The sequence below is a fragment of the Pipistrellus kuhlii genome, unplaced genomic scaffold (assembly GCF_014108245.1).
Source record: "Pipistrellus kuhlii isolate mPipKuh1 unplaced genomic scaffold, mPipKuh1.p scaffold_m20_p_27, whole genome shotgun sequence".
In the NCBI taxonomy this organism is placed as follows: Eukaryota; Metazoa; Chordata; class Mammalia; order Chiroptera; family Vespertilionidae; genus Pipistrellus; species Pipistrellus kuhlii.
In genome coordinates, this window is record NW_023425526.1 from 6,681,065 (window position 1) to 6,823,728 (window position 142,664).

General features: G+C 49.3%; 2 protein-coding genes across 2 annotated transcripts; both read left to right on the top strand.

The window, feature by feature from the left end:
- Positions 1-8,111: 8,111 nt before the first annotated feature.
- On the top strand, positions 8,112-31,594 carry LOC118727914 (interleukin 18 receptor accessory protein). Its single transcript, XM_036453937.2, has 10 exons — positions 8,112-8,210; positions 8,667-8,985; positions 9,065-9,242; positions 16,524-16,674; positions 17,815-17,880; positions 19,671-19,794; positions 21,971-22,122; positions 24,090-24,227; positions 30,156-30,329; positions 30,900-31,594. Exons 1-10 carry the CDS (start codon positions 8,141-8,143, stop codon positions 31,349-31,351), a joined length of 1,824 nt encoding a protein of 607 aa, XP_036309830.1. The 5' UTR covers positions 8,112-8,140; the 3' UTR covers positions 31,352-31,594.
- A 13,658-nt stretch (positions 31,595-45,252) lies between these two features.
- On the top strand, positions 45,253-114,360 carry SLC9A4 (solute carrier family 9 member A4). The gene is made up of 12 exons (XM_036453938.2): positions 45,253-45,911; positions 50,828-51,291; positions 71,238-71,497; positions 73,051-73,268; positions 75,494-75,696; positions 76,309-76,395; positions 79,670-79,740; positions 80,645-80,806; positions 88,814-88,910; positions 107,102-107,233; positions 107,955-108,042; positions 112,425-114,360. Exons 1-12 carry the CDS (start codon positions 45,467-45,469, stop codon positions 112,760-112,762), a joined length of 2,565 nt encoding a protein of 854 aa, XP_036309831.2. The 5' UTR covers positions 45,253-45,466; the 3' UTR covers positions 112,763-114,360.
- The last annotated feature ends 28,304 nt before the right edge of the window (positions 114,361-142,664 follow it).

Below are 142,664 nucleotides of genomic sequence, written 5' to 3' on the forward strand. Positions count from 1 at the left end.
ATCAGAAAGTAGATCTAATTAAGAAAATTTATTATATTATATATATTTTTTTTTATTAGTGGCCCAGTGCATGAAGTTTGTGCATGGGCGGATAGTGTCCCTCAGCCTGGCCTGCACCCTCTCCAATCTGGGACCCTTTGAGGGATGTCCAACTGCTGGAGGATGTTCCTGTGGGAATAGTTCTAAAATGGCAATTGGACATCCCTCTTGCAATACAGGACCTCTGGCTCCTAACCACTCACCTGCTTGCCTGCCTGATCACACCTAAACACTCTGCATGCTGACCTGCTCTTCCCCAATTGCCCCCTCTGCCAGCCTGCTTGTCCCCAACTGCCCCCCCTTTGTCCTGATTGCCTCCAAATATTCTCCCCTGCAGGCCTCTTGGCCCCCAACTTCCCTCCCCAGCCAGAGGCCCTCTGTGGCTTGGCATGGAACTCTTTCCTCATCACCGGGGCAACAACACAAGTGTTTTGTGCCCCGGCCAATGCTGCTGCCAGAATAGCCAGGCCACCAGACAGAACATCCACTGTCATTGCATGCAATTGGTCTAGTTACACAATAAATTCCACTCCCAAGTCCATTCAGTAGGAAATGCCAACTACCTGGAACCTGTGAAATAGTGCCTGGTGATTCCCTGCAGGTGTCTGAGCTGCGAATGTGGGAAAAGGTAGGATGAGTGTGTCACATATATCTGTGATATGCGCATGCATGAGTGTGCCAAAGATAAAGGACACACAAAACCAAGAGAATTGGCAGCTATGCCTCAGGAGCAATGACTGGCAGGGACTGGTTCTGGACTGTAACTTCCCAAGCCCTTCACAGTACATTTCCAGGACGCATCCCACCTCTGTCATGCCACCTGCTGACAGGAGGCTGGCTCCCTCACCACAGCTGTTTTGTGTGGGTCCTTTTGAGCCTTCACCTCCCAGCATCCTCGGCCAGTATGTCAGGCATGCTGGTCGTTCACAGGGGCCATAGCCCCTGGCTGTGCAGGCCCTGAGCTGATGTCTTGTTAGTCACTCAGAGCCGCCCGAGAGGCTGGCTCTCCCGTGGGCACACAGTGGCAGGGTAAAGCAGGAGTGAGAGGCCCTCTATACACTGGTGCTCCTGAGAGCTCCCACCCTGGCAGGTGAGTATGTAATCCTCCAGGTGGGAAGAGAAGCCGGGTGGCCGTGAAAGGTAGGGTCCTCCCCAAAAGGCGACTGTGAGGCAGGGGCATTACGGGCTTTCCCCTGCATGTGTGGTTTCTGAACTGTGTCACCTGGACCTCCAGCCTCTTTAACAGCATGAGACTCAGAGGAGGGCTGTGTTGTAGACCCTGCTCTCTGAACACGATCCTCTGGCAGCACTGGCGGCTGCACTTGGGGCTCAATGATTCACCCTATCCTTGGCCCGCCACAGGCTGTGAGGTGCCAGGTGCCCTGCAGGGCTGCTTCTCCCATCGGCGCCCGGCTTGGTCAGAAAGCCCTCCCTCCACAGCTGGGCGTGGAACACTGGCCTCGCTGCCGCAGCAATGAAGCAAGCATTTTGCCAGGCCGCTCATGATGCCTGTTCTCAGTGGCCGCTCCCCAGGACTGGGAGACTCTGGCAGGGCTGAGAGCACTGGGCACCGCCATCTTGTGGCTATGGGATCCACCATCTTTATGACAAAGTGATGGTTAATTTGCATATTACCCTTTTATTAGATAGGAAAAGGCTAAGTTGACAGGTGCATGGACGATACATATAAAGCTCTTGCTGGTGCTAATCACACATATGTGTTTCTATATCATTGTCGATAGTGAATTTTGTTGATCCTTCTATTACAGAGAAGGGAAAATTGGATATTAGAATATTTATTCTTATTAATTTCCTTTCAATTTGCACAAATTTGTGTACCAGGCCACTAGTATGCTTATAAGTTCTTTGGTTAATCCCTTTCCCACCTCTTTCCTCTGAGATTTGTCCATCTATTCCATGCTTCTATGTTTCTGAACTTATTTTATTGTCTAGCTATTTTGTTCATTAGGTCCCACATATGAGTGAGATCGTGCAATACTTGTCTTTCTCTGGCTGACTTATTTCACTTACCATGATCCTGTCCAGGTTCCTCCATGCTGTCTCAAAAGGTAAGAAATTCTTCTTTTTTTACAGCCACATAGTATTCCATGGTGTAAATGTACCACAGCTTCTTTATACACTCATCTACTGATGAGCACTTGGGCTATTTCCAGATCTTACAAGTACCTACTGTAAATTGTGCTGCCATGAACATAGGGGTGAATACATTCTTTCTGATTGGTATTTTGAGTTTCTTAAGATATATTCCTAGAAGTGGGATCACTGGGTCAAATGGGAGTTCCATATTTAATTTTTTGAAGGAACTCCACACTGTTTTCCACAGTGGCTGCACCAGTCTGCATTCCCACCAGCAGTGCACGACGGTTCCCTTTCACTTGTTGTTTGCTGGCAGTGAGATAATACCTCATCTGTTGTATGCTCAGTTGGTTGGAGCATTGTTCTGTACACTAAAAGGTTGATGGTTTGATCCTTGGTTGGAGCACATACCGGAGGCAACCAATCAGTGTGCTCCAACCAATCTTTCACATCAATGTCTCTCTCTCTTTCTTTCCTTTTCACTTTCCCTCTCCCTCTCCCTCTCCCTCTCCTTTTCCCTCTCTTCATGTTTTTACAATTGTTTTTTTGTAACTACCTTGGGCTTGCTTACAGAATATTTGACTTCTGAGAGAAAGAAAATGAAAGCAGATTTTTTGGAAACTAGGTCCAGAGCTGGTGCAGTGTCATGGACTCTGCATCCTATGGGTTAGAGCAAGTCAGTCTGCCTAGATTCGGAGACGGGAGAAACAGACCGCACAGCCTGGCACAGGGAGCAGCTTTTGGGGACTATGTCTCCAGAGCCTGCCCAGGGCACTCCATCTCCTGCAAACCCTACTCCACATCCAATCCAGTGAACAACTGAACTTCAGAAGCACCTTTCTACATGCTTTACACTCAGCCTCCAGGTCTGCATCAGAGCCCCTGGAGCTTCAGGAAGATAGCCCAGTCCCATTCCACCGCAGGCCAGTTCAATTCAACACTCACTGGGACCTGCCATAGGACCCCTATGTCAGCCCTTCACTCCCATCTTACCTGGCCTCTCTCCAGCCCCAGGGCGTCTCCGTGCTGCTCCCAGGACACGGGCTGAGCCCGCATGGAGTGTCCTTTCACCGGCTCCCCAGCCTCCCCCGCACAGCCTGCAAAGACAGAAGTGCGTTCTCTAGGAATCTGCAGGGTCATGAGGAACACAGAAATGCTTTGAGCTTGCTTCTATAGTTGCTAACACTGCCTTCACCCCAAAGAGAGCCTGGTCTCCAGCAGTCCCTGAGGCTCCCCTCCAGCCATGTGCAGAAGTGGCCCAGAATGGCGGGGGCTTCCCGAAGAGTCCTCATCTTTATTAAAAGGTGAGAGGAGCGTGTTTCCCTGGCTCAACCCCCGTGCTGCCCAGTGTGGTCCCTGAGTGCTGAAAGGTCTTTCTTAAAGGATTTTAGTTGTCCTATCAAAGAACCATGGTGTTCTTAATTATGTTATATTTTGAAGCTTTCTCTGAATAAACATGTACACCACAAAACATTGGTGAGTTCAGATTATTTCCTAATCACAAGAAAAACTGAGTGCTTATCTTCAAGGTTACACTTAGGAGGTTAGTTGTAAAAGATCAAAAACAACAAACAAACGAACACCCACAGTTGAGAAATTGAGTGCTAAAGGTCTTCACAGGAAATTCCTGTAAAGGAAATAGGCTTACTCAGTTTTTAACTTTGCCCAACCGCAAACCTCAGCTAGTCGAGAGGTAGTCACAGAGTCTCAGATGCTTCACCTTCAGGGCATTTCCTGCGACTGATAGAGGGAGTTATTTGATTTTCCTCTATGTGACCATAGATTTGACAATGTCGGGGGTCCCTTCCAAAATAATAAAAATTGTCTTTTTTCCCCCAAGTGTATTTCCAAACTTGTAAGAGTTAACTTTTGTTGCATCTTCTCCAGTTACCTGTCTGACTAGGAAGAGAGACAGGAGAATTCTCTGAAGACTGGTATTCTCACACGTTCTTCAGCAAGAACAGCCGGCAGTCATTGAAGTGACATGAAGTTCCTTCCTCTTTTTTCTTCTTCAGAACAGGAAATAAAGGTAAGGTAATAGTTCACTTTTTCACTAGATTTCCTAACCAAAAAATGTAAACTGCAGAAAGAGCTTAAAGATGTTTCAAAATGAATTGCTAACACAATTGCTTCTCATAAAATGTTTTGTAATAATATGTGTGCTATCTGACTGGCAAAATTTATATTTCTACATGTCTGGAGTTCCCAGTTTATAAAAACTGGTGGTTCTAGCATAAATCTATTCATAGGGCTTTGAGCATTTTCTGGGTAAAGACTCAAGATGTTTGCCAAATTTGACACCTGACTTCTCCAGCATTTTCTTCTCTTTTGTTTTTTCCCACCCAAAGCTCTGGTCAGTGAAATTCTTAGTTCACTATCAACCAAGCATCACTGAAGTTGTAGCCTTGACCCACAGAGGGCAGTGATCCTCAACCTCTGACAGAAGACGTGCAGCTCATATAGAACCAGGAAAATGCTTTGAGAAAGAGACCCTTCGGACACCGGGAGTCCCCTGATGGGCTCTCATCTCCTTCTGTGAGGCAACAGCATGTGGTAGCGGGACAGTCTCCACATTTGTTCCTAAACTCCCCATTATGTACCCATTATTAGTGGGGACCACTATCTCAAGCATGGTGAACTTTGTCTATCAATAAAACAGAAGGACAGTAACTCTCACCCAGCGAGTACACGAGAGCCTGGGTCACTGAGACAAAGGAATGCCACCTGAGTAACGTGAGCGTGCCTGGCTGGCAGCGCAGTGGATGAGAGGGGAGGGGCATCATCATGCAGGTGGGCAGGGAGGGCTCTCTGAGGAAGAAGTCCCGGTCAGACATGAGAGCCAAATGAGGTCATGCTTCCCACGGTGCTGGGGACTGGATTCTTCACCTGGCACGCAGGCAGAGGGCCAGAGAAGTCAGCGTAGGCAAATGCCGCCAGAGGTAGGTTATCTGCTCAGGGCTTTGTGGCCAAAAGAAGGGAAGATGTGGGGCAAGCCATGTCCTGAAAGGCAGCAGCTTAGCCTGCCCTTTCCTTGACCACAGTCCTTAGGAGAAAGAGCAGCCTGTGGGGACAGAGAGCACAGCATCCCGGCCTCTCTCAGCCCTCCACGCTCAGGGAGCTCCTGGGCACACCACTTCCATAGCTCACATGCCTCCGCCTGGCATGCTGGGCTGGGAGCCGTGCCTGCTGCGTGGCTCTGCCCTCCTCCTGTCCAAGATCCTGTCTCTGTGGTTTCAGGCTGCTTCTCTTCCTGCCTCCTCAGAGAAATCGGTCCATGAATCTCACTCTCAATTCTATTCACCTGCTACCTGCCTCCTCACTCCCCACACCACAATGGGGGTCCTGCCACAGCTCCTCTTGCAGCGCAGGAGTCTTCTTCCCACTGAGTGGCTGTGGGAGTCAGAGCTCGTCCCCACGCCCACGTTGTCCCCCTGCTCCCTGTCACAGCACAGCTCTGGCATCTCCCTCCCTGTGCACTCCTCTGCGCCTTGGTGGCCAAACATACTGGACGCTTGCAGTGCTTTGGTATCTGATTCCTCCTTAGCTGCTGCCATGGGCATAGAGTCTTCCCTTCAAGTTCTCTCTGCGCTCAGTGTCAGGGGGGTCCCTGTGCTGCCTTTTATCTTCTTCCTTTTAGGCCATGTTCTGTTCACCTTTTCCGGGTCCTGACCCCTCTTCTGGGCCGGTGCTCCTCGGGCAGCCCACCTCTTCTCCCGGAAGCTTCCAGACCTCTCTGGCGTGAGCCCTTCCCCCATGCTATTGCCCCAGACTCCTTTGCTCCAACCGGATCCCCAAGGACACCTCAAGCTCATTGTTTCTGCTAGAGAAACATTAATTATTGATAACTAATTTATAAATATTAAAGTTATCCCCTCCTCCTGCCTCCAAAGATATTGGAGACAGGGTGTGTGTGTGTGTGTGTGTGTGTGTGTGTGTGTGTGTGTTGGAAAATGGTTGAAAATGAAGACTTTTATAAGATGAGGAAAGGCAATGTTTCTTTATGAGAAAAGATGGAGTCCTGGGAAAGGCGTGGGTGGAGGGAGTGGTTGCAGGAAGGACCAGTGAGGGCAGGAATGCATGAGCAGGAGAGTTGCCTGGCTGGTTAGAGGTGGTCCACAGAGAGCTTGATGCTGTGAGCCTCCTAAGAATCAAAGACGTGGAGGAGAAGATTTTTTAAGGGAATTTTCAGGCCATATGATAGTTAGGATAGCTTATTTTCTCCCCCTTCCCTTCCCCTCCCTTTACTTCCCCCTTCATTTTCCCTTTCCTGTCACCACTGCATTTGTTTCTTTATTTCATCTTCATGGAATTGTTTATTTGCATATTCATGTTGACAAAGACTCTCTCCTTGTCTGGCTCCTCTGAAGACCTCTTCTCAGGTCAGCTGGGCTCAGCCCTGCTTTGTCTGGTCTGCCCAGCCAGTTTTAGCAAGGAATTCTGCTAAGTCATCCCCTGGCCTTGATATCTGATCAGTCACCTGATACCTGGTCACGTTTCTACTCCCCACCCTTGTTTCTAAGTCCTTCTGCTTCTCCCGAAAGAATCCTGTTAGGCAGCTTCCTGAGACTCCCCAGCCTGTCCTCTCTCCTCTTGGGAAGTGTCCATCTCCGGATTGCCTTGCCCTGCTCCTGGGCTGGAGACCCCAGCCCCTCCCCACCCCGCCCATCCTTATGTTCGGAGTTTAGCTGATCTCTCTCCCCAGGCCCCGGTCTTGAACAAAGTCCTCCTTGATGTTCTAATGAGTGTCAAATAATGTTTTCTTTAATGTTGTTCTCCACATGGTCAGGCCTTGAGAACAGGGCTGTACATTTCATTTGTCCCCTCCTCAGTTTGCCTGCAACAGGTGGAAGTGTTTTCAGAAGTGTTAGGTGAGGTCCGGGGGTAACGTGTCTCATGTCTGTAAAGCCCAAGAATATTGCACAGCTTACTTCTATGTTAGCGACCACAGTCAGAACTCTCAGAGGCACAGGAAAACTGTTCTATAGGAAAATTACTTTTATTTTTCCACTCAAAATAAAATAAAATAAAATATTACCCACTGCTATGACCTGAATGTCTGTGTTCCCCCAGCCTCCTAATTTATATGTTGAAATCCTAACCCTCAAAGATAATATCCTGGCAAGGGTGTTATCTTATCCTAGTGATGGTATTGGGGGGTGGGGGGGAGCATAGGGGGTGTTTAGAAATAAGGAAGGAGCCTTCATGAATGGGATTTGTGTTCTTATAATAGAGACTCCAGAGCCTTCCACTAAGTGAGGTAATGGCAAGAAGGCCAGCACCAGAGCAGTCAGGCTGGCGCCCTGAGGCGGACTGCCAGGCGGGGAGGGTGTTCCCACCTCATACCCCCCTGCAGCGGCCTTGATGGATCAGGCCCAGGCCTCTCCTCTTGTCGGTGATTTGAAAATCCCAGTGGCCACCCTACCAGCAAGTGCCCGGCCGCTGGGGGCCCAGCCCAGTTCCTACACTCCCTGCGGCGGCCTGCCCCGTTCCCCGCAGGGGCTTGGTCGCAATGCCATGGCCACAGTGTCTTCCTCTCACTGCGGCAGAGGCCAGCTTCCTCATTCGCTGCGGTTCCCCCAGCCAGCAGCCTGCAGACTTCACCACCCACTCCCAGGCGGGGGGCCAGATCTCACTCAGCGGGCATTGTCTTTTCAGGAGCTTTTTCATTTCACTCTTTCCAAGCCACTCATGGCAGTGGCACCGAGGTGCGATGTGGCAGGAAGACCCGGTGTGGAGACGGGTCAGAAGGACGCAGAGCTGCACCCCGGCCTGCCATGCTCCCCTCAGAGGGGGGCGTCACAGCCTGCACACCCCGCTGCCGCGCACACATGGCCCCTGGCCGCTCCCGGGAAGGACCTGCCCTTTCGAAGCTTCCTGTGTGACTTGCATTTTGCTCACGGTTTCGATTTCTTGTCTCCCCTTCTCACAGCGATGAGGCGGCCTCGCGGGCGGACCCAGGCCCAGCGCACCGCGGAGCTCCCCGGGGGAGCGGCCTGGGCGGACGATGCTGCGCGTGGGGTGGCTCTTCCTCTGGTTTGTCGCGGGAGGCAGGACTGAAGGGTTTAACATTTCAGGTAGGGCTTCGCTTTTCATGTCAGCACTGAACCTATGGTCCAAGTGACAGATAATTTGATATATCAGTAGCATGACACACGTCACAGAACACATTCTTCTTACAAGTAAGGGCTTGTAAGAGGAGAAATTATTGGGGTGAACAGCCTTCAGCTGATGCCAAGTATTGATGGGAACCCCGTTACTCAGGTGTGTGTTGGGTGGGAGCAGAAAGAGGAATACACAGGCTTAGCCTGCTCAAAATAAAATTAGGTAATAATCAAATATTACCCACTGCTCTGCTGAAGGTGCCGGGTGCTGAGGATGCCGGGTGCCCTGGGGGAGGGGGCGCATTAGCGTGTAAACCCCCTTTCCCACCCCCGGGGGCAGGGAAGTGGAGCTGTGCCACTGTTCTTTGTGAATATCGGTCAGTGTCGCCCAGAGCACGCTTCTGTGTGGCTTTGTCCATGTGGCTGCAGGTTGCCACACCAGCCACGTTCTGTGGCAGTTCTCCGCGGACAGCGCCGAGGAGTTTGTCCTGTTTTGTGACTTCGCGGAGCCGGAGAGACGCCGCTTCCACCACAGAGAGCCTGTCTCCCCCGCCCGGGGCCCTGAGCGCCCGCCCTGCCAGCGGCTGGGCCTGTCCGAGGCCCAGTGGTACCACCAAGCCAGGGACGGAGGCGTGTTACAGGAAATCACCGGGAAGCAGTCTCACCTCCTCCTGGACAAGACGGCCCTGCGCTTCCTGACCGCGGACAGCAGCCACGCGGGGTCATACGTCTGCAGGCCCAGGACCAGGTATGTCCACAGCATTCTTACCTGAAAGCAGGCCGGCCCTGGTGTCTGGGTCTCACTGTGTTCACGGCTGCCTCCCCAGGAGCCCCGGCGACGAGGCCTGCTGCGCCCGGACGGTCCTGAAGGTGCGGCCCCGCCCGCCCTGCCCGCACCCCGCGCCCCGCACGCGCTACCTCCGGCTGGGCAGCACGGACGCCATTCACTGTCCCGGCCTCGGCTGCCATGGGGCCCCCCTGAGCCCGGAGCTGACCTGGTACCAGGTGAGAGTGGCTTCTCCTTAACCGCGCAGGAGGTGTTTGTGCAGGTCTGTCTGTACAGAACCGTGGTGTGGGGTGTCAGGCCCTAGCTTCCCAAGGTTGGCCTGGCACCTACAAGAAAGGTCGACTTTCTAAGATGGCCTTCCCCAGAGGCCACAGGAGCTGTGCCAGCTGTGCCTGCGCCCTGCCATGTGTCGGAGACTCCTCTGGTGGAGCGAGGCAGTCACCACCGGGCCCAGCAGCTGGGCGAGGATGCCTTGGAAAGCCCTGAAGTGTTTGGGGGAGGGCGCTCCCAACAAGGGAGAAGGGCGGGGGTTGGGGGGAGCAGGCCCTTTCCTGGGGGCAGCTCTGGGGGCCCAGAGAGACAGGCAGTGCTGAGAGGGGCAGTTCCGTGACGATCATTACCAACCACGGGCATTCTCCCTGCTCATGGTTACCGAGCACCAGTCTGTGCCAGCACTCGCAGCACCGCCTCCACGGCCCTGCCACCGGCCCCTGGATGCGGAATCAGGGAATAGAATTCAAATGCCACTGCTTAGCAATAATCATGTAAAGTCCAGTACTTTGCCTTAAAAATCATGTAAAACTTTAAATTTGACTTCAAAACATGTCCGTTTGCTAACATAAAACACCATTTTAGCTTGCCCCTGCCGATGCCCAGCCGGCAGCCTGCTTGCTGGGTGGTCCCTGCACTCCCAGACCCCACAGTGGAGGCGGGGGCAGGGGGCACCTGCTGGGGAGAGCGTTTGCCACCTGGTTCTCCTGAGACCTGGGACAGCAGGCGGCCGCGCGCTGTGTCCTTTGTAGACATTGGACCTGGAGGGTGACGCTGCCATTTGCATTTTAAAGTGACACTGAAAGCCTGCTGGCTTCAAAGACTTGCAGTTTGGGGCACATTCGTTTCACAGCCTCTAAGATGAGGTCAGTAAGGAGTCCATGGTTCTGTTCATCTTTTCGGCTCTCTCCTAAGAGCTAAACTCCTCGGCTGGTGAGCATTGTGGGCGGATGGCAGAGGCCTTGCTCTGCCCCGGGCTGCTCCCAGCCGGAGAGAGGCTGCCGCTTTCAGATGGACGTGCGCACCCTGAGTGAAAGGCGTTTTCACTGTGGGTGAGCACCAGCCAGAGCGCCACACGGACTGCTCTGTGAGGCGCCCTGGGCTGGCTGCTGTTCCCTGAGACGCGTCGTCACTTCGGGCTCTCAGTGCGCATGCGGGATGTGTCAGTGGGAAAGGCATCTGCTCTCAGCGCAGGAAACACGCTGCTGGTAAACTGTACCCTCCGATGCAGCTCTGGAGAGGCATGTTCAGGTTATGTCTATGCATCACGTGTGTGTATGTGTGTGTGTGCGTGTGTGTGTGTGTGTGTGTGTGTGTGTGCAGTGCACACAGACACATGCACACCTGGGGCTCACAGACCTCCTGGGTGCAGTGCATTACTGAAAGTGATGCTATTAGGCAGGAAACAGCACCAGTGCTCCCTTCTCTCATGCCAAACGGCAGCACTCAGCTGGGGGCGGCTCACAGCCCTGGCAAAGCAGATGGCACTAACACGGGTGCCTGAATCCAGGCGGAATTGCTCTCCATAGCATGCCTTTACTCCCATTAAAAGACACGTGCTAGAGCAGAGTGCGTGTGAATGGAATGCTGTCAGTGGATTGCAACAAGTGACGGCAGCGGCCCTCGGAGGGAGTGCGAGTGCAGGATGGACGGACGCTGGGAACAGGAGCCGGCAGGCACGCTCCGGGCTGGGTAGCGCTCGGCTCGGCGGGCAGAGGGCCGTGCCTGGTGGGTCAGGGTGGACTGTGCGCCAGGCGGCAGGCTGGGAACATGGCGGTGTTCCTAGGTCCCTGTGGGTGTGTTTGACCTTTACAAGTGCAAGTCCTGACCCGAACCCAGGGGGAGTAGAGAGATGCTGTACCCTGCAGATATTTTCAAGGATAAAACAGAAGATCAAATTATGTAAGTGAAGGATGTGAGGGTGACTATCACATTTGGGGACTTTATGGCTCAAAGTAAACTCACAACATTTACCAAACTGGGGAAAGTAGCCACTCATTCAATCAGGGGTGGGAAGAGGGAGCTGGACGCGCAGTCATTAACAGAGAGCATTGCGACCCGGGAAGACAGGGCCTGAGACACAGGTGCATCAGAGCAGAAAAGTCTCGAGTCGGCCACACTTTCTTCGCTTTGTTCTTCTTGCTCCACACATTCCTTTGAAAGTCCTCTCACCCTGCCAGCTCAGTTGGCTGGTGTGTGGTCCCATACACCAAACAGGTTCTGGGTTTGATCCCAATTGGAGCCCACGGGCCTGAGGGGGAGGGGAGGTACCTCGAGGTTGGCTGTTCCCACCCGCTTGCCAGCCTGTCCCCCGACACTGGTCGCCCTCTGTGTATGGAGTGATCAGCGGTGCAAGGGCCTTGGCCCGGTGCCTCCGTGTCTGCAGTCACCCACCCTGGTTCCCCGTTCCCCATCAGGCAATCAGAGCCTGCCTGCCTGGAGAAGGGACTGAGAGGTTGGCTGGCAGGCCCTGATTGGGCCATAGGTGCCTGTCGGCTGGGGGAAGCTCCTGTGTTGAGCGTCTGCCTCCTGGTGGTCAGTGCTTGTTCTTGTTAGGTTGATTTTATTATATAGGAGGAGGATTAGGTCCACTGTTTATCACTGGTCTTCCCTGGCTCAGCCAACGTCTTCGTCCTAACTCTGCCTTCCCACGTGACTTACAACAACCTCCACTCTGGTTTCTGTTCTTTCACGTTGTTATGTGCTGTGCAGAGTTCTGTCCCTGACTTCTATCCCTGCTCTGAACCTTCCTCTAAAAGGCTTCTTGATCCTTGAGGTCAGCTGATCGGCTGTTAACCTGTCCGCCCCACTGCTTGGCCTTGGTTTACCTCACACGGCAGCTCCCCTCCAACCAGTTCTGCTCCCCCCACCGGCCTGGCTGTTTGCCAACCTCCTGGAAATTCCCCCTGAGCCACAGGAAGCACACCGGACGTGGAGTGGGGAATCCCTGACTCTTCAAGTCAGCAGGCAGCGTGGAAGGGGAATTCCTCCATCAGAACTGGAAACTCAAAATCAGAGAAATGTAGATAAATTCCCAGTGCTCTCACTGACTAGCTCTGTGCCAGAGCAAAAGAGGAAGTCGGGGAGCTCAGGCTCCTTGTCTGTAAAGTGGGAAACAGGGTCGTACAAACCCGCCAGAGGATCCTTTGGACAGTCAGGCGAGCTGACGCAGGGAAAGTACTGGCTGCCTGGTGACAGGCTCTCGCTGTGCTCTTCGTTCTCGCTCCTTCTCCTTGCCTGCAGTGGTGAGTGGGCTCCTGGTTGGGACTCGGAAGGCCACATGCCACGTGAGAATCACCAACAGATGCTCATGCCCGGACCCCGCCCGTGCCTCCTGGGACAAAAGTGATTATGATAGTCTCTGCTTACCTTGGTGGGCGCTCTCACACTGAGTTGCCATTTTAAAAAGTCTAATGATGACTCTTACGCTTCAAAGCCTTCCGTTCAGTCGTGCAGGCACTCACTCACCCTCGCAGAGGGCAGCCCGCCGCCTGCTGGGCGGGAGCCCGGAGCTCACACACAGCCAAGCAGCGGCCCTCAGCAGCCTTGCTCCCTGTGCACATGGGAGTGTTCTTAGACGGCTTTCCTTCAGCTGACTGGTTCCTGCTTGTCCTTCGGCGCTCTGTGTGGACTGAGGGGCACACCAGCTTCCTGTGAGCAGGGGCACGGCACCAGGTGCTGCTGCCTCCGGGTGCAGCTGCCTCCAGGTGCAGCTGCCTCCAGGTGCAGCTGCCTCCAGGTGCGGCTGCCTCCAGCTGGCATGCGGGCCTGCGTCCTTGCACAGCACTCCCTGAGAGAAAGGCCGGTGGATTCTGCCCGGGATGTCAGGACCTGGCACGTGTCCCGGCACAAACACTGCTCTCAACAACCCCAGATAAGGAGATACCTACACACTCAACACCACAGTCCATATGAGGGCACACACAGGGGAGGACGCAATGGCGTGTGAGCCCACTGTGTGGAGCTGGGAGTGGTGCCCAACCTGTCCAGGGAATGGCTCCCTCTCCTCTCCCTGGGACTGAAGCTGAGCAGCACCCACCCTGGGAAAGGTTGGCAGACTGTGTGCCTGGGTGAGAAGGAGCATGGCACTGAGGGGATGGCAGGAGCAGAGGCCGCTGCAGGGAAGGGAAGGCAGTCACTGCATCTGGGAGGGTAAGGAAGGCAGGCACTGCAGTGAGGAGGGTGAGGAAGACAGGCACTGCAGAGAGGAGGGTGAGGAAGACAGGCACTGTAGCGAGGAGGGTGAGGAAGACAGACACTGCAGCGAGGAGGGTGAGGAAGGCAGGCACTGCAGTGAGGAGGGTAAGGAAGGCAGGCACTGCAGTGAGGAGGTAAGGAAGGCAGGCACTGCAGTGAGGAGGGTGAGGAAGACAGGCACTGCAGTGAGGAGGGTGAGGAAGACAGGCACTGCAGTGAGGAGAGTGAGAAAGGCAGGCACTGCAGCGAGGAGGGTGAGGAAGGCAGGCACTGCAGCGAGGAGGGTGAGGAAGGCAGGCACTGCAGTGAGGAGGTAAGGAAGGCAGGCACTGCAGCGAGGAGGATGAGGAAGGCAGGCACTGCAGTGAGGAGGGTGAGGAAGGCAGGCACTGCAGTGAGGAGGGTGAGGAAGGCAGGCACTGTAGTGAGGAGGGTGAGGAAGGCAGGCACTGCAGTGAGGATGAGGAAGACAGGCACTGCAGTGAGGAGGTGAGGAAGGCAGGCACTGCAGCGAGGAGGGTGAGGAAGGCAGGCACTGCAGTGAGGATGAGGAAGACAGGCACTGTAGTGAGGAGGATGAGGAAGGCAGGCACTGCAGTGAGGAGGGTGAGGAAGGCAGGCACTGCAGTGAGGAGGGTGAGGAAGGCAGGCACTGCAGCGAGGAGGGTGAGGAAGGCAGGCACTGCAGTGAGGAGGTAAGGAAGGCAGGCACTGCAGTGAGGAGGATGAGGAAGGCAGGCACTGCAGTGAGGAGGATGAGGAAGGCAGGCACTGCAGTGAGGAGGGTGAGGAAGGCAGGCACTGTAGTGAGGAGGGTGAGGAAGGCAGGCACTGCAGTGAGGAGGGTGAGGAAGGCAGGCACTGTAGTGAGGAGGGTGAGGAAGGCAGGCACTGCAGTGAGGATGAGGAAGACAAGCCCTGCAGTGAGGAGGTGAGGAAGGCAGGCACTGCAGAGAGGAGGGTGAGGAAGGCAGGCACTGCAGTGAGGATGAGGAAGACAGGCACTGCAGTGAGGAGGATGAGGAAGACAGGCACTGCAGTGAGGAGGTAAGGAAGGCAGGCACTGCAGTGAGGAGGTAAGGAAGGCAGGCACTGCAGTGAGGAGGGTGAGGAAGGTAGGCACTGCAGTGAGGAGGTGAGGAAGGCAGGCACTGCAGTGAGGAGGTAAGGAAGGCAGGCACTGCAGTGAGGAGGGTGAGGAAGGCAGGCACTGCAGTGAGGAGGTAAGGAAGGCAGGCACTGCAGTGAGGAGGGTGAGGAAGGCAGGCACTGCAGTGAGGAGGGTGAGGAAGGCAGGCACTGCAGTGAGGAGGTGAGGAAGGCAGGCACTGCAGCGAGGAGGGTGAGGAAGACAGGCACTGCAGTGAGGAGGTAAGGAAGGCAGGCACTGCAGTGAGGAGGTAAGGAAGGCAGGCACTGCAGTGAGGAGGGTGAGGAAGGCAGGCACTGCAGTGAGGAGGTGAGGAAGGCAGGCACTGCAGTGAGGAGGTAAGGAAGGCAGGCACTGCAGTGAGGAGGGTGAGGAAGGCAGGCACTGCAGTGAGGAGGTAAGGAAGGCAGGCACTGCAGCGAGGAGGGTGAGGAAGGCAGGCACTGCAGTGAGGAGGGTGAGGAAGGCAGGCACTGCAGTGAGGAGGGTGAGGAAGGCAGGCACTGCAGTGAGGAGGGTGAGGAAGGCAGGCACTGCAGCGAGGAGGGTGAGGAAGGCAGGCACTGCAGTGAGGAGGTAAGGAAGGCAGGCACTGCAGCGAGGAGGGTGAGGAAGGCAGGCACTGCAGTGAGGAGGGTGAGGAAGGCAGGCACTGCAGTGAGGAGGTAAGGAAGGCAGGCACTGCAGCGAGGAGGGTGAGGAAGGCAGGCACTGCAGTGAGGAGGTGAGGAAGGCAGGCACTGCAGTGAGGAGGTAAGGAAGGCAGGCACTGCAGTGAGGAGGGTGAGGAAGGCAGGCACTGCAGTGAGGAGGTAAGGAAGGCAGGCACTGCAGTGAGGAGGGTGAGGAAGGCAGGCACTGCAGTGAGGAGGTGAGGAAGGCAGGCACTGCAGTGAGGAGGTAAGGAAGGCAAGCACTGCAGTGAGGAGGGTGAGGAAGGCAGGCACTGCAGTGAGGAGGTAAGGAAGGCAGGCACTGCAGCGAGGAGGGTGAGGAAGGCAGGCACTGCAGTGAGGAGGGTAAGGAAGGCAGGCACTGCAGCGAGGAGGGTGAGGAAGGCAGGCACTGCAGCAAGGAGGGTGAGGAAGGCAGGCACTGCAGCGAGGAGGGTGAGGAAGGCAGGCACTGCAGCGAGGAGGGTGAGGAAGGCAGGCACTGCAGCGAGGAGGGTGAGGAAGGCAGGCACTGCAGCGAGGAGGGTGAGGAAGGCAGGCACTGCAGTGAGGAGGGTGAGGAAGGCAGGCACTGCAGCGAGGAGGGTGAGGAAGGCAGGCACTGCAGCGAGGAGGGTGAGGAAGGCAGGCACTGCAGTGAGGAGGGTTTATCTGAATCGCCAGAGAGGCCTGGACAGACTCTGAAGAAAGAGGGAGCTCCCTGCTGTTTCTGTCCTCAGCCTGCTTCGGCCACCATGAGGGAAACAGCTATTTTCAAGTCATCAGCCATTCGCTGTCATATCGATGTACTTAATGTTTTAAATTTTAAAGTTAAATTTATGTAAAGAGGAAGCTTTATTTTAGCCCCATATACAGATAATCTGCATCAATTTTCAGACATAATAAACACATAGGTGTTGTTTTTAAGTTCATTTGGGATTAAATTAGAATATGATGAGTTTTGTAGAACACTCTCATGGGCCAGAGTCTCGCTTTGGAAAATGATAAATTAAATGCATGCTAGTGGGCTGACTGGATGGGGCCCCATCTCCCACAGCATGGCGGGATGCAGATGCCGCTATTTCAAGGAAGAACTTGCTAGGACAGCTTCCGAACAGAACTCCCCTCGCTCGGGGGCTGTCCTGTGCCAGCTCAGGGCTGTTCCCTCCGGGGTGCGATGTGTGCGGGCCTCCGGGGAGAGCTTCTCTGACGCCTGTCTCTCGGGTTAGAATGGGACCCTGCTCTCTGAGCGGAGGAGCAACCCGCTGCAGCTGGACGCAATCTACGACTTCCACCAGGGCACCTACGCCTGCGACTACCCCGAGGCCGAGGGGGCGAGCAACTGGACGGTCAGAGCTGTTGTCCACGTGAAAACCATCGGTGAGTGACATCTTGGTTTCAGATTTCATGTTTGAATCCCAGCTACACAGTGAAAGCCACTTCCTGAGGCTGTGACACCTTCCTTTGTGGGAAACAGAAAAGGTAGACATGCAGGGTCACTGGGAAAGCCGGGATGTCACACCATCATTTCCCACTAACCTCGAGTCCACTCGGGGAAGGCTCACATCCAAGGTGTCCCCAGTTGGGTTTTCCATTCACACACAGCACACACAGCACAACATACACAGCACGCATAGCACACACAGCACAGCACACACAGCACAGCACACACAGCACACACTGCACACACAGGACAACATACACAGCACACACTGCACACACAGGACACACACAGAACACACACACAGCAGACACAGCACACACACACAGCACACACACATACACCATACACACAGAGCACGCATAGCACACACAGCACAGCACACACTGCACACACAGCACACACACACAGCACACACAGCAAACACTCCCACAGCACATGCTGCACACACATGACACACACAGCATGCACACACCGCACACACACACAGCACAGCACACACTGCACACATAGCACACACAGCACACACACAGCACACAGCACATGCACACACACAGCACACACTCCACACAGAGGACACACAGCACAGCACACACACACAGCACACACGCACACAGCACACACACAGCCTGCCCACCCAGCGCAGACCGAGCCCACCCCGTTGGCCTGCCGGAAAGCGTCCCACAGACGGCGTGTGTGGACGCTCCTGTGTGGCCAGCACCTCAGAACGATGCCTTGGTCCTTTTGGAAGCTGGCTTTCCCACGGAGCGAGGGCCTGGCCTCTGGATGGGAATCGACCTGCACAGGCAGCGCCACCGTGTTCAGGCCTCAGTGTGGCTGCAGCTTCCCCTGCAAAATGATGCCTCTTCTCTTCTCTTCCCTTCCCACCTCTCCTCTCTCCTCTCTCCTCCCTTCCCCTCCTCTTCCCTCCTCTTTCCTCCTCTTCCCTCTTCTCTTCTCTTCTCTTCTCTTCTCTTCTCTTCTCTTCTCTTCTCTTCTCTTCTCTTCTCTTCTCTTCCCTCCCCTTCCCTCCCCTCCCCTCCTCTCCCCTCCTCTCCTCTCCTCTCCTCTTCTGTTAGTGAAGAACACCACCTTCAAGCCGGACATCGTGGAACCGGTGCAGGAGACCCTGGAGGTGGAGCTGGGTGAGTGGGGCTGCGTGTCACCCTGGTGGACACTGGGACTCGGAGCACGTCGGAGGGATGCGGTACCGGGTTCCAGTCTGGGAGAACGGGCTGTGGATGGGGCTCACCGCGGACGGTGCTGCCTCCTCAGTCACTCACCCTCACTTCCAGCCGGTAGGTGTGGAAATCGGCAAACCACGCAGGCCCGAGCGGCCACACTGAGGCAGGCCGGGCCTTTGACACGGTCCATAGGGATCACTCTTTCTTACTCAGGAGGCCCATGGGCATGGTGACTCTATAACGTTACCATTTACCAACACATTCACACAACAGCAGCTTTTACCAAGCCATGTCTGCTGGGCACATTCACCTGCAACAGCGCGGTGGCCGCTGGCCGCTGACCTGTAACAGCGCGGTGGCCGCTGGCCTGTAACAGCGAGGTGGCCGGTGGCCGCTGGCCCCTGAGGTGCCTGAGGAGGAGGCACCTGCCGCTCACCGGCTGACCAGACCAGCCTCCTGGCGCTGCCATGGCCCTCTGCGGGCCTCTCCCGGCTGCTGCTCCAGACCCCTGGCCAACAGCCCCTGCCGCACTGTGGACACAGGACCTGCTGTTCCATAGATCAGTGTGTGTCACATGTGAGCTGTTCCTAACGGAAGTGTGAGGACAGGGCTGTTTTATGGGGAGAGGCTGCTAGGTGGTGATAGCAGTGTATTCGGACTACAAGATAGCAATATGGGCAACAACACAAGAATGGAAGGACAAAAGAAAGAACAAAAGTTATTTAATTAAAGAATAGCAGTTGCCTGTGGAGCCAGGGAATCTGAAGTGCCGCCAGGGGAGAAGCATCAGTAGGGCGCAGAGATGAGTTTTCCGGTGGGATCTCTGCCCGCCTCTGAGGCCGAGGAGGCCCGTCGCCGGGCAGCTCTCGGGAGGAAACGGGGAGACAGGCTAGTGTGCAAATCCATGCCCACCCGTCGTGCACGGTCCATGGCGCTCCATGCCTGATGGCGTCTTCTCTGAACTCCATGCCAGTCAGGGTGTGGGGTGTACTGAGCGTGGGAACATCAGCTTTGGCCTCAGCAGCCGTGGAGGCCGAGCCGGGCAGCACTCACCTTCCTGTCCCTCAGACCACGCGGGGCCTGCTCTCCGAGCGAGCCAACCTTCGTCCTAAACGCAGAGAGCTGTTTTTACATGGAGGGACCGGAGAGCATTGTGCTGAGTGAATAAGCCAGTCAGAGAAAGGCACACCTTATGATCCACTCCTGTGTGGAATCCAATGAGCAACATTACCTGGTGAACAACATGGGACGGACTGACAGGGGGGGCGGGGCTGAAGGGAAGCGTGAGCAGAGAGCAGCCAGGCAGCACCTACCATGGCTGTCCACACAGACAGCGGCGGGGAAGGTGGGAGGGTGCTGGGAGCCGGGGCTGGGAGCCCGGGGGCTGGGGGCCGGGAGCCGGGGCGAAGGCGGGGCAGGGAGAAATGGGCACAGGGTCAACAATAAAAAAGAAATAAAAATAAACAAAATTTTAATAAATAAGGAAGAAATGTGGTCCTAATAATGCCCTTTTGAAAAATAGCTGATACTTTCTTTATTACATGTTTATAATTCAAAATCTTTTAATTGATAGAAACATTCTTTCACAAAAATAGAACAAATCGCCCAAACCATAGCCCATGTCTGCGCTCCCAGCGCTGCTGGCTGCTCCTTTCTGCCCCCGAGGGCCCTGCCCGCCCGCCCAGCCGGCCGGGGCGGGGAGGCCTGGTGCTGGCAGCGTGTCCTCACGGCCCCTCCTGTCTCGTCGGCAGGAAAGCCTCTGATCCTGAACTGCACCGCACGCTTCGGCTTTGAAGAGCACTTCTCCCCAGTGCTGAGGTGGTACAGCAGAGACTCCGGCCAGGAGCTGGAAATTCCAGCAGAGGAAGGCAGGCGGTAAGAAGGAAATCAGAGACAATATTCTTTGCAGCCACATTGTGTGCTCCCACACTCGGAAACCTCTGCGATGTGCACACGGAGACACACACACACACACACATACACACATACACACACACACACACTCCACACACACACCACACCACACACACACCACACACACACCCCACACCCCACACACACACCCCACACACCACACACACACACCACACACCACACACACCACACACACACCATACACATACCACACACACACTTACCATTACCACACACATACACACACCACACATACAAACACACACATACACACACCAGGGGCACCAGCTGACGGTGAGACGAGTCAGTCATGTTACCTCTAGCCCTGTGCCAGTTGGGCTCCGAGGCCGTGGGGTGAAGCCCCTGCGGTGCTGAAGTCCGTGTGTAACAGCAGCTTGTGCGGCCGCTTTGGACACCAGCGGACCAGGAGACAGCCCGTGGCCCCACAAGCCCCCGTTTCCCCGGTGCCCACTCAGCCACCCAGGTCTGAGGGCTCTGGCAGCCAGAAGGTGCGGAATGAGAAAACGTGCTGACCGAGGTCTGGCCCGCACTGCGGGCAGCGAGGACAGTGCAGCAGGCAGCCTGGAAGCCAGCTCGGCGGGGTCTGTCTTGAAATGCTTGGAAGCTACTCTGCTTTCTAAAATCTAGACTTAGCTTGGTGCTCTCAAGAGCACGGAACCCAAATTAGTGGCCAGAATGAACTGGGAAGACAATTTTGCTCCATAAAATGGAGATCTCTAGCCATTCGGATCTGCCAGCTCCTCAGGGCTGGACACGGGCCTGAGGGTGAGGGCTGGGGCCAGTCTGCCCAGCCTGCGCTAAGGACACAGTGCTTGTCTCTGAGCCCTGCTCCACAGACCGGGCTGTGACGGCGCCCCTCTGGCCTGCACGCATGCCAAAGGACAGGCACAGCCCAGGGCGGGTTCCTACACAAGGAAAGGCATCGGGTCCCCCAGGGAGCTGTTACTGCATCCAGTTCACAGGAGCCGAGGGTGAGAGGGGTGCTCTGACCTCACCCTCTGGGGGCTGTTTCCCACCCATCGGCCACGTGAGCCTGTGAGCTCCACCTGCCCCCTGCCCCCCTCTCAGCCCCCCAGGAGGGGCGCACAGGGCAGGCGCGACGCTCAGCACGTCTCCGGCGGCAAGAAGAGCTCCGTGGGGAAGCGCTGGTGTTGGGGTCTCCAGCAGCACCGCCGGCACTGTCAGTGTGCCCACCAGATTCCTCAGGGTGAGGCAGAGGGAGGCCCCGCTCCCGCTGGTCCTGACGGCCCAGGCACAGCTGGGCATCGCTCCCGCCCGCGCCCGGTCTGCATTGCTGGCCATGTTAGAGGCCGCAGGCCACACCTGAGGGCTTCCTGTGAGGTGCAGCGTGAGGGGCCACAACCCCTTTTGTGCTGAGACGCCCTGACACCCATAAGCCCTCACGGACGTCGCAGATGCAGCCTCATTGGCATCTGTGCTCAGGGAAGTCTCAGAGTGAGCAAGGCCAGCGCGGCCCCAGTGCCAGCCCTGAATGCTGCTTTGCACACTCAGTCCTGTAAACCCACGCCCTCCTGCCCGCCCACACTGAGCTGGGGCACCTCCGCTGGCTGCCCCCCGCGCTGCAGAGCGAGGCCGGCCTCACAGGTCCCGGGACTGCCCTGGCGGCTATGTGCCCCGATGGCTGTGTGCCCACTGTGTGCCCCGGCGGCTGTCTGCCCCGGCAGCTGTCTGCACCAGGGGCTGTGTGCCCACTGTGTGCCCCAGGGGCTGTGTGCCCACTGTGTGCCCTGAAGGCTGTCTGCCCCAGGGGCTGTGTGCCCACTGTGTGCCCCGGCGGCTGTGTGCCCACTGTGTGCCCCGGCGGCTGTGTGCCCACTGTGTGCCCTGAAGGCTGTCTGCCCCAGGGGCTGTGTGCCCACTGTGTGCCCCGGCGGCTGTGTGCCCACTGTGTGCCCTGAAGGCTGTCTGCCCCAGGGGCTGTGTGCCCACTGTGTGCCCCAGGGGCTGTGTGCCCACTGTGTGCCCTGAAGGCTGTCTGCCCCAGGGGCTGTGTGCCCACTGTGTGCCCTGAAGGCTGTCTGCCCCAGGGGCTGTGTGCCCACTGTGTGCCCCGGCGGCTGTGTGCCTCGGCGCTGTGAGGTCTCTCCTTTCCCAGCCTGAGAGCCAGCGTGGAGGTGGAAGTGATCCGGCGCACCCTCCGCTTGGACAGCGTTGCCCAGAGCGACCTGCACAGGACCTTTGTCTGCTTCGCCCAGAACTCACTGGGGAACACCTCGAAGCCCCTCCGGCTGCGGGGGAAGCAGGGAGGTACGTGGGCACAGGGCCCCCCTGGCGGGCACAGGGCTTCCCGGATGGGCACAGGGCTCCCCGGGCAGGCACAGGGCTCCCCGGGGGGGCACAGGGCTCCCCGGGCAGGCACAGGGCTCTCCCTGGGGGGGCACAGGGCTCTCCCCGGGGGGGCACAGGGCTCTCCCTGGGGGGGCACAGGGCTCTCCCCGGGCGGGCACAGGGCTCCCCGGGCGGGCACAGGGCTCTCCCCGGGCGCGCACAGGGCTTCCCGGATGGGCACAGGGCTCCCCGGGCGGGCACAGGGCTCCCCGGGGGGGCACAGGGCTCTCCCTGGGGGGGCACAGGGCTCTCCCTGGGGGGGCACAGGGCTCTCCCTGGGGGGGGCACAGGGCTCCCCGGACAGGCACAGGGCTCCCCAGGCGGGCACAGGGCTCTCCCCGGGCGGGCACAGGGCTCCCCGGGCGGGCACAGGGCTCTCCCCTGGGGGGCACAGGGCTCCCCAGGGGGGCACAGGGCTCCCCAGGGGGGCACAGGGCTCCCGGGCGGGCACAGGGCTCTCCCCTGGGGGGCACAGGGCTCCCCAGGGGGGCACAGGGCTCCCCAGGGGGGCACAGGGCTTTTCAGGCAGCAGTGTGTGGTGAGAGGAGCGAGGCAGTGTCACACCGCCTTCTGCACACTTGGCTGCTGAGCTTAAACCTGCCCTAGAACATGGCCAGGCAGCTCACATGTGACCCAGACACGGCCTCCTGACCCACATTTCGGCCAAGCCATCTCATTCTCCCGCCATCCCACAAACACCGCGCGGGCTCCAGGAAAGGCCTGTGCTAGAACCTGGGTCCCTCCCTCATTTTCCTCTCCGGCTTCTGAGCCCAGCGGACCTGAGGTCAGGCACTGGGCCTGGAGGTGAGAGTGAGTGCTGGCGCCAGAGGATGTGTATGTCAGACCTAACGCCTTAGAGCTGATGGGCCTCCCGCGGGACACAGCTTCTCATTCTTTTGAGATGACGCTCAGAGGTGAAAGGACGTCATTCACTCATTCACTGCTCATGACGATCCTAGAGCTCGGACTGTGGGTGCTCCCGGGCTTAAATGAGACCGCCTCTGGCCCTGGTCCCGCGGGCGCTCGGTAAGGTGTGTCTCCTGCCTTAGGTGGCCGAGGGCGTGCCAGATGCACCTTGGCCGCAGGTAGCGTGGATCAGTGGGGACGGTTGTACCTGGATCTAGTTAGAGTGAGGGGTCAGAGCACGGGGCAGTCCGGGGAAAATAAGTAACAGTGGCTCCGACCCGCTTCCCCGGCGCCGGCCCAGCACCGCCCGCCCCCCCCCCCCAGGTTTGCCCGCTCAGGGTGGGGTCTCCCCCAGGCTGTGGCTGCCGGCTGCTGCCCGCACTCAGCCTGCGAGAGGAGCGCTGCCGGCCAATGCTGTGGGACAGCAGGGGGCGCAGCCATGCTGGGAGCACAGCGCCCGTGCACGGTGCTGCTTCCCTGTGACCTGACAACCGCGGAGGCGGCGGCCACACCTGAGCCGGTGCAGCAGGGCGGTGGGGTCCCAGATGAGTGTTTGTTCCGGTCCTGCCAGCGGCATGGAGAGCGGCAGGTCCCGCACACCCGCTGTGCCCCTCAGCCGCTGCGTGCTCTGGGAGAAGGACCGGCTATGTGGGGAGAGGAAGTACGGGCACCGGGAAGTGGGCCCGGGAAAATCCTGCAGGTTACGAGCCACCGGGCTGGGGGTTGCCAGGTTACAGGTGACAGGGCTGGGGGAGCAGAGAGCAGGCGCCCCGGCAGCAGGCGCCTCCGGGACCAGGGGCCGAGGCCGTAAACCTTCCCGTAATGACACGGGTTCTCGGAAGAGGGCGGGCTGCCCTCCATGTGAGCTCCGGGCCGGGCCTGCAGCTCCCAGCCCCGCGCTCCTCTGAGCAGACAGAGCCGCCGGTAACAGCGCGGATTCCCAGCTCCTGTCCTTGTAGTTATTTCCGATGTCCCCCCAGCGGTGCTCCTGTGCGTGCTCCTGGGCACCGTGGCCGCCCTGGCCAGCGCGCTGGCCGCGGGCGCGCTGCTCTTCATCTACTGGATTGAGGTGCTGCTGCTGTGCCGGACCTGCCAGGACCAGGACGAGACACTCGGGGGTAAGGGCTGCTGTGTGACTGATCCCCCAGCACAGGGGCCCAGGAATGGGTGTTCCCTGCCGCCTAGCCGCAGGGCTGCAGGAGGCTCACCCAGGTTGGATCTGAAATGGTCTCTCTGCTGACAGCGAAGGCGGTGTGGGGGGGGGGGGGGAGTGAGGAGGGGAAGGGGGTAGGGGACGCGCGTCTTCCTCCTGCAGAGGGACTTAGATGGCGGGTGAACAAGCAGCCTCCCTGCTGTTACAGCCCTTCAGCCAGACAGTCTCACCCCAAACTGAACTGCTGGGCAAGGGCAGAGTGTGGGCTGGCCCTTCGTGTCACCTCCGTCAGCCTGGCCTGTACCCGAGGGGCTTGTCCCCAAAAGTGTGACGTTCTGGGAGCTGCGAGTCCACACCCCCACAGACACGCAGCTTCCATGTCCTCTGGTCCTGGGCCCAGGGTTCGACTATAATTTTAGCAAATGCCTCTCCTCTGCTGGCTGCCAGGCCAGCCCTCACCTGGAGGACCCCATAACCCGCAAGCCCTCACCTGGCATAACCCCACATCCCGGCCATTCCTCACCTGGAGGACCCCACACCCCGGCCATTCCTCACCTGGCAGAACCCCACACCCCGGCCATTCCTCACCTGGCAGAACCCCACACCCCGGCCATTCCTCACCTGGAGGACCCCACACCCCGGCCATTCCTCACCTGGCAGAACCCCACACCCCGGCCATTCCTCACCTGGAGGACCCCACACCCCGGCCAGCCCTCACCTGGAGGACCCCCACAGCGCTTCCCCACACCAACCACTCATGAGGGCCGTCAGGTCTCCAGGAGCCAGGAGTGAAAAGCTCCCGTCATCTTTCCTGAGACCATCACTGAGACACGTATGAGAAGCCCTTAGCAAGAGGGCTGCTGAGATTTATCCAGAACAAAAGTTAGCCTTTTTGAGGCAAGCCAATATCTGATCAATGCCTGTTTCCCTGGACAACCTCATGCTTCTGCTAACATGCTGCTTGTCCTGAGGCTCTGCAGCTTGTACCTGAGAGTTGGCCAGCTGGAACCTTCACTGTGCCTGGCTCCTCTCACTTCCATGGACATGTCAGCAACCTGGTGTGGGCCGATGGGCCTGGGCACAGCCAGTCAGTGCCCCCTCTGGCCAACCCAGAGTTTTATAGGGAGATGTTTCCTTTGATGTTGGTGATAATACACAGAAGTTTAGAGTGTCAGAATTTTGAAGGACCTAACAGGTTATCTAACACTTCCACACTCTAATTTTATTACCAAAGCTACATCATGATTTCTGATTATAGAAAAGTCCTAGTTTGCTGGGCTTGGAAGGAATCGGGGCAACTGTGGCACATTCCACATGAAACTGCGCAGCACGCACCAGCCGCTGCCCCTGAGCATCCTCCGCCCTGGGGCATGGCTGCCGGGAGCAGCGCCTGGTCCGGATGGTGGTTCAATGTATAGTAGATATAAGATGCCTGATTAGGTGCTCAGGAATGTCCAGGCTGCAGGTGCAGTTTGCGTCATACTCCCATCAGTTGGGGGAAGGGAGGATCTATCATTACAGGCTTTTAGTAATATTTTTAAAAATTGGCAGTCTGGGCAAGGTCAGAGGGTGAAAGTCCGACTTCCATAGCTACTTCCTGCTGAGAGGGGGCATCATTAGGAGTGTTTACCTGGGGATCTCAAGGATTCTGGTGCTAGGATCTGAATTCAGGGCCAGATCGATCTCTCCCACCTTCTGGTTGGCGAACGCCTGCATTGTGTTCTGCAAGAAACTAGTGAAACAGCACATGAGAAAAGGGCCAAAGAGCAAAATTAAAAGAATAAATACCAGAGGGCCTAACAGTGGGAGGAGCCGTGGGGTAAGTGGGCAAAAAACAGGTAGTTTTTCCGTGCTGGATAAAGGGTGCAGCAGCGTGATTTCCCCAAGAGACTGGTTGGTGAAGTCTCAAGAGTGATCCTGTTGAGTCACTTGGGAGTAAAAGCTGGTCCTGAGGCTGCCAAGGCGTCACTTGTCTGGTTTGCTGCTTTTCTGGGCCGGAGCTGAAATACAACTGAGACCTAGCTGTTATTTTTAGACAGGGGGCGTGGGGAGAAGAGTAGGAGTCTCAGTGGCCTCACTAGTGATATGAAAGGGGAGAATAGGTTACCCTGGGGGAAAGGTTCTTGTTTTCCCAGTTTTGCCCCTTGCTGGGCATCCACATGTTTCTTATAGATCTGAGAAAGGATTTCAAAATAGGTAGAGCATGGTTAACCTCCCTATGGAAGTTCCAACTCCTGCTGTGATGCCGAGGGTTAGGAGGAGAGGGATGTGGACTCCTCTTTTGTGTCAGATATGATGGTTACAGGGACAGGTAAAGACTGATTATGGGGCTGCGTCAACATTGGGTGAGAAATAGAGAAGAGTACAGGTTCCTGTTCAGTTGGTCGGGAGGCAAATGTATGTGTTTTCCCCACAGAGGGAGAAAAACCCTGATCATGGAGATAAGCTGAAAGTGTAAGGAGAAGAGGTGGGCTAAAGGGTATGAGATTCCTTTTCCCAGTTCCGCACTCCAAGCTGAGAGGGTAGTTGTCATGGTGCTACCAATAAGGGTGACAGATGAGTGATTAAGATTTATTGCAGTGAAAGTGAGAGGGAATATTAGAATGGGCTATTCTCCAAGGGAAAAGAGAACGGGAAGGAAAGTAGCAGTGGAAAATGAGGCTGGAGAAAAAGCAGAGGCAGGAGGCCTGTCCCCAGGCCTTAACCACTTTAATCCCAAATCACTGCATTTTTCCTAGAGATAATGATCATAGACGAGATAGGGAGATAAGACATTTACAGTCCCAGGAATAGCTCAGCTTTGTGGGTTGAGAGAGTGAAACTGAGGTAGATGACTGGATTTGGGACAACTGGGTTTTATGAGAGATGCATGGTAACCCTGGCCTGGCACCGAGGTAGAATGAGAAAATAATGAATGGGGGAATTTAGTAAGATGCAGTGTAGACATGAAGTGGCTAATGGCTGTGAGACTAACCCATTAACCCCCATAATAGAGGCTGAGGAGAGGACAAGGGTCCCAGTGGATTCAGAGAGGACAGAATAAGTGGCCCCAGTGTCCATTAAAAAGAAGATCGGCTTACCTGCCACCACAGTTGTTCCCCGAGGCTCTGTCCTGGTGATGTGAGTCTGTGGGGCCCTGTCAGGGTCTGGACAGCTGCTTCCATGGCCAGTCCCAGGAGGTCTGGGTGCTCCAAACCGCATCCAGAAGGCGGCCATGCTGGACTGGCAGAGCCCAGACCTGGAGAAGCTAGACTACAGTCTATTTCCAGTAGCCTTCTCTTCCGCACCTTGGACAGTGCCAAGGCTGGGGGGAGGGGGGTCTTGGGTTTGAGCAGAACTTGGCTCAGTGTCCTTCCTTGCTGCATCTGAAGGAGGGCCCAGATGAGGCTTAGCCCCTGACTTACCTGTGGCTGGAGTACTGGTACTTAGTTTGGAGTTTGAAAGCGGTGGCTAGGAGCTGGAAGGCCTCCTACTGGGCCTTGGCCTTGGCCTGATCTCGCCTTTGATTTTGAATTTGAGTCTTCTTGTCTCTATTATTAAAGATCTTAAAGGTCAGGTTAATGGGGTCTTTTTGAGGGGGTTGTAGACCTGTATTTATTTTTTGAAGTTTGTGGCATATGTCGGGGAGTAAAGGTGGTCAGGTCAGTGGAAAACGAAACCTGAGATGCCTCTCCATCTGTGAGGCTGGACATAGAGACCAGGATGTGGACTCAGACTGCGCCCTCAGCTCCTGCTGCCTCTCTCAGGGGGAATAGAAGAGGCTGTGAAGGAAGGCCGTCTTTGGGCCTGAGAGTGAGTGTTAGATGGGAAAGACTGTTTTAAAGCTCACGTTCTCAGGAGTTGGGCTCTCAGGAAGATCAGACAGTGAGAAGGGAATGGCCAGCCACCTGTGAATTTGGTTGCCAGTGGTCCTGGGGACAAAGATGAGGCAGAGAGCACAGGGGAAGGAGGCAGTTAGAATTGTCAGCGGTAGAGTGTGGGGTGCGGATTCTGCAGCAGGATTGTAAGGAGGTGGCGGGAGCGAGACACATGGAGCAGAATGATTGCTGGGTTGAATGAGCAGTCAGAGACAGAGAAAGGGGCTGAGGACAGGTGTGGGAGGGAAAAGAGAACTTTGCGAGGAGGATCTGATGGGGGGAACATGAAGAGTAAAGCGAGGGGGAGAGCGGGAGGGGAGGTGAAGAGGGGAAGCCTGTTCGCAGGGATCTCTGAGGCCTCCTATCCAGTGGCAAAAATTATCTAGATCACATGTGTCAAACACAAGGCCCGCGGGCCAAATCCGTCCCGCCAGGCCTTGCAATGTGGCCCGCACCGAGCTGTCATCACTGCACTCCGCTGCGTTTCCATCACAATGACAGTTTATGACTGTTCAGTAAACCATTCGGCCCGCGATTTAGGCTGGATTTTAGATTTTGGCCCCTTCTCTGATTGAGTTCGACACCCCTAATCTAGATCTTGAAGGCTATTGGAATCAGAAGTGCCTTTTTCAGGCCACGGAGAGACATTGTCAAGTTTGTATCGTGGCCAGGTAGAGCTTCTTTGGTTTGATGTAGCCAGAAAGACCAAGGGTAGAGATTGGCGAGGAGACACCCTAAGGGTGTGTAGAGGCGGTTTGGACTGAGAGGTCCCCATGATCAGAGGGAAGGGCCACCAGGAATTTGGGGAGGAAAGAAGGAGCATCCTCCTTTTCCCTCAGCCAACCTGGAGAGAGAGAGAGAGAGAGAGAGAGAGAGAGAGAGAGAGAGAGAGAGAGAGAGAGAGAGAGAGAGAGACACGAGAGAAGCGAGAGAAGGTTCCAAGGTCATCACCCTGAGACCTTTCCCATGAAGTAGAGCAGAGTTTCCCGGATAGGCACCTGGGCTTTCGTAGACTAGAACGTGGAGCCGATTAAATGGGACACTCTGAGGCCTTCCAGGTCAAGGGCGGGGGCAGTCGGGAAAGTCCCTGAAGCCTACCGATGAGATCCCCAAGTGTCCTGGTACAGCAGGGTTCGAGAGGTGTCCAGAGCGGGCCAATCAACTCAGAACCATGCCACCGAGCAGAGCCAGAGCAGGAGTCAGAAGCTCGGGGCTAGGTTCGAGGATCGTCCACGCTTCTGTGCACCTCTCCCAGGTTTCAGCACCAAATGAAAGATGAGACAGAGGCCGAAAACCAGGACTACAGGCTTTATTAGAGGAGAAGGACCTGCTGGGCTTCCCTGCAAAGGAGAGTAGCCACACGTGCAGACGGGAACTCGCCTTTTGAGGAGAGGAATGGGAAGGGACGGGGCTTAGGGTACTCGGCACACGCTGATTGGTGGTTTCACATAAGACACATGATTAGGCACTTAGGGACTTAGGAATCGGAGGCTCAGGGTATCTGGCAGGTGCTGATTGGTGGTTCAATGTACAGTCCATGTAAGGTGCCTGGTTAGGTGCTCAGAAATGTCCAGGCTGCAGGTGCAGGTTACGTCATCCTCCGTCCATCAGGTGGGGGAAGAGAGGATCTATCACCATGGAGAAGGAGGGAGGACACCGATTCGCGCTGCTGAGGGCCAGACACAGGCTTTGCGTGTCAGCTACCTCCTGTGACCCTGCCAGGAGCTGCGCGGTCCGCCATCCCCAGTGCAGGGTTAGTGGTGTTGGCAGGCGTGGCCCCAGGACTGCAGGGTCCTGCAGACCCCTCTCGCATGGCCACCCCAGCCGCGGAGGCCCAGAGCTCCAGAACGTGGACCCGCTCCAATCCTGGGCAGATAATGAGCACGGCTCCCAGCAGGGTTTTGAAAAGGACTCAGCTGCTGGTTTTTATTTCTTTAATCAATTCAGTACCGACCCCCAGTCCTGCTCTGTACCATGTGCCACGATTGAGCGCATGCAGGTGTGCGTGGCTCACACTTCTATCACCCTTTCTCCAGATAAAAAGGAGTTTGATGCTTTCATCTCCTGCGCGAAGGGGAGTGCCTCCGAGAGCGAGCCCGCCTCGCCTGTGAGTGAGGGCCGCCTGGCCCTGAAGCTGTTCCCCGAAGTTCTGGAAAACAAATATGGCTACACCTTGTGTTTGCTTGAAAGAGACGTGGCCCCGGGAGGAGGTAGGCCTGCCCCCAAGAGAAGTGACAGCGCCAAGGGCGGTTCAGTGCCCGCTCTCCACCCCCCACCCCCCGGGGCTGGCCCCTCCTGGAGGGCTGTGAGCTTAGGGCTGAATGGCCAGCGGAAGACACCTGGGCAGACACATGTCCATCATGTGAGCCTCCATCCCAAGGGACAGAGCTTCCTTGGCTCCTCACTGTCCTTCCCAGTCGGTGGCCCTGCGTGGGGACACTGCAGGCCACAGATGCAGCATGGCCCGTGGGCTGCTGGAGTCTGGGCCAGGCCCCGCCTTCTCCATTCAGACCTACCCAGAGACCTACCTCGCTCCTGTCCAGCCCAGCTGTGCTCCTGCAGGAGGGGCCTTTGAGGAGACAGCGCCGGGAGAACTGCAGACGAGTCACTGGACAGTAGGGTGTATCCCCACTATGAACAGGGCGGGGTAACCCATGCAGTTAGGGGAGCAGTCTCGCTCTGCCTGGCGGGGAACCCCTGTGTAGGTCTGGGGGAACCAGGGTTATTGTGACTCAAGGTTTAGCAATACAGATGCAATTAGTTAAATTCTTTCGTTCCAGTGTACACAGAAGACATCGTGAGCATTATCAAGAAAAGTAGAAGAGGAATCTTCATCTTAAGCCCCAACTATGTCAACGGACCCAGTGTCTTTGAACTGCAAGCAGCAGTGAGTCTTGCGCTGGATGATCATACGCTGAAGCTCATTCTAGTGAAGTTCTGTCCCTTCCAAGAGCCAGAATCCCTGCCTGACCTGGTGAGGAAGGCTCTCCGGGTCTTGCCCACAGTCACATGGAGAGGCTTAAAGTCGGCGCCTCCCAATTCCAGGTTCTGGACTCGCATGCGCTACCACATGCCTGTGAAAGCCCCCCCGGGGCTCCTGTGGAGCCGCTTCAGGGTCATCTCCAGGGCTTTCTCACTGGGACGACTCAGTAAAGCAGAGGCCCCTGGGCGGAGCTCCCAGACAGGCACTGGTGACCTGGCCCACACGCACCCCGCACCCCTGCCCTGGTAAGCAGACAGACTGCCGGGCAGGACCCACATCCTGGATCGGGCTGATCTAAAGTGGATGGTGCTCGGCCCCCAGGTTGTTGCTGGGGCTACAGAGGCGGGTGTGCTACTCTGCTGTGCTCGCCAGCTGTGAGCCCAGCTCAGGGCTTCTGGCTGAGCAGCACTCCCCCTGTGGGAGTGCACTCACCACCAGGGGGCAGCTCCTGCATTGAGTGTCTGTCCCCTTGTGATCAGTGTGCATCATAGCAACTGGTTATTTGGTCAATTTGCATATTAGCCTTTTGTTATTAGGCTGGGAGGGACTGACAGAGGTCAGAGGGGAGGGGGATGGACATAGGCAAAAGTGTGGTGATGGCCAGAGGTGGGGGCCTGGGTGGAGGAGGGTAAAGGGGGAAATGGAAGATATCTATAATAGCATCAACAATAGAATAAAAGCAATATTGATATACCACTACACTACACACCTATTAGGAAAAAAAGATTCCTTATGAACTATGTATTTTACTGCTTTGGTAAAGTTACAAAGTTTAAAAACAAAGAACTTTGTCCAGAAAGGAGCGCTATTGAAATGTTTTTTATTTTTATTTTTATGGTGAAGCTAAGGAAGCTTCAGAGCCGCTGTGAGGGCTGGATTCGTCCTGGGGGGAGAGGGGAGCAAGCAGGTTGCCACCAGCAGCATTTTGGATAACTGGCCTGAAAAGATTTAAAAGAGAAAGGGACAGATTCCCAAGCCTACAGTTATTTGTAAATTATTTCTTATTCTAAATAAAGTCATTTTTGAACCTTATTAAAAAATAATCCCCCCCCCAAAAAAATTAGTCCTTCAGGTTCAATAAACTTTAGGCTCACAAAACCTGTGTTAGTCCCTGAGGGGTGGGGTCCCCAAAGGCGTTCGGGTTCATTCATTGTATTTATTTGCTCTTTTTAATTCTTGTTCTAGAGGGAGAGTGAGGACAGTCCTTTACTCAGTAATTTTCATAAGAATTGTATCGGAACCTCCTTCTTTGGCTGTTTATGGGTTTACCTTACCGTGAACCACAGAGACTTTAAGCCCTTTGAAGATGGGGACAGAGCTGATTGTGTTTCTATAATACAGGCACAAAGGTAATAAACTTTTATAAATATTTGTTGAAGAAACAGATAAATTTCAGTGCCATGAGGCATTACTTTTCCTTCTGCTCCATCTCTTTATCGAGATTTGTGCAAAGCATAAGGCTGAGGGGTGAGCAGGCAGAGCAAAGTTCCTTTTTTCAAACCCTAGATCCCATACTTTGATTTTACATAGTGGAGGCATTTCTGAATGACATTTTGAATTGGGTATATTAGATTTTGCTAATCTCAACTCCTTTTTCTCGTAGAGATTATTTGTAATGATGTTTAAACATTTTGTATTATGAGGTGCAAGATAATTTGCTTATTTCAAGAATCTTTGTGCATTCTTTCTCTAGTTATGTGAATTATCAACATCGAAAGTCTATTTGGGGAGTCTGCTTAACACGGGCACACCAGGACTAAATCCGGCTCTAACAGTTAGATGGCTTTTGGACAGAACTATTTCTTTGGTCCCTTTGCTCCCACAGCACCGGCTTCAACCAGGGCGGTGACCTGACCCTCCATGACCTTTGTCATGGCAACCACAGGGTGTCTACTGCCTGATGGGGCAACCTGGAGGAAGGCATGTCAGGGGCGGGGTCTCCTCAGCAGAGGTGGGCAGGGAGGCACACAGGGAGAGGGTAAACGTCTACAGGCCTGGTTTTGGTGGGAGTGTGTGGCGTTTGTGGATCCCTGACTCTGATCACACTCTCACTGGCACCTTCCCTCCTCTCCTCCCCTCCGGTGCAGGGCTGACGGCTGCGCTGGTGGGACCCTGAGGCGCAGGTCCTCTTCGGGGCTCTGGCCGCCTGTGCACGGGGCTGCCCAGTCATGGCAGGGGTCCCCTCATGGTGATCGTTCCTTTGGTAGTTTCCTTTGTGATGCCTCTTGGCCTTTTATTACTGTGATTTGCCATAAAATAAATAATTTTAACTTTGCCGAGCGCTTCTCTGTAAAGGTGATTCTTGCTCTACGTGTACCCACACAGAGCGCGTCAGAGACCGGACAGGGAACAGGGGCAGAGACGCCACTGCAGCCTGTACCCTCATCCTGTGGGCAGGGCCCTCTGGCAGAGGAGCTGGGCTGAGCGCCTGGGCCAGGCACAGGCCTGGGGCCGAGGAGGAGCATTTTCAGCTTCTCCTTACCATTGGCCTTAGGGCAGGGCCTCAAGCACAGACTTGCTCGGGGCCAGGGGACAGAGGGGCCACCTGGCCATAACGATTGCAGCAATGAACGCACGCACAGCTGCATACCCAGTGGAGAGGCGGCAGCAAGAGCCAGCAGCCAGGACAGCAGCCTGAGAAGGACCGCCAGGCGGGCGGGCGGGCAGAGCTCCCGTCTGAGCTGCTGCCCGTGGGGGCGCCGCTCTGCCGCTCCCCGGTCTGCTGTCCCTGGTGTGGCCCGAGGTCCTGGAGCTTCGCGGGAGCGCCGAGCAGCTGTCCCTGCGGACACATTCCATTCTCATGGACGTGTTTCCTCTGAGAGCTCAACTAGCGCTCTGGTCCCGCGTGGACACGCAGCCCGAGGGCTTGGGACGACCCATTGGAGTGACAAAGAAGAGAACTTCTGGACTCATTCACATGTAACGTGTCACTCATTCACATGTAGCATGTCACTCATTCACATGTAGCATGTCACTCATTCACATGTAGCATGTCACTCATTCACATGTAGCATGTCACTCATTCACATGTAGCATGTCACTCATTCACGTGCACTGTGTCACTCATTCACTGTCACATCTGCTGGATAAATGGGATCCGAGTTTGGAGCTACTAAACGTCGCTGTCCCCGGCCACCAAGCGGAGCCAGCGAGGCGCCTGGAGCTCCTTCCCACAGGCGCCCACATCAGAGTGCCCTCTGTGGCTTTGGCACAGCAGCCCCGTGGGAAGCCAGCGGAGGTTAGGATGAGTTAGAGGCAGGAATTACTCCTGCAGGAAGTTCCTTGTGGGAAGGCTCATTGCAGGGCTGGCTGGGAAGAACCCACACCCGCGTTGTGACTCTGTGGTCCGGTCCGGGGACAGCCAGCGGGCTGCCTTTCCTGCCGTGGACACCCTGGGAGCTGAGACCCAGAGCCCCTTTGGCCAGTCCATCTAGCTTTTCTTTATTCTGAGCTAAACACCGCTGTAATTTATTCTTCCCGTGGTCCAGGGTTCTGTTCTGAGCTTCACAGAAACTCGAACCGAGCCTCCGATTTGTATATTTATGGAAGAGAAATGGTCTGGGTGTCACACACAGGTCCACGTGTAGTCTCCGTGGCCCAGGCCCTCCAGTGAGGATGTCTGGTTGGGGTGCAGCTGCCCGCGCTGCCCCAGTGCGCTCGGGCCGGGCTCTCAGGCAGGCGGGCATGGCTGGCGGCTGCCTCTCCGAGCTGTGACACGGGCACTTCCTGTCGGTGCTGTTTCCGGTCGCGTTGCAGGTGAGAGGGAGTGAGCGTACACCTCCCCAGGAATTACAGCCAGAGAAGCTGGGGTGTGCTTGGAGACAGGCTGACCGTGCTGAAAGGGGAAGAGAACGGGCGGTTGGAGAGGCAGGAACGCAGAGTTCCCGGGCCACTTCCTTGGCTCCGGGCATCCTGGCACAGCGTGGACATTGGTGACACTGCGGAGACCGAGGACGAGGTCGGCTTTCCTGTCACTGTCCTCTCCGCGTCCCTCCCGCCCCCCAATGGGCAGCGCCGTGCTGGGGCAGCCATGCCACCGACAGCAGCAGGCAGGGCCTCGGGAGCCCGCATCCGTGTTCGCTGTGACAGGGAGCTGTGGCCCCAAAGGAGGTGCCAGATCTCTGGGCTTTTCTGTCCTCTGATCACGTGGCTGTGGAGATGGAGACGAACGTGGACGTGCACTCAAAGTGGGGTGCACAGCACACGCACACGGGCCAGAGAGATTGGGAGCGGAGCGTGGGCAGCTGGGAGCCGGGACGTGCCAGGGGGAGGCAGGCAGGGAGCCCAGAGACAAGGGCGAGCTGCTCTGCCCCTCGGCCCCGGCCTGCAGGCCCCGCATAGAGGAGACGGTGAACAGCACCGGCCTCAGGAAGACTCCCCGGCTCCGGCGGCCGCGCAGGTGTGCGTGGGCAGTCAGGACTAGAGGACAGTCCACAGGCCTGACTGACACCTTCCAGGCTGCTTTGCATTTGGGGCTTGAATCAACTGGCTCAACTGCCTGCTTTAAAAAAATAAAAAACTTTCTTCACAGGATTTTAGCAAGATCCAGAGTTGTGTAGCATAATATTTATTGTTTATGAAGTTTATTTATTGATTTTTTTTTAAGAGAAAGGAGAAGGAAGAGAGAGAGAATTGTTGTTCCACTTATTTTTACACTTATTGGTTGACCCCTGCATGTGCCCTGACTGAGGACCAAAGCTGCAACCTTGGCCTATGGGGATGACATGCAAACAACTGAGCTACCGGCCAGGGCTATATAACACAATATTTAAAATATTCAGAATACAGCCCATTGAAAGCAAAAAATTATATGATTTTTCGATGGATTTTCAATGTGGGGAGATGTAATAATATGAGCCAAATGCACTGCAAAGGAGGGAGGGTGAGAACACAGATCAGCCTGGCTGGCGTGGCTTGGAGATGAGCATTGCCACACGCACCAAGGTCACCGGTTCCCTTCCTGTGTGGGCTCGATCCCAGAAAGGGGAGGAGGCAGCTGAACAATGTTTCTCTCAGTGATGTTTCTCTCTCTCCCTCTCCCTTCCCCTCTCTCTAAAGTCAATGAAACTATATATTTTTAAAAAACATATATTGGGTAAGGTATCTGCATACCACTTGCTGTGGTAAAATATTATTGTAATTCTAAGTGGAAAGTAAAAACATAAGTAATAATATTTTAATCCCTTGGGTAAGCACTAAGACAGATAAAAATATTGTTAAAACATAGATAAATTAAAATGGAGCAATAACAATGCTCCAATGACCCAGAAGGAGGAAGGAAACAGAAAATAGGGGAACAAAACAAAACAAAACAAAACACTGATGATATAAACAGAAATCAAATAATGAACTAGGAGATACAATTTCAAATATATCAATAATTACATTAAATGTAAAATGTGTAAACATAGTCAAAAGACAATAATTATTAGATTGATTTTTTAAATCACCCAACTATATTTCCTATACAATAAATATATCTCAAATATAATGACATAGATAGGTTAAAAGTAAAGGGGTACCGACAATGTATTTCTTTGTCCGAACATTAATTTAAAGGATAGTTAGAGTATCTACATTCATATCAACTTAACTAGCCTTCAGACCAAAGAGAGCTACCAGGGGTAAATGATGTCACGTGAAAACAAGAATGCCTTTGGCAGAAGGCAGACCATCTTACATGCCTGTGCCCCACAGCAGACACTCAAAGCACGTGCGGGAGGACGGACAGCCCTGAGGAGAAACAGACAGGCCCACACGTGGACTCAGAGGCTTTAATGTTTCTTCTCAGACATGGACAACATCCACAAACAGAACCAGCAAGGATGGAGAGAGCTGAGCAACACCACTCACTTCACAATGGCTGGGTCTGCTGGACAAGGTGGCGTAGCCGCTCCCACACAGCAGAGTGCAGTGTTCGGATGTGCACCAATATCCTCGGTTAGAAACAGGCATTGACGAAAATAACAAAGTATGTGCTCTACTTACAGTGGATTTATAATAGAAATTTGTAACAGAGATAGCAGAAAAATCATCTTAAAAATTAAACATTACATTTCTAAGTAATCTTCGGGTAAAAGAGGAAGTCTTGGGGAAATTAAATAATATTTTGAACAGAAAAAAATGAAAATACAACATATCAAAATTTGTGAGATGAAGGGAATGCCATACTTAGTGGAAATTTATAGTGTTAGTGCTTATATTAGAAAAAGAAAAGGACACTAATAATCTAAACTACTTCAACAAGTACAAAGATAGAAATAATAAAGACAGAGCTGAAATTTATTATATTGAACATACACAAATTTTTTTTTAAATTAACAACAAATATAGTTCTTTAAAAAGCAAAGAAGCAAAAGAGAGAAGACACAAATTGCCAATATATCAAGAAGAATAAAATGATAACACTACACACCCTGCATATCTAAAAAAGGATAATGAAACAATCCTACCTAATAAAAGAGTAGTATGCAAATTAACCATCACTCTGCTACACCAACCAGCCACACCCACCAGCCAATCAGAACGAGTATGCAAATAAACCCAACCAAAATGGTTGCCAGAAGGAAGGCTTGGGTTTCCCCAGCAACAGAGCTTTCCACACACTCTGACAGGCCCTGGCCTCCACTCAAGGCTACAAAGTTTCACTTATAGAAGGTAAACAAATCCAAACAGAAATGGCGGCAGCCACAGAGGGAGCAGGAGGCTTGGCTCCACTCCAGGCTACAAAGTTTCAATTGTAGAAGGTAAATAAAGTCCAGATACCAGGGCCTCCACTTGGGTTGCCAGGGGGCATGGCCATCCTGCAAACCACCACAGGCCCCTCGCCCAGGTTGCGCCATGCCCCAGGGGAATCCCACCCTGATCCACGACACCTTTCAGGGCAAACCCGCTGGCCCCCACCCATGCACTAGGCCTCTAGCCTATCTAATAAAAGAGCAATATGCAGATTGACCATTGCTCCAACACACAAGGTGGCTGCCCCCATGTGGTCAAAGATCCTGCCCCCATGTGGACACGAGATGGCCACCACAACATGGCTAGCAGGGGAGGGCAGTTGGGAGGGACCAGGCCTGCAAGGGAGGGCAGTTTTGGATGATCAGGCCTGCAGGGGAGGACAGTTAGGGGTAACCAGGCCAGGAGAGGAGGGAAGTTGGGGCAAACAGGCTGGCAGGGGAGCAGTGAGACATCAATCAGACTGGCATGCGTGTGGTTAGGGGCTGTTCAGGCTGGCAGGCAGAAGTGGTTAGGGGCAATCAGGAAGGCAGGCAGGTGAGCAGTTGGGAGCCATCAGTCTGAGAGGAATGTCTGACTACTCATTAAGGGCAGTCAGACATCCCCTGAGAGGTCCCAGATTGGAGACAGTGCAGGCTGGACTGAGGGACACACCTCCCATACAGGAATTTCAGACAATCAGGCAGGCAGGCAAGCAGTTGGGAGTCCAGGATTGTGAGAGGGATGTCCAACTGCCTGTTTAAGGCCGGGCAGTTGAACATCCCCCAAGGGGTCCCAGATTGGAGAGGGTGCAGGTTAGGCCGAAGGACACACACCCCCGTGCATGAATTTCATGCACCAGGCCTCTAGTTTTTATAATAAGTTATGATAGTCCTCAAAATCATGTGCAGATTTGACTGTTGGCTTTCACGTTAAGGAAGGCTATGTTTCTTAAACATTGTAAAAAGTTGGGTTTTTTTTTTTCAAATTCCTTAAAAGAAGGCCATGTGTTTAAAGTCTTTGTTGCTTAAAAGTTTAGCCAGTTAAATGAATGAATGAATGAATGAATGAATGAATGAGGAAGGGAGGAAGGAAGGAAGAAAAGGAAGGGAAGAGAAGGGAAGGCAGGAAGGTGAAGAAAAGGGGAGGACGGGAAAGGAGCCCTAGCCAACATGGCTCAGCTGGTTGAGCATTGTCCCATGCACTGAAAGGTTGCAGGTTTGATTCTTACACATGCCTGGGTTTTCAACTTGATCCCGGGTAGGGGACGTGCAGGAGAAAGCCAATTGATGTTTGGTTCTCACATCAATGTTTCTCTCTCTTTCTCCCTCTCTCTCTAAAAATCAGGTGGGTTTTTTGTTTTTTTGTTTTGTTTTTTTTAAGTTTAACCAGTTTTCAGAGAAAAATTAACTTTCAGATTAGCAGTGTTTTGTGTATGCTTGCTGTGTAGGAGAGAGTGAGGGCTATTTAACTAGTAAAACCAAATCTCACGAGAGATTGTCTTATATGTAGAAAAGTCAGCCTTCAAAAACTATTCTTCTCAAGTATGTCAAAGTACACTGGTTAGGAAAATCGAGCCTCTAGTCTCTCTCTCTCTCTCTCTCTCTCTCTCTCTCTCTCTCTCTATATATATATATATATATATATATATATATATATATATATATGCCTAATATGCAAAGTGTCCCCTCAGCAGTTCAACCAACCGGGAGTTCGATCACTCACTATGATGTGTGCTGAACACCAGCGCATGGCATGGCATAAAGGAAGGCCCCAGTCAGCAGCTGTCAGTTGCTAGGGACCCAATCATGTGTGAATTTTGTGCACTGGGACTCTAGTTTAAAAATAAACATCTAAATGGTTTAGTCCAGTCCAAATTCAAATCTTTAACCTCTACCCCAGGTGAAACCTGTCCCCTGACCCTGGCAAAGCCCACGCCATAACTCTGCAGGCCTGCCCTGGTGGGGAGTGGGTTCCCATGTCTCTCCCGCCCCTGTACCGGTCTGGCTCTGCTTTTCCCTGCTGGGTTTAGAGGGAGGAGGAGCCGAGGGCAAAGGAGGAAGGACCTTTACTCAGGAGCCTGTGGAGTGAACTCTGAATGAGGGACCCAATGTCACCCCGCAAGCACTGCTGTGAGGCAGCCATGTGGACGCCTCCCGCCTCCCACCGCTGAGGCAGGTGCGGGCTTCTCTGGTGTCCCTGTCCCCTGTCCAGCAAGGAAGCCATGAGGGTCACCTCTGTCCAATGAGTCACTGTCTCCTTGGAAGTCAGATGCCCACTCCCCCACAGCCGTCATTTCCTCTTCCCTTGCTCTCCCACTGCAGGCTCTGCTCCTCCACCTCCCCTCAGTGGTCTCCTGCAGAGGCACAGGCACAGTTCACCTCTGTGTCCGCATGGAAAGCAGCACACTCTCCCAGATCCTTTCACTCTCCTGCATCCCATGCTCATGGACGCTGCGGGGCTGATGCTCTCCACCCTGCGAGCTTCACCAGGGGAGGGAGGGGGCACTGCCCCGCAGACAAGCCCTCTGCTCTCACAGGGGCAGGGTCTGCCTCCTGCGGACACCCGGAGCGCCTCCTGTGGACACCCGGAGCGCCTCCTGTGGAGGCTGCCAGGGGTGCGACTTGGCAGTTTGGCGGCTTAGCAAGTCCTGCAAAGGTTCAGTCTATCCCTCCACTTGGAACACGAGGGCATTTCTCACTTGTAGCATTACACTTATGACGTCTGCTAAAGTCCAGAGTCCCTGGACAGTCCGTTTAGCATCTTGTTAGAGCCGCCTCCCACCACAGTGTAAAGGCAGGTTTCTTACTGGATGTTTCCACACTTAAATGTCACATCCAGCTATTCTTACCGCTCTGCTCTGGCTCACTCCAACCAGGAGCTTCTCACAAACATGTGCCACGTGGGACTAGCCAAGATGTCTATGGGAAAAGGCTTTACTCTCCTCCATCACCTTCTCCCGCTTCTCCACCCCTCCTCAAGTCTCCTGATCTGTACCCAAAGGAAGATCATTTCCAAATCAACATCTAAGAATGGGCACTCACTCCTGCAGCTGTACCCACGGTGTCCATGGAGAGCCCATACAGAGGTGGGCTGTACCCATGGTGCCCACGGAGCCCGCACAGAGGTGAGCTGTACCCATGGTGCCCATGGAGCCCGCACAGAGGTGGGCTGTACCCATGGTGTGCACGGAGCCCGCACAGAGGTGGGCTGTACCCACGGTGTCCACGGAGCCCGCACAGAGGTGGGCTGTACCCATGGTGCCCATGGGGAGCCCGCACAGAGGTGGCTGTACCCACGGTGTCCACGGAGCCCGCACAGAGGTGGGCTGTGCCCATGGTGTCCATGGGGAGCCCGCACAGAGGTGGGCTGTACCCACGGTGTCCACGGAGCCCGCACAGAGGTGGGCTGTACCCATGGTGTCCATGGGGAGCCCGCACAGAGGTGGGCTGTACCCATGGTGTCCACGGAGCCCGCACAAAGGTGGGCTGTACCCATGGTGTCCGTGTCCATGGGGAGCCCGCACAGAGGTGGGCTGTACCCATGTTGCCCACGGAGCCCGCACAGAGGTGGGCTGTACCCACGGTGTCCGTGTCCACGGAGCCCGCACAGAGGTGGGCTGTACCCATGGTGTCCATGTCCACGGAGCCTGCACAGAGATGGGCTGTACCCATGGTGTCCACGGAGCCCACACAGAGGTGGGCTGTATCCACGGTGTCCACGGAGCCCGCACAGAAGTGGGCTGTACCCATGGTGTCCGTGTCCATGGGGAGCCCGCACAGAGGTGGGCTGTACCCACGGTGTCTTTGTCCACGGAGCCCGCACAGAGGTGGGCTGTACCCATGGTGTCCATGGGGAGCCCGCACAGAGGTGGGCTGTATCCATGGTGCCCACAGGAGCCTGCACAGAGTGTGGCAGCAACTGTGCTACATGTTCACCAAAATCTTTTGTCCTCTGAACACACTGGGGGCCACTCTCCCTGCCTCCTTTCAGCTGGCTGGGCACCGGTGGCAGTTTTTCTCAGAGGTAAATGGAAGTGGCAGGTGATGTCCTAGTGAGGCCATTAAGAGGAGGCATAACATCTTCATGCTCTCCCCTGAGATTGTGATCGAGGGCCACGTGCTTGTGCTGGCACTGCTACCTGACCAAGAACTTCCTGCCAAACAGAAGACAGAGGCCATGCTTCTCTCTAACACCCTGGAGCACTCTGAGAAGGATGCATCTGAAATTGTCATGTTTTGCAGCGTCAAAGGAACTTATATTGAAACAGTTTCCTTTTGGTGGGGAGAGTCTGATTTCCCTCTGCGTGCCCATCTCATTTCTCCTCGGCACTTTCTCCTTTTGCCTTCTCATCCTGAGCTGTCAGTGGCCGCGCAGTTCAGTCAGTAATTACTGAATGTCACTGAGTCCTGGGCTCTGCTCTAGGAGCTGCCACTACAAAGCAGTGAAGATCCTGATGAAGAAACCCATCCCCTGACCCACAGGCTTCACAGGGAGTTTTTAAACTCATCACAAAAACTACAAAAATTATTATCACAAGGAGCTGGTTCTTTGAAAAGATTAATGAAACTGACAAACCCCTGGCTAGACTCACTGAGGAAAAAAGAGAAAAGACCCAAATAAACAAAATCAGAAATGAGAGAGAAGTAACCACTGACATCACAGATATACAAAGGGTCATACTAGAATACATGCCATCAAATTCAATAACCTAGAAGAAATGGCAAGGTCCTAGAAATATATAACCTTCCTAGACTAAATCATGAAGAACTGGAAAATCTATGTAGACTGATCAGCAGTGAGGAAATTGAAACAACCATCCATCAAAAACCTCTCTCCCAAAAAAGTCTAGGACTAAATGGCTTCATCAGTGAATTCCACCAAACTTTCAAAGAAGATTTCAAACCCATCCTTCCCAAACTCTTTCAAAAAATTAAGGCAGAGGCAATTTGCTCTCTTCCATCCTTGTCAAGAATGAGACAAGAATGTCCACTCTCATCACTCTTAGCCAACATAGTTCTGGAAGGCCTAGCCAGAGCAATAAGGCAAGAGAAAGAAATAAGAGGCATACAAATTGGGAAGTAAAACTGTCACTCTTTGCAGATGTCATGATTCTGTACATAGAAAACCCTAAAGAATCCACACACAAAAAAGTATTAAAAACAATAAACATATAATAATATAATAAAGTTGCAGTATACAAATCGATGTACAAAAATTCACTGCCTTCCTGTATACTAACAACAAAAGTTCAGGAAAAAAAGAACTGGGGAAAAAATTCATTTTGAAATTGTGACCCAAAAAATTAAATAGCTAGGAATAAAACTTAAAAAGGACATGAAGACCTATATACTGAAAACTACAAAGCATTGTTTAAAAATATACAACAAAATGGGAAATATCTTATGTTCATGGGTTGGAAGAATCAACATAGTTAAAATGGCCACATTACCCAAAGCAATAGACAGCTTTACTGCAGTCCTCATCAGAAATTGAACAAGACACCATCCATTTTGTATGGAGCCACAAAATAGGTAGAACAGATAAAGCAATCCTGAGGCAAAAAGGACAATGCTGGAAGTGTTGCTACCTGACTTCAAATCATACAGCAGAGCTATGATAGTCAAACCAGCATGGTATTGGCAGAAAAACGGACACACAGGTCAAGGGAACATAATTGTAAGCCCAGATATAAAATGGCATGTAATTTGGGCAGATAATTTTTGACAAAGGATCCAGAAACACACAGTTGGGGGAAAAAGAAAGCCTCTTTAATAAATGGTGCTGAGAAAATTGGGAAACCACTTGCAAAAAAATGAAACTGTGTTGTAGTTTGTCTCCATGTACAAAAATTAACTCAATTGGATCAAAGACATAAATATAAGACCCAAAACAATAAATTAGATAGATGAGAGAATAGGTAAACTTTTGGATCTGGGTCATAGGGAACATTTTATGAACTTGCCTCCAAGAGGCAAAAATCAATAAATGGAACTAATAACAAATTAAAAAGCTCTGCACAATGAAAGAAATCCACAAGAAAACAAAGAGGCAGCTGACCAAATAAGAGATGATATCAATATTTTCAAACAATCGCTCCAACAAAGGTTTAATTTCCAAATTATATAAACAACTCATAAAATTCAACACCAGACAAACAACCCAATTTAAAAAATGGGCAGAGGACCTTAACAGTCACCTTTCCCAAGAAGACATACAAACAGCCAATACCAGTAGATGTACTAAAAGATGTTCAACCTCACTGGCAATTAGGGAAATGCAAATCAGAACTACGAAGCAGCCAAGGGGTGGGAGGTCTGTAAGACATGCTCAAGATCACACAACTTTGTTCTCTGCTCTGCAAAACCCCTGTTTCCGTGCAGAAGTTGTCACGTTAGACCTGTAGGTCCATGACCGTGTCTTGTTCCAAAACTCACATTCATGTTCACCACACACCCGGTCCTGTCCTCTCTCCTGCACCAGGGCACCTCCCAGAGCTGACTGCGCCCTCCAGCTGCCCCCTCTGTTTCTTTCAAAGTAGAAGACTTTGGGGAGCAAGAACAGAGCTCAGCTTTTCTGTCCTGAAAAACAGGGTCAACGTTATTGACTTCCCTCCAGCTTGGGATGCAGGCTTTCAATTTAGGGGCGTGCCGTGCCAGAGCTCAGTCCAAGGCCATCCAGCGTAATTGCTAGCTATGGGCTTGGGAAGCAAATCTGTTTCTGGACAGCACTGACCAATTCTCTATCGCTGCTTTCTTCTTCTTTCTATAAAAAGGAGTAGAAATTTGAGTCTCTATAAAGTAGCAAGAGTTCAGGGACAAGCAACAGATACTTGTGTCGCAGAAGTGCTGCAGGAACACTTTTCAGTAAAGTTGATTGCCACCACACACCATGGGAAGGAAGGAAAGGCTTGCTGATCATTCTGTTTAAAACTGTTCTGAGGGTGACTAATCATTCTGTGCTGGCACAGGAGAGGCCGCTGTGCTCTTGTCTCTGTCGGAGCTTTTCTAAGACAAAAGCTTGGGAGCCTGAAGTCAAAAAGGGAAGAAAACAAAACCCCCAACTCAGTTTCCAGCTGTGTGCAGGTGAAGCCCTGGGTGGCGGGAGCATCCCCTGCTGGGTGTGCCCCCTCAGTTAGTCTCCTGAGGGTGGACTGGACATCACAGACCCTCTGCCCGGGTGCCGGGTCCTTCCTGGTCTAGACCGGCCTGGCGGGAATGGCCAGCTTTTCTTCCTCTCAGGGACCTGGTTCAGAGGCTGGTCACAGGGCTGCCTGAGAGGTTTGTCACTGAAAAGCCAAGAGGCCTGTGGTGGCCGCCCACTAGGTGTCAGCAGTGTAACCCCCAGCGAGCACTGGGAAAGCCCAATCGGAGAATAATTAGTGAGGATCAGAGCTACCTGCAGCCTGGCCACTCACCACCGGACAGAGCGCCAGGAGAGAAGGGCAGGTGCGGGCACAGCCCTCCGGAAGCTGGGAGAGGGGCCCTTCTCCCAGCGATGTCTGAAAGGAGCCGGTGGCGTCCTTTTCCATTTTCATTCCAGGACAACCTGTGTGCCGTGCAGGGAGAGCTGTGAGCAGAGACTTTCCCTTCACAGATGCACTGCTCACAGGCAGGTAAGGCCACAGCGGGCGCCACGGCAGAGCTGTGAATGACTGCACGCCGGGCAGAAGCTGAGCTGTCGGACGGACTCTCACCACGGCCACTGGAGCGCATCTGCACTCGGGACTCGAGGCCACTCGGACCCCTGCTGGGCCCGTGGACTGTTGCTGTCCTCCTGCCCGGCGGCCCCTGCTCAGGCCCTGAGGCCGGGCTGCAGTGGGAGGGGCGGGAGGAGGCCAGCATGGGTGTCCAGGCAGCAGGACCGCTTAACCCGTGGCCCTGGCTGCTGCTGCTCGTGGCCCTCTGGAGTTCGGAAGCCACGTCTGCTCTGAACAAGCCCACCGGTCCCCCCGCCCAGCAGGCGCCCGGGGCTGGCCTTGCCTCGGGCCCAGCGCTGGGCGAGAGGATCACTGTCTTCGAGCTGGACTATGACTACGTGCAGGTCCCCTACGAGGTCACCCTCTGGATCCTTCTCGCTTCCCTGGCAAAAATAGGTGAGTGCTGTGCGCGTCCCGCAGGAGATGCTGCGTGCTGAGTGCCTGGGGTGGGCGCGAGAGGGGCCTGTGCTGCCGTCCCGTCAGCTCCACCCCGGTGGTGGGCTCCAGCCCTCCATGCCGCAGCTGCTGGGACGTAGAGGCGGACCTTCCGTCCTGGGTGCTGTCATTTCTTCTCACTTCAGTGTGAAACCATGTGGCATTAGTTGGCGTGCAACCATCTCAAGGTTCTGTGCTTCAAAACCACTGGAGAGTGAAGCACGCAGGTCCCAGGACGATGGCCAGTGAGGTTTCATGAATCACATGGAGATTGTTCTGTAAAATAGTCTCCCTTCGTCCTTGGCCACGAAGCCAGGGGCTTCGCCAGCGGCTCCCCGTGGATCCTGCGGAAGCAGGCTGTGCTCCTTGCGAATTGGCAGAGAGCAGCTCCCAGGCCCCTCGGGGATAGGAGACGGATGACAGGGCTTCATCTGTCAGTAGAATGCAGATTTACACGTGAGCCACCTGAAGCCACACCTTCCTTTGTGAAATAAAGTGAATTCAAGGTGATGGATTAAATTCTCATCAAGGTTCTTGGTGCCTAACCCAATGTAGTTTTACACTCTGTGACCATTTATTTCCAAATGCCACCCCTTTCTCCTTAAACCAGCTCCTGAGAGCCAAGGCCAGGTGGCTCCATTGGTTGAAGCATCATCCCAACACCAGAAGGTTGTGGGTTCAATCCTGGTCAGGGCACACGCCTAGGCTGCAGGTTCTGTCTCCAATCAAGGCAAGCATGGGAGGCAACTGATCAATGTTTCTCTCTCTCTCTCTCTCCCTCTCTCTCTCTCTCTCTCTCTCTCTCTCTCTCTCTCTCTCTCTTTCCTTCCTCTCTCTTCAAATCCTCAGGTGAGGATTAAAAACATTTTTTTAAATAAAACCAGCTTATTCAAAAGTGGAAAACTGATACAATTATTTCAATTACTTTGTATAACATATCCTTTGCCTCGGTTATGAAATTGTCATTTGAATAGATAAAGTGCTTTGTTAGAAACTATGGTGCCCATTTAGGCTGGGTGGGAAATGGGCTGAGCCATGAGATCTGCCGGCTAAGTCCTTGGCATCAGGACTGTGGGCTCTGTCTCTTCACCTGACCCCAGGATGTTGGGGTGCAGTGTGTCAGTCAGGTGCTCCTTCTTAACTGCCATTTGTTCTGGGCTGTGCGGTATGGAGATTGAACGAACTGTTACCTTGAAGAACTCTCGTGTGATTGTCAGATGGTGAAGTTATGCGAAGGACCTCACATCATCTCTCAGAAGCGCTCACATAAGACTGGCCGCTAAAGGGGGTGGGCAGCATGGAGCCGAGGGCCCAGCCCCTCTCAGGCAGCCACAGGGACTGAGAACATCCAGGTCTCAGCGGGTTTTAAATGTTCCTTTCTACTCACTGGAGGGATGCTCCGGTCGCCCCTCCCGGCACAGGAATGCTGGGCCATTCTGGGCCATGAGCCAGATCGGTGGTGACTGGCTAGTAACTCTGTCTTTCTAAGTATCAGCTTGTTCATCTGTGAAACTATTTTTAAAACCTCTTTTTGGTGCAAATAAGGATTTTCTAATATGTTCTATGTCAGTAAATATCACAATGCAGAAAGGGTGTATTTTATCTTGATTTGATATTGGCATAAAACATAGATTGCTCTTTAGAGGTAGCATATGTGCCCAGACTCACTATGTCTACAAGTCTAGAGTGTTGTAGTGGTTTAAATGTTCTTAATTTTCAAATTGATATAATTCAACATACTTTAGAAAAAGAAAATAGCTTAAGTAGGTTTTCAGATGGATCATGTGCATTCAAGTACAATTTCATATTTGCTAGTCTTTCAGAATTCAGATTATTTTTACATTGCATGTGAAAAGCAGGCCGTGTTTATTGAATACATACTCGGTGCCAATTACTGGGCTTGTAGATTTATGTATGGTGGCCCATTCACCTGGGAGTGGGGGTGGAGGAAGACATAAAACTTTAAGACAACAAATACATGCAGCCTTTTTTAGATTCCACATTATGAAATTTGAGTTAAGATACAATTAATAATCATCATTACTATTCATTATTTCATTTATCATCCTAGCAAGCACTCTCACTGAGCTGTGCAATGCGTGGAAATGACATGGTCCCTGGCCGCGGGGACTGCGCTTCATGGGGGAGATGGGGCATGTTGGAGGGGGTCTAGCACTGCCTGGCAGGCCTCTGCCAGGAAACATCACAACTCTCCCCGGTCCTTCTGATTTCAGTATTTATTTATTTATTTATTTATTTATTTAAACATGACTTTATTGATTTTAGAGAAGACGGAGGGAAACAGAGAGAGAGAAACATCAATGAGAGAGAGAAACATTGATTGGCTGCCTCCTGCATACCCCTCCTGGGGAGGGAGACTGCAACCCAGTCATGTGTACTGACAGGGAATTGAACTGACAACCTCCTGGTGCCCCAAGAGGACACCCAACCAACTGGCCACACTGGCCAAGACTCCCCAATCCTTTTTAAAACACCAACTATGCAAGTTGTAAAGTATGCTATTATAGAACAAAGATAACACAAAGTCACCTCAGACTTGTTTATCTTTTATTTCGGTTCCACTTCTTGTAAGTTTATAGAAGGATGCCCTGAATCCCTGGGCAGAATGGAATGAGAACTCTCTTTGGCTTGTAGGTAGGACATTGATACTTAAGTTTCATCACTGAAACTAAAATTCTCAAGTGACTGACTCTCCTGTTGTCATGAAAGGGAGAAAGCTCTGGCGTAATGGACAGGCAGCACTGCCTTCGGGGCCCTGGGTGCCGGCGCCTCTCCCGGGACTGGGCAGGTGCAGGCGCTGAGGTAGGGCAAGCTGCATTCATCCCAGGACACTGGAGTCCAGAAAGCAGGGCCAAACTGGGAGACAGAGAGCCTAAGAACACTGCGTATGGACTCTTCCACCTCTTTGACCTTTACAAAGTTCCATGTGACTGACATAATCACTAGAAGAGGAAGAGGAAGGGGAGAAGGAGGAAGTTCAGAAACAGAGAGAGCGGGATTTTAGAAGGAGACCTTATGCTGGTTTTGAAGCCAGTGGGCTAAGTGTGCGGTCTGGGATAATGTCTCCTGATGCTAATAATGTGCCCTTGTATTAACCAGCCTGCTATAGCGAACGGAGAAGTTCTAAGTTACAGTCAGGGAAACGCACGTGCTCCTTGGATGGCTGACCCTAAAATACTCCTAAGGAGACATTCAATGGCTCCCTATGGCTAAGGAAGAAAAGCTACACTCCTTAACCTTAATTCAAGGCCTCCAGCAGAGCATCTCTTTCCTATGCTCCCCCCAATTCCAAATTTGCCCCAGCCAGGTGAATCAAGCATTCTTATCAAACATTCCTATCTCTCTATTTTCCTCTTGGCACTCTCCCAACCTGGAAAGTCTTCCATTTTGTCTCTGTAAGTCATAAGCATTCTCCAGCGGCCTGTTCAACTTCTGCTTACCATGTAAAACGTTCTCTCACGAACATGCAGCCTGCCCACCCGTTCCCTCACACGCGTGATCCCCCAACAGGCGGCAGGCCCTTGTGCGGGGACACCTGGGGGAGCGCACTGGCAGATGTGAGGGTGTCTACCCCTCTGCCTCAGGCTGGGGAGGTCAGGTTTCATAGGGAGAGGAGCATGCACACAAAATAGTAGAAAGGGATCACTATTGTCACACCGGTCCATATGAAATTTTATAATAATTCAGGGGAAGACATATTATTTCTTTTTAGAAGAGACCAGGGGAAGCTTAACCTCAAAGATTGAGCAGGACCAGAAAAACGTTAAGAAGGACAATCCAGGCAGCAACAACAGGTTGGGGAGATGGGAGGGGCCACAGGTGCAGAGAGGTGTGGCTGGCTGTGGGACGGAGATTCTGAGAGAGCCCTGGGTGACATGCTTCGCCCTGGCTGCCCATCCTGGCTGCTGCCCACTGCGTCCTGTCTCAATGTGCATTTAGTTGTATGCTTACACATTTTGTTTGTTTTTCTCTTATTTTTTTTAATGTCTTATTTCTAAAATGTTATCAACAGTTGGAATTGCAGAGAACATGTTAGGTCCTCCACCCCCAGTCCTCTCCCGTGGGTGGGTAGCAGGGATGCTTAAGCAAACCCTCCCTTTCAAATCCATGCGGTGTGTGAGCACCTTCACATCTCAGGTGAGGAGTGGGGCCATCAGATACACACACACGTGGTGTAGGGAAGTCCTCTGGCAGCAGGAGGGGGTGAGGGGGGGGGGTGCGTTGAGGGTGAGAAAGAAGGTCAGCAGGATAAGGCAGAATTAGAAGAAGAAAGGGGCAGTCCTGAGCAAAGGTGGTGGCTGTGGGATTGGAGAAAGGGAGGGACTGCAGGGGCAGCTGGGAGAGACGTTACTGATGAAAGAGGCAGCTGAGTAAATAAAGGAGCAGAAGTAATGGGGAGTCATGAGAATGCGACTTGATTTCCCCTTAAGTGGCTGAGTGAATGGCAATGTCCTTGATTAAATAAGGGGAGAACGGACTTGCCTTTTGTTTTTTGTTTGGAGGAGAGGGAAGTGAGATGAGGTCAGTTTGAAGTCAGGCGACAGAAAAGACCGCATGAGCCTTGAAGGCGGCTTTGCATGCGCAGACAGGCCCACCGCTTCTCTCCTCTTCTCTCCAGTGCTCGGTCCTATCAATGGGGAACAGGAAGGATGAGGGGGGACTGCTGCCTAGCACACTGATTCCGCAGCCAGGGCTGGCTTGCGTGTGAAGCACGTGGTCCCGTGTAAACCCACCGGCCAGGGCCTTCACACAGAGAGCTTGGCCAGCAGGCACGAGGCCCCGTCTCGGGGTCTCGGGGTCTCGGGGTCTCGGGGTCTCGGGGCTGGCAGCTAACTGTGGCCTCTGCTCTTCCCCAGGCTTCCACCTGCACCACAGGCTGCCGGGCCTCATGCCGGAGAGCTGCCTGCTCATCATTGTGGGCGCGCTGGTGGGCGCCATCATTTTTGGTACCGACCACAAATCGCCTCCGGTCATGGACTCCAACATCTACTTCCTGTACCTCCTCCCTCCCATTGTCCTCGAGGGCGGCTACTTCATGCCCACCCGGCCCTTCTTTGAGAACATCGGCTCCATCCTGTGGTGGGCAGGCCTGGGCGCTCTGGTCAACGCCCTGGGCATCGGCCTCTCCCTCTACCTCATCTGCCAGATCAAGGCCTTCGGCCTCAGCGACGTCAACCTGCTTCAGAACCTGCTGTTCGGCAGCCTGATCTCCGCCGTGGACCCCGTGGCTGTGCTCGCTGTGTTCGAGGAGGCGCGCGTGAACGAGCCGCTGTACATGATGATCTTCGGGGAGGCCCTCCTCAACGACGGCATCAGTGTGGTGAGGTGGCCGGCGCGTCCGCTGGAGCGGGGATCTGGTGGGCATGCGCCGGGAGACTGAGTTCAGGGCCCATGGGAGGCAGAGCAGGCCTGAGCCCGGGAGGGACAGCGTTCAGGTGACATTCCTTAGGGTGATTGCTGTCTGACACTGAATTCCCAACTAGCTTCTTTTTCATGTTTTAATATACTTTTATTGATTTTAGAGAGGAAGGGAAAGGGAGAGAGAGAAACCTCAATGATGAGAGAGGATCATTGACTGGCTGCCTCCTGCAAACCCCCAATAGGGATCCAACCTGCAGCTCAGGCCTGGGCCCCTGATCAGAAGCCAAACCATGACCTCCTGGTTCATACAGGTTGCGCCCAACTAGCTTCTTTAAAGAGTAGAAAAGGGGAGAGAACAAATCGTTCTGTAGTTAAACTCAGAGTATCACTGTGCAAACAGAAACTTGCTCACTGCAGGCTCTGTGTGCTGAGTACCTTGTCATGCTGCATGCGCTGTGCCGGTGTATGAGGGAGGTAGCAGAGAGCTGTGAAGTGCGCTCCTCATGGGACAGTGTGGCCTGCAGGCATTTGGGAAATGTGGGAGCAGGGTTTTGCAGAGGAGCCGGAAGGACTGAGGCTAGCTCAGACATCAAGGCCCAGAGGTGCCCGTGGCTGCAGGTGCTAGAATGTTCCGGACTAGCCCTCCCATTGCTCAGTCTCTTACGTTACTGCAAACTTTCACCAGTTGTTAGCCTGAGATTTTTGTGTATACTGTGATACACTTCCCTTATCTTAAAATTTGTAACACATCACATAAGTAAAACTAGAATGATTTTTAGCGTGAAAGTCAAACATTACAAATTCTACAGCTAAAGGCACCAAGTCTAGGAAGGAGGGTACGCACACACGCGGGGCCTTGGGGCATACACATGGGGTCACAGGCACACATTCAGGGCCACAGGCACACACGCAGGGCCACAGGCACACACACAGGGCCACGGGCACACACACAGGGCCACGGGCACACACATAGGGCCACAGTGGGGTGTGAGAGGCAGGCTGAGTAGTGCTGAGAGGAAGCTGCCTCCTGGCTCCCATGGACGGTTGTTTGAAGAGGCTGGTTGTTTGAAGAAGTCCACCAGCTGGCGGGGGCTGGAACCCACTACTCAGGCCAGGATCTGTGTCTGGTCCCCTCAATAGGAAGTTTATTGCTGGGGACCTCATCCACGGGATCAGAGCGGGGAGGGCTGTGCGGTTACCCACTCGAGACCCTCCCTGTTTTAGCACTTGTCAAGGTAGAAGGCAATATGAGCTCTTACACCACGGCTGCAAATGTTTCTCAGAAGGCAGAGACCTTACATTTCTGCAGACAGTGCACTGAGCATGTTTCCTGGTGTCACATCAAGGGGCATGTTTTCGTCATGTTTTCCAGCCAGACGAGCAGGGGGCTCTGCTGGCTTTCGCCTGTGGCGCGGGGCAGCATCTTTCTGGTGGTTGTGGGTGATTAATGCTTCTCATGCTGAAAACTGGAGCTTAACTCTTTGGGGGTGCCATATTTAAAACAATGCCAGACACCCAATTAAATTTGAATTTCATAGAAACTGCAAATAATTTTTATAAGTATGTCGCAAATACTGAGTATTGTCGATTTTCCTTGTGGACCACTTATTGTTTTTATATTTAATAGGAGGCCCCTGAGGGGGGAATCCCTGCAGGTAAGGGGGGGGGGGGGTCCCTCAGCCCAACCTGCCCCCTCTCACAGTCCAGGAGTCCTCAGGGGTGGGAGGTGATCTGGCAATCAGGGGAAGGCAATGCCCCATCACACCTCTGCTGCTGCCCCTGCTGGCAGTACAAGCCTCAGCCGGCCCTGGTTACCTGAGCCTTTGGCAGCCCTGGGCAGCTGGGGGGCCGAGGGGACTGGAGGACTCTGAAGGCAGGCATGTGGAACAACTGGACACCCCTGATGGTGACTCCAGCCATGCTGAACACCTGCTGCCCCAGCAGGCCTGAGGGGACTGGACACTGCCATCTTGTGACTGTGGGTGCTGCCATCTTTGAGGGTGTGGCAGTCAATTAGCATATTCCCTCTTTATTGGCTGTGGGTGCAGCCATCTTTGTGGGGTGTGATGGTCAATTAGCATATTCCCTCTTTATTAGATAGAATTGATTTGTAAGAACTCATTAAATTATTTACATTTTAAACTCCTCAATATTGCATAAAAATCAAGCATTTTCTCCCATTCTGTTATTTTTTTAAAATTATGGTATTCATTATTCTATACAATATTTCAATTTTTCCCACTGGCAAGGCCGTGGAACGCCCCGGTGTGGAAGTTGCTAGGGAGCCTGGCTCCAGGCGCCCACAGATGTGCCCTCGGCCCCAGCAGGACTCCCCCGAGGGCCCTGCGGCCAGGCTCTGCGGGAGGGCACTGAGGTCTGTGTGCAGCAGGCCTGGGTGCTGGCTGGCCTGGGAGCCACTCTCTGGGGAGTGAGTCTGTGGGGAAGGAGGAGGGCCTGGAGGGCGTGAGTCTGAGCCGCTCCGCCCTTTCCCTCGAGCATTTTCACGTTTCAGTCTTGTCACAGTGGAGTGAGTGTCCTCCGCTGGGACTTCGCCGTGAGGCCTGGTGTGTGCGTTTCACAGCGAATCTCCCGATGTCCTCACGTGTCACTGACGCTGAGCTCTTGGGGCGCCGGAACCCCTCCACGGCAGCCCCTGAGGACAGCCTCAGGCCGCGCTGGGCCGGCGTCCAGTAACCTCTCATCTCCGCCTTCCCTCAGAAGGAGCTCCCTGCCCCCAGGGGAGGGGGCCTCACGCTGGTGCTGAGAAGGACCCTGTCACCTCAGGGGAACCTTTGCCTCCGGGCTGGGCCGCCTGGGCACCAGCCTCCCTTGGGATCAACCAGGACAGCCTCCACAGCTGGGCTTCCGTCGCTTTGTTTTTCTGGAAACATCTGTTTGACTTTCCAAAGCTTAATTGCTTCCACTTGGACACTTTTAAAATGACAGTTTACTAGTAAAGTGCCATGGTGACTGCCCGGGCACTGCCCTGACTCCGTCCTGGCTCAGAGGCTGCCCATGCGCCACGCGGGTCACCCGGTCGCCCACAGCACAGGGACGTGCCCTGTGCGGCAGGCGTTCCTGCGGGTGGGGCAGCCGGTAACGTGGCTGGCAGCCCGGTGAGCGCGGGCCGCCCTGCTCTCCTGGGGAGGGAGCCTGCCCTCCCGCAGGCTGAGTCACCAGGCCTGGGATTGTGGTTCCAGGCGACAATGCTCAGATGTGTGTGCACCAAGAGCTGCCTCTCACCGCGGAGCAGCGGCTCCTGCAGAACTGCCATCATGTAACAGAGCGAACCCCGGCCTGTCCCAGGCTCCTCCCTCGTGCCCAGGGTTTGTTAGACTCCTCTCCCCAGAGCTTACCCTAAGTGTGGGCGAAGGGAGCAGAGACAGACCATTGCTTACAAACAGCGGGTTGCGTGGCAGGAGCTCAGGGGGAGGAGGTTGGCCCCTGGTGCTTCGGGCCGCCTTCACACGGTTATTATATTGAATCTCTGCACGTTACTGAGGCTGAGTCATGCCCACACTTCACGATGGAGAGAATGAGCCACGTAAGTTAAAATAACTGAGTGAGGACAAACTTCCAGCAGCGACAGACAGCACAGTGCTCTGGGCCGCCTGGTCCCAAGCTCTCCCTTTCGTCCCTGCCTTTGGACTTCCCATGGCCTGCGGGGTGGGGTGGGGTGGGGGGGAGGGGGCAGAGCAGCCGGTGGAGCTGACAGGGAGGCGGGCTTATGTCCACTTCGGGCAGCAGCACTGTCCACGTGTGCTGACCTCGGAAGACTGAGAGCCTCTGCCTGCATGTGAAATCCAAATGCAGAGCCTGGCTCCAGAGCCCCTGGGACCGCACTGAGCTCCCGCCAGGGAGAGGCCCAGCCCAGCAGCTCGTGGGCCGGCCTGGAGGCCAGCACTCTCTTCACAGCACCTGCTGCTCGCCCGGAGCACGTTCCTGTGGGACTGTCCTCAGGCTCCTTCTGCTCTCCTGGTCCGTTCGCTGACTAAGCCCCAGAGTTTCTGTGAAGCCCTCCCTCTGTCCTCCCTCTCCCCTCCCTCTCCCTTCTCTCTGCCCTCCCTCTGACCTCCCTCTCCCCTCCCTCCACCCTCCCTCTGCCCTGCCTCTGTCCTCCCTCTCCCTTCTCTCTGCCCTCCCTCTGTCCTCCCTCTCCCCTCCCTCTCCCTTCTCTCTGCCCTCCCTCTGACCTCCCTCTCCCCTCCCTCCACCCTCCCTCTGTCCTCCCCTCCCCTTTTCCCCCCTCCGCTCCCTCTCCTCCCCCTCTGCCTTCTCTCACTCTCTGAGGGTCCAAAGGGCCAGTGGCCTGCTGCAGAGACTCTGCCCCACATGCTGCCCCCACCCTACCCTCACCCCGCAGTCCATCCTGTAGGAATGGGGGAGAGAGGGTCTGGAGGGACGCACACTGCCTGTGCCGAGCCAGGCCCGGGCAGAGAAGTCACTTGACGTATCACATGTGACTTCTGTGTGGCTCCGTGTCCAAGACACACACTGGAGAGCGTCCCCGCTCCTTCCCGCCAGCAGCGAGAGCGCGGCTCCTAGCAGAGCCATAGCCTTTGGTTTTGTTTTTTTCTTTCTTTCTTTGTTTTGTGTTTTGCTAATCCTCACCCCAGGATACTTTTCCATTGATTTTTAGAGAGTGCAGAAAGGAGGGGGAGAGACAGCGAGAAACATCGATGTAGAGAGACAAATGGATTGGTTGCCTCCACATATGCCCTGACCAGGGCTGGGGTTCAAGCCACAGCTGGTACATTCCCTTGACCGGAATTGAACCCAGGATCCTTCAGTCCTCAGGCTGACACTCTATCCACTGAGCCACACCAATCAGTGTGAGCCGTACCCTCTGTCCGACTCGCCCTCCAAGATGCATGCTTATTGCTGCACTGGCTCCCCAGTCCCAGCCCCTTATGCAGAGTGTCTCCACTCTCCTCTCTCCTCCCCTCCCCACCCCTCCACCCACCGCCTGGCCGCCTGTGGAGCCTGGGCTTTCTCTCCAGCCGCTCCCATCGCCGGGCCCGGCCCGGCCCGTGTGGCCCAGGAGTCCCGGTGCAGTGGCGGCTGTGAGGAGCCAGAGTGCTGACAGCAGAGGCCCCGAGGCTGCTGGAGCTGGCCTGGGCTCAGGGCTCCCTGGCCCAGCCTCCTTCCTCAGCCTCCAGAGGGACACTTGCTGAGAGTGGGTTTGTCAGAGCAGCCACTGAGTCTCAGGCACACCCTCCTCCCAACGCCCCTCCAAAGTTAGAGGAACCCCCACTTTACAAGGAGACACCGAGGCACAAAAGGGTGGAGGGCTTGCTGCAGGTCACACAGTTGGGGGTTCAAGCCCCCTAGATCAAGCTCCAGGAGGGAGTTGGACTGTGTCCTCCTAAGAGTGAAGTCCTTCGAACTTCTAATTGCCGAGCCTGCAGGTGGGGTGGGGTGGCGGTGGGACGGGTGTGGGGTACAGAGAGCTCAGCATCCTCCGGAGGGGGGGGCTGTCTGCCCTGGCACTGCGCTGGGCGCTGGGCGTGTGAAAGCGAATGCACCCGTCAGGCCGCAGGCGATGGCTGTGACGGGCCAGGTGAGGACGGTGACCGTGCCGCCTGGGCGATGGGCACAGCTTGCCAGGGAAGCTGCCTGCACCCCGAGGAGCATGGCGGCCACTTGGGGTGAGCCTCCTCAGAGCCCTCTGCGGCTCCTGCCCCTCCTCCGCGGGTCCTGGTGGCCCAGTGAGGGGCCCAGAGCGGGAGAGGCACAGCCTCAGTGCTTTGGGGGTCACTCCTCATCTGGGTCTCGGCCGTTCTGGGGGGCGTAGTTGTGTAAGGGTGGACGTGCATCTTTGACCTTAAACAGTACCTGGAGCTGAGCCCGGCCTGGGGGCCGCCTCCCTCCACCCTCTGCAGCCCCCTTCCCCCCATCTCCCAGCGGCTGGCCCGCCTTGGCCTCCCGTGGGCAGCGCCGTGCACGCACCTGGACACGTGTGAGGGGCGCCGACAGCGTGGCCTCCTCTCTCATGGCCTCTCGTCTCACTCAGGCTCCCGGGGTCGGAGGTAAGATGCTCTGGACACCTCTGTGATGGCATGTCTTCCAGCCAGGGCGGTGAGGAGCTCCGTCTAGGGGGCTTGAACCCCCAACTGTGTGACCTAGAGCAAGCGCTCCACCCTTCTGTGCCTCGATTTCCCGTGTGTAAAGTGGGGGTTCCTCTAACCTCGGAGGGGCATTGGGAGGAGACTCAGAGGAGCACGGCAGTCTCCGCCGGGAGAGGGAGCCCAAGCCAGGCGATCGATCGCTGGTGTCTGCTGCAAAGTGGGGCCCAACCCCCAGCCTCACTCCTTGCTCAGTGCTGGGGAGGGCCCCGTGGGTGCACCGGAGCGGTAGCCCTCCACAGCCGCTTCTGACCCCTTGGGGGCGGCAGGTGTCTGCCCATTCAGCCCAGGACCCAGGCCTCCCCTCCACACCTGCAACAGCCGATGTGCTGCCCGCCATGCCTGCCATGGGCAGAGCTACGGTCCATGGCGGGGAGGGGCCATGTTATGAGTTTGCGGGTCTAAATCTGTGTGTGCGCGTGTGTGTGTGTGTGTGTGTGTGGGGGGGGGGGGGGGGTGTGTGTGTACACCTGATGCACACACATGAATAGCTTGGGATGCTATGGGTCAGGCGGGCGGTGGGAGGAGCTGGGAAGAGCGAGGGCAGAGGGCAGCCAGTGGTGGCAGGTCCCCAAAAAAGAGAGTTGGCGGCAATGGGGAGGTGGTGACACCCGTCCCCACACCCTGGGTGTCCACTGCAGACCCCTCACCAGCACACGGCCCTGCACACGGCCCCACGTGCGTTTGCCCCAGAGGCCTGCAAGGCCACGGCCAGCCACCAGGCCCCAGAACCCTCACTGTGGGTTTGTAGCACTTGTTCAGCATGTTCTTCCCTCGGAGGAAACAGACGCTCAGCTGTGAGGGCACAAACCGCCTCTCCCTGCCGCTGCGGCTCTCGGGCCGAGAGCTCACCAGTCGGGGTGCAGGACGGGAGGGGGCCTGCGGGTTTTGAGGCCCGGACCAGGCAGCCGGGCCTGGCAGCCTGGTGGTGGATTTGGAAAAACGCACAGGGAGACACGCCAGCTCTCTCCAAGCCTCAGGGAATCGTCAGCGTGAAAGCAGCACGTGGGAGCTGCTCTGTGGGCTGCAGGGCCACGGGCACGCCGCCTCTGCGGATCCCACCTCCGAACGTCTCATTTTTCTCTTCATCTGCAAGTTCTTCCTCCCTCACGATTACCCAGGACCTACCCTTCTGTGTTTTCTCATGGTCCTCTCAAGCCACAGAGCGATCCTGGGAGATCACGTGATCCATTCGTGGACCTCATTGCCATGCAGGAAAGCGCTCCGCGGTCAGGGGCTGTCAGCAGCTCGCCCTGCCCACAGCACCTGTGCACGCCTCCTCAGGCATGTGGGCCCTGCTATGGAAGAAACACGCTCCGAATTATGTGAAAAGCCCATAATCTGGCTGCTTGGGGAGAGCTACTTCACTGGTAGCTTTTCTGCAGCTTCCTGTGGGGACGGAATGAACAGAACCCAGCAGAACCTGCTCCCTGCCTGCTCTGGACCATCAGGGCCAGGTTGTGGGCCAGAGGCAGAGCCACCGTTCTGGCCCTGGCTGTCCTTGTCTGTGTCCCTCCTGACAAACCAGTGAGTTTTAAACTAGCAGCACAAGAGGAAACAGAGATCACAAAGTCCAGCTCCTTCAGATTGGAGATAAAGTTCAGTCCAGTTTGATTGAGCTGAGCCCAAAGTGTTTATTTGAGGCCCAGTGCATGAAATTGGTTCATGGGTAGGGTCCTAGGCCTGGCCAGTGATCAGGGCCCATTGGGGCCTTCCAGCTGCCAGCAGAGGCCTTCCTTCATTCCTCACAGCCCCCTGGTGGTCAGCACACGTCATAGTGAGCAGTCGAATTCCGGAGGGGACAATTTGCATATGAGCCTTTCATTATATAGAATTCTTCATTTATTCATTCATTAAAAATACTACTGAGCGACTACTTTCTATCAGAAAGTGCTCTCTCCACAGTGCCAGCATGACCAGCAGCAAGTCACAAGCTGGTTGTCAGTGAACGAGTCCACCGGTCACACTGACCTGTGCTTTTATAGTGAAGCAGTGTCGATGTTAAATAGCCTCCACTGCTTGCAGCTGTCCTGACACCAACGGCAAAGCTAGTCCTATGGGCATTGCCCCAGGTTGTTGTGGGGGTCCAGGAGGGGAAAGACTCCAGGTGCCAGGCAAAGGCAGCCCCTTGGAAACATCATGGGTGAGGAACAAGTGTTGGTGGTGGGTAGGTAATTATTGTTAGGTTAGTTTTGAGCTGCTAATTTGAGACCTGCAGGCCACTGGAAATAATTTTCAGGCATTGTAGGAGGCTGGAGCCCGGGAGAGGTAGAATGGAGATGGTATTTGGTGGACATTGACCAGTTGGTGGTAATGACAGCTGTGGAGGGGCCAGTGCTCCACCAGCCATTCTTCAGGCTGAGAAGAATTTTCCAACTTTTTTAATTGAAAATTAATTTGTTTGTTTTGAATCCTCACCCAGGACATGTTTTTATTGATTTGAGAGAGAGAGGAAGGGGGAGGGAAAGGGAGAGATCAATGTGAGAGAGAAACATAGACAGGCTGCCTCTCACAATGCACCCCAACCAGGGCTTGAACCTGCATCCTAGGTATGTGCTCTGACCAGGAATTAAACCCACGTTTTTGCTGTGTGGGGTGATGCTCCAACCAATTGAGCCACCAGGCCAGGGCTGAAAATGAGTGCTTAAGAGGACACTTTTCCTTTCCCTAAGTCAATAAAATCTGACCACTGACACATCTCTCAAATTTGTTACATTTTCTGACATCTGTTCATATTCCTGGCTCTGTTCCCTGAGGTTCTAATCAATGAATGGTCAGGGATATGAGCCCTAGAGGTTTGGCAAATCCCCTGAGAAATCCATCTTCTGTCCTGGTTGCAGGTTTTCCGTTTTATTCCTTTACTAGAGGCCCGGTGCATGAAAGCCATGCAGTAGGGGGAAAAGGTCCCTCAGCCCAGCCTGTGCTCAGGAGCCCCATGATGAATCAACCCACAGAGGGAGGCCACACCCACCCTCTGCAGCCTGCCAGTCGGTGGCCTGGGCCTTCCTCTTTGGGGTAATTGTGGAGCCCCCAGATTGATGGCCCTACTGTCAGTGGCCTGGGCCTCCCTCTTCAGGGCAATTGTGGAGCCCCTGATTAATCAATCACCCCCTCTGCCTGGCGATCATGGAGCAATGGCCAGGCCCCTGACCAATCACATCACACCCGCCTTGGCTGGCCTGGTGCCAATGGATGTCATAGCCTGATCGTCCATAAGATGGTCGTTCTGCTGTTCAGTTATTCGGTCAATTTGCATATTACACTTTTATTGTTATAGATGAGTAAGAGAACAGCTCACTCTCTCCACCTTTTCATCATTTTGCATCTCTGCTGGGTAGTTGCTGGTTTCCTAGCTGATTCCCTTTAATGATAGGGCAAGTAGTTGTCAAGGAACTGCTCCATTGCTGAGTTTAATGTGGCAGTGCCCTTCATACTACATAGAAAAATGACCAGATTCATTATTTTATTTCCTATAGGCATGATGAATTCCATTCTCTACGATAGTCTCTGTAGAGTATCAGTCTTACAGTAGCTGCCAATGATCATTTCCACTCTGTTGTGACTCTGAACTTGCAACGCTTCTTGCATGCATGCAGAGTTGGTAATTAGCGAGGCTTTTGGGGGGAACTGAGTTTATGATGAGGGTTCATCAAGATACACAGGCAATCGGGAAGACAGATCCATTGTTCGTAGCTAGGGCTGCCATACAAACACCACAGACGGGGTAGCTTTGTTTCTGTGGGGTCACCTCTGTGTCCCCACCTGTTACCAGCGGAGGCAGAATTCTTGAGATGTCACAAGAAAGTGGATCCCTGAGGCTCCCGGGAAGGATGAGTGGTGCTTATTTGTGTGGAATTAAAGCCCTGGTGCTGTGAGGTCCCATCTCCCTCTGGCAGCACACAGAGGTCCAGCTGTGCCTCAGCAGAGCTGGAACGAAGGCCACTGCCTGAGAGCTTCATGGTAAAGCACGTCCAGCCCAGCGTCTGCCCACTGAGCTTGCATTCCTGACTGCAGCCCATGGTCTGTGGGGTCTGCAAGGCCATGGGCCATGTGGCTGCTTGAGGCCACGTCTCGGACTGTAGCCTGGATGAGTGTGGGTCACAGAGCAAGCAAGAAGCAGGAGTGCAAGAGGGACAAGCAAGAGAGGATTCTTTGTTAGAAGCTAAGCCAATTACACCCTCAGGAGTCTGTGCACTCACAGTGGCTGCTTTCCCTAGCCAGTTATCTTTTCCCAGGTTAGACTGACAGACAAGCACCTTCTCTATATCACCCCGACTTCACTGAACGTGGGCTCATCTACCCTTTGTTGAACCCCTTGTCCTGGGGATCTGCAGGGAACGGGTGGTGGCTCCCTGGGGAGTATATGTTGCAGCTTCCTGGTGATGCTGCCCAGATGTCATGCCTATAATGTCTGGCCTCCCCCTTGCTCTCTTCCTATTATTAATATTAACTTGCTCGTTATGACGGTAACAGCTTCAATGACAAAAATGCATTTCTCACAGTTCTGGAAGCTGGCTGTTCAAAACTCAGGTGCCAACAGGGCTGGTTTCTTGTGAAATTCTTCCCGGCTTTCAGTGCCGCCTGCTTGCTCAGTGCTTTCCTGGTGTCTCTTTCTTATCACACTGTCCTATGGGAATAAGGTCCCACCATTATGATCTAATTATAACTTAATTACCTCTTTACATACCTACATTCAAATCCGGCCACATTCTGCCATGCTGTAGGCCAGTGTTTCCTAAACTTCTCTCATGATGAGAATCGCCTGGTGAAGTTGTTAAAATACAGATTCCTGAATCCCAACTAAGAAGTGCTAAACTAGAATTTTTAATGTTCCCAAAAAATCTAGTAAATACAATTTTACTTATATGTTCCCAAAAATTCTAGTTTAGCACTTCTTAGTTGGGATTCAGGAATCTGTATTTTAACAACTCCTTCAGGTGATTCTCATCATGAGAGAAGTTTGGGAAACACTGTTGTAGGCTAAGACTTCAACACATGAATTTTGGGGGCATACAATTCACCTGATGAAAGATTCCTCAAGAGCTCAAGAATAGAAAGTACTTTACCACAACAGAATTAAATTAAAATGAATTACAGTAAGATAGCTAAGAAAACCCCAATGTTTGAAAGCAACACAGCACACTGCTAAATAATTAATGATTCAAACAAGAATTTACTAAGGAAATTAGAAAATATTTTGAACAAATTATAATGAAAATCTAACATAACAAATCTGTGGAATGCAATTAATGATGTACTTAGAGAAAAATTTATAGTTTTAAATGCTTAGTAAAAAGTTGAAAGACTTAAAATCAATGGCATAAGGTCCTATCTGAAGAAATTAGAAAAACCAAAGCAAAGTAATTCCTAAGAGGAAAGCAATTGTAAAGATAATAATGAATCATAAAAACATCATGTAATCCTATATAATAAAAGCCTAATATGCTAAGTATCAGGTCATCTGTTGGCTGTTCAACCAATAAAAGTATAATATGCTAATTATATGCTAATGCTGCTCAACTGCTTGCTATGTCATGCATTGACCACCACAGTGCTCCAACTGGTAGGTTAGGTTGCTACTGGTGTCCAAACAATAAAGACTGAGCAAGATGGGCCAGACACACCCTGGAGCCCTCCCATAGTCCTTCCCTGGCTAGCCAACCTCCCATATCTCTCCCCGGCCACTATTGTGCACCAGTGGGGTTGCTCGGCCTGGCCTGCACCCTCTTGCAATCCAGGACCCCTGTGGGATGTCATAGAGCTGCTTTCAACCTGACAGCAGAATGACCAGTTGCTATGATGTGTACTGACCACCATGAGGTAGACACTCAATGAATGAGCTGCCCCCTGGTGATCAGTGCACTCCCACAGGGGAGCACTGCTCAGCCAGAAGCTGGGCTCACAGGTGGTGAGCTCAGCAGTAGTGGCGGGAGCCTCTCCTACCTCTGTGGCAGCACTAGCGCCTAAGCTGTCAATTAGTCATCCCCCAAGAGCTGAGGGACCCCCTTCCAAGTGCATGAGTTTTGTGCACCAGGCCTCTAGTAAATTATAAAAGCTAAGATATTGTATCTTAAGAAAAATAGTTATCTATACTAATAAAATAAAAATATGCAAATTGACCATCACTTTGTAGCACCCACTAGCCAATCAGGAGTGAGTATGCAAATTAACATCATTGCCTCTGTAGAAACTGACAGCAGGGAAGAGGCAGCTCCCAGCATGGCCTGCCTGGGGAGCTACCTTGCTCCCAGCATTGCCATGGTGACCAGGAGCAAGCAAGCGTGGCCCTCAGGCAGCTCCCGGCATGGCCTGCTTGGCAGTCGCTGTGGTGTGGAGCAGGCAGGCCCCACAGAGAGCAGAGAACCACAGGGAGTGAGCCTAAACCATCAGTAGGACATCCCCTGAGGGCTCCTGGATTGGAAAGGGTGCAGGTCCAGCTAAGGGACACCACCCCCCAAGCATAAGTTTCATGCACAAGGCCTCCAGTTTTTCATAAAACCTTTCAAAGATAAAAGAGGAGCAAGGATTCTGATGGTCCATTCATTTGAACGGTGAAGAGGTGCATTGCTCAGGTGCCAGCAGATATTTTACAATAGGCTCAATGCTGCCACTTCCACCAGGAAATGACATACAATCCCCCAGTTTAAGGGCTTAGTCCCACAAATCTGCACTCACCACCCACTGTAGATGCCAACGCACATCCAGTGTCACCACCTGCTGTAGATTGTAGTTCCAACAGCCTTCTGCTTGGTATGAGTGAAATGCTACAGCAGGTAAGATAACTCAGAGAAACATTTTCCCTACTAGATCACCAATTTATTACAAAAAGATATAACTCAGGAAGAGATGGATGAAAGAGAGGTATGGAGAAGGTATGGGGAAAAGATACAAAGCACCCATGTCCTCTCCCAACATGCCACCCCACACCCCAATTTCCACATGTTCACCAACCTGGAAGCCTTTTGAGCTTAGTCATGTTGAGTTTTTATGAGGATTTCATTGCATGGGCTTCATTGATTAAAACATTGGCCATTGGTGATTGAATCAACTTCTAGCCCTTCTTCCTTATAGGAAACTAGGGGTGGGGCTGAAATGTTCAGCTCTCTATTTCTGGTTGCTTCCCCTGGAAACCAGTCCTCATTCTTAGACGCTTTCAAAAAGTTACATTATTAAAATAAACCCGTGTGCCAGAAAGGAGCTTGCTGTAAACACCGAGACACTCGTTTCACCTATGTGGCTGTGAAGACATCTAGGGAACTGAGGACGAGAGACCATCACCACAAACGGTGCTCCCGCGCTCCCAGCAGGACATGCCCTGGGTCTTGGTGTTCCAGGAAGGCTGAGGTGACACTCCCCACTGGGTGCTGGGAGTGGAGCCTTCTGCCTACTCTACAGTTAGCTGTAGGTTTTATATAAGTAGAAAAACAATGTCTCTCTCTCTTCCATCTAACACAAAGGACCACTTCCTGAGAGGCCTCCTCTGAACTACTTGTTGTTTACAACACCATTTCTGACACCAAATGTGTGGTGTTTTCCCCCCATATCCACTAACCCTCCAGTTCTCCAGACACCAGCATGTGCCCTCAGATTCCAGTCAACCCTGACAGAAAGGACCTGGGATGGGCACAGCATCCTGGGCCAAAATCCCCGGTGCACACCCTGCTCTATGTCAGACACCAACCACAAGTCTGGGCCACTCATGCTTCTATCAGACTGGCTATAAAATGGGGGTTCCCACAGTCCCCTCCTCATGTTGATAATTTTCTAGAACAGCTAACAGGGCTCAGAAAGCAGTTTGCTTCCTTTTACTTGTTTCTTATAAAAGATTGGACTCAGGAACAGCCTGGGGTGCACAGGAGGAAGGATGGGAGCTCCCATGCCCTCTCCTGTCACAGGGCCTCCCAGCAGCATCCTGCAAGTTTTCTGAAGCCCCTATTTCAGGGTTTTCACTGAATGCTATTACATAAGCATAAGTGATTACATCATTGGCTGTTGGTTATTAAATTAATCTTCAGCTCAACTCCTCCCTGGAGGCCAGGGGTAGGGGGCAGGGGCAAGATCAAAATTCACATTCTTCTAAATCCTATTACTGGGTACTCTGGCAACCAGCCCCCATCCTGAAGCTATCTTGGGCCCCTGTCACCTCATTAGCATAAGCTGAGGTGAGGTTGCCCTCATCTGGATGGCAACAGGTCCCCTGGCTTGTCACTCAGGAAGTCACAAGCGCTGCCTGGCTGGTGGCTCCTTGGTCAGAGTGTTGTCAGTACACTGAAAGGTGGGAATTCCATTCCCAGGTGGGGCACCTACCCAGGTTTGAGGTTGGATCCCTGGTTGAGGTGCAAATGGAGGCAACTAATCAAAGTTTTTTTCTTTCTTCCTCTCTCTAAAATCAATGAAAACATATAATGATATGGGGATTTTTTTTTAATGGCTTTTAGGGGCGGAGCATGAGGGGAGGGGCAGTGTGGCAGGGGCGGGAGGGAAGGTCCCCCACCCTTCGCCTGATACCTCAGGCTGTTCCTAAGTTGAATCTTTTATATGAAAACTAACAAGTAATAAGAAGTAACCGTGTTTGTGTCTGTGTCAGGAGACAAAGACAAAATATATATATAGTGTGAAGCAAAAGAGGTTTACAGTTGTGCCTACCTTTGCTATACCCTTTATGTGCTATACACATATATCTACACACACACACACACACACACACACACACACACATACTGAGTGGCCATATTATTATGATCTATGAACGCATAATAATCTGGCCACTCAGTTTGTGTGTGTGTGTGCGTGTGTGTGTGTGTGTGTGTGTGTGTGTGTGTGTTAGAGGATTAGAGGCCAGATGCATGAATTCATACATGGGAGGTTGGCCGGCCTGCCTACTGGTCGAAATCCTGGTCAAGGGCACAATTTGCATATTAGCCTTTTATTCTATAGGATATATACTGAGTGGCCAGATGATTATGTGTTCAGAAGTCATAATAACTTGGCCACTCAGAGTATATGCCTTATTACATCACCATATCGCACCCCACACCAAGTAAAGAGGGCCAGGGATCTGGGTCCCATTCGTGCTGTGGACTGGTTTGAGATTTAGCCTTGGCTACTTTGCCCTCCACTGTGTGAAAATACATGCACATCACTGAGTCAAAATGAGTCCAAAGAAAATCTTCACAACGATGACATTCAGAGCCTGGTAATCTGAAAGATAAGGACTGGTTTGTACGTAGTCACTACACATTGAGCCTGTGAATGTGGTCTTGTGCATTAGATGCACCGCTCTCACTTCTGAAACTATTGCAGTGTCTTCTGGGTAGGCACCTTGGCATCCAGGGGCAGGGCTGACCTGAAGGCTTTCCTAGGCTCGGGAACAGACTGGGTGGCTGCTTCTAACCTGGAGAGCTATGCAAAGGAGTTTGTGTGGCAACAACTTGCAAATCTTTGAGTCCCAGTTGAATTCCCTGAGTTTTCTCTGAGTTTGAGAGTCAAATACATTCCCAGGCCCCACCTGGGTGGGTCTAGTCCCGCCTTGTCAGGTCAGTGGAAGCGTCTGCTCCTTCACTTGGCCTACCTCACTGGAATATGAGCCCAGCACCCAGGTATCCAGGCCCGTGTGTGGGCTGCTCTGAGGTTAGGCAAACAGTGGAATTGGATTAAACAAACTCGCAGAGTTGGGATACCACCACTAAGTGTCGTTTGGCTTTGTCACAATTTCTTTTTCTTAAAACGGGGCTCATTTTGTTTCAATAAAGTAGACCGGTACTTAGCAATTTGCAAAACATGTTTGATACGTAAACAGATTGTTGACCCCATTTCCTTGAGGTTTAGCCTCTGCCCCATCTGATTGCTGTCTTTGCTGTGGAAGAAGAAGCAAAGGCACAGGGTGAGCTGCGAGCTCGGGCGCTGGGCCTGGCCTTCCCTCTCAGAGCTCCTGCTTCACTTCTCCCTTCCTCAGAGCGGCCTCTCCGAGGGGGTTCGGTGCCAGTTCTGGACTCGCCAGTGGCATGACCGCAACCAGCAGATTGCCACCACGTCAAAGAAATGCAAACTAAGAAGAGAAATGGAGAAGCATGGGGGGTAGGCATCACTTGGGCTAGGGATTTTCTGGGGGTGGGGTCAGTGAGAAAGTGTAGCCAATGGGGTCCAATCAGGGAAGAGAAACCACAAGTAGACTAAACAGCATATGTGAACACTAATGAACAAAATAAACTAACAAACAAAATAGAAGGAGACTCATAGAGACAGGCAGCAGCTGACACTGCTAGAAGGGAGGGGTGGGGAGCTAGTGAGAAAGGTGAAGGGATTAAGGAAAAAACAAAAAACAAAAATCTCAGAGACACAGACAACAGCTTGGTGGTTACTAGAGAGAGAGGTGAGGGGAGGTAGGAGAGGGTAAAAGGGGATAAATGGTGATGGAAGGAAACTTGACTTTGGATGGTAAACACACAGTACAATATGCAACATATTGTAGAACTGTACACCTGAAACCTACATAATTTTATTAACCAACCAGTGGCCCAGTGCATGAAATTTGTGCACTGAGTGGGTTCCCTCAGCCCACCTTGCCCCCTCTCACAGTCAGGGAGCCCTCAGAGGATGTCCTAATGATGGCTTAGGCCCACTGCCTGCTGCCACTGCTGGCTGCTGCAGCTGCCAAGGTGTTTTCATAAACACAGACTCCAGTCCCTTCACCACAAAAAAAAAAAAAAAAAAAAAAAAAATGACAACTTTCTTTAGGCATTTTCAAGATGTATCTTTCATAAAACATAACCTTTCTTTCTTTCTTCTTCCTTCCTTCCTTCCTTCCTTCCTTCCTTCCTTCCTTCCTTCCTTTCTTCTTTCTTTCTTTCTTTCTTTCTTTCTTTCTTTCTTTCTTTCTTTCTTTTTTCTTCCTTTCTCTTTCTTTTATCCTCACCTGAGGATATGTTTTCATTGATTTTAGAGAATGTGGAAGAGAAAGGGAAAGACAGAGAGCAACATCAAAGTGAGAGGAACACTTTGATTGGTTGCCTCCTGCATGAGCCCTGACCTGGGCCCCGGCCAGGGAGGAGCCTGCAGCCTCGGAACAAGCCCTCGATCAGAATTGAACCCAGATTCTATCCACCGAGCCAAACCGGCTGGGGCACGATATGACATTTCTTATCCCTCCAGCAGCGGACCTTTGATTTTTCCTCCAGGAGAGAGGTGGAAAAACACTAGATCACCTTCTTGGATTCTTATTAGGCAAGTTACCAAGAACGCTGCAAGTGGCCTACAGGGAGCTTAGCCAATGAGCGGCCAGAAAGGGAGTCCCCTCTGCAGCTCATGTGCAGAGGCAGGACTGCTGGTGAGGGCCTGCCCTCGGCCACCGACAGGCTCTCTTCCGCTCTCTCTTTTCCCTCTCCCTCTCCCTCCGGTCCACTAGCTCTGAAAAGCAGTGAAAAAATATCCTCTGGTGAGTATTAAACACAAAACACGGAATAATAGGCCTCCTCCTTGGAGATGCTGAATATGTAGGCCTGAAAGAGAATTCGTGGCTCTGTGAAGATCCCTACATGAATTTTATTAACAATGTTTGGAAAAATAGCCTAAGCTACACCAATGATTCAAGCTTGTGCTTTTCTGTGTTCCAGGGAAGAATCAAATGATCCTTTGTTTTATTGTGTCAAAACAAAAATTTGCATGTGTTAAATACATAATTCTTACTCAAATACATACTAGCAGATGCAAAGGTTCTGTTTAACTCAGTGAAGGGACAGGCAGGATGATAATGCTGTTCAAATGAGATTGCCAAAGGTGAAAGCTTGAAATAAAACTGCTAAACTAGATATAATCTGGGTAATGTCCTATAGGACAATAAAACCATTACTTTTTGAATTGGTGTATCTTCTAGACAGAAATTAGTTATATCTTTAAAATCCTAAAAATTATTTTCATCTTCTCACTTTGCTAATCAGGCCTGTAAAATGTCAAAATACGTATATGGAACTTACTTAATTGTAAATAGTGTGTCAGACTTGTGTGTTTCATAGAAAAGGAAATGATCATTCTGTGGGCCTCTGATGCCCCAGTTATTCTGAAAGGACTTGCTGACAATGTTTTACTCTGGGCCTACTATGGGCCAGTCCTTGCCTCTCAGGGCCTGAGAGGCTGTGGGCCAGCCCCCCCCCCCTCCCCCCGTCCCTGTCTGAATCCACTCAGAGGCTCACCTGCGCACACAACCTTCTTCGTGACCCTTTATGGTGTGCTTGCCTAATTTGCATATATATATGCAAATTAGGCCAGCACACCATAAAGGGTGATATAGGCAGGCGTTAACTGTGATTCTTTCAGTTCGTGAGGAACCCATGTATCGAGTTTTTGAACATAGCCAAGTTGTTTTAAGTGATTTTCAATGCATGTATGTGATACATGAAGCTTCTCTGCAATCTCACGTGCTGTACTGTGACAGTCCGAATTGATTATTGCTTTGATTAGGGCGTCATCAACTTCAACTGGACGACCAGAGCGTTTTTCATCTTTGAGTGAAAAATCACCAGAACGAAATTTGGCAAACCAATTTTGACACTGCCGTTCTTTTAAGGCTTCGTCACCATAAACAGCACATAACTTTTTATGAGCTTGCGATGCGTTTTTCCCTTTGCGGAAATAAAAAAGCAAAATATGACGAAAATGTTCCTTTTGATTTTCCATTTTTCAACGAATGCCAAACGAAAACTACAAAACAGATCAAAAAACTTTTTTTACTGATTAACAGCTGAATAGCCAACTATCAAATAACAAAATGTGTTTTACATTTGTACTACGTCTGCAAACCTAAAAATTCAACTGAAGCCATATATGTGTGAAACCCGCAATTACTTAGTTGCCGACCCAATAATTAATTTATATATATATATATATATAGAGAGAGAGAGAGATCTCACCCCAATAAATTTTAATGAAAATTTAAAAAGTACATTAAATGAAAACCTATAAGATATAAGGGACTCCATATGGTAGCCTCGGGCTGAGAGATGGCTGCAAAGAAGGACAGAATTAGAAGGGGCTTCAGTCTCGCTGGACAAGGCATGGATGGGGCACTGGCCCAGAGAAGCTGCGGGTTAGCCGGGCTGCAGCTGGTGCGGAGTTGCTGAGCCCACATGTAGCACCCTCCAGGGCGGACAGGAGCAGTCAGCGGAGCACCTACCTGCAAGGGATCCTGCTTTCAGGAGGAGAAGGCAGGCAGGCAGAGAAGGGCTGCTCAAGGGTACCCTGGCTGCACAGGCCTGCTGGGTTTTCCCCAGGGGTCACCAGGCAAACCATGTGAAGTTGCGGAGGGACCACTTCCAGGGCCCGTGGCTCCGGCAGGATCCACACGAAGTCCTCCTTCCCGCACGCTGACCTCCCAGGCTGGGACGAAGTTGCGGGAAGCCCCTTCCTGCTCCAGGTCCCTCTGCTGAGAGAGCTCCGCATAGTGCTCACGTGAAAGAAGAAATCTTATAGGATTTCATTGTTGGCTATAGAGCCCGCACTGAGGGGAGCTGAGAGGACATAAACTGGTGGTGACAGAAAACTGAGCAAGAATTAGCACATAGAAGGTGCTCAGTAATTGAAAGCTGAGAATATGATAGCTATTCAGGAAAGCTGGATAAATTTAAATTAGTTGGAATACATTTAAAATTAAGCAGCTGTGTTCATCTTAATTGTCATGTCATTTGTTGTTGTGAATTATCTAACTAGACACAAAGTTAAGAATCTGTGTGTGAAATAATGCTCATCTCTAATTCATGTCTCTTTTCTCGATTTTCTGTTTGCCCAGGTCTTATACAATATACTAATCGCCTTCACAAAGATGCACAAGTTCGAAAGCATCGAGCCTGTGGACGTTTTGGCCGGATGTGCCCGGTTCATTATCGTGGGGGTCGGGGGAGTCTTTTTCGGCATTATTTTTGGATTTGTTTCTGCGTTTATCACACGTTTCACTCAGAACATCTCTGCAATTGAACCGCTCATAGTCTTCATGTTCAGCTATTTGTCTTACTTATCTGCTGAGACCCTCTACCTCTCGGGCATCCTGGCGTGAGTACAACCTAAGGATTATCTCTCGTAGCAAAAAAAAAGAGCATTCTGGCCCACGTCCTGCGGACCAGCCTCTGGTGAAGCTGGGCTGCAATGCTGATTCTCAGAGGGGTGGCGGGATTCGGGTTTATCAGGCACATGTGAAATCTGATGCAGGTCCTTTGCCAAACACTCTAGCATTTGTGTGTGCTCTCTTCTCCTGATTGCCTGAGGAGAGCACAGCAAGTACAAGGTCACTTAAAAATCATCAGAAAAGCTGCTGCTGACAAAATCTGGGAAACAGTACATTTTTTTCTTTGAAAAATTCACTCTTTGAGTTAGGGGAAGCATGCCCTGTGGGACTGTCTTCTGCTGTGGGCTCTGCCTTCTGCATTTCTTCAAACCACATTGCAGCTCCAGGACCTTCAGGGCAGAGTGAAACCAGGCAGATGGGATAAGACTGGAAATCCAGGTCTCTTTTTTCTTAATGAAAAACATCATGTAAACATTTATTCTTGTGTCGGTCGTGGAATGAGGCTTTTCACCATGGCCCTTACACCTGGTCATGTTGTTTTCTCTCAGACGTTATTCTCATACTAGTGGAGCAGGGGAAGAGAGGGGTTTCCTCTGCCTAGCCTGCAACCTCTCCAATTGGGAACCTCTTGGGTGATGTCCAACCACAATCTAGAATCACTGGCTCTTAACCATTCATCAGCCTGCTTGCCTGATCGCCCCTAACTTTCTCTGCCTGCCTACTTTATCGCCCTAACTTCCCTTCCTTGCCGACCTGATCTCACCCCCAAATGCCCTCCCCTGATGGCCTGATCGCCCCTAATGACCTCTGCCTTGGCCCCGCCACCATGGCTTTGTCTGAAAGGAAGTTGAACATCCAGAAGATGGCTGGTTGACAGGTCTAATTAACATATTACTTTTTTATTAGTACAGATGAAGCTAGTTGGACTGCAATAGTTAATTTTATTGTACAAAGATAACTACTTTAATTAAATATAACAGTGTAAAAGCTAGGAACTCCTATTTCTCACCTTAAAAATGATCAGAACTACTAAGACAAGGCAAAGTTCTCTTCACCCACACCCTTCCTAAGTGGATCTAAACCAGAAATATTTTGAATGAAAAAATTCTTATTAAATTATTGGAAGAAATGCTGCTCAGGAGGGAGACACTGAGGCACCGTGTTGAATGATTCCTCCTAGGGAATCACCATGGATATTTGGGTTAAAAAGGCGGAGTGGAGAGACAGTGAGGGGATCGGCAGAACTCCTGGGTGGGAGGGCAAGATAGAAAGAGCTGGGCTTCCAGTGTGGCATGAACTCCTGCCATCGTGCTGTGGGAAGGCCAGCGTGCCCTCCTCCCACCACATCCAAGTCCTGCAAACCCCTGGGGAGGATGAAGAGGCAGAAAGAGAATCCGTGGAAAGGCTGCAGCCAGAGAGGGGAGGGGATGTTTTCTCGAGATAAATGCAGGAGTTGTGTGTCTGTGGCATCAGCAATACGGTGGGTTTGTGGAGAGGGGCAAGCCCTCTGCTTCCTCCTGAGACTCGGCTCCTCCTGCAGCATCACGGCCTGTGCAGTGACAATGAAAAAGTACGTGGAGGAGAACGTGTCCCAGACGTCCTACACGACCATCAAGTACTTCATGAAGATGCTGAGCAGTGTCAGCGAGACCCTGATCTTCATCTTCATGGGCGTGTCCACCGTGGGGAAGAACCACGAGTGGAACTGGGCCTTCGTGGGCTTCACGCTGGCCTTCTGCCTGCTCTGGAGAGCCATCAGTAAGTAAGGGGCCGCGGCCAGGAGCCCGCCTGCTGCTTTCAGTGTCCCTTATCCCTTCCTGAGTGCCCTAGCACAGTGAGGTGATGCCAACTGGTTCTACTGGTTCGGGGAGTACGGGCACCTTGTGGCCTGGAATGCTGTTTACTCCTTCACTGGGTTCAGAGTCCTTAGTGACTGACAAGGCTCTGCCTGGAGCAAGGAGCATTATTAGTTAGTTGGAGGGAGACCGTCCACAGCTCACATTAATATAGCAGCGCCTTCTCCCTGCTCTGCTTTGCCCGCTTGCACCTGAGTCAGATATAGACTGAGCTGTGAACTGAGGGCATTTGCGCTTTTGTCCCAGGAAAAGTGAGATGTCACATGTTGTGGCCTGTGTAAGGCAAGCACTGTTAGAAATGTTTTCCTAAATAACACCGGTGCTGTCAGCTGAGGGTGAGTCTGATGCACAGAAATCAAGGGCCGGGAATGAATCTTTACTTATAAGAAGTGCTTGGTGTTAAGTAATAAAGACAACTCTCTACATGATGTAATTAGAACCCCCTCTATAAAATATGCCTAACTTAAAAAGTGAGATGTTTTGACGAATGGCTCCTGGTTTATTTTGTTTTATGTTTCTGGAGCTAGAAAAACATTAAGTGCTGAACTATAATGTAAGTGTTGACTTTTGACTAGAAGCAATTATATTTTAAAGTGATTTGACCAATATTTAAAGCATTTAAAAATATATTTTTATCAATATTGTCAAGCTGATACTCAAAGAGAAATTAGGAGAAATGGTAGAGAACTTATTAAGCATTAAATTAATTTAGGATAGGTTTCAGGATCTTGAAAAATAATAAGAATGAAGAAATATTAAAATATTCATAAAACTTACTCTGAATATGTGTGCCTCAAGAGGAAAAATTTAAGGAAACTTTGATAGAAATGTATAATCCCACATCAAGTCCTGGCACTATTACTAAACTGCTATTCAACTTTGGACAGATATTTAACTACTCCAAATATTCCTCCTCAGCCACAAACTGTGTGTGTGGACAGCTTTCTGAGCCCCTGTCAGCAAACGCTGTAGGAGTGCAGCGTTAGGAAAGCGAACAGGAGAGAAGTGACATGACTGAGCTCTGGTCCAGGCAGCAATACAAACCACCTAGGGGTGGACACTGGGCCCCTTCAACACCACTGACCTTGGCAACCGCCCAGCCGACTCCCATCCTCTGACAGTGAGAACAGAGCCAGGTCAGATGCTGCTCTCCCACCCCAGCCTGCTCATTGCAGCTCACACTGGTTCACACTCAAGGAGGCACATAACACATAGGCCCTGCTCTGTAATTACTTACAGCTATGAAATTAACTTCAACCCACATCCCCCTTCTGCAGAATATGATCAGTACCTTCCTTAAGCAGGTGCGACATCGAGGACATGACACAATTAAGAGCCTTGCCCGAGGTCTCATGATCCATAAGCATGCGGAGGAGCCAGGACAAACAACAGGAAATGAACAGAGGGAATGTGACTGTCTTGAGCTACCAGTGTGCCTGTAATCAAAGGCTGGGTGCCATGAAGTCTGGTGATTAGAAGTCACATGACGATGCTGAGCGCTGGAGTGTTAGTGCAGGGACCTCTCGCACCAGGAACTACTGCACTGACGGCAGTAGGTCACATGGGTAGCCTGCTGGAGATGGAAAATCAATGTGGTAGAAAGGACCTCTGTTTTAAATACGCTCTCCTGCCCTTCACCCTCACTTACAGCAAGAACCCTTCTCTTGAATTCTTGCCAGCATCCTTTTTGTTTGCATAGAATCTCGAGAAGAACCAAACCAACCACAAAAGATGTGCTCATCCTGTAGAGACCACAGTCACAAAGAAGGAGACTCCTTTTACACTGAAAATTACACACCTCCTTTGGTTACTCAGTGAGAACATGAATGATAGAAATGTTTTATTCCCCAGACAATGCTTTGGTTTTACCTTGTTTTGAAAGACAAAGCAAAACCATGAGCATAAATTAGAATGTCTAGGTCACATCTCATATCAGAAAGTATCAAAATGTATGACAGTAACTGCACACACTCAGAGGACTCGAGGAAGCTCCTGACCGGAGCACTGCTGTGCGGACGGGCGTCACGGGTGAAGGAATGAGGCGCCAGCTCTGAGGGCCTGCGCAGGACGTGGTTCTCTCATTGCACCTCCAGGCGCTCACGACCCTGTCAACACCCCCCTCTGCAGGCGTGTTTGCTCTCTTCTACATCAGTAACCGCTTCCGGACCTTCCCCTTCTCCGCCAAGGACCAGTGCATCATCTTCTACAGCGGCGTCCGCGGAGCGGGCAGCTTCTCACTGGCATTTCTGCTGCCCCTGTCTCTTTTTCCTCGGAAGAACATGTTCGTCACTGCTACTTTAGTGGTTATATACTTCACTGTATTTATTCAGGTTGGTAAGTTTTATTCCTATTTGAAACAAGTAGATTCTTTCAGGATTATGCATTAAATTACTATAATACCAAAAAGTACACTTTATTTGATTCTCAGACATGATTTTCTATCTCTATATTGTGTTTATTATTTTTAGAAATTAGATAATATATCCAAACTAAATTCCCACATATTTATAAATCATGTTTGTGCTATCCTTCAACCTCTAAAATATGTTGGTTTTTAACCAGTAAAATATTCATCCAAATATTCCTGGGTAACAGGTGAATTATAGCTACTCTCTGGTGTGTTGCTTAAAATTATATTCCAATTAATACTCAAAAGCACAAATTTTTATTTTAGCTCAAGCTACTTTTCAGCAAACTAGTAAGAGGTTATTTTAAGGGAGGAAACTAAACTCCTGCTTTAAAAATAGTGACATAATGCCTATTTTATTACATAATTTAAAAGAATTAAATAATAACCAAAGAGTGAAGCATTTAGCCAATAGAAGCTAATAAAAAACAAAGACATAAAAATTGGGAGTTTTAGAAGCTGCATTAATAGATTTGTTCTCTATTATGACAATCTTCACTATAACAAAACCCTTTATTTTCTTACTATGCTCTAGGGAATCACAATTGGCCCTCTGGTCAGATATCTGGATGTTAAAAAAACCAATAAAAAAGAATCCATCAATGAAGAGCTTCACATCCGTGTAAGTTAATTCTGTCGAAATTAGTAAGTTAGTGAAATGCGTTCCACTTGCCGCCTCTGAGAGTAACCTAGGGCTTTGATGAAACATGTGTGTATTCCCCAGACATAGCTTCTTTCCTCTCAGCTCTACCAAGAGTGACATACTAACTCCCTATCACTGTTGTGAGAAGTCACTACACACTCAGTGGTTTAAAAAAGCACAGTAATTATCTTATATTTCCAGAAGTCAGAAATTCAAAATGGCTCTCAGTGGGCTAAAATCAAGGTGTTTTGGGGCTGCATTCCTTTCTGGAGGTTTTAGGGAAGAACTTATTTCCTTGCCTCGTCCAGCTTCTAGAAGCTGCTGGCATTCGTTGGCTTCCTGGACCCCTTCCTCTTCACAGCGAGTGGTGGCCGGGCCGGTCTTTCTCATGCTGTGTCCCTCCAACACTGACTCTGCTGCCTTCCCTTTCATATTAGAGACTTTTATGATTATATTGGGCCATGTGGATAACTTAGGATATTCTATCTTAAAGTCAACTAACTGGCAACCCTAAGTCCATCTGCTCTTAATTCATCTCTGCACATGTAGTAATGTGTTCACAAGCTCTGGGGATTGAGACATGGCATCTTTGGAGACCATTATTCTGCCTACCAGTCTGTCCTCTGCCCTCCAAAGGTTCATGTCTATTCCACACGCAAAATACATTAGCTCTATCCCAACATCCTAAAAGTTTCAACACATTATTTTAACTCAAAGACCAAAAATCTTATCTAAATCTTATCAGTTTAAAAGTCCCAAGGATGATCATCACATTTGTCTAAATCAGGCGTGGATGGAGCCCGGGTATAATCCATCCTGAGGCCAAACTCCTCTCCAGTTCTGCATCTGTGACACTCAAGAAGTAGAGTAAGTTATCTTCTTCCAAAACACATTGGTGGGAAAGTCATAGGATAGCAGCTGTAGATAATCATTTTCAAAAGGGAGGAGAGATGGAAGGAAAAAAGGAGTCGCCCATCCCAAGCATCTCTCTCAGTTCACCTGGGAAAACTATTTGGTTTCAAAGCCTGAGAACAATCTTCTGTGATTCTTTGTTCTGTCTTCTTAGTTTTAAACTCCACCCTCTGAGTCATACTCCTTTTTTCATCCAAGGTGGCCTGTTGGGAGCTCATTAGTTTGATCGGCCTGTTTTTTGCCTGTAGAGTTTCGGGGATCTCAAAGCCTTCTTTATTTTGTCTTTTCTCTCTCCCTTTTGGTCAAAGCTGGCAGTGTTTCTGAGGAGAAAAGCAGAAGCAGTAGGAGATATATATATATTAAGACCTTTGTTACAAGGAATTGGCTTGTCTACTGTGGGGACTGACTAGACATGTCCAAAATCTATGAATAGGTCATTAAGTTCTAAAGCTGGGAAACTCTGTGTCACTCCAATACTGACTCTTCTGCCTTCCTCTTCCATAGTAAACACCCCCATGATTACCCTGGGCATGAGACTCAAATTCTGTGCTCAAGTGGCAACCTCAGCTCTGCTCTTCAGGCCTTGCAACTGACCAAATCAGGCCCGTCCACATTTTCTGGAGTGTTCTCCTTTACTTAAGTAGCTGGCTCTGGACTTTAATCATACCTGCAAAATGCCTTCGCTACAATAGAGAGATGGTGTTAGCAATGACTGGGGACTTGCCTAGATAACCTGACCCTTCAGAGAACTTTCACTGTGACTAATGTAGAGAGTTGTCCTACTTGGTTCTAAAACCCTTGTTCCAGTGGCACCTGGTCCCCTGCTCTTCCTGACGTTGATTAGAAAGGGGTGAAGGATTCTACTGCCCCCACAAATGTCTCTGTGCGGAGTTCAGTGAAAATAGCTATGGAGTTCAGTGAAAATAGCTATGGAGTTCAGTGAAAATAGCCATGTCTGACAAAGAGGAGGTGAAGTTGAGCATGGCTTCTACCTGTTAATTTTATTGAAGTTCTATACAATCATGAATGGAGTATTATTCTATGTGGCTCCAGGGAATATAAATGAGAATGGAGGTATGGAAGATATAGGGAGAGAGGCTTTGGCTCCGCTAATAATGAGCACTCCAACCTGTTTCTTACATGACACACCCAAAGCTTAAGGGGGTGTGCACGCCATGACTGGGAACATGTGGCACAGACATTTTACAAGAGGTCGGAGCTCTGAGGGGATGATTGACTCAGGTAATTTTTAGGTTTCTTTCATCCTTGTGAATTCATTTTGTTAAAGCTGGAGAAACTGCTGAAATCATTCAAAATTAGCCCTGAATTTCATGGCCAAAGTCACCTGAGAAAATAAAGCAATTAAATTTAAGAAAACCCAAAATAAAAATTTTCAAATTCATTAAAGAATATTCAATAGATGAGGATAAGGAGTATTTTAAAGTAAGTAATGCTTTAATCTAATTAAAATTTTTTATTTCTTTATCCCCTCTGCTTATTATTTTGAGAAATTAGAGATTATATAAATTTCTAATATATAATCTAAGACAATAGAAATTGGATATTTCCTTTGTATTATATAGCTAAGACAATAGAAATTGGGTATTTCTTTCTTATTTGTTTTCTTAAAAAAGTTATAATTATTATGAGGATATCCATCAATTAAATATTTCAGAATTAATTTAGTATTTTAATCTATTTTGCAAAAAAATTTTAGAAGCTACTATGAATCTTAATGGTCACAAATTTAAATTATATCAAGACTAATTTATAAATTTCTAAGAGATTATCCTTTCTCCCTAAATTCCTATGAACAATTTTTATAAATCAAATGTAGTATAATTGGCTTGGGTGATGAAATGTAAATACTGAGACAAAATGTCAGATAAAAGAATAGAGACATAGGTAAATTTTATTGTCATATATTTTTATAATAAATATTTGCAGTATTATATTTTAGAAACTGCATAAATTGGATATCATTATCTTTTCTTTTGCAATGAAATTAGAAGTAACAATTGTTTATTAGGCTTTATATCCATGTGATTTCAATAATGAGATTTCCTCAACCACCCTAGAAAAAATGATTCAAATGAAATGGCAAGTAACCTGTTTTCATTGCAAGTTATGTGCATCATTAATGAGCTTTGTTCAGCAGTCTTTCAGTCCTGAATGAAGTTAAGTCACTGAGGAAGGAATGACACATGCAGTGGTGTGAACAGAGTGAGAGGAGAGGCTAAGCTCAGAGGAATCAGGCCTCCTGTGTGCCCGGGGCAGCAGCGTCCCTGTGTCTTAGCGTTAACCTGCACCAGCAGTCATTTTCTTGCATTTGGTTTGGCAGCTGATGGACCACTTGAAGGCGGGAATTGAAGATGTGTGTGGGCAATGGAGCCACTACCAAGTGCGAGACAAGTAAGGAGACAGGGTCCCTCTCTAGAAAGGATGTTGATGGCGTGGAACTCCAAAGGTTACCCTGAAGCTGGGCGTACAGCTGGGAGGAGTCTAGAGGAGGGGGCCAGAAAGACGAAGGGGTGGGAGCCGGCCAGACAGGGGTAGACGGCTCTCAGAGGGCCGCCGGGAGTGTGGGCGGTAACAATGTCGGGAGCAATGTGTGGCATTAAATACGTAACAGTCTCTGTAAGGTGTCTCCAACGCACGGCAACACCCTTTTTGAAATTCAGTCTCAGGTTTAAGAGGGAAAGTGGGGCTAGAGGTAAAGGTTGTGAGTCCTCAGAGTGTTTGCACTCCTGCTCCAAACTGGCGGCTCTGAGCACCAGCGTGCAGAGCAGCCTGAGGAGCCTGCAGAGGCTCACGATGACCCCAGCCCAAGAGCGACCAGAGCAGGTTCTCCGCCATGGAGGTGTGCTGGGCTCCCGCTCCGGTGGCCTCAGCACAGGGGCAGGAGGACGGCACCGCAGGCATTGGAACTGACCAGGTTTGGGTGGAGGGCCAGGCTGGCTGTAGGACAGCGGCCTGCTGCGAGCTGTCAGAGTGAAACTCCTGCTCCGAAGCCCAGCCCCTCGTTTCTTCTTTACAATTGGGGCTGAGCGAGGCTGGCCCTGCTCCCCACTTATGCACACTTTTTGGCCTGATGGCTTGTCCCTTCCTTTTGTTTCATTGATTTTTCCTGTATTTCAAAAAATGCATTAGTTCTACTATTAGATACTTTTTTACAAGTGTGTTCAGCGGCTATGAATTCCAGGCACTGCCCTGGAGTTTCTCAGACTAAAGTTAGTAGTAATTTGTTTAAGAAAAATACAGGTACATAACATGCACAGAAAGTAAACATTTCCACAATGTTGGTTTTCATTTTTAGGTTTAAGAAGTTTGATCATAAATATTTACGGAAAATCCTGATCAGAGAGAACCTGCCGAGATCCAGCATCGTTTCCTTGTACAAGAAGCTGGAGATGAAGCAAGCGCTTGAGATGGCGGAGACCGGGGCGCTGAGCGCCTCAGCCTTCTCCAGGCCCCATCAGTAAGTGCTGGCTGCACTCTGATCTACATTCGTTTCCCGTATGTAAAATGGAAATTTCAATTATAGTTTACTTTAAATATCATGGGTATTAGTTTCAGGTTTACAGCATAGTGGTTAGACAATCATATACTTTATAAAGTGGCCCCTGATATTTCAAGTACCCACCTGACACCATGCATAGATATCATATATATATACTAGAGGCCTGGTGCACAAAATTCATGCGCTGGGCAAAGGGTTCCCTCAGCCTGGCCTGCACTCTCTTACAGTCCAGGAGTCCTGGGGGCGGTCTGACTGACAGCTTGGGGGGCCTAAATCATCAGTCAGACATCATTAGCATTGCCAAGGAGGCGGGAGAGGCTCCCACCACCACCGCTGTGCTCGCCAGCCATGAGCCCAGCTTCTGGTTGAGTGGTGCTCCCCCTGTGGGAGAGCAATGACCACCAGGGAGCAGCTACTGCGTTGAGTGTCTGCCCCTTGGTGGTCAGCACACATTATAGTGACCGGTCATTCCACCATTGAGTCATTTGCATATTAGCCTTTTATTATGTAGGATACACTGTAGATGAGACCTCTAGAACCATAAGAAATGCAAAAAATTCACTGTTAGCCCATTATCGAATTCCCCCACTTAAAATCAAACTGCCCTCATCCCCTCCCGCCATGGGGCGTGTGCTGCACCTTGGAAACCACCGGGCTTTTTCTCTCTGAGCTTCATTTCTGAATCCATACATACACGTATACCATGGGAATTGCAATCTCTTCTCCACCTCCCACTCTGGATTGTCATGAGGAGGTTCTGAGCTGATAAACCTAGAAATGTTTCATCCAGTAAGTGATGTCTAAATGGAAGGGACTGTTATTTTTAAGCCCCCAGGAACCCTCGCAGGTGGCAGGAGCTGATTAGGGGAGGAGGGCATGATTGTTTCCTGGGACTGTAGTTGTGGAAGCTTTGCAGAGGGTTCCGCAGGCCTCAGAGGGGTGGGCTCTGGCCAGCAGCCCTGTAGCGGTGGGTTGTCCCTGGAGGTGCTGGCCTGGGGGGAGTGGCACTAGTAGGCCGGCGAGGCCCAAGGGGAGTAACTGTCAAACCTTCCCACTTGGTGCCATTTTTTAAATTGTATGTGGCTGTTTCGTAGCTGTGCCTGCTCAGGGCTGGGTTCCAATCTCCTGGAGCTGGGTGGGGGCCAGGCCAGGGGTGAGCCAGGTGGGCTAGGAGGGTGAGTTTAGCTGTGCCCCAGCGAAGTGTGCTTCCACTGCAGAGATGCCGCTGCTGCTCTGGGGTGGTGGGGAGGGGCTGACCCTGGGGGGCCACTCAGTCCTGCCTCCACAGGGTCTGGATATGTAGGGAGGAGAGATGTGCCCGGCCCCACTGGAGTGGCCCAGCAGTGACAGACCTCAGGCCTCAGGTGCCTTGGGGGCGCGGACGGATCTCCACTGGTGTGCTATTGCTGTGGGCACCCTGGCAGAGTGGTGGGGAAGAGATTGGGAGTCAGAGGTGTGAGCTGTAGCTACCCCCGAGGCTGGGTCTTCTCCCTGCCCGGTTAGCCTCTCCTTTCTCCCAGGGGTGCGGGGCTGGGGTAGGGTGTCCGTGCATCCCCCTGGGGTGAGGGCTGGGGTAGGGTGTCCGTGCATCCCCCTGGGGGTGAGGGCTGGGGTAGGGTGTCCGTGCATCCCCCTGGGGGTGAGGGCTGGGGTAGGGTGTCCGTGCATCCCCCTGGGGGTGAGGGCTGGGGTAGGGTGTCCGTGCATCCCCCTGGGGGTGAGGGCTGGGGTAGGGTGTCCGTGCATCCCCCTGGGGGTGAGGGCTGGGGTAGGGTGTCTATGCAGAAGGATTGGAAGAGCTCCCTGTGGCCGCTTCCTCTTCCTTCTTTGCAGTCCGGGCTCCTGGCAGGCGCTCTCCTCAGACCCGGGAGCTGGGCTCTGGCCACCTTCCCCTTGCTGCACAAGCAGCCTCCTGCTGGTCTGTCAGTATGCAAATTGGTCGTTACTGTGACACCATTAGAACCAATTAGCATATTACCTCTTTGTATAGAGAGATTGCTGGCTATATTCCCTGTGCTGTACTTTACACCCCTGTGACTGTTCTGTTTCTACCAATTTGTACTTTTTAATCCTTCACCTTTTCACCAGCCCCCAGCCCCTCCCCTCTGCAAACACTGATGTAGATGTTCAAGGCCAGGCCTTCCAGGGCACTGACTTGTTGCTTTACTGAAGGGTGATGTTGGGTGGGAAAAGGGAGGAATTGTGACAAATAGACCATCTCTCTGTTTTGTAGCTTGGCCATGACCAACCTGTTTCACCTAATTCCTGAAACTACGTTCCAGCAAAGGTTGCCTTCTTACCCATGAATATTTAGAATTCTAGTATATTTTATAAGACTTTCTCTTTCTCTTTCTAATTAGAAGTCTCTACCTTCTGACCCCTATTCACCTGGTTCTAATCCTGCCATTGCGTTCCTCCCACGAGTCATTTTCCTTCCTCTCTTGTATGAAGTCAGCATTCTGAGGGACTAACTTGGATTTGGGATGAGTGGGGCTAGCAAGAGGCATGATGGCTGGGGGACTATTATAAAAGAAAGCTGTTTGTCATTGTGTCTAAGGGAAAAAAATCTGTGTGAGATTGGGAGATTTGCCTTGAGTCCATGTGAGACCAGCTTGGAATAGGATTGGGGGGACATGCTTCCGGTGGGGCTGGTGGAGACGCAGTGTGTGGAGGGGCAGCGTTATAAGACGTTTCCCTTGGAGGCGTGGTGCTTCTATTGGAGCATCAGGAAACCAATTATCCTAAGAGCTGGCTCAGTATATTTTTAATATATTTTCATTGATTTCAGAGAGGAAGGGAGAGGTGGGGAGAGAGAAACATCAGTGAATAGAGAAAATCATTGACCAGCTGCCTCCTGCACACCCATTTTGGGGATTGAGCCTGCAACCCAGGCATGTGCCCTGACCCAGAATTGAGCCACAACCTCTAGTTCATAGGTTGACACTCAACCACTGAGCCACACCAACTGGATTCAGTATTTTTAAAGTTGTTTTAACTTCCTAACATTTAACAAGAGCCTCTTCCATACCACAAGAATGATTCTCCACCCTCCGAAGCCCAGGTTTCTGCTAAGAAATGCTTTCTGGTTTGAGCAAATTAATCAGAACGTCTGCTTAACGTGAGGAGCACCAGCCCTCCACCTGACCCACTCAGCTGGTAAGGACACTGGGTCAGGAGCTTTACTAATGTCCTCACGTGAAGAGAAGAGCTAAGAATAGATGTTAATGAGATTGTCACCACGTCTGAGTGTTACTTCTCACCCAGGTGGGTGGGCAGCACCTCGCCACTTCCATGGCCTTGTGTGACTCCGGGTCTGCAGGAAGCGCCTGCCCCTTTGTCGGCGGGACTGTTTGGAGGCTGATTAGTTTGTGTCAGTGCTGCCCATTGCACGGCTTCCAGGACACTCGGGAGCTGACGGAGGAAGCGCTGGCAGGTGTGTGCTGTGGGCCGTGCTGAGCCGTGTGAGAGCCGGAAGCAGAGAGAACATTCAGTTTAGCGGTCCTGTCCTTATTTAAAAGTTGATACTTCATTCATCATGGATTCTTTGCATTGACCTTTATTTCCTAATGAACTGCATTCAAACCCCATCAGCTTGATTGCTGTGCTGAGGTGTGGAGGCCAGTGTAGGGAGGGGCACCCTCTCACTTTGGGCCCAGCCCTGCTCCTCAGGCACCTGCTATGTGAAAGCAGATGCAGTCCTGCCCTCATGAAGTTGGGTCATGACACTCATACAGAAAGTTATATTAATAAAGTCAAAGGTCACACTGATAATCCTAAGCCTGGGGAGCTATGCGAGTATAGAGGAACAACTCACCTGGGTCCCGGCTCTGAACTGCTCACTGGCCGATGGCATGGCACTAACTCGCTAACTCGCTGCACAGCAGGAGGCTTGACAGGCTCTGGCAGGTTAGGCCCGGGGACTTCCTCCTGTGGTCTGCTTACTGGTTAGGTGAGCACTTGGTCTAGGAATGCTTATCTCAATGACAATCAGCTACCCTGAGCTAAAGCTTAACCTGAATCTCTGTATAAACAGTTGCCCCCACTTCTGGCCTGAAGAAATTCTAAACCAGTTTTATTGAGGGGGAGAGGGGTCAGGGGAGCTTCTGTTAAGGTTGTTATTTTTTCCAGACAGGTTTAAAACCTTGACTCAAGATTGATGAGAAAGCCTTCTAAGTGAGAGACAAATGTTTCCATCTATTGCCCAAATGGTGGAGAGGCTCTTTAAACTCATATGTAATTCAAGTTTAGTAGTTAAATTGCATTTATTTGATCTCATCAGAAATATGTCAGACACCCTTGCATAAAGGAATTTTGCTCCTAAGATCAAAGCAGCTAATTTCTTAATAAACAAACCTTCATACAATAATAGGAAAAAGACGTGTGCATTCAGCTCACTTTTTATTATTCTGTGTAAAATGAAAACAGCACAGTGCACATGTGTTCTTTAGAAGTTAAATGATCCTTCCCCAAGAGGCTTAGATCTGCAAACTGTGGCTCCAGGGGCCCTTCCCCGAAGCTGTCCCCAGCACACTGCACTCTGTGGACTCCAGGGCTTTCTCTGGTTTACCTGAACCTCAAACAGCCCTCTGGAACAGGGAGAGTGTGTCCTTGGATCATTATTTTAATGTGAGGCATCCCATTTACCAGCGAGTAGTAAGCTCTTAGAAATACCAGAGAATAGAGGTTCAAGTTGATTAAAACTGTGGAAGCTTTAACAATATTTGGTTAATATTTTAGAGCTATTGAAATATTTATAAATTTATAGGCATAGCAAACTACAACTCTACAACTAAAAAATGTTATATTTTAAAATTCCCAAATAATTTTAATGTCATTTATAAGAGGTATAAAATTATTGTAGTTTAAATGTTTTTTATTTGATCACATGTTGACAGGAATACGTTTAGCTTTATGCATTCTTATGCCAAAGACTCTGGAATGAAACCCCATGCAATTTTCATTCTGTAATGGAGCCTTGTTGGGGGAGTCAGGCCTGCCCCGCACTCTCCACTCCTCTGAATGCTGCAACGGCAGAGACAGGCTTCGCCGCCAGCTCCCAGGAGGCTGTTGGGCACAAAGTTTGCTCAGTGAGCACGGCCTTCAGTATCTTGACATATTCCCCGGGGATTTCATGTATAAAACTATTAAGAGGATGGATTCTTCTACCATGAACCAGGGAATAATATTGTATTTGGGAGAATTAATATTATAGCATGAATATAACATCTAACAGATTTTATGTCTATATTACTCGGAATTGAAGCATCTTTTTACATTATTCTGGCATTTTAAAAAGTTAGAAATGTCAACATTTTATTTGAATACGATTTAGTTTCATACTTTCCCATTCAATTTTTGTTTGTTTGTTTGTTAATCCTCACCCAAGGATATGTCTTATTTTTAGAGAGAGTAAAAGGGAAGAGAGAGAGAAACATTGATCTGAGAGAGAGAGAGAGACATGGATTGCTTGCCTCCCACACATGCCCTGAACAGGGCCCGGACTAAGTCTGCAACCAAGGTACATGCCCTTGACAAGAATCAAATCTGAGACCCTTCAGTCCACAGGCCAATGGTCTATCCACCTAGCAAAACCAGCCAGGGCTCATTTTATTTTAATAGCCATGAAATTTCCATAGAACTTTTATTTAAGGTAACAGAGCTTTCTTTTATGGATAATGAATGAAGGTTGAAATGACAAAGATCTTTCAGTTCACAATTTTTCTTCTTTTGACCAAGAGATTATTAACATTCATTTCTCTAATGACTGTATCTCTCCTGTGCTCGTGAGGTCAGTGTTTCAGGGTGATTCTGCTAACCGAGTGGCATATGGGAAGCTCCCAGTGTCGCTGCCCCATTAGCAGCTCATCTGCACAGCTTGGGCTGCAGCTTCCTGTGGGTGAGTGAGAGGAGTGGGAGCGGATGACCTGGGGCCTGTGCGGCCTCCAGCAGCAGCCTGAACGCACCTGTAATTACACTTGGCCCTTCCCAGCGTGGTCACTTATACACCAAGGAATGTGCGAGGTCAGGTCCACTGCTATCTGAAAGTTTAACTTCAACTTTCTTTACCAATGGTGTTTCCTATTTGGCTGTTTTATGACACATACAGAAAATTGAATTGTTTATTAGCTGTTCTTTCTGCTTAGCAATAGATTACTTCCACCGTAATACAGGCATGTGTTCAGATTGTTGGAATGTGTGGGTGTATCTAAATTAGAATAAATTTTACTTGAAGGACATTTAAACAGTTAAGTTGAAACATCTTTTTGATAATGTTCAGTTCACCAAGGGTAGTAACTGCATACAATAGTGTTGACAATTGTAGAACTAAACTATGAAGACTCTGGTTCAGCAATTCTGTAGAAAGAGCATTAGTTAGTGTGCAGACAGCATTGCTAAGCCCACCCTAGCATTCTGTGATGGCCAGTAGTCACATCTTTAATTCTCTTACCAATTGAAAATTACTTGCAGGACATCCTTGCTGTTTATGACTATACTAGAGGCCCAGTGCACAGATTCGTGTACCGGTGGGGTCCCTTGGCCTGGCCTGAGCCCTTTAACAATCTCGGACCCCATGGGGGATGTTAGACTGCCAGTTTAGGCCCAATCCCTGAGGCCAGGCCGAGGAACCCCACCAGTGCAGGAATCCATGGACTGGGCCTCTAGCATGCATATAAGATCTTTGGTTAATCTTTTTCCACCCTCTCTCCTCTCCCCTTCCCTCTGAGATTCATCAGTCTGTTCCATGTTTCCATGACTGTGCCTTGAGTGTCTGCCCCTTGGTGGTCAGTATGCATTATAGCTACCTGTTGAACAGTTGCTTAGGCTTTTATATAGATACATAGCTACCAATGTTTGGGAAAATTGTTTAAAAGTGGTCTGTTTGGGAACTAGTAACTACTCATCTCTGTGATCAATTACCCTAAGACTTGCTTTGCAAGCAGCTGTTAGCACATTCAGAAGAGCTGCAGCCAGAGAGAGAAAAAAGAAGGAAAAACTCTGTAAGGGTTTATTATACCAAGTGTTAAGATAATAGTATTAAAACAGGAGGAAATCATATTAAAAGATGGTTTAATTTCCTTAGTGCTCTCTTTTTAGTTCTTTAGTTCTGCAGTGAACATACATTACTCGTGCAATAGTAATAGAAATTACCTCCCCTAGATTCAAATGACTGAAATCTGATATATTTCTCAATGTGATGCCATGACTTGGAAATCCTCAAAGGACAATTGTGCATTGAGGTTGACCTGAGCATGACTTGGATTTTGAACCCTCTCTGGGAACTCAGGATGAAGGAAACTGTGGGAGCTGGACTGTGCGGAGGCAGTGAGCAGTCAACTGTTTCTAGAATCTCACTGAATCCCAGTGTCTCAGAACTAGGCTGGCTTTTGCATAATGAAAGCGTCCCAATTCTCCTTGTAAAATATGATACCAGTTTCTTACAATGTCCTTTAACTGAAGATAAAATTCCTGAAGGAGCAGTCCCTCGGCAGAGGTACTCATAAAGGCACATGTAACAAGGTCATGCTCTCAGCTCAGAGCTGTGGGAAAGAGGCGTGTGGAGAGTGCTGCCCACGTGTGGCTCACACCCAGGACAAGCACAGGGCAGGTCAAGAACAGCCTTGGCTGGGGAGTCTTATTGCTGTTGAATCGAATAGTAAAAGGTTTGCTTTGCATTTTATAGTATTTTTACATTGCTCATTTTTCAATAATTGACTTTGTATTTTACAAACATGTTTTATCATAGCAGTATGAGGGAATAAAATGAGTTGTGTTTCCAACATAAAAACTAAAAGGCATAGAAACTATATCTTCAAAGTGTGAGTCCAGACCTGCGATGCCCTCTCACGCCTTGGGAAGCAGCGGGGGGCTGACAAGAAGCTTCTGAGCTCCCAGGAGCCCGTGATACTTTCAGGCTCCCTTGCCAAGGTGGGGAAGTCATACCTGCCTTTCTCCTCTGGTTCCCAGGGCCCAGCCATCACAGGGAACCAAGAGGCTTTCCCCTCAGGACGTGGCATCCATGAGGGACCTTCTGACGCGCAACATGTACCAAGTTCGGCAGAGGGTGAGTAGGACTGTCCTCCAGCCGCCCCTCCCCCCCCCCTGCCCTGGGCCACCGCTCTAAGCAGCCTCTGCTGGACCACTGCCCGCTGCTTGGTGTGGAGAACAGAGCGCTAATTGTCCTGTTTCTGCTGCAGAGCTGGGTCTGTGGCAGGAGAAGAAATGAGAATCCAGTGGCTGGCCACAGGGGTCAGGCCCTCCCTCCCGAGGGCAAGTGTGGGGCCCTTGGCCACCACAGACAGGACAGCCCGAGGTGGCCGCCTCCAGCTGAGCGCCTGTAAGGAGCTCCAGAGGCTGAGAGGGTTTGGCCGGAACGCTGGAAGACCCTACCTTGAAGAGGAGCTGGATCGGGCGTGTGACTTCTCAGTTTGGGAAAGTGTGTGGAAGCCCCGCTCTTGGGATCGTCCCAGTGCACAGAAAGGCCGGTTCTGAGCTCTCGGAGACTCGGACTTGGTCCCAGGACAGCAAACCTGATCCTCTCACAGGGGTGTAAGTCTGAGGTTCCGATGGAACTTCCCAAGTCTGAGGGTGATTATAAGCGAGTTGTTTACAAGGGCCTTGGTTTTCATCCTGCCGTCGCTCAATCCTGAAGAACCTGCCGGTTTAAAGAACGTGGGCTGCCTGTGCTCAGCCCTCCCCAGGCTGATGAAGGTGGAACTTAGGGAAGGCTCCAGAAACAGAGACAGAGGTCCTGGGTCTCCAGCCCAGTCTGAACGGAGGCTCGCTGCCCACCTCCCTTTGTTCCGTGTCATTACCGGGAGCCTCTGCCTTCCTTCATCAGCGAGCCTGCCCAGTGTCCGGCACTTCCCTCTAAGCTGTGCCTTTCTTGTGGTCCCCAAATAAGCAGCTGGCGTGGGAAGTCACATGGGAGACCACAGGTAATAAACAGAGGGCCTTCCAAGCCTCCGAGAGGGCTTTTGCCTCCCCTTTTGCTACAATACTTTGAGAGAGTGGAACTTCCCGTCCTTCCTAGGTCATGTGACTCCTCACCTCCCCCAGGGTCCTCTTGCTCTCTTGGAGGAAATAGAGCTCTACAGATGCCACCAGAACAGCCATTTGACTGCTTTGTTTCTAGTGGGCAATCTGCAGTTTTGAGGATTGTCACAGAAGGTGACATTTGTAGCCCTCTCGCCTGGGAGACAGGCCAGCAGGCCCTCACAGGTGCTGGGATAGTGATGACAACCCCTTTGGGAAGAGGCCATCTTGGGAGTCGGGAGTCCCATCTGGGCGGGGCCGGATGAGCGCAGGCTGAACCTGGAGGATCCTAGTTCGTGGGTCTGAAGCAGCAGGCCCTGTGGGGTCTGTCCCCCTGGGAGCACTCTGACTACTCCCTTTGAACCAATTCGCTCAGCACATCTAGTTAGGGAGCTGCTGGGGAGCTGAAGACCTCACCCCTGGAGATCCTCAGGGGGACAGCCACAGCAGAAGTGCTTCAAATGCAGTGGGGATGAACACTGAGCAGCACTCCACATTACACGGGGAAAGATCAGCCTTTACCCAGACCCCAGCATAAGTCAGACACGGATGGGCAGTCCCTAGGCTGGCCTAAATGATGAGGTTATGCTCAGAATTTCAATATGCTTTATTTTTCTTTTCTATGAAATTTATTGGAGTGACATTGGTTAATATTATCCTACCAGAGTCCTGGTGAATGAAATTCATGCACGGGGTGTGGGGGGGGGGGGGGTGTTCCTCAGCCCAGCCTGCACCCTCTAGATTGGAGAGGGACTCTTCAAAGGATGTCCAACTGCCTGTTTAGGACATCCCTCTCACAATCCAGGACTGCTGGCTCCCAACCACTCACTTGTCTGCCTGCCTAATTGTCCCTAACCATTCTGCTTTCCAGCCTGATCACCTGTTAACCACTCCCCTGCTGGCCCAATCACCCCCAACTGGCCTCCCCTGCTGGCCCAGTCACCCCTAACTACCATCCCTTACCAGCATGGACACTCCTAATTGCCTTCCCATGCCATCCTGGTTGTCCCTACTTGTCCTCCCCTGCAGGCCTGGTTCCCCTCAACTGTCCTGCCCTGTAGACTTGGTCCCCCCTAACTTCCATCCCCTGCAGGCCTGAACCCTCCCCCAACTGCCTTGATAGCCCCAACTGCTCTTCCTTGCAGGTGTGGTCCCTCCCAATTGCCCTCCCCTGCTGGCCATCTTATGTCCACATGGGGCTGCCATCTTTGACCATCTTGTGTGTTGGAGTGATGGTCAATTTTCATATTGCCTCTTTATCATATAGAACTAGAGTCCTGGTGCATAAAATTCGTGTACTGAAGGTGGGGGGTCTCTCAGCCCAACTTGCCTCCTCTCACATACTGGGAGCCCTCAGGGGATGTCCTACTGACAACTTAGGCCCACTCCCCATGGGACACACTCCTTTGTAGGAGGCAACCTGGCTGATCAGAGGAAGGCACCAAGCCCATCACCCCACAGCTACTGCCAGTCACCATAGCCACCAAGGTGTTTTCATCAACACACCAGTACTCGAGGCCAACACTCCAGTCCCTTCACTAAGAAAAAATGACAACTTTCTTTAGGCGTTTTCAAGATGTGTCTTTCTTTCTTTCTTTCTTTCTTTCTTTCTTTCTTTCTTTCTTTCTTTCTTTCTTTCTTACTTTCTCTCTCTCTTTCTTTCTTTCTTTCTTTCTTTCTTTCTTTCTTTCTTTATTTCTCTTTCTTTCTTTCTTTCTTTTCTCACCTGAGGATATTTTTCCATTGACTTTTAGAGAATGTGGAATAGAAAGGGAAAGACAGAGAGCAACATCAAAGTGAGAGGAACGCTTTGATTGGTTGCCTCCTGCATGAGCCCTGATCTGGGGCTCCGCCAGGGAGAAGCCTGCAACCTAGGTACATGCCCTTGATCAGAATCGAACCCAGACTCTGCAGTCAGCAGGCCAAGGCATTATCCACTGAGTCAAACTGGCTAAGGCAGGATATGGCATTCCTTAGCCCTCCAGGAGTGAGGTGGAAAAATCCTAGATCACCTTTCTGGATTCTTATTACCCAAGTTACTAAGAATACTACCAGTGGCATACAGAAAGCTTAGCCAGTGAGCAGTCAGAAAAGGTGTTTCCTCTGTAGTTCACACCAATCACTGGCTGGGCCCTGCCCAGACCTAAAGCTTCTGCCAGAGGCTTTAGGCCTGGGCAGGGGCCCTCCAGCTCCCTCTGATCACCGGCTCCACCCCTGCCCAGGCCTGCCCAGGCCAAAAGCCTCTTGAGCAGGAGGGGAGCCCCAGCTCCCTGCAATCAATCACAGGGGGTCCGCTCCTGCCCATGTGATCAATCCCAAGGGGTCTGCTCCTGCTACAGGCCAAAGCCTCTGCCTTAGCCTGGAACAGAAGTTGAGCCCCAGCTCTCTGTGATTGATCACAGGGGGTCTGCTCCTGCCCAGGCCTTACCTCACAGTGACCTGGGTGCCAGGATGTTCCTGGGACACAGGCCTTGGGCCATCTTGTTTGGGTTAATTTGCATAATCACTCTGATTGGCTATGGGCATAGCGAAGGTATGGTCAATTTACATGTTTGTCTATTACTAGGTAAGATATGTTGCAGGCGTGGGATTCTATGTTATAAGATATGTATGTGCTCATAATTAAAGTCAAATCTCCCATCACCATATTTATTTACTTACTTTTATTGTTTAAAGTATTACATAGGTCTCCTTTTTCCCCATTGACCCACAAACCTGAGGGCAAGTCCCCATGGCCCCAGTGTCTATGTACATTGGTTATGATAACATGCATGCATACAAGTCCTTTGGTTAATCCCTAACACTACCCTTCTCGGACCCTTGTCTCTGGAACTATTATTGTTCATCAGTTTATGTTGATCATTATATCCTACATATGAGTGAGATCATGTGATATTTACCTTTCTCCAACTGGCTTGTTTTGCTTAGCATAATGCTCTCTAGTTCCATCCATGTTGTTGCAAATGGTAAGAATTCCTTTTTTTTTTTTTTTTTTTTACAGTGGTGTAGTATTCCATTGCATAGATGTACCACAGATTTTAATCCACTCATCTCCTGATGGGCCCTTAGGCTATTTTCAAATCTTAGCTATTATAAATTGTGCTGCTATGAACATAGAGGTGCATATGTCTTTTATGATTGGTGTTTCTGGGTTTTTTGGATATATTCCTAAAAGTGGGATCACTGAGTCAAATGGGAGTTCCATTTTTAACTTTTTAAGGAAACTCCATACTGTTTTCCACAGTGGCTGCACCAGCAGTAAACAAGGGTTCCTTTTTCTCCACATCCTCACCATCACTTGTCATTTGTTGATTTGTCGATGATAGCCATTCTGACAGGTGTGAGATGGTACTGCATTGTCATTTTGATTTGCATCTCTCAGATAATTAGTGACTTTAGTATGTTTTCATTTGTCTTTTGGCTTTCTTTCTGTCTTCTTTCGAAAAGTATCTATTTAGGACAGTTGCCATTGTTTTTATTGGATCATTTATCTTCCTTTTATTAAGTTGTATAAGTTGCCTATAGATGTTGGAGATTAAACCTTACCAGTGATAACATTTGAAAATATGCTCTCCCATACAGTGGGTTTTCTTATTGTTTTGTTGATAGTTTCTTTTGCTGTGAAAAAGCTTTTTATTTTGATGTAGTCCCATTTTTTCCCCCTTAGTTTCCATTGCCCTAGAAGAGGTATCAGTGAAGAAATTGCTTTGGCATATGTCTAAGATTTTGCTGCCTGTGGATTCCTCTAGTATTTTTATGGTTTCCCGTCTGTTTAAGTCCTTCATCCATTTTGAGTTTATTTTTGCGTATGGTGTAAGTTGGTAGTCTAATTTCATTTTTTTTTGCATGTAACTGTCCAATTTTCCCAACACCATTCATTGAAGAGACTGTCTTGACTCCATTTTATGTTCATGCCTCCTTTGTCAAATATTAATTGAGCATAGTAGTTTTGGTCAATACCTGTGTTCTCTATTCTATTTCATTGTCTATATGTCTGTTCTTGTGCCAGTACCAGGCTGTTTTGGGAACAGTGGCTTTGTAATATAGCTTGAAATTTGGTACTGAGATCCCACCTACTTTGTTCTTCTTTCTCGAGATTGATGTGGCTATTTGGGGGTCTTTATTTAGTCCAGATGAATTTTTGGAGAGTTCTTTTTAGGTCTGTGAAATGTGCCATTGGTATTTTAATGGGGAGTGCATTGAATCTATAGATTGCTTTGGGTAGTATGGATATTTTAATGATGTTGATTTTACCAATCCATGAACATGGTATATTCTTATCTCTTCAGTGTCCTGTAGTTTTCCGCATGTAGGTCTTTTACCTCCTTAGTTGTTTATTTCTAGGTATCTTAATTTTTTTGGTGTGATGGTAAATGGGATTGCTTTTTTTGGTCTTTCTTTTTTTTCACTATTGGGGTATAGAAATGCCATAGATTTATTGGCATTAATTTTGTATCCTGCTACATTGCCTAATTCATTTATTAACTCTAATAGTTTTTTTTATGGAATTTTTAGGGGTTTTTTTATGTGCAATATCATGTTACTTGCAAATAAGGACAGTTTTACTTCTTTTTCAATTTGGATGCCTTTTATTTCTTCTTCTTGTCTAATTTAAATAGCTAATATTTTCAGTACTATGTCAAACAGGAGTGGTGAGAGTGGGCATGCCTGTTTTGTTCCTGTTCTTAGGGGGAATTGTTTTAGTTTGTGCCCATTGAGTATGATGTTGGCTGTGGATTTGTCACAATGGCTTTTATTATGTTGAGATATGATCCTCTATTCCACATGTGTCAAACACAAGGCCCGCGGGCCAAATCCGTCCCGCCAGGCCTTGCAATGTGGCCCGCACCGCGCTGTCATCACTGCACTCCGCTGCGTTTCCATCACAATGACAGTTTATGACTGTTCAGTAAACCATTCGGCCCGCGATTTAGGCTGGATTTTAGATTTTGGCCCCTTCTCTGATTGAGTTCGACACCGCTACGTCTATTCCCACCTTGTTGAGAGTTTTTATCAAGAAAGAGTGTTGGATTTTGTCAAATGCTTTTTTTGCATCAATTAATATGACTATGTGTTTTTTAACTTTCAATTTGTTTATGTGATGTATCACATTTATTGATTTGTGGATATTTATTGATCTTTGCACCCCCGGGATCAATCCTATTTGGTCATGGTGTATGATCTTTCTTATGTACTGCTTTATCTGATTTGCTAGAATTTTGTTGAGATTTTGGCATCTATGTTCATGAGGAATTTTGGCCTGTAATTCTCTTTCATTGTGTGTCTTTATCTGATTTTGGTATTAGGGTGATGCTGGCTTCAAGAATGAGATTGGAGCCGAAACCAGTTTGGCTCAGTGGACTGAAGGGTCCCAGGTTTGATTCCGGTCAAGGGCATATACATTGGTTGCGGGCACGTCCCCAGTAGGGGGTGTGCAGGAGGCAGCTGGTCGATGTTTCTCTCTCATTGGTGTTTCTGACTCTCTATCCCTCTTCTTTCCTCTCTGTAATATATATATATATATATATATATATATATATATATATATATATATATATATATATATGAATGAGTTTGGAAGTGTTCCTTCCTCTTGAATTTCTTGGAAAAGTTTGAGGAAGATAGGTTTTAGTTCTTCCTTGAATATTTGCTAAAACTTCTCTGTGAAGCTGTCTGGCCTTGGACTTTTGTTTGCTGGAAGCTTTTTGAAGCTTTTTCCCCCATAGTTATTGGCCTATTGTGTTATTTAGATTCTTCCTGATTGAGTTTTGAAAGGTTATATTTTCCTAGGAATATGTCCATTTCCTCCAGGTTGTCCAGTTGGTTGGAATAGAGTTGTTCATAGTATTTTTTAACAATCCTTTGTATTTCTGTGGGGTCTGTTGTTATTTCTCCTCTTTCATTTCTGATTTTGTTTATTTGGATCCTCTCTCTTTGCTTCTTGGTGAGCCTGGTTACAGATTCATCAATCTTGTTTATCTTTTCAAAGAACCAGCTCTTGTTTTTGTTTATCTTTTGTATTGTTTGTTGTTGTTGTTGTTGTTGTTGTTCTCTATGTCATTTATCTCTGCTCTGATCTTTATTATTTCATTTCTTCTGCTTACACTGGGCTTTTATTGTTTCTGTCTTTCTAACTCTTTGATTTGTAGGATTAGGTAATTTATTACCATTGTTTCTTGTTTTTTGCAGTGGGCTTGTAAAGCTATGAATTTCCCTCTTAAGACTGCTTTCGCTGTGTCCCATAGATTTTTTGGACTGTTGTGTTTTCATTGACGTTTGTTGCCATGGTATTTTTTATTTCTTCTTTGATCTTTCTGGTAACCCAGTCATTGTTTAATAGCATTCTGTTTAGTCTCCATGTGTGTGTTTGTTTGTTTGTTTTTAGATTGTTTTTATTGTAGTTGATTTCCAGTTTTATGCCATTGTGATCTGAGAAGATTCTTGATATGATTTCTATCTTCTTGAATTTGAAGAGACTTTGCCTGTGACCCAATATATGGTCTATATTTGAAAATGACCCATGTACACTTGAAAAGAATGTATATTCTGTCGCTTTGGGGTGAAATGTTCTGAAGATGTCAATTTATTCCATCTGGTCTAGTAAGTCATTTAGGACTGATGATTTTTTGCTGATATTTTGTTGAGAGGATTTGTCCAATGGTGATAGTGGGGTAATAAAGTCACCTACTATGATTGTATTGCTGTCAATCTCTCCCTTGATATCCTCCAGCAGTTTTTTATGTGTTTGGGTGCTCCTATATTGGGTGCATATATCTTTTCCAGAATTATTTCTTCTTGTTGAATTGCTCCCTTTAGTATTATGAAGTAAGTGGCCTTGCCTATCTTTTTTTATGTCCTTCACTTTGATATATAATTTGTCAGATTAAGTACCATATTTTCTAGCGTATAAGAGGACTTTTGAAACAAAAAAGTCAACCAAAAATCGGGGGTTGTCTTATACGCCAAGTATATCCCGAAAAAATGTCTTGATATGCCGCTAAACGAATTTTCCAACTCAATCCTGCACCAATCACTGCAAGGCTGCTCAGACCACCTCTCTAACTCAGCCAATCCAAGCAGGCTTTTTATGCATGCAAATTATACATGTTCTGTACCCAAAGCTACACTGTGTTCTAGTAAAAAGCCTGCTCAGATTGGCCAGAGTCAGAGAGGCGGTCTATTAAAAAAAGAACTGGTGTTGCCTCTGAAGTGGGGGGTAGTCTTATACAGCGAATATAGGCCTAAACCTATGTTTTAACTGTAAAAATTAGGGGGTCGTCTTCTATGCCGGAAAATATGGTATTGCTACGCCAGATTTTTTTTCATTTTCATTCACCTGAAAAACTTCTTTCCATCCTTTCACCTTCACTCTGTGTGAATCTTTTTTACTGAGGTGGGTTTCCTGCAGACAGCAGATATATGGGTCTTGTTTTCTTATCCACTCAGTTACTCTATGTCTTTTGATTGGGTCATTTAATCCAGTGTTTTTCAACCTTTTTTGGGCAAAGGCACACTTGTTTCATGAAAAAAATCACGAGGCACACCACCATTAGAAAATGTTAAAAAATTTAACTCTGTGCCTATATTGACTATATATAAAGTAATTCTCTTGAATAGGAATCAAATAAACACAAAGAAAGTATTTTATAATTACTTTATTATGAAATATTAAGTAAACAAAATAGTGAAAAATTATAAAATTCTTGTCTTGTCTGCACCTACGGCACACCAGGCAACATCTCGCGGCACACAGCGGTTGAAAAACGCTGATTTAATCCATTTACATTTGAAGTTATTATTGATAGATACTTGTTTGTCACCATTTTTATTCTTTATGCCTGTGTTCCTTATTCACTTTCTATTTCTTCTTTTTACAGAAGACCCTTTATTTCTGTTTTTTTTTTTAATATGTTTTATTGATTTTTTACAGAGAGGAAGGGAGAGAGATAGAGAGCTAGAAATGTCGATGAGAGAGAAACATCGAGCAGCTGCCTCCTTCACACCCCTAACCAGGGATGTGCCCACAACCAATGTACATGCCCCTGACCGAAATCGAACCTGGGACCTTTCAGTCCGCAGACCGAGCCAAACCGGTTTCAGCAGAAGACCCTTTAGCATTCCTTGCATTGCTGGTTTGGTGGTAATAAATTCCCTTAGTTCTTTTTTGTCTGTGAAGCTCCTGATTTCACCCTCCATTTTGATTGATAGCCTTGCCTGGTACAGTATTCTTGAATTCAGACCCTTCTTTTGCATGGCTTTGTATATTTCATTCCATTCCCTTCTGGCTTGATGAGTTTCTATTGAGAAATCAGTCGCTAGTCTAATGGGGGATCCTTTGAAGGTAACTTTCTGTCTCTGCTGCTTTTTAAGTCTTTTGCTTTGTCACTGGTGTTTGCCAATTTAATTATAATGTGCCTTCATGTCATTTTTGGGGGGTTCATTTGTTTGGGACTATGTGAGCTTCTTGGATTTGTGTGCATTTTTCTTCCCTATATCAGTGAGTTTGCTGTCATTGTTTCTTCAAATAGGTTTTCTATTTCTTGCTCAGTTTCCTCTTCTTCTGGCACACCTATTATATGGATATTGTTTTGTTTCATGATGTCCCAATGTTCCCTTAGGCTCTCTTGCTTTTTATTTTTATTTATCTAGAAGCTGCACTATTTGGGTTTTTTTGTTTGTTTTTCTTATCTTGTCTTTTAGCTCACTGATGCTGTCCTCTGCTTCTTCTAGTCTACTGTTGATGCTTTCTATTGAGTTCTTTATAGCAACAATGTCATTTTTCATTTCTTCTTGGTTCTTCATTTCCTCTTGGTTCTTACACATATTGTTGAATATGTCTTCCATTCTTTTCATCCACCTTATAACCATTTCTCTGAATTCTCTCTCTGACAGGTTGCTTGCCTCCATTTCATTTACTTCTTTTTCTGGTGATGCCTGCTTTTCTTTCATATGTGGGATGTCTCTTTGTCTCCCAATAATCTATCTTCTCCAGGTGTCTGGTTATGTAATCAATAGTTCTCTCTCTCCTGTGTTGATTTAAAGGGACAATATACAACACAAAAAGACACAATGCAAAAGGAACTGAACACAAATGCATTACTGATACTAATAGCCCCAAATAAATGTGACCGCCAGAGAAAATCAAATTAGAGGATAATAAAGAAAGAAGAAGAGAGAAAGAAGGCTGGGGGGAGGAGGAGTGCAAAAATGAAATTGGGAAAAGGAAAAAAGTAAGAGAGAAAATAAAGAGAATAAGAAAGAAGGGGGGGGGGGGCTATTTATATGGGGAGAAAACTCCAACAAATGCCAGCAACAATTTCCTAGAGATGAATGCAAACTACAAACAACAACTAATATCAAGTGTGGCAAGTGAAAACAAAAGAAAAAGAAAGAAAAAGTGAAACAATCTCACAGACAAGCATTAAAATATATATATTCAACAATCAAGCAAACAATAGAAGGTCACTTTTTGTGCCCAGATCAACTATAGGTTGCTTTTTAGAGTTCTCTTCTGTTAGTAGCTCTGCAGATCTCCTTCCATGTTCATGGATTACGCCAGCCCCAATGGCCGCGGATTTCCCTGCTATCCAAGCTCCTGCCCTGTACATTTCTTTCTCCTGCCCCGACCACAGACAGCATCTATCCCAGGTGAAATCTGACCTTTCCATGAGGAGGCACGGAGCTCTGAATCCACATGCTCGTGCGACTTGGGGATTGGTGTTCCCGGGCTCCAGCTGTTTGCTGGGTGTCATAGTTGTAGATTCCCGGGATTTTCAGGCTTCTAACAACATCCACTCTCTCCTTCAAGATGGCACAGTCTCTGCATCAGAGCCAGTCACTCTGGGAGGGATCCCAGCAGCAGCGGAGGCTGCCCGGTCAGGGGAACCCACCCAATAGTCCCCCAGAGTCCCCTGGTATATAGCTGTCCCTTAACTCACCAACAAACACTCCCTATGCGACCACACACTCTCCCTTTGTTCTCTCACTCATGCACTATCTTTCAGTCTGCCTCCCATTGGCAGCCATCTTCTGACCTTCACCCTTTATTGGTTGTTTTAATCATAGATGGCTGTGGTATCTTATCAAAAGCTTTTTCTGCATCTATTGATAAGATCATATGATTTATGCACCCAACTAATGGGATCGGGCCTAAACAGGCAGTCGGATATCCCTCTCACAATCCAGGACTGCTGGTACTCAACTGCTCACTTGCCTACCTTCCTGATTGCCCCTAACTACTTCTGACTGCCAGCCTGATCACCCCCTAACCACTCCATGCCAACCTGATTGATGTCTAACTGCTCCCCTGCCAGCCTGTTTGCCCCCAACTGCCCTCCTATGCCTGCCTGGTCACCCTTTACTGCCCTCCCCTGCAGGGTTGACGCCTCCAACTGCCCTCCCTTGCAGACCTGGTCCCTCTCAATTGCCCTCCCTTGCAGACCTGGTCCCTCTCAACTGCCCTTCCTTGCAGGCCTGGTGATTCCCAACTGACCTCCCCTGCTGGCCATCTTGTGTCCATATTTGGTGCAGGATCTTTGACCAAATGGGGAGAGCCATCTTGTGTGTTGGAGTGATGGTCAATCTGCCTATTACTCTCTTATTAGATAGAATAGAGTCCTGGTGCATGGGAGGGGGCCAGCTGGTTTGCCCTGAAGGGTGTCCCGGAACAGGGTGGGGATTCCCTTGGGGCATGGGGCAGCCTGAGCAAGGGGCCTGTGGCGGTTTGCAGGCTAACCATGCCCCTTCTACAATTGAAACTTTGTAGCCTGGAATGGATCCAAGCCTCCTGCACACTCCATGGCCAGCAGCCATTTCTGTTTGGTTTTATGTATATTATATAATTGAAACTTTGTAGCCTTAAGCAGAGGCCTGGCTGGCCAGGGTGTATGGAAAGCTTTGCTTCCTCCGTTGTTGGGAGCAACCCTAGCCTACTGCTCTTTCCAGCTCCGTGGCTGCTGCCATTTCTGTTGAGATTTGTTTACCTTCTATAATTGAAACTTTGTAGCCTTGAGTGGAGTCTTAGACCAGCAAGGGCAGGCAAAAAACTTGACTTCCTCCATTGCCTGGGAAACCCAAACCTCCCTCCTGCTCTTTGTGGCTGTAGCCATCTTGGTTGGGTTTATTTGCTTTGTTTGGCTGGTGGGTGTGGCTGGTGGGAATGGCTGGTGAGTGTGGCTTGTGGGTGTAGCAGAGTGGTGGTTAATTTGCATATAACTCTTTGATTAGGTAGGATACCCTTTCACATTTCATATAATACTGGTTTGGTGGTGGTGAACTCCTTTAGCTTTTTCTTGTCTGTAAGCCTCATTACCTGACCTTTAATTCTGAATGATAGCAGTGCTGGGTAGAGTAATCTTAATTATAGGTTCTTGCTGTTTATCACTTTATATATTTCTTGCCACTCCCTTCTGGCCTGCATAGTTTCTGTTGAGAAATCCGCTGATTGTCATATGGGTACTCCCTTGTAGGTAACTAATTGTTTTTCTCTTGCTGCTTTCAAGATTCTCTCTTTGTCTTTTACCCTTGGCATTTTAATTATGGTGTGTCTTGCTGTAGTCCACTTTGGATTCCTCTTGGTTGAGGTTCTCTGTGCTTCCTGGGCTTGTAAATCTATTTCTTTTACCAGGTAGGGGAAGTTTTCTGTCATTATTATTTCAAATAGATTTTCAATAACTTTCTCTCTCTCTCTCTCTCTCTCTCTCTCTCTCTCTCTCTCTCTCTCTCTCTCTCTCTCTCTCTCTCTCCTGGCACCCCCATAACTTGAACATTGGTACACTTGAAGTTGTCCCAGAGGTTCCTTACACTACTTTCATATTTTTTATTTTTTTTGTTCTTTTTGTTCTTCTGATGATTGTTTTTTGCTTCCTCATATTTCAAATCATTGATTTGATTCTCAGGATCCTCGAGTCTACTGTTGAATCCCTAAGTATTATTCTTTTTTTAATTTTTATTGTTCATATTATTACAAATGTTCTTTCCCCCCTCCCCCCCCCCGCCCACCATTGCTCTCCTCCACCAGGTTCCCACCCAACCTTCTGCCCTTTCCCCACTCCCCATTGTCCTCATCCATAGGTGCACAGTTTATGTTCAGTCTCTTCCCACATCCCCCTCTCCCCTTTTCCCCAAGAATCGTCAGTTCACTCCCCTTCCATACCTCTGATTCTATTATATTCAACAGTTAATATTGTTCATCAGATTTTTTTTTAATTCCCTTGGTTTTTAGATTCACTTGTTGATAGTTACGTATTTGTTGTTCATACTTTTTATCTTTATTTACTTTCTCTTCTGAAAGAACCCCCTTCAGCAATTCATATAATTCTGGTTTGGTGTTGATGAACTCCTTTAGCCTTTTTTTATTAGTGAAGCTCTTTATCTGACCTTCGATTCTGAGTGATAGCTTTGCTGGATAGATTATCTTTGGCTGTAGGTTCTTACTATTCATCACCTTAAATATTTCTTGCCATTCCCTTCTGACCTGCATGGTTTCTGTTGAGAAATCAGCTGACAATCATATAGGTGCTCCTTTATAGGTAACTACCTTCTTTGCTCTTGCTTCTTTTAATATTCTCTCTTTGTCTTTTGCTCTTGGAATTTTAATTATGATTTGTCTTGGTGTGGTCCTCTTTGGATTCCTTTTGTTTGGAGTTCTGTGTGCTTCCTGGACTTGTAAGTCTAATTCTTTCATCAGGTGGGGGAAGTTTCCTGTCACTATTTCTTTCAGTATGTTTTTGATATCTTACTCTCTCTCATCTTCTGGGACCCCCATAATTCTGATGTTGGTTCGCTTGAAGTTGTCCCAGAGGTTTCTTACATTATCTTCAATTTTCTGGATTCTCTTGTCTTGCTTCTGCAGAGGAGTGTCTTCTGGCTCTTTGTGTTCCAACTCTTTGACTTGATTCTTGCGATCTTCCATTCTGTTTTTAGGACTCTGTATAATATTTTTTATTTCAGTCAATGTATTCTTTATTTCTTGTTGATCCCTTATCATTTTTGTTGATTCCTTATTAATTCTAGTTGATCCCTTTTCATATCCTCATAGGGTCTTATCCATCTTTTCTAGGAAATTCTTGAAAAACCTTATAAGTGTAGATTTGAACTCTATATCCAGTCGCTTTTTGTCCTCCATTTCTTTCATTTGTGATCTATTTCGTCTCCACATTTTCGCAGCTTTCCTGAGTTGGTAGCCTTAAAAGTCTCTCTGTTCTGCTTGGATGGGGCGGGGTTTCAGGGTGGAGTCTGCAGCTTTGGCTTCTGTCAGCCCCGCCCTATGTGGGTCCTTCAGTACTAGTTGCAAGCACCTCTGAGAGAAAGGTGCCCTCAATTTTCGCCTGCTGCCAAACAATCTATGCTCTCCCCCAATGAGCCCGGTATTGGGGTTCAGTTCAGTTGGAAGTGGAGTTGGAGCCCCTGTCTCCTTTCCGCCAGGGCAATCCCATGGCACAGCCGACCGTCCCTTCTCTGCGCGCAATGTGCGCGCTGCCGAGACCTTTTTTCGCCGCTGCGGGGTTCCGCCTCGCAGCCCAGCTCCCTATGGATGAGCCTGGGTCCCCGGGGTCTGGCCTAGAACCGGGGTTCAGAGCAGTCAGAACTGGGGCCCAGCGCAGTCGGAGCTTTTATCTCCTTCCGGCTAGGGAACGCCAGCCAGGCACTCAGCCTCCCTCCTCTCCGGCTCCGACTCTGTCCTCTCTGCACACACAGCGTGTCTCCGTACCTTAGGCTTTTCCAGCTCCTCCGCTCTTCCTTCTGGTTTTCTCCTTGCTTCTCGTTGTAGAATTTCCAGTCAGTTAACTTTCCTGTAGTTCTGGGTAATGTCCATTTTATATTTTAGTTGTATTTTATTGAAATTGTTGTGTGCAGCTGCGGCTAGGTGTTTACCTGTCAGCCATCTTGGAACGACTCCTGAATCCCTAAATATTATTCTTAATTTCAGTCAGTGTGTGCTTAATTTTTTTTAACTGGTCCTTTCCCTTTTTTTCTTTTTTTTTTTTTTCTTTTTTTTTTTTTTTTTGGCATTTTCACTACGATTCTCAAAAGTCTCATTAAGTCCCTTGGAGGTTTCTAGAAGATTCCAAAGTAACTATATAACTGTGGTTTTGAAGCCTATATCTAGTAGTTTGCTTTCCTCCATTTCTTTAATTTGTGGCATGTTTCTATGTCTCCACATCTTTGCTGCTTCCCTGTGTTTGTTTCTATGTATTGGGTAGAGCTGCTAAGTTTCCTTGAGTTGATAAAGTGGCCTTGTGTAATAAGTGTCCTATAGTGCCCAGTGGCTCAGCCTCCCCAGTCGCCTGAGATGAACACTCTAGATGCTCTGTCAGGTGTCTGCTGGTTCCATCACTGTTCCCTTCACTTGCCCTGATGGATTCCCCTCTCATACCCCCCAGATGTCAGCTCCTCCCATCTGAAAGAAGCGTCTACTACTGCTGGCTTCCTACCCTCTCCAGGGCCAGCCAAGAGCTCCGGGCTGTAGGGATGCATCTGCGGATCATCTGTGCTTTCCTCCCTTCTCATCTCCCTCTTTATTCCCAGTTGCCCACCTTAGATGTTTCAGTGTGTGGGTCTCTCAGGCATGCCTCTGTATTGAGTAGGGATTTCTTTGTTGAATTATAGTAGGTTACATTTTTGAAATTTCAGGGAAGAGGCCAGGAGGATCTTTCAAACTGCCATTCCTCTGATGTCACTCCTCAATATACTTACAAAGGATATAGTTTCAATTAATTTAGCTTCAGTTCCCTTTAACAGTGATATGCACATCTATAATGTACATCTTTATCCCACAGAGCTCAAGTTTTAGTGGGAAATACAGGTTCTAAATAATCACCAACTCCTCATTAGAAGTCAGAAAAGGCTGAAACCAGTTTGGCTCAGTGGATAGAGCATAGGCCCGCAGACTGTAAGGTCCCAGGTTTGATTCTGGTCAAGGGCATGTACCTTGGTTGCGGGCACATTCCCAGTGGGGGAGGGGGGAGTGCAGGAGGCAGCTGATTGATGTTTCTCTCTCATCAATGTTTCTGACTCTCTATCCCTCTCTCTTCCTCTCTGTAAAAAAATCAATAAAATATATATATATATATTTTTAAAGTTAGAAAAGAAGGAAGGAAAGTAAAAAACTTAAATGTACAATACATTATATTCATAGAACCTCCTATGCTCCCTGCAGATAGGGAAATTGAACAAGCATATGAGTGATGTGATATGAGACAAAATAGAAAAAAGGTGCTTGAATTTTTGTTAAAGTACAACCTTCTCTCAAATCAAGGTGTAAGAAAACCTTACTAGCAATATATATATATATATATATATATATATATATATATATATATATAGTAATATATATTACACTAATATATGTACTGATATATATAGTACACACACATATATGTATACATATACACTGAGTGTCCAGATAATTATGCATTCAGAGATCATAATAATCTGACCACTCAGTGTATATGTATATGTGTGTAAACATACACACACTGAGTTCAGTTTTGTGTAAACTTAACATTGATAAAATATTATAAAAGTTTGTCTTAGAATTTCAGATGCTTATTTTTAAAATATTTTATGGCAGTGTTATAAGTCATTCTTTAATATCTCAACATGTAAAATACTAGAATCACAGCACGCAAAATCGTGTGGCCCCACCTGCCCCTGCACACCCTGCCATGCTCACAGCCCCACCCACCCACACTGGTCTTTGGTCCTTAGGGCCACTGGGTTTTTATAATAGAGATACTTAGGTTGAGGTCCATCATTAGTGATGGTAGATAAAAACCCATATTTCAAACTGTCTTTAAAATTCAACTTTTTAAAAAGTTCTTGTCAGATTGGTTAATTTGTCAAGAGTGGCTGTCCATGTTCTCCCATCAGCATAAAGAGAAAGCTGGCTTTGCTAATTCACCTTTGTTTCCTTGACCCCCAACCTATGCCTTTCTTATGAAACTATTTTCAGACAATTGCCATTTTATGAGGCTTAATTAACTGTGATTGAGTTAATAGATGATAAAGGTCACAAATATACTTCAGTGGATATATACACATTAAGATACAAACACTGATTGTCTTTTGCCTGTCCTCCATATTCCCTGCACAACCCAACATCTTCTCACTTACCTGAGCACATAACAGTATATACTTATTTGTATAACTCCCTCAGTAGACTAGAACCCTTTGAAGATCATAATTCTTACTTAGCCATTTTTAAAATTTCATGTTTATCATGGCACCTGTGCATGGACATTTGCTCTTTTGCTCTCAAATTGAATGTTCTATTGAAGCATCGGTTAGTCAAGAGTTATCGCATCTTCAGTCCTGATCCCATTATTTAAGAGACCTACAGCCCCACAGGAAACAGAATACTCACTGGTAACTTTGAGTGAAAAGAAGGGAGGGAAGAAGTTCCAGATAAGCACTTTGTAAACATCTGAGGACTGATGTTGGTCTATGGTACAGCAGAGGTTTTCACTGGCCTTGATAAGGACAAGGAAGTAATTTTTCACAAAGCTAAATTGATTAAATTGATTCAGTTTGAAGGACTATTTTTTTATTTTCTTTATTTATTAAGGTACTACATATGTCCTTATCCCACTGCTCCCCCACCCTCCTGCTCATGCCCTCACCCCCCTTGTGTCTGTGTCTGTTGGTTATGCTCATATGCAGATCTCTCCTCTTACCCCCACCCTCCCCTGCCTTCCCTCTGAGGTTTGATGGTTTGATCAATGCTTCTCTGTCTCTGGACCATTTCCTTATCTGAGATAATATATTTAGTTGATTTTAAATTTATCTTTAGTTAGCAAAATTAAAAAATAGCAACGTTATAGAAATTTCCAACGTAGTTCTGACATGTTCCTGATTCATTAAACTCAGTAACCACTGGCCTAGTATAAAAAACACTAAGAAAGAGAGTGTATGGGGCAGCACAAGTCTGTGAGCATTGGGGGTACCTGCAAGGGTAACAGAGGGATAGAACAGGGGAGACCACCGCCCTCTGAGCCAGGAGGCACCACTCCAATGATAGGAGTCCCAGTAGGGGTGGCCTCAGTCACAGACTTTTCTTTGGGGCCACAGCTGCTCCCCTGTGATCGAGGAAAGTGCTCAGATGACTTGCATGGTATTTTCTTGCACTAGTAGTCTTACTTTGTGATATTTTTATAACCTCCTGAGGACGACAGTTTTACTGGAGATTCCTTTCATATTTGATGTTTCCTCTTTCTGCAGACACCGTCCTATAACAAATACAACCTCCAACCCCGAACAACTGAAAAGCAGGCTAAAGAGATCCTGATTCGCCGCCAGAACACCTTGCGGGAGAGCATGCGGAAAGGTCACAGCCTGCTGTGGGGAACACCGGTAAGGGGGGCTTGTAAGCTGGACACACCTGAGAGCTGGCTCATCCCAGGACAGGGCCTCCTCAGGTGACCACCACTGACCCTTAAACAAACAAAACCACTGGCTTTTGGCAGAGAAATGCAAAAGCAGTGGGGCAGGACACACACTCAGGTATCCCTCTTGGAGTTCAGGACCTTAGGAACACAAGGGGTCTCTCCCAGGAGGAGTAAGTGAACGCAGTGCACGTACTGTGCCCTGAGTCTGAACTGGCTCCATGGCGGCCAGGACTGAAGGATCCTGGACTTTGGCACCAGAACCTCTGACTCTTAGAAGATTACACCTCTCCCAGCAAAGGGTTGTTTTAGCCAAGATAGTTGGACTTTATTTCCATATTATCCACTGCGCATCTGAGCTATTCCGTTTGAAGACATATCAAAGCAATCTTACTGGGACCCATGGATGGAGCTGGGTCTGGGGTAGGTCTTCCTCTCCACCCTAATCTCAGGGAGGCTGTGGAAATAATTTTGAGAGGTTTACAATGGTCTATTTTATCACAACAAGGAAAGCAAATATACAGTATATTAAAGACTGAAGCATTCTGTTTTTTAAAATAAAAATAACTGAAAGCCAGTGATCCAGAAAAGATGCCACAGTGTAAGTCTGTGTACTTCACTTTGTTTGCCACGTGAAACTTCAAATCGCAGTAGCTAACTTTGCCTTTATTTCTGCTTGTTCCCTACAGGCTGGTGCCAAAAACATCCGCTACCTCTCCTTTCCCTACAGCCGTCCGCACCCAGCACCGGGAGATGAGGAGGCTGCTGCCCTCGAAGGTGACTGTGTCTGGCTGCTGGTCCTCTTTTCTGGAAAGAGCGAGATGATATATATTTTGGGGCTTGGAGGTCAAAATGAAAAGTTAAGACTATTATATAGGACTTTTAGAAGCAAAAAGAGGAAGAGAGAGACAAAAAAACAACTTTTTATTAATTTAATTCAAAAATTCATTGATAGACACTGAAATTTAAATTTCCTATCATTTTACTTGTCATGAAATAATTCTTTTAATTTTTTCAGCTATTTAAAAATGTAACAACCATTTTCAGTTCACAGGCAGCAGACCAAATATAGCCCAAGTCTACTAATTTTTCTTAGAAAAAAAAAAATTGGCACATTATTAAAGTCACAGAATTCACCCATGGTTTTAAAATTTCCAGAACTCTCCAAAGTTGGTTAAATTTTACTAAAATAATTTAATTAAATTTACTGATTAAATGCTTCCCTTTTAATATCTGTGCATGCATATTACATATGCATGCATATCAATTTAAATTTTTCTAAAATTTTAAGATTTTAAATCACATTTAAAATTCAAATAACCTAACCATATATGATTTTATTTTTTCCTATCTAATAAAAGAGTAATATGCAATTGACCATATCTCCACTATACCGACAAGCCATGCCCACCAGCCAATCAGAAGCAAATATGCAAATAAACCCAACCAAGATGGCTACAGCCACAGATAGCAGGAGGGAGGCTTGGGTTTCCACAGCAATGGAGGAAGCCAAGCTTTCCACCTGCCCTTGCTGACCTAGGCTTCCACTCAAGGATACAAAATTTCAATGATAGAAGATAAATAAATCCAAACAGAAATGGTGGCAGCCACAGAGCTGGAAAGAACAGGAAGCTAGGGTTATCCCCAGTGATGGAGGAAGCCAAGATTCTGAAGCCCTGGCCTGCCTTGGCTTCTGCTTAAAGCTACAAAGTTTCAATTATAGAAGATACATAAATCCCAACAGAAATGGCTGCTGCCACAGAGCAAGCAGGAGGCTTGGCTCTGCTCTAGGATACAAAGTTTCAGTTGTAGAAGAAAAATAAATCCCAGATACCAGGGCCTCCACTTAGGTCACTGGGGAGCATGGCCAGCCTGAAAACCTCCACAAGACCCTCACCCAGGCTGACCCTCACCCAAGGGAACCCCTCCCTGATTCAGGACACCTTTCAGGGAAAACCAGCAGGCCCACACCCATGCACCAGACCTCTATCCTATCTAATAAAAGAGTAATATGCAGATTGACCATCATTCCAACACACAAGATGGCTGCCCACATGTGGTCAAAGATCCTGCCCCCCCCCCCCAATGTGGACACAAGATGGCCACCACAAGATGGCCAGCAGGGGAGGGCAGTTGGGAAAGACCAGGACTGTAAGGGCAGTTGGGGGCAATCAAGCCTGCAGTGGAGAGCAGTTAGGGGTGACCAGGCCGGCAGAGGAGGGAAGTTGGGGGTGACTGGGGGGCAGGAAAAGACAGTTTAGGGGAACACAGGCCTGCAGGGGAGGGCAGCTAGGGGCAAACAGGTGGCAGGGGAGCAGTTAGACATCAATCAGGTTGGCAGGAGAGTGGTTAGGGTTTGATCAGGCTGGCAGACAGAAGTCGTTAGGGGTAATCAGGAAGGCGAGCAGTTAGGAGCCAGCAGTTCTGGATTGTGATAGGGGTCCCAGATTGGAGAGGGTGCAGGATAGACAGAGGGACAACCCCCATTTGTGCATGAATTTTGTGCACCAGGCCTATAGTTTTATATATATTTGTATTGATTTCAGAGAGAGAGAGGAAGCAAGAGATAAAAATATCAATGATGAGAAAGAATCATTGATTGGCTGCTGGGATCAAGCCCAAAACCCGGGCATGTGCCCTGACCAGGAATTGAACCCATGACCTCCAGGTTCATAGGTAGATGCTCAACCACTGAGCCATGCCGGCTGAACACATATAGGATTTTAGAATTAAATATTTGAAAAGTGAATATATCATTCTTTAAAATTAAAATTTTATTTCTGATTTTAAAATTTGTTTGATATAAAAACAAAATCAACCAGTATTGAAAGGAATAAAAAGAAGCCAAAAGTACTTGAGACCCCAAACCCAGATATAATCACTATAGACAATCTGGTTGGGGTCCCATAATTCTCTCTACACCCTCCTGATCCAGACCCTACCCAGACCTGATACAAAAAACACACGAAAACAAGTCACAAACCACCACCACCATCATATACATAAAATCATATCGAATAGCATTGTCTATTATAATTCACTCAACCATATGTTGTAGACATCTTCCCATGTCAATAGATATGAACCTTTTGATCATTTTTAATTACTTAATAAAAATAAATTATATAAGAGAACCATGATTTGTTTAATTAAATCCTTATTGACAAATATTTAAGGTAGTTCCAAATTTTTTTGTGAATATAAGAAATGATATATAATAAGTGCCTTGGATCACTTGTAATGGATTTTTGCACAAACATGCAATTACTTTCTTAGTACTTTTTCCTGGAAGTGAAAATTTTGGCTAAAAAATTATATATATCTAAATTTATGTATATCAAAAGTCTGTGAGAAAGGTCATTGCTAAACACTTACCATCACTGGCTAATGTCAAACTTTTGAGTAATCTATGATATGATAGGATAAAATTTAATTTTCTTGAGTTCTTTTATTTTTAGCACGGTTGAGCATAATTTCATAATTTTAGAGCCATCTGTCTTTCTTTTGAGGAAGCTTCTGTGTTTCCTTGGCCCATTGTTTTCTATCTGGTTGCTATTTTCCTTAAATGAATTTGAAGAACATTATGTAATTAAGACATCATCTATTGTCTTGTATTTGTTGTTAATGCTTTTTCCTCAAGTTTCACAGTCACCTTTTAGTTTTTGGACACACTTGCCATTCAGATTCTGATGAATCAAACTTATTTGATTTCCAAAGAAAAATTAGGAAATGACTTACAGTAGAACCTTGGGGCTTGAACTTAATTCGTTGCAAAAGGCTGTTTGAGAAGTGATTTGTTCCTAAACTGAGCCATTTTCCCTTAGAAATAATGTAAATGGAATTAATCTGTCCCAGGCCCCAAATGATCCCGTGCTGACCTTCCCCATGCACAGCACGTGTCTAATGAGCTGTTTACCTATAAACACACACTTCTCTGACATCAACTGAACTGCCTCCCGCTGAGCTTAAAGGAACCACGCCCCGCACTGGCCCAGGTGTCCCTCAGGCAGCCTGCGGCATCTTCGCTTGTTCACAGGGCACTGCTCTTCCTTCACCAAATCAGCCTGTTTTCCCAGCTCTCCGTGCCTGTGCTCACTGCTGCTTTCACACCCTAGCAACAATAGCACGCTTGATGCCTCTTATGTTTTAAAATTGTGCTAATTGTCCATTTCATCTGCAGCAAAAGCAATGCTCCCCACCTCCACCCCCCCCCCCACACACACACACACACACACACATCTCCCCTAAAATACTCATGGCATAATTTCCTGAGATAACAAGCAAGGTTAGGTGGTAAACTGACTCACGTCCTTCCCTTTTTTGTGGCCTGAGGGACATTTTTGTCCTGCTGTTGTAGCAGCAAGAAAGGGTTATGAGGTTGAGAACTGAAATTCCACAACTTGAGACATTATTTCTATAAACAACCTGGTTTGAGGACCAGGGTTTGACTAGACACAATATTTTTCATCTAGAACTTTAATAGCTTGACTTTCTCATATATATTTCAAATTATCTGAGATTTATCTTTGTAGATGAAGTAGAGACTGTTTTCAAGTGGTTTTGTTCCTGTCCCTACACCGTTTTTCCCTATAAAATGAAATGCCATCTTTGTTGTACTAAAGCCACTCATCCTGAGAGCGTTTCGAACTCTCAATTCTGTCTCATTGGTCTAGTGTCTCTCAGATCACAGTCTCATCACTAGTGTCATTTTGTGCTATTCCACAAACAAAGCAAACACGAGGTGAAGCCTCCTCGGCAGGAAGATGTGAACACCTGTTCTTCCACCTGCCCCAGGGCCTCACCTCTGGAGGGGCAGCAGAGATGCAGCAGGAGAAGCAGGGAGGGGAGGGGCTCTGCTCAGGGTTACTGGTAAGGCTTCCAGTCAATAGTAGGCAATTAGGAAAGTTTGGGGGAGTCAACAGTTTCCATGGACCTTTGACTGTGCAGGCCGTTGGTGCCTCTCATCCCCAGGCTACTCAGGAGTCCACTGTCCTCTGCTCACAGCTGGGGAAGCTGGCCTGAGGGTCCGGCTCATAAGAACGCTGAGTGTCAGAGCTGGATCCCAAAAAAGGCCTGCTTCATGCTGTGCTCTCGCCATCGAGATTTCTCTTCTCTCTGACCTGGTCTTGCTCTTACCTTTTCTCGTCATGCTTTCCTAGATGCGGACAGCAGTGATTCAGAACTCTCCTTCGCCATGTTCCACGCGTACTCTCCAGCACGGTCACTGCAAGAGAGACAACGGACACAACAAATAACCACAGTGAAGAGTTTAAACAGAGGAGGGAAGCCGTCCAGCTCTGGTTATCAAATAAGTCCAAGCCAAGAAGAGCATGTTGGCCGGAGCAGAAAGGCTCTGAGGCCCAAACCGCTATTCCACACGGTGGATGAGGAGCGTGAATCTGGAGAGGAGAGTGGGGAAGAGGCCTCCACCCCGGGGGCTGGGCAGTGGGCTGAGCATGGGAGGGAGCCCAGCAGGCCTTTGCTCCGAAGGAAGTAGTTGTGTTGGACACAGGCTTGATCCAGCGTCCTCCTGAGCCATCTCCCTATTGGGTGGGTGAAGGGTCAGAATCCTGAAGAAAGCTGCCGAGCTGGCTTTTTGAAGCTGTGAGTCAGGCACAAGAGGCAGCGGGGGCAGGATGGGAACACTAACCTGCAGGCGGTGCCATATTCTTAGCTGATACACTTTGTAGATGCTTTCCTGTGAGTCAAAGACCTTTATCACCCCAGAAATTACTCACTGAGGATTTCTAAGTGTGTGTGATCCATTTTAATTTATTGAGAAGCAATGTGGTTGGTAATTTACCTTGACAATATGCATGTACAATTTATAACCAAGGTAGACCTCAGAGGAGCCCTAGAAATATACTACCACATAAGAGCCATCAGCCCAAAGGGACGAAGCCATGGAAGACCCAGGGATCCAGCCTTTTCTTTTTATTTAAACAAACCAGCCCTCAGAGCCACAGATAAACACCTATGGCTCTGGAGAGGGCGTCAGTGAGTCACTACCCTTAACCCGTAGACGGAGAGACAGAGAAGAGAGGGGTGGTCAGAAATCACCTTTCCAAATCCACACGCAGGCCGGTTCTTGATAGGTAGGGAGTGGCCAGTCCCTCGTGGACTTTCCACTCAGCACCAGAGCCCACCCCGAGAAGGCTCCGGGGCAGGGGCTGCTGGGAGTAACCTGCTCTGTTCTGGAATGTGGGACCTATGGAACTGGCACTGAGTGACATCGGACACTGTGAGGTTTGGGACAGAGCCTTTAATGAAAGCAGTGCTGCTGTTCAGGGGGCTCTGCGACCCAGATCCTGCACAACCTGGACAGTGAGATTTCCTCTCTATACAATGAAGGGGTTAAAAAGAAAGAAGCAGGGCAGAGAGAGACTTACCTAGCAGGATCCTGCAGAAAGCTTGCAGCCTTGAGCACAGCATAGCTCAGGTAAGCAGGAGACTCCTGGCATGGGAGGAACCAAGGAGAGACCAGACCCGTCTCCCACATTCTTTCACAAATGGAGTTAACTATCTGCCCGCAAGAGAGTGCAGTAGAAAGCATGTTCCTGGGACTAATTCAGACTGCTAGCCCCCCGAAAATGTTTCATTTTCCCTATCAACTACGGTTCTTCTCGGAGAGGCTGGCTCCATCAGGGAGAGGGTTAGGATTAGAGGGTAAATTGGAACTTTCTCCTTTAACTGGTGGAAACCATAATGGAGTTGTTTTCCCCGAGGACTTTGCTCACCTAGACACTGTCCGGTCAGGGCTGTCCCTGTCTGAGAAGCAGCCCTGGGGTGTGCCCGGAAGGCACGGCAGGCGAGGGGTGAGCAGTCCTGGTGGCTCCGGTAGACTCTGAGAGCTCGTGGAGGACTGGCCTCTTGTTTACCATCCAAGATGGCTTCAGAATTCAGTGTGATCTGCTCTTCATTCCTCTGTGACTTGGGATGACTTGAGGGTCTAACAGGCGCCTGAGGGATGCTCTAGTTTCCCAGGACAAGTGTTTTGAGCAGACAACACACAGCTCAGCAGCGAAAGTTTCCTCTGGAGTGCTGAGGAAGATCTGGCTCTTCTTCCTTCCTCGGTTCTGGGGGGCTGCAATCGCATGAGGGCCTGGGAGCAGCCAGGCCTGGGAGCAGCCAGGCCCGGAGCAGCCAGGCCCATAGCAGACAGGCCCGAAGCAGCAGCATACAGGCCTAGAACAGCAGCAGCCAGGCCCTGAGCAGCCAGGCCTGGAGCAGCCAGGCCCGGAGCAGCAGCAGCCAGGCCCAGAGTAGCATGTTCTCCCAGGCCTGCAGCTCCCAGCCTGGCTGCTGCTGCTCCAGGCCTGGCTGCTTAGGGCCTGGCTGCTGCTGCTCCGGGCCTGGCTGCTTTGGGCCTGGTTGCTCCGGGCCTGGATGCTTCAGGCCTGGATGCTGCTGCTCTGGGCCTTGCTGCTGCTGCTTCAGGCCTGGATGCTCCAGGCCTGGCTGCTGCTGCTTCAGGCCTGGCTGCTGCTGCTCCAGGCCTGGTTGCTCTGGCCCTGGCTGCTGCTGCTCTGGGCCTGGCTGCTCTGGGCCTGGCTGCTGCTGCTCCTGGCCTGGCTGCTGCTGCTCCAGGCCTGGCTGCTCCAGGCCTGGCTGCTCTGGGCCTGGCTGCTGCTGTTCCAGGCCTGGATGCTGCTGCTCTGGGCCTGGCTGCTCCAGGCCTGGCTGCTGGCCCTCTAAGCAGTCTACCTGCTCTGCCTGGGGCAGAATTTACCCTTTTTTCTTTAACCTCAAAAAATCAGACACACAGCCCACAGAATCTTAATTTCTCTGTAAGTTGTTTGTTTGCTTTGCTTCTGCTTTTGTTTCCTCAGACCTGTTTATATTGCCGGGCTGAATGGTTTTGTGTTCCCATGAATTCTGAGTTGGATAAAGTAGTGTTTCCTTGTATTCATCCTGTACAGAGGCTTTCCACCTTAAGGTTTTTCACATGTTTTTGGTGCTTATGATAAATGTTCACATTCATCTTCCCCAGCCGTGATGTGATGCCACGGCCCTGCTCTCATCTTTAATCACTCTGCTAGCAGGGAAACCCTGGCCAGCGGTTGCAGAGGGATCTGCTGGGACCAAGTGGAGAGGAGATTCTGGGCATTATATTTTGCTTCCTTCATGCTCTTCTCTGGCTCATGAAGGCCGTGTACTTCTGTTTTCTCTTCTTGGAAATGTAAAAGTGTCATGGGAGGTAGGGCTAGAATTACCACCTGAATTCAGTGACAGAGTGACGATTAGTGTATGGCAGGTGCCTGCTAGGGCAGGTGTGTGGCAGAACTCAGCTCTTCAGCTGAGAGAGCTGGTTTCAGCCCACAGGGAAGCCTCACTCCTCCTTACCTGCTTGGAAGCCTGCCACTCAGATCATTCAGATTTTAAAATCAATACAATTAGTTCAGAACGCAGACTCTGAAGTCAGACCATTTCTAGCTGTAGGACCTTGGACAACTTAACTATCTTCCCTAAGCTGAAAATTACTGATTAATAATCTAAGGTATTAATTTCATCTACTTCATAAAATGGTAACAAGGATTAAATAAAATAACTTGTAAGATTCTTAGCTTTGTGCTTGTTTTATGCTAAGAGTTGGATGACTAACAGCTATAACTATTTAGGCTAAAATATCTATTCCTGAGAAAAGGCTCACAGGGACTGGATAACATGAGGAGGCATAAATAACAGAAATCTGCGACTTTTCTGAGAGACATTGGATTGTCATAATGGAGGACACTTGGGGGCCTGGTGAGAGGATGTGGCAGAAACAGAAAGCACTGAAACATGACCACCTGGCCATGTCTCTACCCGCACCTATCAGTCCACAGCAAAACCAGAGGAGAGATCTGACTACAGATGCATGTCTTTCAATCACAGCGTGTTTTACTTCTGTGTAGTTCCCTCAAAATCATGGCATTTCCTACGTTGGGGACAATTACCCTGGTGTCCAATTTTAACCACAGTTTATTTCCAAAGAGACCGTGAATTCCCAAGGCCTGCCTCTGTGACCACGGTCGGCCAGTGCAGGAAGGGACTGCTCCTCTGGCAGGGCAGAGGGTGCGGCTCCACTCCTCAGCCCCGGGTCTTCTCCATGAGAGGTCTTCCCTCAAAAAGAGTGATTCTTTTACTGTATGGATATAAAATAGAGGGATACATTTTCAAGGATTTTCAGGATGGAAAAAATAGTTTCTAGTGATATTTCATAACTTTCTAAAATTAGGAAAAGTAATTTTTTAAAAATAGAATCAATAAATATATGTTGGTGTTGTCTAAGGTTTTTGCAAGTATATTTCATAAGACAGATTGTTTATTGTAGGCTAGAGGCTCAGTGTACAAAATTTGTGCACAGGTGTGGTCCCTAGGCCTCGCCAGCAATCGAAGCACGAGCATCTGGCATGGAAGGACGGGTCCCAGCTGACCTCTGGGCCCTGGGCAGCACCTGGACCCCAGGCCCTTTTGTGCCCTCCTCCAACTGAGTCATGGCATATCAGTCCCCAAGCAAAGATGCAGTGAGCTCAGCCAGATGCCATGGGCCAGAACATAGCGTGGAAGCTGGGTGGGCAGCGCACTCTCTCCCAGCTGGCCTCAGCAGGCTGGCTCCTGCATGAACCCACACTGAGCCTGACAGGCCCCTGAGGTCCCAGCAGCTGCAGCCCTGCTCATCCAGAAGCTCACTGGGGCCGGCAGCGCCTCCACTGCCACTCGCTGCCAGTGCCTCATCTCTGATGCCCGCCATGTTTGTGCCACCCTTTGGCGGTCAGCGCATGTCATAGTGAGCAAACTCCTAATGGAACTCCTGGTCAAGGGGACAATTTTCATATTAGGCTTTTATTATATAGGATATCTTTCATTGATTTCAGAGAGAAAAGGAGAGGAAGAGAAGGATAAAAACATCACTGATGACAGAGAATCATGGGTCAGATGCCTCCTGCATGCCCACACTGGGATCGAGACCACAACCTGGGCCTGTGCCCTGACAGGGAGCCAAACCTAGACCTCCTGAGTCATAGTCGATGTTGAACCACTGAGCCACGCCCACCAGGCTCTTGTTCTAATTTTAAAGGACAGAGAATTAGCACCCCAGAGGTCAACTTGCCCAAACAGCCAAGTTACTCAGTGGCAGGGGGAGGGAGGGGCGGTTCTAAGCTTGCACTCACGAGGCCTCTGTGTTAATCGGTTCGGCCAGGGGGTGGGTGGACAGTCTCTGGCTCTTCAAGCGGCACTTCTTCAAGGCCCTCAGATTCCCCTCATGACCCCACCCGCCCTATCTGCCTCAGCTCCGAGGCTGAGGAGGGCGGAGGATGGGAAGGGCCTGGGAGGGGATGTGGAAGGAGAGAAAGGGGCAGAGCTAGGAGCACCACAGACCCCGGGTGGGAGTTAGAGGCAACAATCTGGATGCTGATCGCCCTGTCCCAGTGTCTCAGGAGCGTTTCTCTCTCTGGAAGCACTGCAAGCATTGCCTTAGGCCGCGGACTTGGCTCTCTGTTCTGAGGTGCAGGATCCCCTCTGTCCTGAAACTGGAGTCGGACGACCTGGACAGGCCTTTGCATTGGCCCCTGAGCCCTTTGGTGTCACACGTGACCAGGTTCCAGGCACAGCTGATATGTGTATCCACAAGGGGGCTTCATTTTTCCAGTTTTCAACATTTGCTTTCCATAATACTGTACATTCTGTTTTTTGTACCAAAAATAAAACCATTTGCTTGTTTCCAATAAGTACTTGTCACCACTGAAGTGAGCCTGGGTGGGGCAGGGGCGGGGGGGGGGGGGGGGAGCAGCATGTGGAGGGATTAGGGCAACCAGACAGAAAAGACCCGCCTCCTGGGCCTCAGTGTGGGAGGCTTGTCTTGAACATCCACATCCCTGGTGTGGAGCTCAAACTAAGGTTGGGGTTTTACAGTCAGACCCTCAAAACGGATGGGATCTGACCCCAGGCCCCCTGCCGGCAGCTGCCAGAGACCCTGCCTTCCCAGAGGCCAAGCTGAGCATGGGGCCTCCTCCCCGCTCTCGCGCCCCGCCCCCCCATCATTCCTCATGCTCTGGCTTCCCGCCAGCCCCCCTCAAAGCTGCCACCTCAGCTGCCAGTTTCCACTGTCTCCACATCACCCTCGGGGAGGGTGCTGTCACCTCCTGTCTCCCTGCATCCTCCCCCTCAGTTTGCTCCTGACACAGAAGCCAGAGGGTCTGTCCCCACTGGCCAGCCTGGCGGGTCCGCACCTATAGCCCCGGTGCCTCCCCTGCACTCAGGGGACACCAGGTTCTCAGGGCCCTCGATCCCCACAGGATGTGCCCCCTGACCCAGCCTTGACCCCCTTGGTCTCTTCTCTGCTGCCCTTCTGTGGGCTGTCCCCTCTGCCCGATGCCCTTCTCCAGGCCTCTGCCTGCTCTCCTCCATCATCCACTGCCCCTCAGCGAGCCTCCCTCTGCCTCTCCCTCCAGTAGCCCCCATGGGGATTCATCCCCATGTGTTCATGGTGCCTGAGCCCTCTAACAGCTGCACCTCACGTCTGTCCGAGGCTGTTTCCTTCCGCACCCCCGTCCTCTCCTGGCAGAACACGTGCTCAGAAGGACAGGGAAGCTGGCTCCCTGGAGCTCTATGATCACCCCGGCCTGCCTAGGACAAGGCGGGTCCTCAGGCAGTGACATGGGTGCTCAGGCAGTGATAGGGTGCTCAGGCAGTGATAGGGTGCTCAGGCAGCCATAGGGTGCTCAGGCAGTGACACAGTGCTCAGGCAGTGATAGGGTGCTCAGGCAGTGACACAGTGCTCAGGCAGTGATAGGGTGCTCAGGCAGTGACAGGGTGCTCAGGCAGTGATAGGGTGCTCAGGCAGTGATAGGGTGATCGGGCAGTGACACAGTGCTCGGGCAGTGATAGGGTGCTCAGGCAGTGACAGGGTGCTCAGGCAGTGATAGGGTGCTCAGGCAGTGACACAGTGCTCAGGCAGTGATAGGGTGCTCAGGCAGTGACAGGGTGCTCAGGCAGTGACAGGGTGCTCAGGCAGTGATAGGGTGCTCGGGCAGTGATAGGGTGATCGGGCAGTGACACAGTGCTCGGGCAGTGATAGGGTGCTCAGGCAGTGACACAGTGCTCAGGCAGTGATAGGGTGCTCAGGCAGTGACACAGTGCTCAGGCAGTGATAGGGTGCTCAGGCAGTGACAGGGTGCTCAGGCAGTGACAGGGTGCTCAGGCAGTGATAGGGTGCTCGGGCAGTGATAGGGTGATCGGGCAGTGACACAGTGCTCGGGCAGTGATAGGGTGCTCAGGCAGTGACAGGGTGCTCAGGTAGTGTTAGGGTGCTCAGGCAGTGACAGGGTGCTCAGGCAGTGATAGGGTGCTCAGGCAGCCATAGGATACTCAGGCAGTGACAGGGTGCTCGGGCAGCGATAGGGTGCTCAGGCAGTGACAGGGTGCTCAGGCAGCCATAGGGTGCTCAGGCAGTGACAGGGTGCTCAGGCAGTGATAGGGTGCTCAAGCAGTGACAGGGTGCTCAGGCAGTGATAGGGTGCTCGGGCAGTGATAGGGTGATCGGGCAGTGACACAGTGCTCAGGCAGTGATAGGGTGCTCAGGCAGTGACAGGGTGCTCAGGCAGTGATAGGGTGCTCAGGCAGTGACACGGTGCTCAGGCAGTGACAGGGTGCTCAGGCAGTGACAGGGTGCTCAGGCAGTGACAGGGTGCTCAGGCAGTGATAGGGTGCTCAGGCAGTGATAGGGTGCTCAGGCAGCCATAGGTGAGTAGGATGCTCAGGCAGCGGCGTTAGGTGTAGAGGCCGTTGGAGGGCAGACTCACTTGGAGCCAAGGTCCCGCGCTCCCCCACAGTGCTCAGGGCGGCACGGGAACCAGCTGTTCCTTTTCTCGCAAGCAGGCAGGACGAAGAGCATGAGCAAGCAGCGGTGTGTGTTTTCTCTCAGCTGCTTAAAGGCTGATGATCTCATCCCATTCTGAAGGTGTGAATAGAAAGCTTAGATGGGCCTGTGAGGCGGGTTCTGGGGTGACCTGAGGTTCCGGGAAGAGTGTGTGGCTTCGCCGGCCACGAGGACGGTGCTGTTGGTGCTGTGATCCGTGCATCGTGCGGGCGGCCTGCGGAGCGGCCGCTGCAGGAACTCCGCTCACAGGTCAGCCCGAGCCTGTGGCCTGCCCTGGGGCGGCTGCTCCTGCTCCAGGAGCGGCAGCACTGACCACAGGCAGCAGCTTCTGCACTGAGCATCTGCCAAACGGTCATTCCCATCATTCTGCCCGTCTGTCGCTGGGCTTGTATTATATAGGATTCTGATTTCTCCCGACTGAACTCTGTTAAGCTACTTATTTCTAACTCCTCCTGGAAAGCCCGGGAGGGCAACAAGAAGCGCCTGCAGCACCAGTCACTGTTCACAGCCAGCCAAGCGGAAAGCAGAACAGACAGCTGCCCACGCGGGTGCTGTTCTCGCCCTTAATTAGCGAGTGACGTGTGGTTTCTCTCTGCACAATATCTTACTGATATGGTTTTTTCGGAGACACTAATGAGCTTCCAGCCAGGAGTGCTCACATTAGTGCTAACAAAGGTTAGCAATAAAGTCTCCCTGGCCTTCTGCAGGCTAGGGCTTGTTCAGCAAGTAACGGGAACCAGGCGCAGAAACAGACCTCAGATCGAATGGACGGTCCTGAAGGCAAGGTTTACACTGTGAGTTCTGGGAAACCAGTCCTGACTGGAGTAGGAATAGCAGCCGACATTCTAGAGCGCCTGCTCTGTGCCAGGCTCTACTCAAGACGCTTCGCATGCATAGTGCGGCTTCCCGCTGCCTGAGATGACAGGAGGCAGGTCAGAGAGGTCAAATAACGGTGCCAGGTCCCCCTGCTCCCTGGAAGACCCTGGAAACCAGGTTGTCTGGTTCATAACCACCAACCACACCATCTCCCCGAGAAGAACTGGGAATTTAATGACTCAGGTCCTCATACTTCCTCCTCACCTCAGGGGGGACCTGTGGGAGGAGCAGAATCTCCATCCAACCAGAAGGAACGTTACTAGAATATGGGCAAATCGATCAGTGCAAGACGATGGTGTAATGCCCAAGTGTCATAAACCCCAAAGAGCCGAATCCGATGCAATTGCAGAAAGCCTGTATTTATTTCGGACTAGTCCAAGCCCAGTCTCACCTATACCAACGAGGGCATGGGCGAGAAAGAGGAAGAACTTAACATATCAATGGGTTTTATAGGGAGGGTGGTGCCGCTACCTTGGCTGACCTGATTGGTTGGGTTAGGCCTAGGGTCCAGTTACCTGGAGCTGGACCCGCCCCACCCTGCCCTCTCACCCCGCCCTGCCCCCTCACCCCGCCCTGCCCTCTCATTCCCCCCTTGTCTTGAGACTTGACAGGCCCAATCATGGGACCGTTTGTACTTCTGAAGGGTGCATAAAGTTCCTCCTTCCCGGTGCCCTGATCTGACATTTTGGGGGAGTCCACGAGATGTGTCTAGTGGAGACACAAGACGACACAGCGGGGTCAGGAGTGTCCAGGGCAGAAATGAGTCTTTCCCCCCCTCCCCCACCTCCCGAACCAGTGTATGGGGGGTGGGGACTCCTGCAGCTGGCCGCAAACAAAATTTCATCAGGCAGGTTGAGTACGCCATAACTTGAGCTTGAGGGGGTTGTCTCGGTCTCGGTCGATGCTCCATCCGTTGGCGAAGTCTTCCCGGATCGCAGAGGAGTCAGCTGGCCGAACATGGGTGTGGTGGACCCAGGTCGCAATGCCGTCCACTTTGAGGGCGGTGGGCGTCGTCAGCACTACGATGTATGGTCCTTTCCAAAGTGGTTCAAGCGTCTCCCGGCGGTGTCTTTTGACAAAGACCCAGTCTCCCGGCCGGTACTGGTGGGGCGTCGGGATCGGGCCAGCCTCGTAGATGGCCTGTAGGCGTGGCCAAATGTCCTCATGCGCCCTCTGGAGCCCTCTTAAAGAAAAAGACATTTCTTGGTTGTCAAATTCAGTTAGCAGTTCTGCCTTAAGATTGGGAATGATAGGCGGGGGCCTACCAAACATAATTTCATAGGGAGTGAAGCCTAGGGTATAGGGTGAGTTCCTCACCCGGTAAAGAGCATAGGGAAGGAGAGCCACCCAGTCCCCGCCAGTCTCCATGGTTAATTTACAAAGGGTCTCTTTTAATGTTCTATTCATTCTTTCTACCTGTCCTGAGCTCTGGGGCCTATACGCACAATGTAATTTCCAATTTGCCCCTATGGCCTTGGCTACTGCCTGTGTTACCTGTGAGATGAAAGCCGGGCCATTGTCCGATCCTATCATAGCTGGGAAACCGTACCTGGGTAGAATGTCCTCCAGTAGCTTCTTAGCAACCATCTGGGCTGTTTCATGCTTAGTTGGATATGCTTCTACCCATCCAGAAAAGGTATCTATAAAAACTAGAAGGTATTTATAGCCATACTTTCCCGGCCTTACCTCAGTGAAGTCAATCTCCCAGTGCACCCCGGGCTTTGTTCCTCTGAGCCGGGTTCCTTTTCCACTTGACCTGGCCCTTGCATTTGTAAGCTGGCAAGTTTTTACAGGCTGATACAATTTGATCTATTCTGGCATCCAGTTGGTGAATTTTGATCTTAGCATGCCGGACCAAATCCTTTAATTTACGGGACCCTAGGTGCGTTGATTGGTGTATGTGTTTCAACATTGGGATCCCAAGCTGGTCTGGTAGCAGGAGCTTCCCGTCTGGAGCATACCTCAGCCCCTGATTCCTTGTTTGTGGGGTGGCTTTTCATTCGCTCTAATTCTTCCTGGGAGTATCCGGGCTGATCCGGCAGAACTGGGTTCCCTGGGTCTGGCAATTGCAGGGCCAGTGCAGGGACTGCAGTGAGGGCTACTTCTTTGGCCACCTGATCAGCCTTCTGATTGCCCCTGGCTACAGGATTGTTGGCTTTCTGGTGTCCTGGGCAGTGGATGATGGCTAACTTGGCTGGGAGCCATAAGGCAGCTAGCAAGTCGAGTATTTCTTGTTTATTTTTTATAGTCTTTCCTTTTGCAGTCAACAGCCCTCTCTCCTGATAGATTGCCCCATGGATGTGAGCTGTGGCAAACGCGTATTGGCTATCTGTAAAGACACTGAGTCGTTTCTGGGCCCCTAGTGTCAATGCCTTTGTCAGAGCGATGAGTTCTGCCCGCTGGGCTGACGTTCCAGATGGCAGAGCCTCTGCCCATAAAGTATCAGTCTCAGTTACTACAGCTGCGCCCGCGTACCTGTGCCCGTTTCTCATGAAGCTGCTCCCGTCGGTGAACCATGTGGCCTCTGCATCTGAGAGGGGCTGGTCCGTCAGGTCCTTCCGGAGTCCATGCACCTGTTCCAAGATCTTGGCGCAGTCATGTAGTGGGGTATCTAGGTCGGGGTCAGGCAGGAGAGTTGCGGGGTTGAGGGCTGCACTGGGGCGGAACCGCACTCTGGGAGGATTTAGGAGGAGGCATTTGTAGTGAGTCATGCGTGCATTATTCATCCATCTATCAGGTGGCTGTTTTAAAACTCCCTCAACCGCATGGGGGGTTGTAATCCAAATTTCTTGCCCTAGAGTTAGCTTGTCAGCATCCTTCACTAGGAGTGCTGTTGCCGCAATAATCCTCAAGCACGGTGGCCAGCCTGCAGCCACTGGGTCTAGTTTCTTAGACAAGTAAGCTACTGGACGGCTCCAGGGGCCCAAGGCTTGAGTTAAAACCCCCTTCGCTCATCTACAAAGAGGTGAAAGGGTTTTGTAATGTCTGGCAGTCCCAGAGCCGGGGCATGTAGGAGGGCCTTTTTCAACTGATTAAAGGCAGCCTCCTCTTTCTCTGTCCATTCAAATGTCTTCCCCTCTCTGGTAACTTCGTACAGGGGCCTGGCAATCTCAGCAAAACCCAGAATCCAGAGACGGCAGTAGCCGGCCGACCCTAAGAATTCTCTCACTTCTCTTCAAGAGGTGGGTGTGGGGATCTTTAGGACAGCTTCTTTTCTGGCATCTGACAACCGCCGCTGTCCGCCCTCCAAGATGTACCCCAGATAACTTACCCTCTCTCTGTATATCTGGGCCTTCTTCGCGGATGCCCGATACCCCAAGGCCCCCAGGGTGACCAGCAAACCTTGGGTTCCTTGTTCACAGCCCTCGGCCGTGTCGGCAGCAATCAGGATGTCATCTACGTACTGTAGGAGGGTGAGGCCAGGGTGCTCCCTTCTATACTCACCCAGGTCTTCGTGTAGTGCCTCATTAAAGATGGTGGGCGAATTTTTGAACCTCTGAGGCAGTCGTGTCCAGGTGAGTTGTCCACTGTAGCCCTCCTCTGGATCATGCCACTCGAAGGCAAACAAGGGTTGGCTCCTGGGTGCTAGCAGCAGACAAAAGAAGGCGTCCTTTAAATCTAATATAGTATACCAGATTCTGGTGGGCACCAGGGAGCTCAAGAGAGTGTACGGATTGGGGACAGTTGTGTGTATGTCCATGACTCTTTTATTTACTTCCCGGAGGTCTTGCACCGGTCGGTAATCATTTGTGTAAGGCTTCTTGACTGGCAGTAGGGGGGTGTTCCAGGCAGATTGGCAGGGGACCAGCACCCCTATACTCTGCAGTCTCCGGATGTGTAGCTGAATTCCCTCCCGGGCCTCCTGAGACATGGGGTACTGTTTGATCCTTACTGGACCTTCTCCTGGCTTTAGCTCCACTAGGACTGGGGTCCTGTGAGCAGCTAGTCCTACCCCTCCTGTCTCTGCCCAGGCTGTGGGGAATTCTCGTAGCCATCTATCCATGTTATCCCCCCTTGGGAGTGCCTCCTGGTGGAGGCGGTACTCATCCTCTAGCCTCAGAGTCAGAACGTGGATGGGGTGGCCCTCGCCATCGGTGACCTGAGGCCCCCCTTGTCTGAAAGTTATCTGAGCTCCAATCTTGGTTAGTAAGTCCCGTCCTAACAGTGGGTAGGGGCATTCCGGTATTACCATGAAGGAGTGGGTTACCCGGCCCATCCCTAAATTCACTGTTCTTCGGGTAGTCCATGAATACTGGTTCATACCAGTTGCCCCTTGCACCCAGGACTTTTTGCTGGTTAGTTTTCCTTGTGAAGTGCAAAGGACCGAATGCTATGCTCTGGTGTCAACAAGGAAGTCCACAGGGGTCCCCTCCACTCTAAGAGTTACCCTGGGCTCGGGGAGGGGGTCCGAACCCTGACTCCCCTAATCACTTAGTTCATCAAGCCCCAAGACCTTTATTCGGTCTGTCTTGCTCCCCTTTCCACTGCCTCTCTTAGGATATTCTTGAGCCCAATGCCCCATCTTCTTGCAGTATGCACATTGATCCTTCTGCAGTTTCCACTTCCCTTTCCCGGAGGTCTCCTTACCCTTCTTTCGATCGTTTGCAAGCTGTCGGAGGCGAAGGTCCCATTTCTCAGGGGAGTCCATAGTAGTAGCCCACAGGATCCTAGCCAGGTCTGGGGCCTACCTGCGAGCCTGTTTATCTTCAGGGGCTCCCGGTTATTGTACACCTTTTCAGCCACCACCACCAAGTCCTGCAGACTCTTCTCTCCCAGTCTATCTATTCTTTGCAATCTTCTCCTAATATCTGCAGCAGACTGGTTTACAAAGGCTACAATAACAGCTGCCTTACTCTCAGGAGCCTCTGGATCCATGGGGGTATAGGTGCAGAATGCCTCCATGATCCGCTCTAAAAAGGCTGCTGGAGATTCATCCTTCTCCTGCTGTACGTTCCCTACCTTAGCCAGATTAGTCGGCTTCCTGGCAGCCGCCCGGAGATGCCCCATTAGAGCCTGGCGTTAGACCCGGAGCCTCTCCTTACCTTCTGCTGTGCTGACATCCCATTCAGGCCTAGTCAGAGGGAAAGAGGTATCTGTCTGAGCCTGGTTGGTGGTAGGATTCCCATCCACGCCTGGAACCAGCTTCCGGGCCTCATTAAGGATTCTCTCCCTCTCCTCGGTGGTGAACAGGACCTGCAAGAGCTGCTGGCAGTCGTCCCAGGTTGGCTGATGGGTAAAAATGATAGAATCTAACAGATTAATAAGCCCCGCTGGCTTCTCAGAAAACTCAGGATTTTGAGTTTTCCAATTATAAAGGTCGCTAGTGGCGAAAGGCCAGTAGTGATGGGGCTGATCACCCCTCTCATCTGGGGGACCAGTGGCTCGAAGGGGTAAAGTCTTAATAGTGGAGTCTGCGATGAAGGCGGATTGTTCCCTCTGGGCTCTTTGTCTGGTATGCGGCGGGCTTCCCGCTCTCCCTGTGGCATCTGCTTCCCTCAATGGGGGAGGGTCAGGTTCCTCCTCCGGCACCCTAGGGAACTGATACGGGGGAGGAAAAATTAATTCTTCTTCAGTTCCCCCCTGCAAGACAGAGTAGGGGGGAGCTGATGGCAGGGGGATTTTCTTCTCTGTCCTCTTCATTCCCTGTAAGGCAAAAATAGGTTCTGGCTCCGAGGGGCGCAGAGCCACAAAGTGTTTAAGCCAAAAAAGTGGGTTCTCCACAAGGTCCTGCCACATTATAATGTATGGGAGCTGATCGGGGTAACCTGTCTTGGGATGAGAGACGACACTTCGAACCCGGTGAATGGTAGGGAGATCGAATGTTCCCTCTGGTGGCCATCCGACATTGAAAGCTGGCCACTCACTTGAACAACAAGTCTGCCATTCATCCTTCCAGACCTCCATACTAAAATCATTAGCTCTTGCCTCTACTTCCTGAAAATGATTAATCACAGTGCTTAAAGGAGTAATCTGAGTCTGTCCCATAACATCCATACAGTGAGTCCATAAAATAACACATAAAATTACAACAGCCCCCAGGAGAAGAACTCCCCACATCAACATTTTCAGTATTATAACAATTCAATACATTCAATTAAGTTTTTATAGCAAATTTACAAACAAGAGCAAACTGAAACCTTTCCCTATACAAACATACAAACAAACAAACAAACAAACAACACAGGAACAGACGGGGGGCCCCCAAGAACAGCCTTCCAACTCCATGGAAGTGGCGCCTAAAACTAAACGACGGCCTCACGCCAACTACCTCGTCCTGAGAGGGAACTCTATGTCCCTCCTAAAGGAGGATCAAAACGTCTTTTGATCTCTCCGGCCCGTGGTCTTCAATAGCGCGTCCGCTAGACCTCTCGGGCACTTCCCACAGGGATCCCTTCACACACTTTTACCGTGGCCAGACAGGCTCTCCAGATTCAGAGTCCCTCAGTCTTGGAGATCCCGGACGAGCCCCCATATGTAATGACCAAGTGTCATAAACCCCAAAGACTACCAGGGAGCCGAATCCGATGCAATTGCAGAAAGCCTGTATTTATTTCGGACTAGTCCAAGCCCAGTCTCACCTATACCAACGAGGGCATGGGCGAGAAAGAGGAAGAACTTAACATATCAATGGGTTTTATAGGGAGGGTGGTGCCGCTACCTTGGCTGACCTGATTGGTTGGGTTAGGCCTAGGGTCCAGTTACCTGGAGCTGGACCCGCCCCACCCTGCCCTCTCACCCCGCCCTGCCCCCTCACCCCGCCCTGCCCTCTCAGATGGGATTTTAAAAATATGGTTTTTCAACTTAATGGCTGACCTAAAATTAAATGATGATGGGATTGATCATTTATGTCATGAATACCACTTTTTCAGACAAATAAAATGTATTCTGTCTGATTTCATTTATTTACTTATTTATTTTATTAATTGTATTGGGGTAAATGTATTGGGATAATATTGATTTATAAAATTACATAGGTTTGCAGTGTACGTTTTTTGTACATCAATGTACATTGCATTGTGTCAATTAGATGTTGTTTTCAAAAAACGTAGTTCTTGGTTGTCAAATGAGTTCTCTGTGGACAAACAAGAAGGCCATGTGGCATTCTGGCAAACTTAGAGGCCTAAATAACCACAAGGATGGTCTAACATTAAACTTTAACTACAAGCAGTTATAGTGGGTAGTCATGTCCTAGACCACCCACTTTACCTTCCCTGATAAAAGTCAATGTTTACCTTAACGGAGCTTATTGTCCTTTTGCATCTAGGATAACATCCTTGTGAAATGTCAGAGTAACTTGTAACTTCTTTTTTTCCAAACCCTTTGGGGCACAACTTCCTTCATTGTTGTTGTCATCCTGTTAACTGCTGACTGTTCTCGCTCCTGCACCCACCTGAGTAAAGAAGCATGTGTCTATCACTTGACTTTTTATCCAATCCCAGGGGTTTCCCACTTTGCTTTCTCCTGCCTCCCTAACCTGTCACCAGTGGGTTTCATGTAAGCCATCTTCGTCTCCTCCTTTGACTGTCCTGCATAAAACAAGGTGAAGACCCACCATTCTCTGGAGCACTAGCCAATCCGTTGAGATTCTGCTTCGAGGCAATTGTCGGCAGTTTGGCTCAAATAAACTCACAAAAGTTCTTTACAGGTTTCGATATTTTATGTTGACAACTCCAAGCAGACAGTCTGGCAGTCATGGCAGCTTGGAACACTGCACTGTGCTGAGGATGGAACACAGCGACGGCCACCGAAGGCCTAAACCACGCCTTCCCCGGGAACCGTGGTGAGCTACGTGCCATTCGTTGGAAGCGTGCTGTGCCAGGCCTTTCACTATGAGCTTTACCTGCATGCTTTTAAAAATCTCATCTTACAACAATCTTATGAAGTGACTATTATAGATAAAGAAATTGAGTCTCAGAAAATCGTTTCTCATTGAGGGCTCAAATCGCAGCATATAACATTTAGAGCATCACTCAGGAGCACTGACCACTGACGCTGCTCACTGGGCTCACAGCTGCTGCCAGGATGCACTGCACAACCACAAGGAAATGTGTGCTCATACCCCCATCCCAGTGCTGCGGCCATCACCCACGTGATCACTCCTGGGGGCATGCCACCCCTCCCTTCCACTTCCTCGACAGCGAAGCGACAGCTGGGAGCCAGAGTGGTTATGCCCACGGCTGGTCAGGAGCCTGTATCTCGGATTAAGTATAAGAAAGTGAGAACAGTCACCACAACCATTTTTTAAAACTCAGTGTTTTTATCGCTATTGGATTTTATCTCTGAACTAATGGAAATAGTGTAGAACCAGTTAGAAGCTTTTAAAGTCAGAGCTCTCCGAGCACTGACCCTGAGCAGTCCACAGGGAAGGGAGGCCTGCCCAGAGACCTCTTGTATTTGGTTTCGCTGCAGGGTTTTCTGGGTGACCGTTTGTCAACATGAAACCACTGAAACCTGTAAAGAATGTTTGTGAGTTTATCTGAGCCCAACTGTTGACAATTGCTGGGAAGCAGAACCTCCACTGACTGGGATAGTGCTCAGGAGAAAGGCGGGCTTTTCACCTATTTTTATACATCACAGTCAAAGGAGGGGACATAGTGAGTTCCATGAACTCCCCTGTGGCAGGTGAGAGGCGGGAGAAAGCAAAGTGGGGAGGGGAAATGCCTGGGATTGGATAAAGAGTAAAGTGATAGACACGTGTTTCTTTTACTCAGGTGGGTGCAGAATAGTTAATAGCAATTAATAGGATGACAACAACAGTGAAGGAAGTTGTGGTCTCTGTCCTGGCGCCCAGGGCATTAGGTTGTGCCCCAAGGGGTCTGGAAAAGGGAAGTTATAAGTTACCCTGACATTTCAATGATATGTTATCGTAGATGCAAAAATAGACTCAGTTAAGGTAAGGATTGGCCTTGTCAGGGAAGACACCAACTTAGGAGATGACTACCCATCACTATTGCTTTCAGTTAAAGTCTAATTTCAGGCCATCCTTTGTGGTTCCTTAAGGTCTGAGTTTGCCAGGCGGTCATGCAGGCCTCCCCTGAGCTGTCAGGTCAGCATGTGGCCACTCTCGTCCACAGAGAGCCAGTTGGGTTGGGTGTCCCCTGGGTGTCACCGGCAGCGCCCTCTGCAGAGTCAGGCTGAAGGACCCAGCAGGTTCTGCTTCCAGCTCCACCGCCTGCATGCGGGCTATGCATGGGGAGAAGGCTGGCCCCAAAGGTATAAATGCAGAAGAGAAAAACCAACCAATTGGAAAGATGAAAGGAAGATCAATATTTTGTCCTTAAAAGAAGGGGACAAAAGGTCAAGGGTCACCCAGGAAATGCCCTGGGAGTGGCCCAGAGCCCAGCAGGAGAGCAATGTCGGAGCCTGGGTCTGGGCTCACATGGGACTGCACTCCACCCGCCCCCTGGGGCTGGATCTCCGGTTCTGAGTGTAGACAATAGAGCTGGAATTTCTGCAGTTTCACTACTCAGCACATGGAGTGTCAGGCTCTCTGTTTAAAATATCTGGGAAAATAGTGAAAGGATTAAATGAATATTTGAAAAGTAAAAAGCATCCGTGGGGAGTTCCTCAAGGCCGAATGAGAGGAAATAAGCCATCTGGAGAGTCATGGCAAGCAGGGTAGTGATTTTGTAACAACTTGAGGAGGTGGGATGAGTTTGGTGAAGAGGTTTGCTTGTGATCACGTCAGCCCTCTAGACCCTTCCTGCATTGGAGAGACTCGGGAAAATCCACACATTTACACTTGACACGTTATTTATAGCCTTCTGGCCTAGAAGCTCTTCAGATGCCGACACAGGGAGCCTGGGGCGCAATGCTGCATCACTGGGCTGAGTGAGTCCCAAGTGGTTAGATGGCGGCTGAGCCAGGCCCAGTCCTCCCAGGGCTTCTGGTTCTCCCAGGACTCAGCAAGGGCCGTCACCTGGTGGTACCACCTGTCCAGGGGTGACCCAGCAGCCGCCTCCTCCCACAGAGCCACGAGGAAGAATTCTGAATCTGAAGGCTCCATCCCTCCCGTGTGTGTGATGCTGCCCCAGCCCTTTGACCTCTCAAGTTAGTTCTTATCACTGAGTTGTGGGTAGACATCTACTCTAGCTCCCTCTTGAAGTGGTTGTGATTCTGGAATGAGGTCAAGAGTTGAGCAAATTCAGAAGCAGAGAGGCGTGCTTCGGTCTTGAGGGAACAGGAGATGTTGGTGGCTATGGCAGAACTTGAGGAGGAAAGGGGTAAGAGCATGTTTAACCTCCTCAGACTGCTAGATCGGTGATTTTCCACCTTCCTCATCTCATGGCACGTAAACTAATTAATAAAATTCTGCACCACATCAAAAAATATATTTTTGACCAATCTGACCAAGAAAAGGAATAATTTTGATTCCCTCACACTGGGTGGCTATTATTGTGTTGACTGTTGTCATTTTTTATTTGATAATCTAAGGGGAAAGATCAGTGCCCCTGACTAAATAGTCATGTGCTGCATGTTTTAAAAACACATCTAGCGCACGGGCGGCAAATCACTGCATTAGCATGTGTGTGACATGGCCAGTGCAGAGTGAACTTACCTCTGGCACAGTTTGTCATTAGGGGGTGGGCCCTGGGAAAGCACATTCTATCTAAAAAGTAAAATCACAATTTTTAGAAATAAGATAAACATTTGTTAAAAATTGTGTTGAGCTCGTTAATTAATGAGGAAACCAATACAAGGTTTCAAAGGAGAATTCCAAGTGCGTATGTGTCCAGGGAGCCGGGATGTTAGAACGGAACTCTGTTCAGGGGGCAAACACGCTTACCACGGTGGGAAGAGAAAGTGATTGTCTCCTCTTCCTGACAGAACCACCTGCATGTCTATGGACAAGAACTATTTGCAAGATGACCAGTTTTCTCAAGCTCCAGAGTTCTAATTGAAACAAATAACTCAAAGACAAAGCCTAAAACAAGTGCTTACAGCAGGTTAAAGTGAACAGAAATGAAGGAAAGTGACTGCATTGTTTGACCTAAATTTTCATCGCTGAAAACTGAGTACTGCAATGCAGAAAGCTCCTGTTTCTCTGGCAAGGGGATCGCTTCATCCAGAGGATTGCCTGAGGCTCAGATTTGCATCAAATTCAAATTTGACTCCTTTGTACCTGCTTTCAATGATTTGCCACTTAAAGAAGCCACATACCATCCCATCCCAGCTGGTTCTGAGGGAGACCTGCTGCAGCCTTCATTCATTTTCACTGCCTTTGTTCGCAAATGTCTTAGGATACATTCATTTTAGCTGTATGCTTAAAACCCTTCCTTACCCCAGGAATTGTCATTTTGTTTGCTTTTAAACTACTTCCAACTTTTGCAAAACTGTTCTAAAATTTCCAAGATTCCTTCTATTCTATTATATTATTTAAAACTAGAGGCACAGTACACGAAATTCATGCACAGGGAGTATGGGGGGTGTCCCTCAGCCCAGCCTGCATCCTCTCCAATCTGAGACCCCTCAAGGGATGTCTGACTGCTTGATTAGGGCAGTCAGACATCCCTCTCACAGTCCAGGACTACTAGCTCCCAACCATTCGCCTGCCTGCCTGACTGATTGCCCCTAACTGCTTCTGCTTGCCAACCTGATCACCCCCTAACCCAATGGTTCTCAATCTTTCTAATGCCACAATCCTTTAATAGTTACTCATGTTGTGGTGACACCCAACCATAAAATTATTTTTGTTGCTACTTTATAACTGTAATCTTGCTACTGTTAATGAATCATAATGTAAATATCTGTGTTTTCTGATGGTCTTAGGATCTACAGCAGCAGTACTCAATCTGTGGGTTGCCTAAGACCATCGGGCCTAACCACTACCCTGCCAGTCTGATCAATGCCTAACTGCCCCCTGCCAGCCCAATTGCCCCTAACTTCCCTGCCCTGCTTAGCCAATTACACCCATCTGCCCTCCCTTGCCAGGCTGGTTGCCCCTAATTACCCTCTCCTGCTGGCCTAGTCACCCCTAACTGCCCTCCCCTGCAGCCTGGATCCTCCCCCAAACAACAACAAAAAAAAAGAATAAGCAACACAACCTCACAGAAAAGCATAAAGAATCCATATAGTCAACATTCAAACAAACAACAACATAAGGACAGAGAGAAAAACATTTTTTTTTTTTGATAGTTAAGACAGAAAAGAGAGATGTGTATGGACTTGAAGCAGAGGATTGGAAATTATATAAGTAGGGTGAAATTTTATCAGGGGGTAAACAGAAAGAATAGGGAAAATCTAAAGCAAGAAAAGGTTAAGAGAAACAGGACACCAAACAGGGAAAAGTTAGGAAGTGAGTGATGTATAAAGGTAGAGTTGAGATAGAGTAAATCTATGCTAAAAGAAAGTTGAAAATAGAATGTAGAACACTAATCCCAAAATAAAAGAAAGAGAACATAAAATGATACTTTAAAAAAAGGTAAAATAGTAGTAGTAACAATGCTGATTGAAAATAAAAATGTAATAATTAAAAAGGTAAAATCAAGTGAGACAAAAAAAAAGTTTCTTAAGAAAAAGATGAAGAAAAAAATAATAAAAAATCAAAAGTAAAAAAACAAAATGTGCAGTAGTAAAGGTTATTCACTTCCTCTGTTGTTCTGTTTGGCACGCCTGTTTCCCAGTCAGGACCGTGCTGCAGATCCCTGCATTCCACTGCTCCTCGGTGTTGTAAGCCAGTCCTGACTTTTAAGCAGGTGGTGCCTTAATTTCTCGTATTCCTTTATTTTTTATTATATAAGAGTCAATTTGTGATTCAGCCCCTGGTTGGCAGTGTTTCTGGACTGACTTCTGTGTCTGTATACGGCCTCTCTAGCCTGTGCGAAGAGCCTTTCCCTGTGGCACTCATTACCTGTTTGTGGAAGTGGGCTGCCTCAGAGCTGGCTCTCTGATGGTCACTCCCGCTCCGCTCCCCAGGTTCCAGAAAAACAACTTTCCCCTGCAGAGTCCCAGGGTGTCCCTAACTAGGAGATCCTATGTATTAGGCTTAGTAATCAGAAGCAAGGATTTGAAGAGGAAAAAGTCCAAGTGTGTGAATAATGGGGCTGTAGGCAAGTCTACACAGTCCTCTTTTCCCCTCGGGTCTAAGCAGCCGGCTTAGATTTTTAGTCTGTCCTTTTGTGTCAGAACAAAATGGGTTGCTTTTTAGAGATCCCTTCTGTTAGTAGCTCTGAGGACCCCCTTCCACATTCACAGATCACACCAGCCCCAACAGCCATGGGTTTTTTAGGCACAGACTTTCCCTGGTCCTCCAGCTCCCTGGTGTGTGCATTTCTCTCTCCCGCCAGGACCAGAGACCTCGCCTTATCTCAGGCGAAATCCGACCTCTCCGTGGTGGAGTGGAGAGCTCTGATTCCGCATGTTTGCGCCGATTGGGGACCGGCATTCTGGGTCTCACAGCTGTTCAGTGGTTGTCACAGTTGTAGCTTTTCAAGCTTCCAATAAGATCCACGTTCCCCTTCAAGATGGTGCGGTCTCCGCGTCCCAGCCGGAAACTGAGAGGGAACCTAGCAGCAGTGGGGGCTGCCCAGCTGTACCCCACCTTCTCCTGGAGTATAGGTGTCCCTTAACTCGCCAACAAATACTCCCTATGAGACCTTCAGCTGCTCTTTCTTTCTGCTTCAGGACAAGGCTCAGGACCCATCTGTCTATTTCACTGCCATATTTTTTTCATCCTTTTTCTTCTTCCCCTTCTTAAAGAATACCCTTCAACATTTCATGTAATGCTGGTTTGGTGATGGTGAATTCCTTTAGCTTTTTCTTGTCTGTGAAGCTCTTTTTCTGCCCTTAAATTCTAAATGAGAGCTTTTCTGGGTAATCTTGGGTGTAGATCCTTGCTATTCATCACTTTGAATATTTCTTACCACTCCCTTCTGGCCTGCATAGTTTCTGTTGAGAAATAAGCTGACAGTTGTAGGGATGCTCCTTTGAAGGTAACTAACTGCTTTTTTCTTGTTGTTTTTACGATTCTCTCTTTGTCTTTAACCTTTTGCATTTTATTTATGATATGGCTTAGTGTGGATCTCTTTGTGTTCCTTTTGTTTGAGACTCTGTGCTTCCTGGATTTGTAAGTCTATTTCTTTCATCAGGTAGGGGAAATTTTTTGTCATTATTTCCTCAAATACTTACTCAATATCTCTCTCTCTCTCTCTCTCTCTCTCTCTCTCTCTCTCTCTCTCTCTCTCTCTCTCTCTCTCTCCCCCTCCCTTCTCTGGAACCCTCCATAATGTGAATGTTGGTACACTTGAAGTTATCCCAGAGGCTCCTTACACTATCCTCATATTTTTGGATTCCTTTTTCTTTCTGTTGTTCTGATTGGGTGTATTTTGCTTTCTCATATTCTAAATCATTGATTAGAGTCTCGGAATCCTCTACTCTACTGTTGAATCTCTGTATAATATTCTTTATTTCAATTAGGTATGCTCAATTTCTGACTGGTTCTTTTTCATGTCTTTGACATTCTCACTAAGTCCCTTGCAGCTCTCATGAAGATCCTTGAGCATCCTTATCACCATTGTTTTGCCATCATATCTAATAGTAACCACAGCCTTGGAAGATCACAGTGAGCAATGGTCCAAAGCCATCAGAAATGTGAATCTGAGCTTCTTCCCCTCTCCCACAACCGCTTAGAAAAGCTACGTAGATTCACAGAATTTTATGTGACTTTAACATGGGAAGGGTATTAGTTATAAACTCAAGACTGATGCAGGAGTGGGGCCCACAATGTATCACTAACCTGCCTTCCTCTTAAAAGATTCCCCCGAACCCTGGAGCAGATGTTCCCAGATAGGGTTATCTTGTTATATAAGGCAAGTGGATTCAAATGATGCAAGAGTGAGCTCCATCAGATTTTGTTGTACCATTTTGTTTTATTTTTTTTATTTTTGTTGTGGTTGTTGTTAATCCTCACCTGAGGATATTTTTCTATTGATTTTTAGTGAGAGTGGAAAAGAGGGAAAGACAGAGAAAAACACCAATGTAAGAGAACTGCACAAACCCTGACCAGGGCCTATGCTTGGGAGGATACTGCAACCGAGGTGCGTGCCATCCACCAGAATTGAGCCCAGGATCTTTTGGTCCACAGGCCGACGCTCTATCCACTGAGCCAAACTGGCTAGGGCTCACCATTTTGTTTTAAATTATAACACTTCAGTTTTATTCCATAAATTAGGCTACAAGGACTTTGGCTATTTTATAATCCTGCAGGACATGGTGGTCCATTACATCAATGACATGCTGATAAGACTAACGGATCTGGAAATACCAAGGATCTCGGAGCCTTTTTAAGAATTAGATGTTTAGAGAATGGGAGATCCACCTGATGAAGAGATGAGGGTCTTCTGCATCAGTGAGATTCTGGAGATGACTTGTCTGAGACAGGTGACTCCTCCCTGTGCTTCTCAGGATTCTTTCAGGAAACCATGAGACCCTCAAATATAGGTCATTAAGGATTGTTTGGGGAAGGATTGACTTATAAAGCTAGAGGCAAAGTTAGGTATGTCAAAAGGTGGGGCTGCAGAGGGGAGTCATTTCCATTCCTGGAGTGAAGGACCTAGAGGTACAGTTGCGTGCCTCCTGCGTGGGCAGATTTTGTGCCCACAGGGCCCTGTCAGGCCTGGTCCCATACACCGATTTGATGTCTTTTATTTTGCTCAGCCCACCTAACTTTCTGGCTCATGGAGGTCTGGTGGAACTCAGTTCATGACAGACATGTTGGCAGCACAGTTATTTGTTGTCCAAGGTTAGATGCTCTAGGATCACAGTGGGATGCCAAGGTTTTAAAAAGCTGTTTTAAAAAGAACGTGAAATTTTCTGCCGCAGATGGTATGGCTAGGATGTTAAATTGTGGCTCTTCTACAGTCTTGCCGTAGACTCCATATCACATTTTTCCTGCAAGAGGCATCTGTATTGCCACGGGCTTCCTCTGTGAGGACAACATCCTTTGCGCTATTGAGAGCCCTTCTCTGAGCTGAGTCCCACTCACGCTTGGCACCTTTCGTGCCACGTGGCAGCGGGCCAGATAAGTATTCCTGCGTGAGGAATATGCTGGCTCTGAAGCCCAACAGGCCTGTGCGCCAGCCTCATGCTTGCTTCTCAGTGACAAGAGGTGCAAACATGTGTGTCCTCTGTGTTGGAAGGGATTGTCTCACATGCCCCATGTCCCTGGGCAGAAACTCTTCACTGATGTGGCAGGTTAGGGACCTCAGCTGCAAGGGACAGAGTGCACTGTCTAGTTTATGGGGATATATTAACTGCTGTTCTACAGGTCCTAGCATCAGTGGGAGAGCAGAGAGATGGGCTTGGAGTTAAATGCTCACGTAGGATGCCTACAACCCCCAGAGGGGGCCTATGAGGAAGCTGCTGTTCCTGCTGTTGCTGCTTCCGGCTGCAGCCATCACGGTGGCAGGTGCTGGAGGCCAGGACTTTGCTGGAACTCAAACGCATTAGCATTGATGCCACTTTTGTATCAGGGGCTGGACTTCACAGTCCCCAGAGAACATTGCTTACCACTGCCTTCATCAGTCAGCAGGAGTGTCAGCAGACCAAGCTCCTCCCTTTGCTCCCTTCCAACTCCAGCACCACACCAGGGCCCTGGCTGGAGGAGCCCAGTCCCCTGTCTCAGTGTCGAGGGGCACATGGAGTGATGTCTGACATAGCAGGTGGCTATCACATCACGGGAATGCACTGCTTTCTGAAGGGTGATGCATATCTCAAATTTTAAAAATTAATATTCCATTACATCTTTACAGCCTGAAAACCATATTTATAATACGGTGATAGTAGTAAAAGGCAGAGAATATCATGACAAGTAGGTTAATTTATTTGCTTATTCATGTATTTGTTTCTTCTGTCTATCATGTAATCTTCATGGGGTCTATCAGTGCTATGTTCGTGGGTTTCTCTGTTAGCTTTAGTTAGGACTGTCAGAACCATAATAAATGTCAGCAAATTGTTCTTGAATGAATTAAGAAATAAATGATTGAGCCAAAACCGGTTTGGCTCAGTGGATAGAGCGTCGGCCTGCAGACTGAAAGGTCCCAGGTTTGATTCCGGTCAAGGGCATGTACCTTGGGTGTAGGCACATCCCCAGTAGGGGGCGTGCCAGAGGCAGCTGATCAATGATTCTCTCTCATCGATGTTTCTAACTCTCTATCCCTCTCTCTTCCTCTCTGTAAAAAATAAATAAAATATATATTTTTTAAATTTAAATTAAAAAAAGAAAGAAATGATTGAATATCACCTAACTAGGCTTCTCAATAATGGCCTGCCAAGTGGCACTCCAATAAGTGCAAGGTTTACTGTTGCTTTGTTAGAGTAATGCAGTGCTTGAATTCATTGTGATCACTATTTCAAAGTAGAACAAATACTGTTGTTTTACTTTTAATAAAATGACTTGCCCCCCATTGGGGATGTGCCCGCAGCCAAGGTACATGCCCTTGACTGGTATTGAACCTGGGACCCTTCAGTCCGCAGGCCGATGCTCTATCCACTGAGCCAAGCCAGTTAGAGCCCTTCAAGTTTATTTATTCACCTTCAAGAAAGTAAAAACACACTTTATTCATTCAAAATAACATTTTATCCAATTACCACTTATACAATACTGCATCTACATTTTTCATTTAACATTACAAGTATTTGTCTCATGCTATTATTTTTTCCATAAACAATCTTAATGGTTGAGTTCTGTACTATATATTTTCTGTTTTATGTATCATTTTCCCCTTATGTGTCATTAAATACCTTATATATCAAAAAAATAAAGTAAAATAAAATTACTTGCCTGAGACTACCCAGTTAATGGAAGCATGTGACTTTGGTGTTACAAATGCAAATTCTGCAGTCAGAATTTTTGTTTTAAAAGTGTGGTTCATTCCCTGCCAGCGAGGTGTCTCTGTGTCTCAGTTTTTTCTATATAGACTGGGGGTGATAATAGCAATAATAATAATAATAATATCTACTTCATAAGATTGTGATTTTTAAAAATTAAACTTAAAGACTCTAAAACTATGTCTGTCACTTGGTAGGCATTCAACTGTTATTGGCTATTTTTTCAAATGGCCAAATCATTCCATATGGAGATGTGGCTCCAGCAGGGAAGGTTCCTTGCTTCTCTGGCTGGGTTTCCCTTCCCTAGCCATTCGCTAAATGAGTGTGATACACAGGTCCATTAGCAAATCTGCCACTGAATCATTCGCTACCAAGTCTTATTCTTCTTTGTTCCTCTAAAGCCTAGCACATTTAGCAAAATGATTTCAGCTTCACCTTAAGCATGCTGGATAAAGGAGCCTCATAGATCAAGTTCTGCTCCATCAATCTTGGTTAAATATAAGACTTTGTAAATGTTCTAAGGGAATGTTTGGTTTTTGTATAAGATAAGGAAATGAGCACGAGTTTCTCTGAAACTTAGATATCTCATACAAAGGAGAATAAGGAAACCAAAAATAAGAATGGTAAATATGACTCAGAAAAAGCAGTAAGAAAACATATTCAGAAAATGTAACAACCTATCCTGGCACAGGCTGGTAACATGGAAAGTGTTTGGTTGAGTACAGGGTGGGGAAGTATTTGTTAAAGGATGGAAGAAAAATGAGAAGGGTGTTTTTATATCTCTGTGATGTTTAGAGAACATGTGCCTCGGTATTTTGCAAATAATTCTGCAGTCAGAATTTTTGTATTAAAAGTGTGATTTCATCCCCTGCCTCACACACGTATAGATGGACAGAAGACTTGAACATAATTTAATGAAAGCTTACTCAGATACATATACCTTGTGGCTGCTGGGGTTTGCTTTATTAAATTTATCTTTATTGTTGAAAATGTCCCCTCTTTTTCCCAGTAAACCCCCTCCCCACCTCTGTCTGGATCTATTTTGTTCGTCAGTTTATTGCATTCCTTAGATTGCATATATGACTGAGATCATGTGACACTTGCCTTTCTCTGACTGGCTTATTTTACTTAGCATAATACTGTCTAGGTCCCTCCATGCTGTCACAAACTAAGTCTCTACAAGTTCAAGAAAACTGAAATCATACCAAGCAACTTCTCAGATCACAATGGCATGAAACTAGAAATCAACTACAGAAGAAAAAAAACACACTCAAAAACATTCAAACACATGGAGACCAAATAGCATGTTATTAAACAATGAATGCATTACCAATCAGATCAGGGGAGAAATTAAAAACTTCTTGGAAATGAATGAAAATGAACACACAACAACCCCAAATCTATGGGACACAGCATTCCTGAGCAGGAAGTTCATAGCACTGCAGGCCTACCTCAAGAAACAAACAAACAAAAAAATGGCTGGGGCTTACTTTTAAAGTGGTATGTCAAGTAGGAAATGAAACAGGAATTGCTGAGATCAAACATGGGGGATTAAGTGCCAAGAAGAGGAGGTAGATATAGACTAGTGGCTTAGAATGTGGGCCCTGGGACCTGACTGCCTGGGTTTTTATATCAGCTTTTATGTTTATAATGTTGGGGAATTACTCTTCATTTCCCATCTCAAAGATGAAGATGAGGGGCACTGAGTTGTTGGGAAAATAAGAGATGCACTTCCTGGAAAGCATATAAGGTTTTGCTCATCAATAGTAATTGCTCAACACATGTTAATTGCTACGATTATTTCCAAACAAAATATGCCTCTTTCACACTTTCTTTGGACTCGCAATGGTACTGATTGAAGGAATGACCTTAGTTTACAAGCACTGCCTTCTCTATCCCTATGCCTGCAACGCAGCAGGTACACAGCCCATGCTCACTGAATTGATCTATGCCTCATTTAAGTGTTTTTCATTCTGATGCGATTCTATGCATTGTCTGAACTTACTCTCTTTCCCTGCACAGATTCCATAATACTTTTGCTTTTCTCATGTATTTGGATTTAAATAATTATAATAATGTAACCACAAAGCCAAATGGCTTGTTCTGACCTCAAAATTCATCCCACCTCAGACTTGGAGTCAAAGATACAATAAATAGTCAAGCAATAAAACAAATAACTGAAAAGTAATGTTGTTCTTACTTTTCTCTTGTAAAAAGGTTAAATATTAATAACATTCAAAGATAAACCTATCAAACACTTTAAAACTCAATTGTATATCTTTCTTATTTAGGACCTACCACAGCACGGTACTCAAAATCGTTCTTTTACCCAAAGCTCTCAGAAAGTCACCTTGCAAGGTCTAGATTCCTTTTTCATACTTTCTGTTTCTTTCCAAATCTAATCTTTCTTCTCTGTAGCAAGTAATCTTTCTTCCTTTTTAGATTTTCACTCTTTACTCTTTACACAGTCTGAGTATTAAGCTCCAGGAATCAATTGTGTGGCTAAGGGAGGCCTGAAGGCCATTAGTCAAGGATGAATTTCCCCTGGTAGGTAGGGTGAGCAAAGCAATCATGACACTCTTGTTTTATATTAATGTTTTGTCCCTCTCACACTAAAAGTTATCAGTCACCTATTGTATTTACCAAACTTTTAATTTTCTCACATATATAATTCTCATATAGCTCTTGAGACTGAGCCAGATAATGGTCTCTGGTAGTGTTATCTCTCTCTCTCTCTCTCTCTCTCTCTCTCTCTCTCTCTCTCTCTCTCTCTTTCTCTCTCGTAGTGTTATAGAGAGAGAGATCTATATATAAAAATGAACACAAGATTAAAATTATAAAACTAATCATAAAATGTTAGAAAATATAGTAGAATTATTATTCCTTTGCTTAATATAGCATTAATCCTTTTTCTTTTGAATTATAAAATGTCACATTAACAAACAAGACTTTATTTTGCAGCTCTTTTTCTCTGGTGCCCTAAGCACAGGAAAAGCCTCCCTTTGACTTATGTGTCTCTATCTGAGATACTTAGGTATCATTTCCATTTAATAAATAAATAAATAAACTAAAAATCAGAGCAATTATCACCTGCCTAAGATGACACAGTTGGTGACAGAACAAGGATTAAAACCCAAGTAATTTCATCATTTGAGGCTAAGCTCACTCGTGCTTTACTTTATTTTATTTTATTTTATTTTATTTTATTTTTTGCTATAATTTTGCTTTAATTTTCAATTTAATTGGCTGGTTGGTGGTGGCTTGTGGCTTGGTTCCTGTTGCCTTCCATGTACCCACAGTACCTAGAATTCACCTTACCATTGGGTTCTACCCTGTCTTTGGTCCACTCCCTAACTATACTTTTCTGATTATAAGATCAGTAAATTTTTGTTCCTCAAGGACACTTCCCATTATCTACCCGGAATTTCAGAGTCTAGCTAACCCTTCCTGTGAAACAAAACAATGAGCTTTATTTTAACATGTTCCCCGGCATTTATGTCTGGCAATAGCAATGATTATTCGGTAAAAAGTGAGGGCTGAAATGACCTCAATTGGTAGCTTGGAAAACATAACCAGCTCTGACGAAAGGAACTCTTCAGTTAATCATCCACATGTGTCCCAAGGAATCAGCTCAAAGAGCTCTCGAGGCAGCCTCTTAACAGTTTTCAACTTATCACAGCACCAGCAGAATGACAGTTAAACTGAAGTAGTCATGATGCCATGAGAGCAGCCGATTATCCAAGCAGGTGTCATTTCTCAGGAAGAAGAACGTGCTTGAAAATGAATGTATGATTCCTTCAGGTCCAAAGATCTTCAGAGTCAAATAAATTAACAT

What these genes read in the sequence shown, in the direction of transcription:
- LOC118727914 (XM_036453937.2), top strand. Translation starts at nt 8,141, where the DNA reads ATGCTGCGCGTGGGGTGGCTCTTCCTCTGGTTTGTCGCGGGAGGCAGG. An exon ending in CCAGCAGAGGAAGGCAGGCG is followed by an intron (nt 19,795 to 21,970) that starts GTAAGAAGGAAA and finishes CTCCTTTCCCAG; the next exon opens with CCTGAGAGCCAGCGTGGAGG. An exon ending in AGACGTGGCCCCGGGAGGAG is followed by an intron (nt 30,330 to 30,899) that starts GTAGGCCTGCCC and finishes CTTTCGTTCCAG; the next exon opens with TGTACACAGAAGACATCGTG.
- SLC9A4 (XM_036453938.2), top strand. Translation starts at nt 45,467, where the DNA reads ATGACTGCACGCCGGGCAGAAGCTGAGCTGTCGGACGGACTCTCACCA. An exon ending in TCAACGACGGCATCAGTGTG is followed by an intron (nt 51,292 to 71,237) that starts GTGAGGTGGCCG and finishes CTGTTTGCCCAG; the next exon opens with GTCTTATACAATATACTAAT. An exon ending in GGAGGCTGCTGCCCTCGAAG is followed by an intron (nt 108,043 to 112,424) that starts GTGACTGTGTCT and finishes ATGCTTTCCTAG; the next exon opens with ATGCGGACAGCAGTGATTCA.